The 139,407-nt window shown below is 40.2% G+C and overlaps 1 protein-coding gene across 1 annotated transcript; it reads right to left on the bottom strand.

Annotated features, from left to right (window-relative positions):
- Positions 1–60,022: 60,022 nt before the first annotated feature.
- Positions 60,023–135,809, bottom strand: LOC122739291 (putative speedy protein E7). The gene is made up of 7 exons (XM_043981095.1): positions 135,746–135,809; positions 64,240–64,401; positions 62,851–63,048; positions 61,991–62,049; positions 61,616–61,701; positions 60,771–60,945; positions 60,023–60,082 (listed from the first exon to the last, which is right to left on the bottom strand). Exons 1-7 carry the CDS (start codon positions 135,807–135,809, stop codon positions 60,023–60,025), a joined length of 804 nt encoding a protein of 267 aa, XP_043837030.1.
- Between the last annotated feature and the right edge of the window lie 3,598 nt (positions 135,810–139,407).

Here is a 139,407-nt window from a genome sequence, read left to right as displayed (position 1 = left end):
TCTTGGAGCTTTGGTTTCTCATGTGTAAAGTGGGAATAATCTGTTGGCATCACCTACTTCACAGTGGGGTTATAAGTGAATGTCTTTGCAAACCTTCAAGCACTATCTAAACTATCTAAAGGAAGACGAGGAAGGCGGCTGCTGGGCTTGGGGGCAGTCCTAGGGGGAGCGGGCCCCAGTCCGACAGCAGCCGGGATCGCCGGTGGCCGGGCGCCTGGCCGTGGGGCAGTACCCGATGCAGAGCCGGGAAGGTGGCCCCTTCATTAGCTTGCGAGTCGCATCCTTGGCTGTCGCCCGCCAGGGCCAGGCTTGTCATTGCAGCTGCTGCCCGCATTGAGACCTGGGCCGGGGCTGCCCTCCGCTGACATCATGTACACCTTCGTGGTGCGCGACGAGAACAGTAGCGTCTATGCCGAAGTCTCCAAGCTGCTGCTTTCGACTGGACAATGGAAATGGCTGAAGAAAGACAACCCCAGGTTTAACCTGATGCTAGGAGAGAGGAACAGGCTGCCCTTTGGGAGACTGGGTGAGAGACTTCCCACTCCTTCCCTGCCCACCTCCCCCCTACTACTTTTTTTTTTACTTTTTTTTTTTTGGTGAGGCAATTGGGGTTAAGTGACTTGCCCAAGGTCACACAGCCAGTAAGTGTTAAGTGTCTGAGGCTGGATTTGAACTCGGGTACTCCTGAATCCAGGGCTGGTGCTCTATCCACTACACCACCTAGGTGCCTCCCCTACTGCTTTTTAAATGCATGCTCTCCTCCTAATCTGAGGAAATGAAAGCAATATATCTTTTCCCACAGATCGTTTTCTTAGAACCCATCCATGAAGGTGAAAAGATCATCCAGGGTCTGAGAAGCCATTCCGTTTAATCCCTTGACCCTTTGCCCAAACCAGACTTAGAATGGGTTTTGAGCTGATGATGATCCCCCTCCCCCCCATTCCTTTCTCCCGGCCCATCCTGATCAATGGGCTGACTCAGGAATTTACATTTTGGGAGACCCAGGTATAGTTGGGGGGGGGTGCAGGGGGCTGGAGGGAATAAAGGACCTGACAGAGCTGCCCTAAGGAGAAGGGGAAGTATTGGCACAGTCTAGGGTCTTGAACAGCAGCTTTGGGTGTTGGGTGTTGCCTACTGCAACAAGGGAGGGACTCAGATCTGGTATTTGCCAGTTAAAAACCCTAAACAGGGCTTTACCCAGCATCCAAGGTAATAAATTATGTCTCTAGGCTTTTTTTTCTCAAAAAGATACAGTTTTTCTTGGGCTTGAGTGGGATATGGTGGACTTGAGTCAGTTCAGACTCTGAGGCTGGGGTCTGGAAAGTACCCAGCCCCTACTCACTGTTACTGTTAGAACATACTGTCCATATTCCACCCTCTTGCTAAAACACACCTCTTCCCCCCCCCCCCCTTGTTCTGTGACTAAGCAGGAGAGCTGCCTCCTGTTAGCACAGACCCACCCTGATACTTACCTCTCCCTTCTTGCATTCCTAAATCCTAGCTCCTGGTACCATCTCTCCCTTCTTCCCCCTTGCTCCCTCCTTGAACGGGTGGAGTGGTTTCACCCTTTCTGTCTCCCCTTCCCCCCAGCTCTTGGACCTAGCTGAGCATGCATCCATACCATGACCACACACTGAACATGAATACTGGGTGAGACAGAATTGGATGTTAGACTGTGAGCTCACCCTGTTCACAAGGGGACTGCCCCCTCAAACTTCCATAGAAACCCAACTCATGAGCTCATCAGCATGCTCCTCATCCCTTGCAGGGAGTCGCCCATTCTCATGAGAATGAAATAAATCTGTCTCTGCTTGACTCTGTGGTCTTCTTGGATTATTTGGGTAAATTGAGGCAATTGTCCCATAGAGGCTTAAAAGAAAAAGAATCCGTTCTAATAGTCACTCATGTTTGGCAACAAAACTGGGCAGTGATTCTGTAGCACTGATAAACTGCCTTTCAAACCAGACCTGACATTTCATTCCCCCTTCAGATCTTTGAAATATTCTACTGAGTGTTTCCCTTTTCTTGGATTCCTAGGGAAGTGGTCTATTTAGGATTGCCTCTTTAAGGCTGGAAACTCCAGCAATGGAAGACTTAAATTGTGATGAGGTAGGAAAGTAACAGCTGGGCTCAAAAAATGAGACTAATGAACCGATTTAGTAAAAAGAGTGTACAGTTGGGTAGGGTATCAGATTTAATTTTTTCTTTTTTTAAAACATATTTGCCAAATTATTCAATGAAAATTATGTAGGAGGCAAAAAAGGGGGTTAACAGAAAAACCTAAGAACCACGCTCTAATTCAGATACAAGCTCTAAGAGGGATTCAGACCCCAGTTAATGGATAACTTACAAGTCAGGATGCTAGGTTCTCTCACCCACAGTAATCAGTACCCATAATGGGAACATAAAGGGGCAGGTCATATAACAATGATAAAATGACAGGCTATAGAAATTTAGGCTAGAAATAAATGATAAATGAAAATGTTTTGAAACTAAGCGTGGGAAGCAGAAAGAGACGTGTGCAGAAAAGGCCGAATTTGTCCGCAGACTCAACTTATGACATGTAAACGCCCAAAGTACATCTCTGCTGAAAAAGGCACCCACCTAGGGGGCTGGTTTAGGACCCCAGGAACTCCAAGTTAGGACAGGCCCTCTCCTGTCTCTCCCTAAGGTAGAGATTATTATAATGAGAAGGACAGGCCCTCCCCTGTACTGCCCCAAGGTGGAGATTATTATAAGGAAACTGATAATCAGTTTATCTATATTATAAATATAACTGTCTTCTCTTTCACTATTTGAGAGATACCTTTCTATATTTCTTTGGGTTCTCTCCATGTGGTCAACAGTCTTTCAATAAAACTTGGGAAACTGAGTCACTGAGTCTTCGAATTCTTTTGGGATGCCTCACGATCAATTTGATCACACTAAATTCAGCCCGCATCACTATGAACTGCTTATCACTAAGAAATGCCTTTTGATTGATGGATCAAAGGCCACATCCTGGACACCTTTATGCACCTCCCCTTGGGAATGGGACCTACTGAGTCATTTTTTCTAAAAGCTTCCCCGCCCCCCCCCCCCAATTCCTTACCTTCCTTTGTTTAAAAGGTATGTGAACTTTCACTATCCATTACTTGGCATGCTATTCAGCATAGACTGGAGAGTACTCTTGTGCATGTTAATTGGTTTTGCTTTCCTACTTAATAATATCTTTCTTGAATTTCAGAGTCATGGTCTTCCTCTGGTTTCCTTCCCTTTAGGGAAAGGGGGGATTTAGATCTCCAGAATTGTCCAGTGCATTGTCCTGTCATCTTCCCCTTTTGGGGAAAGGGAGGCCTAAATTCCCTCAAGAGAGCTTTTGCTTCAGTTTACAAGTCCAACCCTCAAAACTTAATTGACTTTCCCAGGTTGATAAATAAACCCATTAATATGCCTTGGAGCAGCCAGGTGGTATAGTGGATAGAGTTTAGGACCTGGAGTCAGGAATACTCCCTTTCCTGACTTCAAATCTGGTTTCAGAAACTTTCTAGCTGTGTGACCCTGGGCAAGTTACTTAATCCTGTTTGCCTCAATTTCCTCATCTGTAAAATGACCTGGAGAAGGAAATGGCAAAACATCCCATTCCCTTTGTCTAGAAAACCCCAAATAGGGTTGAACGACAACCAGTTTGCTACCAGGTACCATCATGGAGGGTGTGGTGGGTGGGCTACTGGGGGGGGGGAAGGCATGCAGGGGAGAGGGGAGCAGGGAAGCATTCCTGCAGCATCAGTGTGCCAGGCATTTCACTAATATGATCTCATTTGGTCCTCAGAACAACCCAAAGAGGTAAGTGCTATTGTCAGCCCCATTTTACAGTTGAGTCAACTGAAGCACACAGGTTAGTGATTTGCCCAGAGTGTGAGACCAGAGAGGAATCCAGGTCTCCTGCTTCTAAACCCAGAATGCTTTCCACTATCCCAGATTGCCTTTTTTTTCATGGGCATGTGGCTTTAGAGCTGGAAGGGACTTTAGAGATGATAGAGCCCCATTCCCATCATGCTTCAGGAGAAGAAAAACCCAGAAAGAGGAAGTGACTTGACCAAAGTCACACAGTCAAACAATCTAGAAACGTTTATTATTCACTTGTTACTTTCCAGGCATTGTTTGCAGCACTTGGGATTCTAGCAGTAGAGATAGAACCACTGGCAGCAGGAAGAAAAGCAAAAAGCAGTCCCTGCCCTCAAGGAGCTTCCATTCTTGTGGGGAAAACAACATGTCAAGAAATAGGTACATACAAGATACGTAGAGAATAGATGGGAGATAACCTTATGAGAGGTAAGGCTCCAGAGTGTGTGTGTGTGTGTGTGTGTGTTTGTGTCTGTATGTTTCTGTACCTGTGTGTGTGTGTGTCTGAGTGTGTGTTTGTATCTGTGTGTCTGAGTGTGTCTGTATGTATGTATGTCTGTGTGGGAGTGTGTGTCTCTGTGTGTCTATGTGTCTGAGTGTGTCTGTATGTATGTCTGTCTGTGTGTGTGGGAGTGTGTGTGTCTGTGTGTCAATGTGTCTGAGTGTGTGTGTGTGTGGGGGTAGGGGAATGGGAAAGTACCCTACAGATGGTTTAATTAACTAAACTAGGATTTCAATTTAGGTTCTCTGACCACAAATGCTCTTTGCCTCCCTTTACACAGTCCCTGAAAGTTCCTGGCCATTGAATTTGAGACAGTACCCAACTTAAGCCAGACTCTAGCCATATAAAATGCTGATAGACACTGATCCAGACTCCATGCAGCCTTTCAAGTCTGAGCCTGTATGGCCTAATCCAATGTGCAGAAGCCCCAAGAAGGCTGACTTTGGGTTAAAATCCTGCCTCTGCTCTTTAAAGCCTTCCTGATTGGGGGGAGGTCACTTAGTCTTCATGGCACTCCTGACACACAGAAGATGAACTTCCTGAGGGATAGAAAAAGACATTTCTTACTATGAGCCAGGCCCTGTGCTAAGGGACGGGAAGAAAACCAAATACCAGCAGATGCTCACCCTGAAGGAAGTCCTGTTCTAATGGGGCAGCACAATCCATAAACCATGGCTGAAAGGAGTGAGCCATTGCTTTCTAACATGTAGCCTGCTCCCTGCCTCTGAGAAGCCCAGCCAACAGGTTTGTCTGTTTTCTGGCAAAGGAACTTTCTATTGGGAAAGACCAGGTGATGTTCAACTCTTGAAAGGGACTTTCTCTCTGAGTTGTTATGGTAAGTTATACTGAGAGGGGGGAAATGGAGCAATGGAACTGGGCAATGGAGAGATATTATCTGGCATTTGGCTACGTTACATAAAAAAGAAATAGGTTTTTTAAAATGCAGGTAAAACCTCTCAAAAACTATTGGCACAGTGGAATGAAGACTGGCTTTGGAGTGAGAAGTCCTAGGTTCCAATCTTTATCCCATGGGTTATGGGTGACCTGTCCTCCATAACATATTGTATTTCTCTTATGTGTTTATTAGCACATTGATTTGAATTTTTGTAATTTGCTCAACATCCCAACTACTAGCAAAATGTTCTGTTGAATGTGTGCTTTTTTTTCTTTTTCTTTTTTTTTAAGTGAGGCAATTGGGGTTAAGTGACTTGCCCAGGGTCACACAGCTAGTAAGTGTTAAGTGTCTGAGGCCGGATTTGAACCCAGGTACTCCTGACTTCAGGGCCGGTGCTCTCTCCACTGCGCCACCTAACTGCCCCAAATGTGTGCTTTTGAATAAATGTTTGAATGAATTGTTATATCAAAGCCCTAAAGAAATTGAAGTCATATCTTGAACCTGTGCCTTGTTTTGATGTGATAGAGTCCAGAATGGGTGGAGAAAAGTGGGTGACTTTTGTTCTTGGGCTGCAGTGTCTGGTTACTACAGTCAGTCATCAGATGAGTTCCTCTCTAGTACTGTACAAACTAGAGAGGGCAGAACAGGGAGCAATGAGTGGAAGTTTCAGAGAGGCAGATTAAGGCTTGATGTGGGGCAGCTTGATGGCACAGTGGATAGAGGGCAGGGCCTGGAATGAGGAAGACTCATCTTCCTGAGTTCACATTTGGCCTCAGATACTTACTAGCTGTGTGACCCTGGGCAAGTCACTTCACCCTGTCTGCCTTAGTTCCTCATCAATAAAATGAGCTGGAGAAGGAAATGGCAAACCCCTTCAGTATCTTTGCCAAAGAAACACCAAATTGGGTCATGAAGACTGAGACAGGACTGCAAGCAACTGAACAACAATGACAACAACAAGGCAAAACATCTTTACACTGTAGCCATCCCAAAGGAGGATGGGGTATCTCAAGAGAGGGCTGTCCCTCTTTACCTTCACCTCTCGATGTCCTTCTTTCCTCTGTAGGTTATACTAGTGACTCTCCTCCCCAATTTTCTTTGTGCTGCCCCAGAAACCTCTTCACCACTGAAGCCCTCCCCAGCCCTAGACTTCCCATACGGAATGTAGACTCCACTTCCTCCACCTCTGATTGCCCCGTTCCTCCCAGAACCTCCATCTTCAGGAGGATGTGCAGGCTCCCCCAGTCAATGCTCCTCTCGAAGCTGAAGGCAGTGATTTTCTTTCTGCTTCCATTTCTATCCCAGTGGTTAATACATTGGCTGGCACATAGTAAGCTATTAATAAATGCCTATTGACTTGCCTTGATTTGGCTTCTTTCTTGACTGGACTCAGCTTGAAAGCCGCCTTTTGTAGGAGGTCTTCCCAGGCCTCCCACCCACCTGAGTCTTCTCTAAAGCTAGTTTCCTTTTTCTCTGTATGTATGTCTTATGTACCTCTGTATTTACTTGTTGTCTCTCCTTAGTACAAATAGTACTGGAGAGCAGGGCCTTTTCAATACTTTTGCTGCCCTCATATCCCTAGTACATAGCACAGTGCTTGGCATGGAGTAAGCACTTAATAAATGTTAGTTGATTGGTTGAACAGTAATTTTTAGGAGAATGGCTCCAGGGGAAGTGAGAGGGGAAGTTTCCAGGACAGAAGTCATCCAGGTGCCCAGAAAGATGAATGGAGCCAAGTCCACATGAGGGAAGATGTCCTGATCCCTAGAGGAAGAAACTTAGAGGGTTAGACAAGGGTGTTTCCTTCTCAACCAAGGATCCAGTAGTGAGGACAGGACTTGCACTTGTCCATATCAGGGACACCAAAGATTGGTTATTGGGTCAGCAGTTTCAGTCCTGTCCCACTGTTTGTGACCCCTGTAAAATCTTGGAATAAATCAAGGCCATGAGTAAAATGAATAAGTGTCTTTAGTTGAGATAACTGGGGAGAAAACCTTCCACCCTAGGGGATGTCCCATGACTGCAGAGCACAATAGATTTCCCACCCAAGAGACCCATGACATGCTGATGCTTTTAGGAAGTGGTATGTGGTAACAAGGCCTAGTCATGAGATCCCAGTGGCCCTTGGCAATCTGGGCAAGAAAAAGCACTTCATTCTGGCTGTTTTGCCTTTCATTCCAGGAATCCCAACACAAACCTGTAAGGATATTAAGAAGCTGAGAGTCAGCTTAAGATAGGTTCCTTTAGAAGATAAAATCTCTGGGTGGGATGACTTAGGGTGTGGGTCATCTCAACCTACTGAAAATTAAACATCTTAAGGGTAGGAATGTAAGGACATTAAGGCATTACTGGAATTCTGATATTACAAGGATCATAATATAAAAGAGTGGCAGTCTATATTGTATTTGGTATTACAATTTCTGTCATTATATTAGCAATTTTTCTGGCATCCCATTTGGTGCATACTTGGTAAAGATACTGGAATGGTTTGCCCCCTCTTTCTTAGAGTTTTTACAGTTGAAGAAATTGAGGCAAGCATAGTTAGGTGACTTGTCCAGGGTCACACAGGTAGTAAGTGTTTGTAGCCAGATGTGAATATAGGAAGATGAATCTTCCTGAATCCAGGGGACAGAATATAGGACAAATGTTGCCATATGCCATAGAAGTATAAAATAAAGAAATCATTAACATATATGATACTTAACTACAATTAGTACCTCTTGGGGGTAGAGAATCCTCAGACTAATGGGCAAATATGCTTTCAGGTTAATTTACTGATTATCTTTCTCTCCCCTTGCAGTTAGAACCATTCTCCCCACACAAAAGACCTTAATAGCTGAACAGATGAATGAATGTAGATTTAAAAATTTTTTCCAAAGTTACATGTCTCCTGGACCACTTTTCCCTCCTCAAAAATCATTTGTTGTGAAAATGCAACATGGTTTTGAGGTATTAGTAATACTGTCCTCAAAAGCCACAAGATAGGAGAACGCTAAAATATAGAAAAGGGACTTTTTCTCTCTGTGAGACACTATACTACAGTGGTCACAATACCAGCCAGAATAAACATTAAGTATCAATGGTGTATCAGAGGTACAATTACCGGGGCAAAGCAAGCTCACTTATCAAAGACAGAACTTGTCAAGGCAGTTTCATGCCTTGTTCTTTTTTTGGCAGGGCAATGGGGGTTAAGTGACTTGCCCAGGGTCACACAGCTAGTAAGTGTCAAGTGTCTGAGGCCGGATTTGAACTCAGATACTCCTGAATCCAGGGGCTGGTGCTTTATCCACTGCACCACCTAGCTGCCCCTAGTTTCATGCCTTGTTAAAGAGGTAACCTGGCCCTTTGTTTTGACATTGATGACATCTCTCTATTGTGGTACTGATGAGTCTATGATATTCTCATTACCTAGTGATGAGGATATTTTTCTGACCCAGGATAACAGAGCAAAAAGAATGCAAGGTGAAGCTTGAGAGCTACCAGCCCCCACCTTCCACTGTGATTTCTTCAACCTCACTCATCTTGAAGCATTTACAGAAGAAAAATCTTCACCCCTTTTCCTTACATATAGAGGAGCGGGTGATGTTATAGGGTTAGACTATTAAAGTTTAAACTAGCCAAGCTAAACTTTCCTGAGCACTTAAATAAAACATTATTTTATTCTAATTGGATTTTTTGTGTGAGAGGGCATAATTCTTTAAAGAGAAGTACCTAAGGACTCCCACACAAGCCCATTTCCCCCATTTGCCTATTTATTTTTCTTCACTCCCGGATTACTTCCAAATTGCCTTCCTAGAACAAGGGATCCCTCGATCTTCAGGGGAAGTGGCATACCCTTTAACTCTATACAGAGTTTTTCTGTGTGGCAAATCCAGTTATTTTTACATCATACCATCTTATTGTCACAAATTTATCAGAGCTTGGTATCCCCGGGGTGGTTTAATCACTTGTCTTTAGCATTCTGACAATGGAGCAATGGATTATACAAGTCTTTTTTTTTAAATCAAAAAAAGTATTTTGGTATTTCCAGTTACATGTAGAGATAGTTTTCAACATTCGTTTTTTATAAGATTTCTAGTTCCAAATTTTTCTCCCGCCTTCCCTTCCCTCCTCCTCTCCCAAGACAGCAAGCAATCTGATATAGGTTATATATTGATTATACATTCTTTAAATTAACCAAAGGTGGGAAAAGTCACTTAGCAGACCCTTTATTGAATACCATGAGTCCCGGGGACAAAACTGTTAAATCTCCTGCCCTTCTGAAGCACACATTAGAATGGTGAATATACTAAAAATGAAAACAATTAAGTTTTAAGAGAGAGGATATTAGCAGCTAAGGGCATCAAAAATAGTCTCATGACTCTTGAGCTGAGTTTTGAAGGAAATCAGTTATTCCAAGAGATGGCAGCATCTCTGGGCATGCATGGAGGGAGAGAAAGGCCCAATTCACCCTGAGGTCTTGAGCTAAGGGCAGAGATAGAGGTTCTCTCAGTTTGGTTCCTAGCTGGCTCAAACAAATATGGCCTCTTATTTCATGGAGAAACTTGGAAGCACAAGAAAATATGGGAAAATGTTTACAAAGTGAGATCAGCAGAAACAGAATTATATGAGTACTGATTACAAGTGTTATTTGTATCCATTAGAATATTAGCAAAGTAGGTGTCTGATTAATGTGTAATGGTGGGAAATGGGGTACGGGTTGGTGGGAGTTGGGGTTCTTAGGAATTCCTCTTTAAAGAATTACACCCTCTTGCACGCAAAAAGTAGTTAGAATAAGGTGGTAGTTTATTGAGGAACAAGGGAAGGGAAGGGTGGGGGGAGGGAAACCATGAAAGAAATCCTTGGACTTTTCATGGGGAGATTTGGCATAAAGCACATGGCTCAGAGGTACCAAATCTCCTCAAACAGGAGACTGGAAGGTACTTTTATAGAGGACTGATGGGGGTGGACCATCTGCCTGTGAAAAGTTCCTTTAGTGAGAGAGGACCATCCCCCACTGGTAGTGACTAGAGGAATTGGGTGAGGGGTGGCTACAGATCCCTCTTCAGAACGCAAAGGCCAAAGCCACACCCAAGTTTATCTCCCCAGGGTAAGGGGAGACCAGAATGAAGGGGTAGGAATCCCAAGCTAGCTCAGTCTGATTTGGTTTCAGTTTATCTCTCTAGGCATTATCCGTCCTCTGGTTTAGTTTCTCAAGGGAGAAGATTCCTCAGTGTGCCCAGAGAAATTCTGGGGTGCTCTGCGCCCCATGACATTTCCCACTTCTCTCTATATAAGGAAAGGGGACAAAGATTCTTCTGAAACTGCTTCATGCTGACCGGGGGTCGAAGAAATCACGGCGCAAGGGAGGGGGAGGGGAGAGAAGTGAAGAAGGCCTGGAATGCGCAGAATTGTGAGGGGCCCAGAGAGTCCAGAGGGCAAACATGTAGGCACAGTGTCATGAATTCCTTGAGCCTAGATGGAACAGACTTAAACAAAAAAATTAAAACTGACCAGAGCAAAAGGGAAAAGGGACTTTATCAGATCAGGAGTCAAGTGGGACCTTTTTTTGCAGGACAGGGTGTGGCCTGCTTTACCAGAGTTAAGTAATCAAATCAAGCCTAATTCTGTGATAGGCAGTGTCAGTCTACATTTAGGGTCCTTTTATCCCATCCCCATTTTGTGCCTTGATTGCATGCTAGGACCTGAACCAGAGAGTAAGACAGAGGTCGCCCCAAAACAATTCCTAGACTTGCGTCCTATGTCCAGCTTGGCCATGGGCCTGACAAGGTGCTGACTAGGAGAGCAAGCTGCAGAGCCCTGGATTTTTGCTAAGCCGATCTCTTGGGTGCTGCCCTCGGGACAAAGAGGTAGGAGGGCAGGCCTCACCTTCCTTCGGCGTCCCCCACTTCTGTGTCCCGGTTTACTGCAGCTGCCAGAATCTCGGCCAGCCAGAGTTCTGCTGGTAGCAGATGTGGTGATGGCTGTTGCTTGGTCTATGGAGCGGGCATGAGCCATCTTTTCTCTCTCTTTGGCTATGGCAAGGTCCCTGTTATTAAAAATCTTAAAAGCAATATCAAGGAGTTGTGAGGATGGGATCTGGGGACCCCAGTCTAACTTCTGGAGTTCTCTCCTAATGTCAGGAGCTGACTGACTGATAAAATGAATATTGAGGACAGTTATTCCTACATCTCTTTGGGGGTCTAGGTTGGTATATTTCTTCAGAGAGTCTGCTAATTGACTCATGAAGACAGCAGGATTTTCATCAGACCCCTATGTTATCTCCCTCACCTTTCCATAATTGACTTGTTTCTTAACCCCCCTTCTCATTCCCTCAACTAGGCAGGTGACCATGTGATTTCTACGAGCTCTGTCTTCCCTGTTATCATAGTTCCATCTCGGTTCTACAACTGGGACAGCTGTAAATCCAGGGACCCCAACCCCAATTTCCAACCTGCGAGTGTTCATCCCCAACTTGTACCTCCAGGTCCCAAATCTGTTTTTTCTCATCAGGGGTACAACAGCTGGCAAGAATAATTTGCAAATCGGTCCAGGAAAGGTCAAACTCCAGTGTCACAGACTTAAAGCCATCTATGAACTTTGTGGGGTTCTCTGAGTAGCTCCCCAATTTCTCTTTAATCTGAGATAACCTGCTTATAGAAAAAGGGGCATGCCTTAATGTTGTGCCCTTCCCAATGGGAAATTCCCTTAGTGGAAGCAGGGAAGCAATGGGAGACGCTGGTAAGGACCTGGGTTGGGGAGACAGCTCAGGTGGAGACAGAGGATTGGGCGCAGGGCCCAGTGGGGGAGGGGTGACAGCCTTTGGCTGTGGAGTAGGTGGGGGAGAGGAAACAATCTTTGGCTGCAGCATGGGTGGAGATGGGGAAAGGGAGATAGCCGTAGGTGACTGCAGATTAGGTAAAGCAGATGGGGTAAGCCAGAGAAATGGGAACATATTGGAGTTCCCCCAGATTGTAAATGGGGTAGAGCAGGATAGAAGGAGACTGATATCCACTCCCCATGTGGCACAGGGAATTGGTTCTGAGATCAGCCGGTGGGCAAGGAGAGGTCTCAGTCATAGAGTGATATGACTGTGGTTGACCCATAGGTACGGAAGCAGGCAGAGAAGGAGTGGAATGAGAAACAGGTAGAGAATGAGTTTGAGGAGGAGGGGAGGCTGAGGTCTCAGAGTAGGTGCCCGAAGGGTTAGCTAATTGCTTGGGCTTTCGGTGATTCTCCACTGGCAAGGGGACCTCATCCTTTCCCTTTGACTTCTGGCTTAAACTCATAAAAGATGATACATATGGAATCTCTGTCCATCTCCCTTCACGCCTGCAAAACTTGTCCAATTGCAAGATGGTATTATAATTAAGGGTGCCGTGTACAGGCCAATTTCCTTCACTTCCTAGAGGAATTGGAGTGGCTACGGATCCCTCTTCAGAACACAAAGGCTGCAGTCACACCCAAACTTATCTCCCCAGGGTAAGGGAGACCAGAATGAAGGGTAGGAATCCCAAGCTAGCTCAGTCTGATTGGTTTCAGTTTATCTCTCTAGGCGTTATCTGTCTTCTGGTTTAGTTTCTCAAGGAGAAGATTCCTCGGTGTGCCCCAGAGAAATTTTGGGGTGCTCTGCGCCCCATGACAAATGCTTAATAAATAAATGTCTTACATTCATTCATTCCTGGTTTGGACTGCCTAATCCCTTAGTTCCTTTACAATTTTGTGATTCTAAAGCTCAAGTTGCCTAAAATGTATTTTTTTTCCATCTTCTCCCCCCCCCCCCCAGCTTCCTTTTGGCTCACTATGTTGGCCACATTGGGGGAGGGGGGAAGCGGGGAAGAGTAGTGAGTAGGAAGGGCCCAGCTTGGAGGTAGATATTAGGCGACACAGCACAGTGTGGCTGCACCAGAGGATCTCTTAGCTCCTGAGATCTCTTTCCCACTTTACTCTGCCTGTCTGTTCACAGCCAGGATGGCTAGCCCCCATTCTTGTTGCTCTTGCATCTACTATTTCTCCCCTTACTCTTCAGTGCCAAGATCAGCATAAAAAAAAGCTACTTTCGAAGATGTAGATCTTCTGTTTGCACTTTCCTTTGTTTTACAGGATTATAATGCAAAGAGTAAGGAATTTATCAAGCATGGTGAGTATATGGATATATTTTGTCCAAATAAGTGTTGAATTCATCACAGACATGATTGTTGATGTGAATATAAAATTTACCTCCATACACAAGAATGGCAGATGCGTTCATTTTAGATAATGGCTTGATTTTCTTACCAACAGTTCAGTACTGGAATATATTATACTTTTAATGTTGAGATAGCGAGAACGGTCTGCAAGAAACCTCAAGAGTACCCTGATTCCTGTGACTTTGACAATCGACCACCTCTAAAAAAGGTATGTGACTGAAAGAAACTAATTTTGAGGGTGATTTTTGAGGGGGGAGGAGGTGGGGGAGAAACATGTACCTTTTGGACAAAATAATTCTGGGTTCATTCTTAAAATGTTTTTTTTCATGCTCATGGATGATCTTTCTCTCTTTCTTTTTCTCCAACCCCCACCCCCAGCACTTGATCTGCAGATTTGAAGTGTTTGCTGTTCCTTCGACAGAGCAAATTAACGGAATGAATAAATATTGCAAACGTATTCCTAAGCATAGCCTTTGAAGACATGTGAGCACTCTGATCAGGAGTTGTCTTCTCTTTTTTGAAAAAGTATCAATAACACAACCCATTTGATTACCTAATCAATCATTAGTATTTGCAAAGTAGATATAATTTGATTTGATTACCTAGTCTTAGTGCTGTGCAAGGCAATGATGCAGAAGGAAATAAAGGCTTGTCGAAGTACCTTTTTTTTTTTTTTTTGCGGGGCAATGGGGGTTAAGTGACTTGCCCAGGGTCACACAGCTAGTAAGTGTCAAGTGTCTGAGGCCAGATGTGAACTCAGGTACTCCTGAATCCAGGACCGGTGCTTTATCCACTGCGCCACCTAGCCGCCCCCAAAGTACCTTTTTTTTCTATTTATTTCTCTTTTAATTTAGAAGTCCCCTAATGTGTGCCCTGCTCTAATTGTTATAATGTTGTAACTTCTAATACATCCCTCTGTATTGATTTTAGTTTTGCCCTCTACAAAACTAATCTGTCTTTTAGATGACTGGCATTTTCTAATATCTGAAGGGTCATTGTGTCTTTTCCCCATCCATCCTCCCTCTTTTATGTACACTAAACATGTCCTCCAGCCATTACTCATGAGTAATGAACAGGTCTCTAACTTAGATCAACACCAGTACAAAATAGACCAGACACAGGTGTCAGGAAAACTATCTTTACATGTAACTGGAAAATAACAAAATGCTTCTATGATTTAAGAAAAAAAAAAAGAAGTTTTTCTGGCTGGCTGCATTTTAAATCTTCCAGGGTAACAGATTCTATAATGATGCACAGACAAAATGACAAGACAGATAAAATAGACACAAAGCTTGCAGTTTCACACAAACACCATTTAAACAACCAAATGCAGACAGCTTTTCCACAAAGACAAATTAGACCACAAATTCAGAGTGCACAATTAAGATCTCAACTTTACCTTAGGTTTATCCAGTTCAACAGAAAGCACACAGTTGTAGGTTTCAACCAAAGAGGTGCTGGAGGGCACAGGTTTTGTATGCCAACACGACACCTTTGCAAATGGTGCCCAGGATGCTGGCACGTTACAAAAAGGTGTGTTGGCATGCCATTATACAAGGATATCCATTTTACCAGTGATCCAAGATGAATCACTGGAGGAGCCCAGGGGTTTTTCCTCACACACACACAAAAGGCAGGCTCGGTCAATGGTGAGAGCTCAGAATGGATTGGAGCAGGAAGAAGTCACATGGACTCCCCAGACTAGGAGGAGCTGGACTCTGGAGAAATCTCTGGTGGCGCCTAGTCCACTCCCGATGGTTCTGGAAGGTCTAATTGTAATTGTGAATTGTAGCCCTAACAATGAGGGGGCAGCAATTATGTAACAAGTTTGATGCACTGAAGAACATTCTGACTTTGTCCAGCATTTGTCTTTGACCAGAGAACACCTGGTGAATTTTGTGACTTAGCTCAGAGGGTGAGATCATCCAGAGGGTGATCGCAAAGGATTGTTGTCTGGCCAAACTCAGGGCGAAGCTTGCTTGCTGAGCCTTAGCTCTGGAAACAAGGGGTCTAAATTTTACTTTGTCATTTCCCGCTTTTGGCCAAAGGGAGGGGATCTGAAAAAGCCCCTACGCTCCCTGCCAAACCCACAAGAGACCAGTTTGGGTCAGGAGGAGATGTTGCCCAGGGGTATCACTGCTTGACATTTGTTTGTTTGCAAGCACAAAAGGGGGGCAAAAATGTAGAGGGAGAAAATGCCAATGCATTTGAACCAGAGCCTTGGTGACTGGGCACATAAATTAATTGTAAATTACAAATTATAAATTAAAACTCATATTCTAGGGCTTCAGACATACAATAAATACCTAATAATTGACTCATCATTAATATGTTTCGCATCAATATTCATTAGGGAAATTGGTCTATAATTTTCTTTCTCTGTTTTGGTTCTTCCTGGTTTGGGTATTAGCACCATATTTGTCTCATAAAAGGAATTTGGTAGTACTCACTCTTCACTTATTTTCTCAAATAATTTATATAGTACTGGGATTAATTATTCTTTAAATGTCTGGTTGACTTTGCTGGGAATTTTTTCATAGGAAGTTAATTGATGACTTGTTCAATTTCTTTTCCTGAGATTGGGGTCTATAATTATTTTTTCTTCTGTTAACCTGGGTAATTTATATTTTTGTAGATATTCATCCATTTCATTTAGATTGTCAAATTTATTGGCATATAATTGGGAAAAATGTTTCCTAACAATTGTCTTAATTTCCTCCTCTTGGTGGTGAGTTTGCCCCTTTTCATTTTTGATACTAGTAATTTGGTTTTCTTCTTTCCTTTCTTAAATTAAATTAACCAATGGTTTATCTATTTTAAAAAATAAAACTAGCTTCTAGTTTTATTAGTTCAATGGTTTTCTTACTTTCAATTTTATTAATCTCTCCTTTCATTTTCAGGATTTCCAATTTGATATTTAACTGGGGATTTTTAATTTGTTCATTTTTTGTTTTTTTAGTTGCACACCTAATTTATTAATCTGCTTTTTCTCTATTTTATTGATGTTAGCATCATAAATATAAATTTTCCCTTAAGTACTATTTTGGCTGCATCCCATAAATTTTGATATGTTGTCTCACTGTCATTTTAAAAATGAAATTGATTGTTTTCATTATTTGTTCTTTGATCTGTTTGTTTTTTAAGATTAAATTATTTACTTTTCAATTAATTTTTAATCTCTCTTTCCATTGTCCATTATTGAATGTAATTTTTATTGCATTATGATTTGAAAAGGATGTATTTACTATTTCTGCTTTTCCTGGTTTTGGTTTTATGTCCTAATGCATGGTCAATTTTTGTGTAGGTGACATGTACTGCTGAGAAAAAGGTATATTCCTTTTTATTTACATTGAATTTTCTCCAGAGATTTATCATATCTAACTTTTCCAGAATTTTATTCACTTTCCTAACTTCATTCTTGTTTATTTTTTGGTTAGATTTATCCAGTTCTGAGAGGGGAAGGTTAAGATCCCCAACGAGCATAGTTTTATTATCTATTTCCTCTTGTAACACATTCAACTTTTCCTTCAAAAATTTAGATGCTATTCCATTTGGTATGTTTGTGTGTGTGTGTGTATGTGTGTGTATGTGTGTATATATATATGTGCAGGTATACGTATGTGTGTATTGAGTATATGTATAAGCATTGATATGACCTCATTGTCTATGGAACCTTTCAGCAAGATATTTTCCTTCTTTATCTCTTTTAATTAGATCTATTTTTGCTTTTGCTTAGTCTGAAATGATTCCTACCCTTGCTGTCTTTGCTTCAGCTGAAGCATAATACATTCTGTTCCAGTCCCTTACCTTTACCCTCTGTGTATCTCTCTGCTTCAGATGTGTTTCTTGTAAACAACATATTGTAGGATTTTGGTTGTTAATCCATTCTGCTATCTACTTCTGTTTAATGGGTGAGTTCTTCCCATTAACATTCACAGTTATGATAACTGTTTATTTCATTCCCCTTACACTCTACTTGTTCTTGCCTCACAAGTGTTTTTACTTCTGATCACCTTTTTATCAGACCCCCCTCTCCCCTTCTATTATCCCTGTCCCTTTTTTAGTTCCTTATAGGGTAAAATAGATTTCTATATCCACCTGAGTGTGTATGTTATTCCTTCTGTGAGCCAATTTTCATGAGTAAGGTTTAAGCTTTGCCTGCCACCCTCCCTGCTCCATCTTCCCAGCCATTATAAAAGTTCTTTCATGCCTCTTTTATGTGGGACAATTTACCCCATTACATTTCCCCTCTTCTTCTTTCTCATCCCTTTATTTTCTTTTTGGGAGTATCATCCCATCAATGTTGCCTCATAACCACATGCTCTGTCTATATATACTTCTAATTGCTCTTATAGGTAATAAAGTTGTTAAGACATAAATATTATCTTGTACAAAAATATAAACAATTTAACCTTATTGAATTTCTTAGTTTTTTCTTTCTTGTTTCTTCTTTACCTTTTTACATTTCCCTTGAGTCTTGTATTTAGAGGTAAAATTTTTTTATTCAGCTCTGACTTTTTAATCAGAAATGCTTAAAAGTCCTCTATTTCATTAAATATCCACCCTCCCCCCCCCAAAAAAAGAGATTATATTCAATTTTGCTGGGTAGGGGATTCTTGGTTGTAAACCAAACTTTTTGTCTTCTACTATGTCATATTCCAAGCCCTATGGTTCTTTAATGTGCCAAATCCTGTGTAATCCTGACCATAGCCCCATGATATGTGATTTGTTTCTTTGCAAAACTTTCTCTGTGAGTTCTGGAATTTGGCAATGAAGTTCCTGGGAATTTTCATTTTGGTCTCTCTTTCAGATGTCGATTGGTAGATTCCTTCAATTTCTATATTATCCTCTGGTTCTAACATATAAGGGTAGTTTTGTCTGATGTCTTCAAAGATATTGCCCAGGCCTCTGTTTTTATTTTTAATCATGGCTTTCAGGAAGTACAATAATTCTACATTATCTCTCCTGGATCTATTTTTTAGGTCAATTGTTTTTCCAATGAGAAATTTCACATTTTCTTCTATTTTTTTTTGCTTTTTAAATTTTGTTTTATGGTATCTTGATTTCTCATAGAGTCATTAGTCATAGAGTTATTAGGCTTAGGGTGCTGCTTTAGGCACCCTGCTGTGAATCTAGTTACTGCTGCTGCTGCTGCTGCTGCTGTTCTAGAACCTCCATCCCTTCCTACCCAGGTAAGACAGACCTTTCCTCCTTGGCTAGTAAGCTGCTTCCCTGCTCCTGGAACAATTCAGAGGAAGTTTAGTGGTTTGTAGGAGAAATTTGGGAAGGCCACAGAAGGTCCCTTCCTCACTCTGCCATCTTGGTAGTGGAAGTTCTAATTCTGGTATTAATTTTCCAAAAAAAAAGTAATAATAGAAAATAAAGGGAAACAAAAGTTAGAGGATTTAGGTTTTGTTATATGTAACTTTGTCTAACAAGGCTTATTTCCTAAGCAATCACTATTCCAACAGTCCCAATTTCTGCTACTTCATTTTCTGCTTTAATCTTTATAGATTATGAATAGATAATCTATAAAAATTTTGTGGACTTTTATCTTTATATCTCTTGTAATCCTCAGAACCCTCTCAGAATTCCAACAGCCACTTGTTTATATCCTTTTTTTTTTTTTTTGTAGGGCAGTGAGGGTTAAGTGACTTGCCCAGGGTCACACAGCTAGTAAGTGTCAAGTGTCTGAGGCTGGATTTGAACTTAGGTCCTCCTGAATCCAGGGCTGGTGCTTTATCCACTGCACCACCTAGCTGCCCCCTGTTTATATCTCTTTTATGTGATAATCAAATAAGATAATATTTCTAAAGCACTTAGCACTATGTCTGGCATGTTGAAGGCACTGAATAAATGCTTATTCCACCCATTATTATACTTTGTAATGATTGGAATGACACCACCTGCTGGAGACTTACTGTAGGAAAGCTCCTCCATGAGGAGAAGGAGCCTGAGGGCAAGACATGTGGCTTTTCTTTGGGTCAGGAAATGACATTTGCTTCTGGGAGGAAGAAGGGGCGAGGCTGGCAATCTCGCTCTTTTTTGCCAGTACTCTCATGGAGAGCGGAGCAGGAGAACTGTAGCTCCCCGAGATAGATAGCTGAATCTAGGCATCTTTTTCTCTCTCTTCTCCAAATTCTTATTATCCTTAATAAATGCTTAAAAGTCTAACTCTTGGGGCAATTGGTGACGCAATGGATAGAGTACCGGCCCTGGAGTCAGGAGGACCTGAGTTCAAATTTAGGCTCAGACACTTGACACTAGCTGTGTGACCCTGGGCAAGTCACTTAACCCCAATTGCCTCACAAAAAAAAATAATAAAAATAAAAGGTTTTTAAAAAAAGTCTACCTCTTGCTAAAGCTTATAATTTATTGGAGACCACTCATTAGATATTTTAGACAGAATAGCTAGAATTTTAGCCCCTTACAATTTCTCACATTCAACTTAGTGTTATATCTGTTTACAATTAGCTTATTGCCTTATTTTGTTCTAATCTCCCTGAGGGGTAGGCCCCTGCCTTATTCTATTCAACAACAGTCTTGTACATAGTAGATAATAAGTCCTTGTTGAGTAAATTCCACCCTACTATGTCCAAAGGGCTATACATCTGTGCATACCTTTTGACCCAGCAATACCACTATTAAGTCTATATCCCATGGAGATCATAAAAAAGGGAAAAGGACCCACATGTACAAAAATATTTATAGCTGCTCTTTTTGTGGTGGCAAAGAATTGGAAATTAAGGGGATGCCCATCAACTGGGGAATGGCTAAACAAATTGTGGTATATGAATGTAATGGAATACTATTGTGCTGTAAGAACTATGAGCAGGCAGATTTCAGAGAAACCTGTGAGGACTGTGAGATTTAAAATTGGATACTAGAGCATTAACCTCCCCTTTTAACCTTTCCCTTATTTATCTCCCAGACTAGTAAGTGGAAGAAGCCTCTGATCTCTAGTTAGAACTTTTATTGTTTGGAAATTACAAGGTGATGTTGATTAGAGGGATAGGAAAGTAGAAATATGAACAAATAGTCTTAAATCTAAGCTTAGTCTATATTCTATATAAAACTCATCAAAACCCATATAGGGCTCACCAAAAACCCAAGGCCACCTCTGAAGCTGAGAGCAGTGTCAAGCACGTGCTGTTACAGCGAACCGGGCCGAGTCCAACCTGAGTCAGCGTCTCTGTGTGTGCAGCGCCAGCCAGCAGACAAGGAGAGTGGACCCAAGACCTCACTTCCATTCTCTCCTTGCCTTTTTTCTCCCCGGAAGTGGAGTGCCTAACAGACGGAGGTGGCTCATCATGGTCTCCTCCCCGAAAGAGTGGTCCTTCAAAAACTGTCGTCTTTCCATTATCACTAACCGACTTAAAAACTTTCACTTTTTACCACATTCCCCCCTTTGCTTCCTCAAGAGACGGAATTTGACCTTGACATCTGTTACCAATTATATTAGATTTTTAAATTTATCATAATGGCATGAGGATAATTAGGCAGATGATGCAAAAAGTGATGAAACAAAGATAAAAATTATTTTAAAAAATTAATATTGCAGCAATTGTCTTCTCAATTTACCCTCCATAAGGGGGGGACTATAAAAGCAATATTAATTCTAAAGAATGTTTCAATTTTTGTTTTATTATATGTTTCATGTGTAACAACTAAGATTCTGAATTCCCTTAGACGTGTTTTTGAGAACTTTCATTGTTTGATTTGATTATTGACAAAGCTATTTTAATGCTGTGTTAAGCTCAATTTTGTAGGAAATTTTCCTGGCTTATTACCAGCATCCACACATCAACCCCTGAAAAGACTTCCATTCCACACCTAGAGGACATCTGAGAAAAGACTTTCAAAGACTTTAAATGAAAAGTTTTGTTTTGTTGTTGTAGTTGTTGTTGTTTTTTTTTCTCTTTTCTCTTTCTGTTATACACCATCTGTAACATGTACTCTCTGCAGAGGCCCTCCCTTTGCAAGACTAATGTCAAAGCATCAGTTCATGATGACAAAAGATCGCCCCTCTGGACAAAACTTTCCTCTCTTCCTTTTCTATATTGTTATTAACATATTGTTAGTTAGCATAGGTTATTATATTCTGTTATTTTTGACTGTTTCATCAAGGAAACGTCCTGTTTCTTGAAGAAACAAAGCGGGGAACTGTAATGAGTGGAATGACGCCACCTGCTGGAGACTTACTGTAGAAGAGTTCCGCCCATGAAGCGAAGGTCTTTGAGGGCAAGACCAGGAGTCTTTTCTTTGGCATCAGGAAGTGACGTTGGCTAGTGGGAGGAAGAAGGAAGAGACTGGCGCTCGGTCTTGCTCTCTTTCCTGAGGACGCTGGTAGAGAGGAGAGCTAGAAATGCGCTCTCCCTTTAATAAATAGGAATCTAGGCCTTTCTCTCTCTCTTTACCAAATTCTTATTCTCCTTAATAAGCGCTTAAAAGTCTAACTCTTGCTAAAGCTTATAATTTATTGGCGACCATTCATTAGATATTTTAGACAGTTTAGCTAGAATTTTAGCCCTTAACAGGACTTACATGAACTGACACTGAGTGAGATGAGCAGAACCAGGAGAACATTGTACACATTATCAGCAACATTGTATGATGATCAACTGTGATAAACTTAGCTCTTCTCAGCAATACAATGATCCGAGATAATTCCAAAGGACTTATGATGGAAAATGCTCTCCACATCCAGAAAAACAACAACTGTGGAATCAGGATGCAGATTGAACCATACTCTTTCTACTTTTTTGTTTTTGTTTTTTGAGGTTTTTTCCCTTTTGTTCTGAATCTTCTTTCACAACATGACTAATGCAGAAATATGTTTGATGTGATTGTACATATATAACCTATATTAGATTGCTTTCTGTCCTGGAGAGAGGGGAGAGAAGGGAGAGAGGGGAAATATGGAACTAGAAATCTTATAAAAACAAATGTTGAAAACTACCTTTACATGTAACTGGAAAATAATAAAATGCTTTTTTTGATTAAAAAAATAATAAATTCCACTCTGCTAACATAAAGTTGGCCTTTAATAAGAAGTTTTAGCTGTCCTTATAGGGTTTTGTCTTAAAAATTATATTAGAGTAATCATATTTACCATTTTGAATTTCATTTCTTCTTTCTGTCTTTTCCACTTCCTGGCTCATCTTTTTACCTACTGATCTATATTAATTTCTATCCCCATTCAATTTTCTCCAGACATCTATCATATCTAACTTTTCTAACATTCTATTCACCTCTTTAACTTCTTATTTATTTTGTGGCTAGATTTACCTAATTCTGAGAGGGGAAGATTCAGATTCCCCCACTAGTATAGTTTTGTTGTCTATTTCCTCTTATAACTCATTTAACTTCTCCTCTAAGAATTTGGATGCTATACCACTTGGCGTATACATGTTTAGTATTGATATTACTTCATTATCTATCATACCTTTTAGCAAGATTTATTTTCCTTCCTCATCTCTTTTAATTAGATCTATTTTTGCCTTTGCTTTGTTGAGATAAGGATTGCTACCCCTGCTTTTTTTTACTTTAGCTGAAGCATAATATGTTCTACTCTACCCTTTTACCTTTATTCTGTGTGTATCTCTCTGCTTCAGATGTGTTTCTTGTAAACAGCATATTGTAGGATTTTGGTTTTTAATCCACTCTGCTATTCACTTATGTTTTATGACAGAATTCATCCCATTCATATTCACAGTTATTATTACTATCTATTTTCCCCTATTAACCCCTTTTGTACTTTTTTCCCCTTCTTTCACCCTATTCCTCCTCACCAGCATTTTGCTTCTGACCTCTCCCTCCCCCAATCTGCCCTCCCTTTTATCAGCCCCGCTCCCATTTCTCTACACTTTTCTCCCCCTCTTCTGCCCTCCCGTCTATCAGTGCCTCCCTTTTCCCCTCACCTTTTTACTTCCCTAAAGAATAAGCTAAATTTCTTTATCCAAATGAGCATATATGTTATTCCCTCTTTGAACCAAATCTGATGAGAGTAAGATTGAAACAGTGTTCACCCTTCTTTCCCTCTATTGTTATAGGTTTTTTGGGCCTCTTCATATGATGTAATTAACCCCATTCCACCTCCCTTTTTCTCTTCTCCCCATATACTCCTTTTGTTTGTTTGTTTTTTTGCTGGGAAATGGGAGTTAAGTGACTTGCCCAGGGTCACACAGCTAGTAAGTGTCAAGTGTCTGAGGTGGGATTTGAACTCAGGTCCTCCTGAATCCAGGGCCGGCGCTTTACCCACTGCGCCACCTAGCTGCCCCCAATATACTCCTTTTTTCACCCCTTAATTTTCTTTATATCATTACATTAAAGACAATTTATATTTATACCCTCTATGTACACTCCTTCTGTTTGCTGTGGTAAAATAATGGAATTTGGCAGATGCCCGGGGGTCCAACTTGATTGATTTAGTAGTGTTTGAATTGGGTGTGAATGAGAAACTAAGTACCCACTTAAGACTATTAGATTTTTAGCCACCTAGTTTAAACTTGGCCAACCCTGAGGAGTGTCCTCAGAGGTTGTGGACTGCATCATCAACAGGGAACCAGTCTCAGCCACACTACTTGAAGGACCTCCCCTTTGGGGGAGGGAGAAAAAGGTAGAAAAAGGGACCCCAACAGGAAGTAACTCACTCTAGCTCTCTCTCTGGCCTTGGAGGAGCATTTGGAGTGAACTAGAGACTGGCTGCTGACTCCCATAGAAATTATGGACCCCTGGTGGTGAGTTAAATCTAGCCCTTTTAATTAGCTGAGCTAAAAGTGAGTTTGGGTATGAGACAGCCCTTGCTAGAGCCAGGGAGATTATCCATTTTCCTTTTTCCCTATTCCCTTGTCCTTGACTGTATCAATTTCACCTTTGCTGTGTATTTTATTCCCATTAAATAAAATCTGATTTGTTTGTGGAAAAGAGGCTGTTAATCTCCTTTCTTATTGGCCTGGGAGAAATAAATAAAAAAGGATGTTTGGAGGGGAGGAAACTTTGGACCTAGAGGTCCCTCATTATTTTCTGAACCCCAATATTACCGTAAGCCACCCAATTAACTCTCCCCATATTAAGTTTGGCCCCTACACTGCCCAAATAGAGATATAGTTCTTGAGAGTTATAAGTGTTATCTTCCTGTGTAGGGATGTAAACAGTTTAATCTTATTGAATAACTTTTTGTCCCCTGTTTACCTTTTTACACTTCTCTTGAGTCTTGTATATTAAGATCAAATTTTCTATTTAGTTCTGGTCTTTTCATCAGGAAACCTTGAAAGTCCCCTATTTCATTGAATGTCCATTTTTCCCCCTGAAAGTTTTGCTGGTGCTGGGTTGTTGATTCTTGGCTACAATCCAAGCTCCTTTGCCTTCCAGTATATCATATTCCATATTCCAAGTCTTGTGATCCTTTTTTTTTTTTTTTGCTGGGCAGTGAGGATTAAGTAACTTGCCCAAGGTCACACAGATAATAAGTGTCAAGTGTCTGAGGTCAGATTTGAATTCAGGTCCTCCTGAATCTATCCACTTAGCTGCCCCTTAAGAGTTATTTGTGTGTGTGTGTGTGTGTGTGTGTGTGTGTGTGTGTGTGTGTGTGTGGCAGTTGGGGTTAAGTGACATGCCCAGGGTCACACAGCTATGTGATGTTTAAAAATCTATATTGTGTGATCACCTTAAATTAGAAGCTTCAGCACCAGTCTTTGGGTATTAAACATTTATTAAAGCATACAGGTATTAACATGGAGTTCAGAAAGTTAAGAAAAGGCCTATCTCACATAGAGTTCCAGCCTGGTTGGGTTCTTCCTCAAGTCCTCCTCCACGATCCTGCTTTAATCAGGAACTCTACAGCAAGCTGATTGTGGAAGCTTTTTATAGGTCTGGAACAGAGTCAGTCCTTACACACTGCTTCAAGCTGATTGGTTGGCATCATCCAAATCCATTGGTTTTGAAGGTGTTCTCAAGTTGAGTTCACAGTCTAGCTTCTGAGAACAATACCCTCTTAAGAGATAGCCAGGTGTAATTACAATCCAATTAACTTGAAGTAGGCTAATCAGCAGTCAATCACTCTCACTTGATTCAATCAGTCTAGATTAATCTCCAGGTGGGTCTTTGAGTATCTGAGAAATCCCATTATTTCATCACAGCTAGTAAGTGTTAAGTGTCTGAGGTCGGATTTGAACTCAAGTTCTCCTGAATCCAGGGCCAGTGCTCTATCCACTGCACTACCTAGCTGCTCCTCAATTGATTTTTGTTTGTTTGTTTGTTTTTGTTTTTTTTTAGTGAGGCAATTGGGGTTAAGTGACTTGCCCAGGGTCACACAGCTAGTAAGTGTCAAGTGTCTGAGGCCGGATTTGAACTCAGGTACTCCTGAATCCAGGGCCGGTGCTCTATCCACTGCGCCATCTAGCTGCCCCCTCAATTGATTTTTAAAATCCTTTTTGAACTCTTCCAAAAAGGCTTTTTGGTCTTGAGACCAATTCATCTTCCCTCTTGAGGTATTATATGTAGGGAATTTGAGAGTATTGTCCTCATCTGAGTTTGTGTTTTGCTCTTCCCTATTGACACAGGAGATCTCAATGGTAAGAGCCCTTTTTTGTTTCTTATTCATATTGTAGCTTATTTTTTAAAGTTGAGGTCTGCTCCTAGGGCACAAGGGTCATTGTTTCAAGCTTCTTGTGCTATGGGATAGGGGCTATGTCACTGGCTTTCTACTCTGAGGTCTCTGTGGATTGTGGATTCGTCACCACCCTGGGCTTGCTCCCTCTGCTTGCTCTAGGCACTGGAATGGCCAGGCCCAGTCATGCCTGTCCCATGGGTGGCCCTCCAGCTGGCAGCCTGCCCTCTCAGCTGGTGCTGGCGGATCTTACAATTGGCCCACTGCACCACCAGTTTGCTGAGCCAGGATCAAGGGACCTCAGTTGCTCCAGTTTGGCCAAGAGTTTCCTGCTGACTTGCCCAGCCCCCCTCCATGCTGCGTTGCACCGTGCTGAGCTGCACTACACTCCCCTTTTGCCTGAATGAGACCAACCTTTCCTGAAGCTATCTCAAGTTGGAAGATTGTGTTTCTCTGACTTTTTGTAGGTGCTGTAGTTTCAGAATCTGTTTAGTGGCTTGATTTAATGTTATTTTTGAGGGAACCACAGAAGAGCTCAGGCAACTTGTTGGCTTCTCTCCACCATCTTGGCTCTACCTTGGTTCTCTATGTTTTTGAGACATGAGGCCTTTATCAGACAAACTTGCTTCAAAATGTTTTCACAGTTACTATTGTTAACTGAATTTCCCTCCATCCTACTCCCTCCTGATATCATTTACTATATTCTTTTTCTCCTTACACCCTTACCCTTCTCAAAGGTGTTTTGCTTCTGACTTCGCCCTCCCCCTATCTGCCCTCCCTTTTATCATTCCCCCCCCCCCACACACACACTTATCCCCTTCCCCTCCTACTTTCCTGCAGGGTAAGATAGATTACTATGCCCAATTGAGTCAATTCTGATGAGAACAAGGTTCACTCACTCCCCAGCACCTCCCCCAATTTCCCCTCTACTGTATAAGTTTTTTCTTGCTTGTTTTATATGAGATACCCATTGTACAGTGGGGTGATTGATGCTGGCTCATGTCCAAGGCAATTATTCTCTGTGTTTCCCCTCAACTTCACATCACCTTCCTCCTACCCCACTTAAAGGACATTCAGAATTAGCCTCATAGTTCCTTAATCAAGTAACATTTCCAAGCTCCCATTCTTTAGTTGTAAAGAGAAGGAGCATAAAAGTTTCCTTCTATTAAGAAAAAGCATGCAGAGTGAAGTGAGCAAAGAAGGAGACCTTGCACTTTGGGCACTGGAGAGACCTGTGACTGGAGGCCTTAAGTTCTGCAGACATTCATCAAATCTGTTTGCCAGAAAGCTTCATCATTAGGAGAAGCAGTGAAGAAGGGAAGAATAGAAGGAATACTGGATTTGGAACCAGGAGACCAGGCTTTGAAGTCTTGTTTTGTTCCTTAATAGATGTGTGACTGTGAACAAGTCAAATAGAGATGGTCATTTCTACTACATAGTTTACCTGACCGCTCTCCCTGGCCTCTCTGGACCTGTCCCTCTACCTCCTCAACTGAAGCAGGCATGATGAAAAGAACTCACCAGACTTGTAATGGAGAAAGTCTTCACAAACTGTGAAAGTTGCCTGCACGGGGCTGCATTTGCAGATGTCAAGCATGAAATCCCCCTCTTCCCTCATGTGTTAAATATCTGATCCTGAAAGTCAAGACAGAATAATCAACTTGGGACTTTTGAGTCCCCATACTTGAGTTTTATCCATTCCAGATTCAACAGGGTCTTGGAACTGCATTCTAACCTGTCCTCCTCCCTGCCCCACTTTCACCCAGCCTCAGCATCCAGTGCAGGGCTGCATAGCTTGTGCTGCCAGATGCTGAAGATTCTCCTTCTGCCCAAACATCTCTAAACACCGAGCACCTTGGGCAAGGGAGAAGGTTGTGAACTCTGAGGCCTTAACTTCTGTGGATATAGACCAGCTTCACTACAAGAGCTACATTGGAGACATAAAATTTGGAAGTGAAGGTGGGTCTGCCGTTCTCTGATAGTCAGGGGGACTTTTTCTTGTTTTTATTGCCTTAGCATACATGGTCAACCTAGAGCTAAAGACCTGAGGTAGTGTAGGATGTAAAACCACAACCCCACAGGCCCTTCAGGGAAAGAAATAGATAATTCTGGCTTTTCGTATACAAATAGAGCCTCAGTCCTACTCACCAGAGTGTCCATCAATGTCATAGTCAGTAGAATAGCCTTCTTCATACTTTCTGATGCATTTGGGGGTCACTGCCTCTTCAGGGCAGAGAGGGAGGGAGCCATTCACATATTGGCCACATGGAGGGAGGGAGCAGCCCAATACAACCAAACAGCAATGGGGGTTAATATTGTAGTCACTCTACTCCTACGGTGGACCTTGGTTCCTGAGAAAGGCTTTCCTGGAAGTAATCTGTCTGCACTCACTGTATTCCTCCCACACTGCCATACCTCTCCCACACTATGTTTCTACCATGAGTTCATAAAGTATGATATTATACTAGCCGAGTAGAGACAATCATAATACTAAGAATATGAGAAGAACCAATACATCCTTTTAAAATCTTTTTATCCACCCTATTTCCTTAACCTGGGAAAATATCAACCTAAAATATCCATGGAAAGAAACTAGTATTGCACTGGTATTGTACTTTATACAACCCTGACACCTACTTGCATGAGGCTTTTTGCCTTTATTTTTCTCATCACCTTGCATTTCCTAATGTATCTCTCCCACTCCCCTATCTAAGAAATCATCTCTTCTTCCAAGAAAGGAAAACTATTTCAGAGAAACCAAACAGCTGCTTAATCATGGTTGAGACAACATTCTATACCCATAATCCCCCACCTCAGCAAAGAAGGGAATTGTAGATATAGCATGCCTCTTAGCCTAAGGAAACAGGGGAAGATATTTCCATTTCATAGAAGAGGAAAATGGGCCTTGTCCAAGGTTACGTAGCTAAGAACTCAAACTTAAGTCTTCTGAATTCTATTCTAATAATGATCTCCCTATGTTATAGTGTACTGTGGGACCAGGAGAAATTTTTTTAGCTCTCTCCCTTAGAAACTCACTCAAATTACTAGAGGGGAAACCAAAACTCCTTCCCTCCCTTCCTCCTTCCTTCCTTCCTTCCTTCCTTCCTTCCTTCCTTCCTTCCTTCCTTCCTTCCTTCCTTCCTTCCTTCCTTCCTTCCTTCCTTCCTTCCTTCCTTCCTTCCTTCCTTCCTTCCTTCCTTCCTTCCTTCCCCTAATCCCACCATAAGCAAGTCGGGGTAAAATGGGTACTTCCATTGCTTGCAATGGTCATTACAACCTGGCTGCACAGGGTGGCCAAGAACCACTACATTTTGGGCACTTGATTCCTGATTTATCTGTGTGAGAATTGGAATGATACCCCCTGCTGGGTGGGACATTGTGAGCTCTGGCCATGAGGAGAAAGCATGTGACTTAGAAACCATGTGACTTTAGCATCTGGAAGTTACCGCCTGTTAGTTGTGTCAATCAATGTTACCAGCCAGTTAGCTTAGAGCTGTGTGTGTGTGGACACCCTGTTTCATGTTTCACAAGAGCTTCAGGGAGAAGCTGAGGAAGGAGCGGACTTTTGGGTTCCTGACCTTGGCTTTGGTGGGGGAGATGCGGAGGAGCTCTTAGAGATAGTTAGATTTTTTTTTTTTAATGCTTGTTGACTGATTTGGTTCAGTTTAATCTATTTGTTTGGGGTTTTTTCGTTTGTTTGTTTTGTAGGCAATGGAGGTTAAGTGACTTGCCCAGGGTCACACAGCTAGTACATATCAAGTGTCTGAGGCCGGATTTGAACTCAGGTACTCCTGAATCCAGGGCCAGTGCTTTAACCACTGCACCACCTAGCTGCCCCCAAGATAGTTAGATTTTTACCTCTCTCTCTCTCCTCACCAACTTCTATTGCACTTTAATAAATACTTAAAAGTCTAAACTCTTGCTAAAGCTTCTAATTTAAGGTGACCACTCATTAGATTTTAGACACCATAGCTAGAATTTTAGGCCCTTATTCCTGGAAAGAGAGAAAAACCTCATGAAACCTTCTGTTGTCTGACTCAAAAATAAGCCACATTGCTTCTCTGTGTGGGAACAGAATTGAGCCGACTGGGAGTCAGGAGGCCCAAGATAGAGACGTAGTAATGTAAAAGTAGTGTGACTTTAGGCAAGCCCTTTCCCTGTCTTGGCCTCAGCTTCCCTTTTTGGACAATGAGGTAAAGGTAAGTTTCTAGATACCTCTAAGTGATCTTAGGTGAGTCACTGAACTCTCTGGGCCTCCACTATGAAGTAAGGGATTATATTAAAAGCTCTCTAGGGTCACTTTCTGTATCCAAGATCACAGCTTCTGGAGAAAGAATTTCAGAGATCACCTGGTCATTCATTCCATAGATTAGGAAAATGCCTGATGCCTGATTTTAAAATACTCTTTTTTAAAACACTCTGCTTTGTAAAGGTCACCCAGACAGGAAAGAAGAGTTAAAATTCAAACCCAGGTCTTGACTGCAAATGGGATCTATCTTCTAATGGCTTCCCATTTGCTCTGCCCCGGGAAAGGGAGAGAGGGAAGAGAGAAGGAAGCAGGCATCTATAAGCACCTTCTGTCCCAGGTACTGTGCTAAGTGCTTTACAACGTCTATCCTCAGCATATCTCTAAAATGTCAATGTTATTATTTCCCCCACTTTACAGTGGTGGAAACTGAGGCAAACAGATCAAGTGACTTGCCCACGCAGCCAATAAGCATCAGAGATTAGATTTAAACTCTCTAGGCCCAGAGATCTACCCACTTGGCTACCTAGCTTCCTATGTCTTCCCAATCCCTGGAGTGTCTTCTGATCTAGAAACCTTTGGGGGTTTACATCAATCCAATCATTGTACCCCTAGGACTTCCGGGCCTTTCCATAAATCTGCCTCATGGCTAAACTTTCTTTGACTCATTGCTATCTCCTCCACTTTGTAACAATTAGAGTGACGCCACCTGCTGAAGAGTGACTGTAGGAAAGCTCCGCCATGAAGAGAAGGCATCTGAGGGCAAGCCATGTGGTCAGGTTCTTGGCATCAGGAAGTGACGTTTGCTCATGGGTGCTGTCTGTCAAAGCTGCCAGCCAATTAGCTTGGAGCTGTGTGTGTGTGTGTGTGTGGGGGGATATTCTCAGCTTCACAGGAGGCATTGGGTCCTTTTTGTTTCTGACCTCTCCATGGCGGGTTGGATGATGAGGTCTCTTAGAAATAGGTAGATTTTGAGGCAGCTAGGTGGCGCAGTGGATAGAGCACCAGCCCTGGATTCAGGAGAACCTGAGTTCAAATCCAGCTTCAAACACTTGACACTTTACTAGCTGTGTGGCCCTGAGCAAGTCACTTAACCCAAATTGCCTCACCAAAAAAACAAACAAAACAAAAAGAAATAGTTAGATTTTTACCTTTCTCTCTGATCCTAATGCTCTTTAATAAATACTTAAATTCTCTTGCTAAAGCTTATAATTTATTGGCAACCACTCATTAGATTTTAGATAGTATAGCTAGAATTTTAGCTTCTTACAAATCAATCTGTACCTGGTTGATTTACATGTTTAACTCATATCCGATTGGTTGCCACCTCAGGGAGGGGAAGGCCAGAAAGAGGGATAAAAGTTGGAACCGAAAACTATAAATAAAAATGTTTATTATGATAACCCTAAGTTACTGAGGACCGATCCCTGTAAAGGCTAAAATTCTAGCTATACTGTCTAAAATGTCCAAAGAGTGGTCACCAATAAATTACAAGCTTTAGCAAGAGTTAGACTTTTAAGCATTTATTAAGGAGAATAAGAATATGGTAAAGAGAGAGAGAGAGAAAGGCCTAGATTCCTTTTAAAGGGAGAGAGCATTCCTAGCTCCACTCTCTGCCAGAATCCACAGGAAAGAGCGAGAGTCAGAGCGCCAGCCTCCCCCTTCTTCCTCCCACAAGCAAATGTCACTTCCTGACGCCAAAGAAAAGACGCATGGTCTTGCCCTCAGAGACCTTCACCTCATGGTGGAGCTTTTCTACAGTATGTCTCCAGCAGGTGGCATCATTCCAATCATTACATCCACACCTACTCCCCATTCCCAGGCCAATAAATTGCCTGGGGCTGACCAATCTTTGTCAATTTCAGACTCTTGATTGACTTATGGATCTCCCCTAAAAAAAACTATTCCCTCCCAAAGATTCCCCACCTTACGCCCTGGACTTCAGGTTATTATGTAAAAGGACCCATTTATATTAACTAGTTTCTATTTAGAGTTAAGTTGTTTCTATACTTCACTCAAGGGCAGTCTCATAGTTGCCTTTGTTCTGTTACCCCATATAAACCCTGTCTTCAGGTTGACAATTATTAAAAAATAATAATAATAAAAGGAAGGAATGGGGAAAGATTTTGGTTGGAGTTTAAAGGAAGCCAGGGAGGTTAGTAGTTGAATGGTGGGAGACTGTGTAGCCCAGTTCTTTTTGCTCCTGGTATTATAATAATGATCTGGGGGGAATGGGTCCCAAGGCCTCTGCTGACTGAGGAGTGTCTGGAAGTCATGAGGTCTCTATTGTTGATTCACAGTGTAATCTCTTAGCAAGTCTTTGTATTTCAAAACCCAATTGGGAAGGTGGGGAGTTAAGAAAGAGACTGACCCTGTAGCCTTGCAGATACTAGGTACTTACACCTGAATTAGGGTGGCTGAGTTCACTGGAGACAAGATCCTTAGCTTAGAAGCCCTGAGGCTTCTTGTTAACAGTTGTGTGGATTGACTCAATTCCCTTTCAAAAAACTTCCCAGAACTGAGACTTTTATGCATCCCCCAACCCCAACTTGACAAGGCAGTTTAATTTTCCTTGTGGTGTGCTGAAGTCGCTCAGTTCTGACCAAGGTCATATCCAGAGTGAGGTTTAGTGTTTTATATGGTAAACTGCAGCTATCATGGTAATCAAGCCTCAACCTCTCCTTTATCCAATGCCCTTAAGCTTACCCAGAGTGCTTACATCACAGAAAAAATGAAAGCTCCCTGCTACCACCTTCCTGGACATATTGTTGGGCACAGGGGCCAGAGGCTAGAACCAGGAGGAAGAGCTAAGGGCCAGCTGGTCCTCCCCTTGCTAAGCCACCCTGGGCCCAGGGCCTGATAAACTTCCCAGAACAGGTTTTCCCCAACACCTGAACCATTAACATCTTCCCAACTGGCAAAAGTCTTGTAACTCTGAGTACCTCCACATAGTCAGATGATCACCCCATCAGACCACCATCGGTCCTCTATAAAAGTATCTATCTGTCTGTCTTCTGCTCAGGCAGATAGGTATCTCAGAGAGCCACACCTCTGTGCCTTGCCTTCTCCCCATTGAGAAGAAGTCCAAGCATTTCTCTCTTGGTTTCCTTTCCCTAGCACCTAAATAAAATATTATTTTATTCTAATTGGATTTGTGTGCAAGAGGGTCTAATTCTTTAAAGAGGAATTCCTAAAAACCCCTACCCCAACCCCCCACAAATTTCCCCCATAACACTTGGAATGAGGGAAGAGTTAGAGTTAACACAATAGCTAGAATCATGAAGGGAGGGAAAACATCTTTGACTAAACCTGGTCCATTTAGCCCCATAGGACTCATTGTTCTTCTTCCACATCATCAGTCACAATGAATGGCAATCAGCCAGTCATCATAAAATAGTTGGGGTGGTGGACAAGTCTGGGTGCTGCTTATCTCTTTAAGTGTGTCTGTCCTTTATTTTAGCTTCTCAAGGAGAAGGTTCCTTGATTTCCCCCAGAAAACTTCTGAGGTACCCCAGGTCCATAACAGAAAACAAGAAGCAAAAAAGGTTAAATTGCTTGTTCACATGTATGAAATCAGTGATAAAGCCAGAACCCAGCGGTTTGACTTTTATTAAGATCACATTTTTCCTCTTACTTTCAGCTACATTTCACATGAATGGGTATTGACATTTTTTTCACTACTCTTGTCTCATAGGATCATAGAATTTAGATCTGGAAGGAACCTCAGAGGTTGTCTGTTCCAGCTCTCTCAGTTTATAGATGAGAAAACTTAGATCTGGCGATGCTTTGAATATGTGGTCTTATATTGTAGATTCGGGAAAATCCTTGCCCTATAGGAGCTCAGTCTACTAGGAAGACAGAGGTTGTTCACAAATAAATACATACATGAACATAAAAGAAGAGAATGCTAAGATCTAGGGTCTTCCTGTAGGAGGTGGCATAGGAGTTGAACTTTGAAGAAAGCTAGGTTTTAAATTCTATTTTTATTATAATATCTATTTATATGTAAATATATTTATCATTAATTTAATTTTAATATATTTATCTATTAGATATAATTTGCATATCTATAACCATGCATATGTAAAATTATATATAATATATAAATTTATTATTAATTTAATTTATTTGTAATGGGTTGAGGCGAGAAGGAAGAGTATTTCAGGTATAGGTAAGAAATTGTATAAAGGCAAGGAGTCAGGAGACAGTTTGCAAAGTCTGTAGAACAGTACGTAGGACAGTTTGGTTACAACATAGAGTGAATGAAGGAGAACAATATGCTGGAACTAGCATGGGCTTCAGTTAGTTTGTAAAAAGGTTTAAATTACAATCAAAGGGATTTTAACATTATATTAAAAGCCATGGGAGCCACTAAAGGTTCACGAATGGGGGAGTAACATGGTTAGACCTGTATTTTAGGAAGATTATTTTTTTCAACTGCATGGAGGATGAATTCTATAAGGAAAAGATTAAAAACCAGGAGGCTGTTCAAAGTCCAGGAGAGTTAATAGAGGTCTGCTCCAAAGGTGAAGGCAGTATGGCTAAGAAGTTAAATGGAATTGATGGGACCCAGAGGCCTTTAAATTGTGAAAGGATTTATTTATTTTATTTATTTATTTTTTTTAGTGAGGCAATTGGGGTTAAGCGACTTGCCCAGGGTCACACAGCTAGTGAGTATTGTCTGAGGCCGGATTTGAACTCAGGTACTCCTGACTCCAGGGCTGGTGCTCTATCCACTGTGCCACCTAGCTGCCCCGAAAGGATTTATTTTAAATTTAATAGATTGAATGCTATGGAAGGGACATCAAAAGTAATTTATTTTACAAATTTTTTACAAATGAGGAAACTGAAGCACAGAGCTTATGTGAATTATTCAATTAAAAATAATTGAATATTGTTCCTAGGCTAAGTGCTAGGGATATGGTTTAAAGAGTCAGGAATAAGGACTAATTGAACCCAGAATGGGGAATATAGTCCCATTTGGGGCTCAAGAATATAGACTCACAGTAACTGACAGAACTTACAGTAACAGTCGTGAGCATCAGTCCCACCATTACTTGCAAAGAAAAACAGAGAAGAAAAGAAATTAAGTCCACAACAGGATTTCAAATTCCTACTTTTACCTTTTTTCTCATTTAATTTTAAAATGTACTATGAAGGTGAGAGGCAGTGTGATGCACTGAACAACGAACTGGCCTCAGAGTCAGGATAACCTGGGTTGAAGTGCAGCTTCTGACAGATAACTTGCTGTGTGACCCTGGGCAAATTTCTTAACCTCTCAATGCTCTGGACAACTCTAAGAATATAAACTGCAGGGAAGGGGAAGGTGTGTATTAGTAGAAGAACAGGGTGTTCCTTACACCAATGGAATCACTAGTCTAGTCTCTTACCTTTTGAAATTATAGACTGAGGCAATTGGAATAGATTATTTCTAAGATCCCTTCAAGGGATATTGTCACAGAAAGTTTTTTTTTTTAACCACAGCAGACTTACATGCACTTGTTTTCCTAAAGAGAGATAAGTCACCCACTTTAGTTCTGTATCACTCATAGCCGGTGTTTTGGTTTTTTTTTTTTTTTTGGTAGCATAATGCCAATAATACATAAAGTTTTCTGTGATGGAAAAATTCTGTGCAGTTGATTCATTGATTTTCTTGATTTTTTACTGTATCCACCAGGTGGCATCTATGAGCCATAAATGCTGAACCACCCAAACTTCCTGATAAATTAATAATAATGATCTTGGGATCATAAAATGAGCTCGAGAAGAAGAGGTGTGCTAGAGCCATGCTCTAACTGGCTCACAAGAGCAAATTGTTACATTTTTAGTGTGAGCATTTACACCTCAGAAATTGGCAAACACTATAATCAGTGCTTGACATTATTTTGTTGGTTGTCTAGATTTAAGAAAATGATGAAGAAAATATTCAGAATGCAAATTAAATATAAAAGTGTGTCAAGCCTACATTTCCCTTCCTCTTAAAGCCACTTGTTAAACATTTACCAGCACCTCCCCAGCTGGAAGTGACCTTGAGGGACAGCTAGGCCAATCTCCCTTCATTTTATAGATGAAGAATATCTCAGAGGCAGATAAAAGTAGTAATTGACAAAGGTCATATTCCCTTGATTCTAAATCTAGAAATCTTCCTACTGGATGGAAAAGTCGTGACCAATGTCTCATGATTTCTTTCTGGTTATAGAAGACACTAATTGCTCAAGAAAGATAAGGAGCAAATATTTATTTTTCACTTCCATTGGTGTTAGTGGTTGGGTTTCTTAAAATGTCAAAGGCAAGGGGGATCCTGGTATTCTTCCAAATTTGTGATTATCTCTGTGTTCTTTGCTGGCCAAGAAAACCCCAAATGGGGAAGTGGAGAGTCAGACATGACTGAAAGGACTGAACAATAACAAATAAAAGCCCAAAGGAGGAGGAAGGAAGATCCCATAAACTCAATTTGCAAATGATAGGATAGTTTACTTAGCAAATTCTAGAGGTTCAATGAAAAAAAAACTAATTGAAACAATTATTGACTTCAGTAAAGAAGTATAAGTAAAGGTCATCTAGTTCAATGCCCTCATCTTACAGACAGAGAAAAGAAAAAGCTAAATAACCTGTCCGAGTTCACTCAGGATATACGTGACTGAGCTGGGATTCAAATCCAAGACTCCAAATCCTGTGTCCTTACCTTCCCCCTCTACTACATTCACCTTAACCTCCTTCATGAGGTTTGGACCAGATATCATGCGAACTAAATAAAATGTAAGGTGGTGTAAACAGAATATAATGTACCACGGACAGACTAATGCGATCAGTTAAGAGATTGCTTTATATGGCCCTGCCATTAATCTTGGCAGGATGTACTGCTGCAGGGATGTTTCAAGGCTCAATTTATATTGAGTGAGAGAGGATACCAGTGCCAGAAAGAAAATCAGAACCCCATTTGCCTGATAGCCAATTGAATTTAAAGGTTGGCTGAGGTCTAACTTGTACATGAACTAGTGATATGAACCAGATCCAATCCGATCTCTTCCCTCAGACAAAGAAGTTTTGCTATGCTAAGAATGAAACTAATGGACATTTTGCTTAATTTGGGGAAGGGAAAAGGGTCATTTTTTATGATGGGAACAGATTTTTTTTTTTCCCCTGACTTTTCTGCCTTAGAAGGGAAAAGGCCAGCTGTTGAGCCACCTTTTATGTGGTGTACCAACTCCGGAGAGGATGAAAATATTAGGGTCAGTGGTTCTGTGGTTTCCTGGATGAGGCTCAGGGTGCTGTTCAAAAGAAAGCATTGCTTTCCAAACACTCCACTGTTTCCATTCACTACTCACTAGTGGGCTTTGCCTGCAGTTGCTGATTCTCATGCAGATTAGTTTTGGTTTAATAGAGAACTGCCACTCACCTCCCTTGTTATTTTAATGTTGCCATTTTTTTAAAGCATTGCACTTTTTTTTTGTATATTAAGCAAAATTGGTGGTTGTTAAAATAAAAAATTATGGTCTCCTGTCACTGAAGTTATGGTGGCAGCATAATTGAATAATATAAGCAACATCCCAATAGATGAACACCATATGTTCCCAAAGGTGTTGGTTTTTTTTTTTAATTTATTTTTATAAAATTTTTTGGTTCTCAGATTACATTTCCCCTAGAAACAATGTTATACATGGTGGTTGGGTTCTCAGGGAAACCCATAAAAATCAATTTAACCCATAATGTACCTTAAGTATAGTGCTAAGACTATTAGAGCTATGGAACCTTGATGGGTTGTGCAGTGAATAATGTTTCTATGCTCCAAGTGCCAGCCTAGAATGCCCCATCCCAACCCTTCATATTCTTCTCCCCCCCCCCCCATGCCCAAGAGGATCATGTATTCACCCTTTCCCAATATTTTCTCCTATTTGGAATAATGGGATTTGCTCCAGCTTCTAGCCATAAGGTGGGAGTTTCGGTAGCCTGGGACAGAGACTCCAAAAAGTGAGTGGATAAAAAGGAGGTGGATAAGGAATTTTGAGTTTTACCCCACACTGATAATTCTTACCCTGGAGTTTGCTCCTCAGTTGCTCCCCAGTTGCTCCCTTTCTTCTTCCAAGGGTCAATATTAATCTCTCTCTGCTTGCTTTCCAACTTCTACCACCTGTTCATTTCCAACTAGGGTTTCTTGCCTTTCATGGCTTATTGTAGAACAAAACATTTTAGAAGCTGGCATTGGAGCTAAAGACTGGAGATGGAGATATTTGTTCACTGTAAAACAAATCCTTCAAATAAACATTTATGTCAGCACTGTTCTAGGAGTCAAAAGACTGGATCATAATCCCAGCTCTCCTACCAGTGATATTTGCTGGAGAACCTTGGTTAAATCATTTAATCTCTCTTGGCCTCAGTTTCCTCACATTGTAAAATGAGGGAGTTGGGCTAGATAATCAGTAAGATTTCTCTCAACTCAACTTAGTCCACAAACATTTTTTAGTGCTGACTATGTGACTGGAACTGTGCTAATTACCTGGAATACAAATACAAAAAAAGACAGTCTTTGGTTCTCATGGAGCTTACAATCTAATAGAGGAAGACAACACCCAAAACACAACTGAGAGGGTGTTGTGGAGGATGAGGGTGGGCCTGGGGGAAGGTACCCAGTGTGGAGGCATGATGGAGAATTCCAAAGCATTGCAGCTGGTGGGAAAGGGAGAGATGAATTCTTGCATGTCGTATCTTGGCCATCTAAAGAAAACCTTGGCCATATGGAGTAAAGGGGAAAGCTGACCATATAACTCTATCTTTATAGTGAACATGACAAAATTTTCAAAGGCTTAAAATACTCATACCAAATGTGAATGAAGAAACCTCTGCATAAGATTACTTCTTCTACTGATTCCTGGGGCTGCATGACCAAGACCAAGGCCATAATATACATGCTTGGGTAGTGTCCTAGTCATGTTGCAATTACCATGACATTATGCTCCAATTCTCTAATGCTTCAATGGAAATATGATGTGGATATTTCTTCCAACAATGCAAATCACAATCCATGCATGTCTGCCATGTCTATATAAATCTTGGACATGTCTTCCTAAAAGTAATAGACAGACTCCTGTACACCACCAGTTCTAACAGACTCAGTACCTACTCATTCTACTTCTGTCTTTGAATCTCTGCCTAGCCACTTCAATTTTTTTTTGCAGGGCAATGTGGGTTAAGTGACCTACCCAGGGTCACACAGTTAATAAGTGTCAAGTGTCTGAGGTAAAATTTGAACTCAGGTCCTCCTGAATCCAGGGCCGGTGCTTTATCCATTGCACCACCTAGCTGCCCCTAGCCACTTTAATTTAATTCAATTCAATTTAATAAAATTTATTTCCTGACCATTCTGTAAAAGGCACTCTGGTAAACTTAACTGTTTGTCATTCTTCATGCAGCCTAAAATTGCAGTAGCTTTTTTTACATATATTTTATAATCCAGTATACATATCATTTATACTGATAATGAAGTGCCAAGTTATGATTGGCTGTGATACTTCTGAAAGAAGTGGTCTTCTTGTTCTTCTGTGCCTAGAAACCTTTTTTTCCCCACCTTTTAAAAAAGTATTTTCTGGAATCTTGAGCTTATCAAAGCTTCAAGATAATTTGCATTGCCTGGGTAATTAATATTAGTTTCTGAGGGCACGATGCAAATTGAAAGATTATAGGACCTAGAAGAACTCTTGGATTTCACTTATTTTAGTCCCTTCCTTGTACAGATGAGGAACCTGAAACCAAAAGAAGTTAACTACTTGGCCCAGGGGACCCAGATAGCAAATAGCATCATCTTCATTCCAAATCCAATGGTCTTTCCACATCCCATGATTTGGGGTTTTTATTTATCCCCAGATTCATCAGGAGGTACAGACATGTATGGGGCAATATGTACCCTGGGTTGGGGAAGGTATGAAAGGAATTCATAAAATAAATTTTCTTTATCTTTAAAATGAGGAAAATAATAGTACCTACCTTACAGGGTTGTTGTGAGGACCCAGTGAGATACATGTGTAAAGCACATGGGAAAATTTAAGGTGCTACATAAATGATAGTTATTATTACTTGCCCTGATCCAGTTAGGAGTGAGTGCTGACACCTTTTCCTTCAATCAGTGTAAAGCCACTAAGGTCTTGATAGCTGATTGGACTCCTCTTCCATGTTTCAATTTAAGGATTATACATACAGAGGCATGTATATGTATATGCACATCTTATTTGTTTTTCCGTTTTGAAGAGGATCAATGATGTCACAGGTTAATGTCTTGACTTTCAGGTGAATTGGATTTAAGTGAGGCAGAGTTATACAAAGTCACCAGCCTTGCTTCCAGAGTCATCAAAATCCAATGGCAACGGGGCAGCTAGGTGGTGCAGTGGATGGAGCACCAGCCCTGGAGTCAGGAGGACCTGAGTTCAAATCCGGCCTCAGACACTTTACACTTACTAGCTGTGTGACCCTGGGCAAGTCACTTAACCCCAATTGCCTCACTAAAAAAAAAAAAAAAATCCAATGGCAAGACAAAAGTAAGAATGCTTGGCAATGGCTTGGAGTTGGAGTGGGTCATTTTGGGGTTGCTCTAAGCTCTAAGCACTGCACAGTGCCTACTTCAGTTGCCTTCATGGCCATTGGAACAAATTGTTCTCATCTGCCCATTCCACCAGGGAAATCTTTATATGCTTGGGGTAGACAGCCCGTCTGCTGAGATGGTTTTACCAGGGTGTGGCCTCTGCATATGCTACAGCTTTTTGGAGTCACAGGTGAGAGTTATGTGAAGGTAGATACCAAAGGTGGATGAGCAGTCCTGAAAAGGACTTGGCAAACCCTGGCACCAGAGTCCTCCTTGAACATCCCATATACCCCAAGCACATTTGTAGATGGATATTATATGTATATGCATATATGTACATGTAGGGATATATTTATGTTTATGTATCTTTCTCTTCATATATGTATTTGTGATAACAAGCATCCTCATCAGAAATTACATAATAAATATTTATTTATGGTATGATACATTGCTAGGTGCTATCTGGAACAAGTTAAAAGCAATCTCCTTACAAGGTAGAAGATACTGACACAAGTATTTTTTTTTCCCCAGACCAGATCTCTGATTTCATTGGTATCAGGATTTCTGAATAGGAAACTTTCTCTACAAATAAATGTACATTAACATCTACTTGGCAACCGATGATCCTGGCAATTGCTTGGAAGCACCAAGATGTTCACTGACCTTGTTGTTCAGTCATTCAGTCATATCCAACTCTTCTTGATCTCATGGACCATAGCATGCCAGGCCCTTCTATCCTTCACAATCTCCCAAAGTCTGTCCAAGTTCACATTCCTTTTTTCCATGACACTATTGTACCCTGACTTGTCCAGCCAGGTTGTGAAAGGTTTTAGAGGATAAATATAGGATATTATATTTGATCTTGGAAGTAGTAGGGAGTCCCTGGAGTTCATTGAATAAGAGAAGTGATGTGTTCAGACCTGCATTTCATAAGAAGATCACTTGGGCAGCTGCGTAAAGGATGGACTTAATTGAGGACAAGCAGGGAGACCAACCAGGAGGCTATTGCAATAGTCAAGGTATGAGTTTATGAGGGTCCTCACCAGGGTGGTAGCTGGGTCAGAAGAGAGAAGGGGAAATATGTAGAATCTATCTATCTATATCTATCTATCTATCTATCATCTATCATCTATCCATCCATCATCTATCTATCTATCACCTATCTATCTATCTATCTATCTATCTATCTATCTATCTATCTATCTATCTATCTATCTATCTATCTATCTATCTATCATCTATCTATCTATCTATCTATCTATCTATCTATCTATCTATCTATCTATCTCTCATCTATCTCTCATCTATCTATCAGATAGTGTCAAGGTAGAACCAACAGGTCTCGGAAAGATTCAATACGTGAGGTGAGTAAGAATGAGAAGTTCAAAATGGAACTGAATGCAAGATGGTGAATGGTGGGATGATGGTGTTCTCAGTGATAATATGGAAATTGGTAAGAGTAGACAATCTTGGGGAAAAGATAATGAGTCTCTTTTGGACATTGTGAGTTTGAGATAAATACAAAACATCCAGTCCAAGATGTTCAATAGGCAGTTGGCAATGAGAGACTTAAGGTCAAGAGAAAGATTAAGGCTGGATGAATAGATCTGAGAATCATCTGCAAAGAGATGATCATTGAACCCATGGGAGCTGATGACATCACCAAATAAAATAGTATAGAAGGATTAAAAAAAGAGGTTCCAGGACAGTGTAAGAAATCCTCTGTTATCACATGTGGCCTGTATGAAGATCCAGCAAATGAAATTGAGGAGTAAAACAAGAAGAGAAGAATCAGGAGAGATCAGGGTTATAAAAGCATAGGGAGGAGACAGCATCAAGAGGAAATGGGTGACCAATGGTGACAAAAGCTAAAGAGAGTTCAAGAAGGGTGAAGATTGAGAAAAGGTTGTTTTATTTGGCAATACCTGGAACAGTGATAGGCATAGAGGTGGGTTTTTTCTTTTAAACAAATGCTTGTTGATTAATACAATTGCTTCTGTGCTGTTATTATATAACCTTTTGAATAACACCTGAATTCCCCTGAAAAATTTTTTAGTACAAAACTTAAGTGACTCATAAAATCTCCAAGTAAATCTGAGAAAAGAAAGACCATTTAGTAACTAAATATAGAAAAGATGAACTGCTTTTCAACCCAGCTCACTCTTCCTCTGTCCTGTCCAGTTTCCTCATAGATGAAAACAAAAGGAACAATCACTATCATAATACACATTATAAAGTTTATAGGGGGCTTTTCCTCATGATAACCCTGTGAGATAGGTGGTGTTATTAGTGTCAACATTATATCCTCATTTTAGAGATAAAGAGACTAAGGCTGGGGATAGGGAACTCAGTTACATAGCTAGTCAACGCTGGAAGCTAGGTCTTATCACTAGTCATCAAAAAGCTCCTGAGCCATTTTTAACTTTCAATTGTCCATTACCAAGGCATTTCAAGGCTGTTTATGCATCTTGGAATTATCTCCTCATATTTACGGAATTTACTCCTTCCTCTCCATCTTTATCACCACAATCTCAGTCCAAATCCTGGTCATCTCTTCTTTCAGCTATCGGAATTGTAACGATTGGAATGACGCCACCTGCTGGAGACTTACTGTAGAAGAGTTCTGCCCATGAAACGAAGGTCTTTGAGGGCAAGACCAGGAGTCTTTTCTTTGGCGTCAGGAAGTGACGCAGACTAGTGGGAGGAGGAAGGAAGAGACTGGCGCTCGCTCTCGCTCTCTTTCCTGAGGACTCTGGTGGAGAGTGGAGCTAGAAATGTGCTCTCCCTTTAATAGATAGGAATCTAGGCCTTTCTCTCTCTTTACCAAATTCTTATTCTCCTTAATAAATGCTTGAAAGTCTAACTCTTGCTAAAGCTTATAATTTATTGGCGACCACTCATTAGATATTTTAGACAGTTTAGCTAGAATTTTAACCCTTAACAGAACTCTCTTCTATCCAAATAGGCGATCATATTCTGTATAAGCAGATGTTACTTCAGTGCTCATCTTCCTTGTCTGTCACTTTGACTATACCAGGCTCTTTCCTCAGAAGCTTATGGTGGTGGCCTTCCAACTCACTCTACTAGGGATCAAGGGCACATTCATGCTGATAACTTTCAGTGGAGGCTGGCATAATGGGTGAGAGTTCTCTCCATTACCTAGCAAATCTGGTCCCACAGACATCCAAGGTTAAAGCAGAGATAACAAGACTTAGTAACAGGTACTAAGGCTCTAGCCATTAGGATAGAGAAGAATGGAATTTGGGGTAAAAATACGTAGAGGGAAAACACCCTGCAAGAGTTAGTGGTGACCTCAACATATTGAATGAAAGGCAAAACCCTTTGAGGCCAGAGATGGTGCCTCATCTATCTTCATATTTTCTTTATGTTTGTTGCACATAGTAGGCACTTAATAAATATTTGGTGAATAAATGAATGAAGAATTAAAGATCACTCGAAGACTTCCTTTTGGGGAGGTGACTGAAAGGACTACATTCTTTACTGTGGTAGGGCAATGTATGTGTGTGTGTTCGTGTTGCATAGAGGAAAACCCATGGGCTATAGGATAAGGTATACATTGCAGTCTTTGTAAAACTAGATGACCTCTAAGATATCTTCCCATCTGACCTAAATCAATCATCCCTTGATCTTTTTATCTATGAGGCCTATTCTAGTTATAAATCTAAAATCTTAAGGACTAACATACCTACAGTACCTCAAGATTTACAAAGTTATTTCCGCCCTGTGAGACAGGAAGAACAAGTATTCTTATCCCAGTTTTACAGATTAGGAAACAGAGGTACAGAGAAGTTAAGTGACTTGTTCACATTTGAAGAGCTAGTAAATGTCATAGTTGAGACTTCAACTCGAGCCTCCTGAATCAAAATCCAGGCTCCTTCTGTTATACCATTAAAGACAGGTATTTTACCTGTTAGATGGACATGTCTATGAAGAGTTGTTCTGATGACCTTTTGTGCTGATTCACGGTCATTTTAAAGACCTTGAAGAAGCTTTTATGATATTTGTTTCCAGGTATTTTTTAAACTTGTTTAGCCTAAATGTCTACAATGATCCTAAACAAATGTGAGGGATGCCAGAGGCAAGACTACTTATGCTGTTTTTTCTAACACACTGACATGTATTTTTGTTGCCAGGGAAAAGCCCCCAGTTCATGGGAAGAAAATAATTGCCTCTCTCTTTTTAGTCCTTAAAGTATAGCAAAAATTGGCAAATTTATAGAAGCAAACTTTCCTGTTCATACTATCAGATATCAAGATTCTGCTAGGAGGTGGTGTATGATGAGGTACATAACTTAGCAACAAAGCAACCATAACAAATACAAATATTATGGCCCAACGTTTCATTAAATCCTGTAACAGGATTAATAAGGACTTTGGAATTTGTACTCTCTTTTTTTGGATCTTGTTGAGATCTTTAGCAGAGGCATAAATCTCTAAGAATAATAGACATTTGACAGTACAGAACATATTTAGAAAGATGAGACATTGAAACATAAGCCCCTGTGCCTGGAGGATACCATTGCTATGCCAATGGGTGCTAGCAGTTAATTAGAGAAAAGTCATTCCTGTGTTCTTTCATTTAAGTTAATGTGAGGAATATTACATGGTGCACATCTCTGCCCATCCTCCAGCCTTTCAGGGATAGAGCTCACCTCATCATAAGTGCTAACCCCTTTTTGTTGTTTCATTCTCTACTCCATGTTGATTCTAGATAACTCTGAACTCATTGGTTCATTATGTCTTGCTCCTTACTGGTAAAATTCCCTTTAGCTGTTAGACTGGAGCTACTTTCTATTCTCTATTTAGGTGTGTTTCCTCCTCAGAGGTAGATCAAGGCCTCTTGTTTAATTGGGTCCTCTCAGACCAGGACTTTTGTTGTGGGGAAAGAAAAAAAGGGAGAGATTAAACCTTTCAATCAGAATTGTGTCAGCCTAGGCAATATATCTTACCCTAGGGCAACCAATTTTTAATATGAGAGAATTTACTGATCCCTCCACTGAAATGAAAAGATTTTTGAGAAAGGGATGGGTAATGGTTGATTGGGTGAGACAGAGGATGAAGGAGAGAGTAAGGAGGAAGCAAGTGCTGCCAAATGTCACACTCTAAGTGCCTCTCCTGTTGGCTGTCCATGGAGAGGGGATATGTTAGTGACTCCTCTCCATTCCTACCACCCTCAAAATCCTTGTGAGATAAGAAAGAGTTGGGGAACAACCAGGGTGGTGAAGGCCACATAAATATCAATGGAAGAAATGGGGATGGGTAGATTTGAGAAGAGAAGATTCAATGGAGACATACTATTTATCTTCAGGTATTTGAAGTGGCATGTGCAAGAAGCCTTAGATTCTTCCATATAGCCCCAGAGGGTAGACCTAATGCAAGAAGCTTTAGATTCTTCCATATAGCCCCAGAGGGCAGATCTAAGAGTGATGGGTGGGAGTCTGATTAAGACCTGATATAAGGAAAAACTTCCTAACAGTAAGAGCTATTCAGGCTTGTATCCAGGATTTCCTTGGGAGGGAGTATATCCCCATTTACTGGAGGTCTTCAAGTGAATGATGTATAACTTTGTAGAAGAGGGGATTCTTGTTTTGCTATGGGTTGGATTCAGTGGCTGCTGAAATCCCTTTGAAGTCTGAGATTATATGATTTGGTAAGCATGGGAGGGCTACAATCAACCAGACTGGATTTGAAGATTTAGTAATTTATCCCTATTGGTCAATTGAACATTTAAGTCCCCATTCTTTATGCCTGTGTCTACCCCTACCACTCAAAAGGATAAGATCTGAGATCTTGCCCAATAGCAAGCATGGTACAAAGATTACAAATATTTAAGGAGAATTCTTTTTATTCCTGATCCTACATATATTTGAATCTGAGAAAGAAAAATATTTGCTAACAATCAATGTCAATGATCCTGATTAAGCCTCTAAAATTGGTCCTAGAGTTGTATTTTTCTTGATAAACTAAAAACTTATTTTAAAAAGGTGAGATTTCTAGGATCCATATCCATTTTTTAATGTTGCATTAAGATAAATGTCCGGGGGCAGCTAGATGGCGCAGTGGTTAAAGCACCGGCCCTGGATTCAGGAGGACCTGAGTTCAAATCCGGCCTCAGACACTTGACATTTACTAGCTGTGTGACCGTGGGCAAGTCACTTAACCCCCATTGCCTAAAAAAAAAAAAAAAAAAAAGATAAATGTCCGTTGTAGTTTCAGAAGTACTGTATAGCTTGTTACTCTCTAAGAGGCTAACAATTTGGTTGTAGCTCTAGTCAACACCCTAACAGGTACTAGTTCCCCTCTCACCAAGGATACTGGAATGTTCTAGTAGTTGATCATTCTTTAATGTTCTAGAACCCAGCTTCTTAAACTGTGGGTTGCAAACTCATATAGGGTCACATAACTGAATGTGGGGGTGTGTCACAAAAATTTTGGCAACAATAAAAGGTTATGTGTACCTATTTTATATATCTGGGCTTGCGTAAAAATTTCTCTGACGAAAAGGAGTCATGAGTGGAAAAAGTCTAAGAAGCTCTGTTCTAGAGCAAGCCCACCAGATTATGAGGAGGAAATCCTGTACTCCTGGATTCTATTCTTAACTCTGCTCCTGGAACCCTGGGGGTCCTTGAAAGAGTTCTTCACAGTTTGGGTTCTCAGCCCCTGAGGGTAAGAGAAGGAAAATAAAACTTGGTCCCTCTCTATCTCACGAAAGTATTTGGAGAACAAATGAGAATTTGATCAATTAGTTTCATTTTCATAGACACTCAGAGGATAAGAACCTGACCCAATGCCAGTAAAGTGCTTTATATTTCTGAGAGAAATTTTTAAAGTACATGCATGTATAAAATATTATTATATATCTTGACTAAAGTCTGAACTCCGATTCTTGTTAAGTGTGATAGGCAGTAACTTATTATCGATGAAGTATAGAAAAGAAGTTGCATAAAGGAGGTCAGTGGAGAGAAGTATGATTGAAAAAAGTGGGCTGATGATGTTGTAGGAACAAAGGATAACTGATCGGCAGCCCATGTGATCCACTGGTATCCAAATAATATCAAGACGTTTAGAGGAAAACCCCTGGCAAATTCACTAACTCCTCTGTGAAGTATTTATGACAGGACATGGACAAGGTCAGGGTGAGAAAGGAGAAGATGGAGTCACATTGATGTAATCATGTCTATCCATCAATAAATTAAAGTAGGGCATGACAAGATGACTGAATGAGTCAGAAAAATGTTCCTTCTTATTCATGCTCTAGTTTGCACAGCTACAAGCTTCAGGTATATCTTTGACACTTTGGAAAGCCCTAATATTATGCAATTTTCCATTCTCCCATAGTTTTGTTTTATGGGAAACTAGAATATTCACATCTACTGAAAGAGTCAGCTTGTCCTTATTCTGTTTAAATGCTGATAAAACGTATTCACTGGCACTAGCCAGGATAAAAGTTAGTGAGCATTACCAAAATATAGGGGGCAGCTAGGTGCTGCAATGGATATAGTGCTGGGCCTGGAGTCAAGAAAACCTGAATTCAAATATGGCCTCAGATACTTACTAGCTGTGTAACCTTGGGCAAGCCCCTTAACCCTGTTTGCCTCAATTTCCTCATCTGTAAAATGAACCAGAGAAGGAAATGGCAAACCACCCCAGTATTTTTGCCAAGAAAACCTCAGATGCGGTCATGAAGAGTTGTACATGACTGAATAACAAGGATTTATTTATATTAATTACTAAAGAACTGATAAAGGAATGGAACCCAGCAAGGTACCTTTGGAGAAGGGGAAGGTGTGTTGGTAAAAAGGCCATGAAGCATACTGTGCAGCCCAAAGAGGACAGAGGCAGAATTAGCCCTGCAGTAGGGGATCATGAATAGGCAGGAGATATGGTAAGAATGCTGTATCCTAGTGTAACATGAAGGAAAGAGCTTGGGATAGGAGTGGGAGGAAGAGGGCAGGAGCCCTGGGAACGTTTCCTTGATCTGTCATTAGGTATGTGACCTTAGACAAATCATCTTACCTCTCTGTTCCTCAGTTTCTTCAACTGTAAAATGAGAGTATTGGACTAGATGATATTTATGGTCCCTTCCAGTTCCTTGACCTTATGAAAAGGATTAGGGGCAGCAAAAGAAGAATGAAAGAGCATCAAAAAGAAACTTGGGAATATGAATGTTTCAAGTCTGAAGTGACATTAGAGGCCATCCGGGTTAGCTTCTTCATTTTATAGATGAGGCTACTAAATAGCAGGTCTGGGATTTAAACCCAGATCTCTTAACTCTAAATCCAGTTTTCTTTTCAGAATATTCTGAATCCAGAATATCACATACATATAAATTATGCCTCTGATTTCTTGAAATTGCCCAACTCCGTTGGGAGTTATTATCCAAGTACAGAATCAAAGAGTCAGCCTAGATAGTTTGGACTAGAAACATACACCTCCTCTTCAAAATAACATGATCCCAAAGTGTCAGAGAGATTAAAGTCTACCCTTTCAAGTTGACAAGTTGTAGGACTCTTGGCACTACAGAAAATTATACTTGGGTGAGGCTGGTTAGTCAGCAGGAGCAGACATGCTGCTCTACAGTTCTCTGCAGTCTTCATTTGGGACAAGTCTCAAAAAAAGGAAAGAGGGTGGTCAAAAGCCAACCAAAAAATGAAGAGGTTTTTACAATACCTATTGCATAACCCCATAACCCTATTTGACTTTCTTCCTTTCATCTTTACCCCTCTGGCACTTGAAGACAGAGCTCCTGGAAGGAAGAGAGACATGCACATTTAACTTCCTTCCATCACTGGATAGTTCTTACTGCCCTCTACCCTGACCTACTTCCCCTCTTAAGTTATCTTTGCTTAAGATAATCTTTGCCCTTTCTAACCTTTTGTCTAGATGGCATTTCCAGTTTCTGGGTTTACAAGGTACCACCCAGATCTTGGCCCTGAATCTCTTGGGTTTATTCATGATATCTGGGGAGACAACCTATCAAGACCTCCAGAGATCTTGTAACAACAACAGTTAACAGTCTTACTTTTGAGCTTAGGACAAATGAACTTATTCTGAAATTTTGCTAGACTTCCAGGACTAAGTGTCATGGATCTAGGACTTGTGTGGAAGCTGCTGCCCTGTAGGGAGGGGAACATCTCAGTCAGGATGTATCCCACAATTGGCAGGCAGCTGAATCCATGGATAATTATTTCATTATTGGTGTGTTCCCTTTGGTGAAATCAGTGCCCTGGATTCTGACACATTAGCTGCTTCTGTCCATTGGGTAGAATTCTAAAGTCTTAGTCAGGCTCAGCTTGCTTATATCAACCTCATTCTGCTCCCACAGGATGTGATGAGCCCAATTCCAATTTCACAATCACCAGCAGCCTTCTGCAAGAAGTTTCTCCTTAGTGAGGATGGACCTGTTCCATTGATGAAATGGTCAGGACTAACTGGCAAACTTCCTGTGCTGATGTGCTACTATTATAACATGGTTGCATGGTTTTGTCCAGCCCTACCAGGTGGCAAGAACCCAAACAAAGGTTTGCTCGTGGAAGTGGTGTCCAGAACTGGAGTATTAAGTATAATAACCCTGCCCTGCCTACACAGATAGCCCTGAAATCTGGATGCCAAGAGCGGAACTAAGGACAAAGACTCAGATTAAACTATTAGAGAAACAGGTGATTCATTCATTCCCTTGTTTCATTATATTTTTTAACCCCTAGTGGTTCAAAACTTCTTACTAGACCCAAAGATGTCAATATAAGCTTTGGTGATTCTAACTAGGGAAGTGCATCTCTCTAGCGTAAAAACTATGCAATACTGTGTTCTTTTATATGTATTTATGTCTTATTCCAATGCTAGATTTTCGGCTTAAAAACAAGATCAGGTCTTAGGAAAAAACATTACTTCCCTTAGCTCAGTATGCTGAATATAGCAGGTGTTTAATAAATGTTTATTGCATTAATAAGGATATAATTAGCTGACTAAAGATGACCAAAGCAAACTTGACTGATAGTCTAGTTGAAAAGAGAGGACATTTTAAGACACACTTTTTTTGGGGGGGAGGTCAGGGCAATGAGGGTTAAGTGACTTGCCCAGGGTCACACAGCTAGTAAGTGTCAGATGTCTTGAGGCTGGATTTGAACTCAGGTCCTCCTGAATCCAGAGCTGGTGTTTTATCCACTGTGCCACCTAGATGCCCCCAAGACACACTTTTAATGTAATTAACCCACAAAGAAACAGTCTTTTAGACTCTCCTATCTATTAGGAAATTTATGTCCTGATCAGTCCATAGGTTTAGAGACAAAGGACTGGGGTTCAAACCTGACCTCTTCTAATGACAATCTGTGTGACAATGAGCAATTCTCTTAATTTCTCCAGAATTCAATTCAACTAAGAACTTCAGAGCAAGAGGAAGGTTGTACCTCCCCAAGATATTGCAATAGTTAGAATAGATCTTCCTAATGTAGTTTGGATCTTCTATGGAAAATTTTGGAAAGATATAAAATTATTTAAAATGTTATTTTTAAATTCCAAACTTAAATACTAAAAACCATGAGCTTTTCCATGTACACAGAACACAAAAAGAAATTATGAATCTCCATTTCACATCACTTGCTTTTAAAATGTCCCTTTTGCTTTTGCTTCATTCTGACCTTCTTTTTCTTCTCTTCTGTACATTTTTTTTGTGAGGCAATGAGGGTTAAGTGATTTGCCCAGGGTCACACAGCTAGTAACTGCCAAGTGTCTGAGGGCAGATTTGAACTCAGGTCCTCCTGAATCTAGGGCCGGCACTTTGTCCATTGCACCACCTAGCTGCCCCTCTTCTGAACATTTCTTTTCTTTTTTTTTTTTTTGTTTTTTGGCGGGGCAATGGGGGTTAAGTGACTTGCCTAGGGTCACACAGCTAGTAATTGTCAAGTGTCTGAGGCAGGATTTGAACTCAGGTACTCCTGAATCCAGGGCTGGTGCTTATCCACTGCGCCACCTAGCTGCCCCCCCCCCCTTTTTTTTCTTTTTGGCAAGGCAGTAGGGGTTATGTAACTTGCCCAGTGTCACACAGCTAGTAAGTGCCAAGTGTCTGAGGCCGGATTTGAACTCAGGTACTCCTGAATCCAGGGCCGGTGCTTTATCCACTGCGCCACCTAGCTGCCCCTTCTGTACATTTTTAAAATGCTCTCATGCACCTCTTTTGGAGGGCCTTATTATTGCTAATCCTCCTGCTCCCACCTTTCCCAATTAAAAGCAAAGGGGGGAATCCCCTAATTCAAAGTAAACAGTCAAGCAATTTTTTTCCTTTTACTCCTCACTTCAGAATCAGGAAATTGGTTTTACTTGTGACTATTCTTTCCATAGGGATTATACTCTCTCTTAACCACTTCTCCCTCACCTACAGCCCTGTTTATTCCTCTGTGGAATTTGATGTAGTTCTATACCAAATTATGTTTGTGTTTTCAGTACTCCTTTGTTTTATTTAACAATGAAGTTGATCTGATGCCCACTCCTCTACCTTTCCTCCTGTTTGTATACTCTTCATTTCATGCACCTAGCTGGTTAGCCTTGGCAGGCAACACGCGAAGGGGAAGGAAACTCTAATTGTAAACCTCCACTGCCTTGCGGCTATACCCATATATAGGAAAGGTTTCGGGAGTTAACCCTGAGGAAAAATCAGGAGTCAGAGTCCCTTAGGCAATTGGATGTTGGACATCACATCCTTCTGGCAACTCCTGTGGCGGCACTGGTGCCAAACTGTATTGACTCTGCCTCTCCTTTGGATCCACTAATGTTGCAGAGAGGGAAAACCTGCTGCATGGGCAACAGCTTGTTTTCCATATTGATCCGCCCAGGCCAGCCCACTGGAGAGGACACTCCAGCTACTCCTTATGGGGTAAATACAACACAGTTATAAGTCACTCAGGAGCTGCGGCTCCCCTATTGGACTGCACAGCCACACTGTGGACTGTGGCTCTTCAAGGAGCTGATCCATGACCGTCCACGACTGGTGGAGGCCTACTACTAGTTCTACCTCTTCCTTATTTTTATGGTAGTGTACTCTTTTTAACCATTCTATTTATTCCTTTTCTTCAAACCATCATAAGATAACCCATCTACCTCTCAAATCCTATATTTTTCTTATTTAATTTCCTTAATAACATTTGAAGACATTAAGGTTCTGATAGGACATTTGTTTCTTCTACCCCATTAGAATATTAGCACTACATCATCATATATCCCCTTCTAATTGTTCAAATAAATTTACCTTACTAGGTTTCTTGACTCTTGTGTTTGGATTTTAAACTTTCTACTCAGGTTTAGTCTTTATATCAGAAATACTTGAAAGTAATTTTTTCCATTAAAAGTCATTTTTTCCCCTGTAGGATTATACTAAACCCTGAAGGGTCATATGTTATTTCCCAATAAAATAAAAGCTCTCATTAAGAGTAAAGATAATCTTTTTGGTTTTATATTCCCCAGCATTTAACACAGTGACTAGCTCTTGCAGGGCATTTAATTTATGCCTGTAGAATTAAGGTGAATTAAAAAAAATTTTAAAACTTCCAACATTGTTCTACTGAACCCAAATACCTCTGGCATGTTCTCTCTTCTCAACTTGGCTTCATAGAATCTCTATTTTCTTTTAAAGCATAATGTTCTCCTGATTCTGTTCACTTCACTTTGCATCAGTTCATGTAAGTCTTTCCAGGTTTTTTGAAAGCATCTTGCTTGTCATTTCTTATAGCACAATAGTATTCCAGTACAATCAATATAGCACAACTTCTTCAGCTATTCCCTAATTGATGGGCAACCTTTCAATCACCCTCATGATGTCATTGTTCCTTCCAATGGTCAAAGGACCATCACAACCTCTACCACCACCAATAGGAAAGTACAGGTTAGGCACCACTTACTCAGTGAGCCCACCAGGTATTAATGCTTTTTTCCACTCTTGAAATTGTGTTTTTTCCTTTCTGAAAGTGCTTTGCATTACTTTGTATATATAAAGTTGATCAGAAGAGTTCCCCTATCAACTTGTTGAGCTTACAGAGTTGCAAGCTTTTGCTTAGGGCTTCTGATTTTACCTTACCCTATGAAAAAGTGATACCTCCTGGGGAAGCTAGGTGGCGCAGTGGATAAAGCACCGGCCCTGAATTCAGGAGTACCTGAGTTCAAATCCGGCTTCAGACACTTAACACTTACTAGCTGTGTGACCCTGGGCAAGTCACTTAACCCCAATTGCCTCACTAAAAAAAAAAAAAAAAAAGAAGAAGTGATACCTCCTAAGGATTATTTTCACTGGCTCCCACTGTCATGGGATGGACTGTATTATGAGCATTATAACTTCAATTAAGCCCATGAAAATGATCCTGTAGATTCTTTTAGTCCCTTTTCTTTTTTGTAACTTTTTATGAAAGCACATGTAACCTGAATTTCAAAGCCCATTGGTATGGAACTCTCCTCTCACAGGTGGAGATCAATGCCATTGCTCCCACATGAAGGGGTGGGGCAGAGTTGCCCTCATTTTCATCAGGCTCTTCTGGCTTCCAGCTTCAAGGGAGAAGATAGAAGAAACTTGTCCCACTTTAGGTTGCTGAAGGGAAAAAAAGACTCTGGGAAGACGCTGGCATATAGATCTTTGAACATGCATTTATTCTCAGCTTGTTACACTAGAAACTTTGGGGAATTTCCCTTTGGGTGAGGTCTGGGACTCTCTCTTGGTTAAACATACTTGCTCAACCCTTGTGCATACTACTGTAGAAACCTAGATACAAGTTATATTTGGAAATGTTCCTTCTGCATCCCTAAAGTAAGTTCTAGAATTCTGATCTGGAGTAGGATATAATTTTTTTTCTTCTAGGTAAACTGTATCCTTCCAAAAGTTTTCATTCTAAAGAATGGAAACACTAAACATGAGAAAGAAATGAGTAGGTGAACACTGACAAAAACTTCTAGGGAGCAAGAACTATTTCATTTTTCTTGCTTGTATCCCAAGCTCCTAGCCCAGACCTTTTCGCATAGTGGGCACCTAAGTGGTTGTTGAATTGAATTGAAAAAAGAATAAAATGCTTCCAAAATATCTATATACTAGGGATGATATCCAATAAAATACAAAGTCTGTTCTTAACATTGGCCCTTGAAATAATAACCCATACAACTCTTAATTCAAGAGGGATATTTATTTGGTAGAGACCAAAGTGCAAGAACATATTGTATACATATACATAACTACAAAAGAGATAACATAACTACTCTTAAGAGATGAAAAACAAGAACTTTGTAAACATGATTGAGTTTACTAAAAGATGGCAGGAAGGCATGAGTTCCCTGCCTAACTCATGCCCAGGGCAGAAAACCCAAAAGAGAAGCAGGAGGTATTAACTCCATCAGGACTGGATGATGGATTATACATTCTTGGTTACTCCTGTCCAGGGCTTCTCTGTAAGTAAACAACTGGAGATGTCTCCCCCACTGTCCTTTCTCCATTTGTCATTTGCTCCTCCCCTGTTAAGTTTGTTTTTTCTCCTTGGTTGTTCACTCTCTTCTTCCTCTTTACCTTCCTCCTTTTTCACTTCCTCCTTTCCTTCCCCTTTCTCCTTTTCTATTTCTCATCCTCTCTCTATCTATTTTTCATTAGGCCCTTCCTCTTTGGTTATCTGCCCCTTCCCCCATCTCTGTTCTCCAGCTTCTATTCTTACTTGCTCCTCTTCTTCCTTCTCTTAGTTTGCCATTTATGGCCCAATTTGCAAATTCTCATTTCTTTCTTGTTCCTACTCACATGCTTGTTTCTCTCCAGTACTGCTGCTCCTTGCTTTATCCACAGTACCCAAGCCCTGCCCCCAGGGAACCACAGATTTAGGGGCTAGTTGATTAGGTCCATTCAAAGATTTGAGCTGTTTCATTTTGCCAGGGTTGCCAGGCCCAGCATAGTCTCTTGAGCCCCGTGACTTTCCTTTCTGAGGGAAGGAAGCTGGATCACTGAACTCATCTCTCTGGAGTTACTGCCCTATCGGCTACTGCTGGTGTAGAGTGGAAGAAGGCAGCTGTCCTGCGGCCGTGGAGCTACAAGGAAAGGATGAGTGAGGCAGAAACAGGAACAACCAAATATTTTCCATAGTAAGACAGGATGGGCTCTCTCGTGTTCTCCTCTTCCCTTGTATCTTCTTCCTAGCCATTCCCTGCCAGTCACTCTCCTAGAGTGGGACAGTGGTATCAAACACAGCACCATTACTGAGGCAGGGAAAGCTACTGGATGACAATTCCTCAACATCTTTAAGCAATTTCCTCATTAACCCCCTCAGAACTTTGGTCACTAGATTGCTTGCCCTCTATTAGAGGTATACTCCTATTTAAGTAAACCCAATACATGAAAATCTTGATTTACACAAAAGAGAAATTAGATACTAGTGGTAGTATTATCTGTGTGAACATGTATGTGAATGTGTGTGTGGTGGGACGTTTATGATCACTTTCTTTACAAAAGACTTCACAATAGGCTTTCTCTAAAAAAAAGCCAGATCCCTTCATTTACTTAAAATATAGTGAAATTTATATTTTAAAACTTTGATGGACACACCTACTTTTTAAAGTGAAGCATATCCAGACTGGGTTAGTGCCGCCCCCATTCCCCGACTTCGAGTCAACCTCACACCTCAGGGCAGCAGAGACTTGCTCACTGCTGGCAGAATTCTCTTCCTTTGGGATTCCTTCCCTTCCCAAAGCTGGGCTTCTAACTCTTCCTCTGTGCTCTTCTTTGTCTTGCTACTCCTGGTCAGGGCAAGCTCTCATAGGGAATCCTGTATTCTTTCAGCACAAGGACCTCAGACAGAGAGAACATAGGTATCTGGACTTGAAGTAAGACCCCCACGGAAATAGGCTTTTCCTTGGTCTTTTCTCCCTTCCAGCCTTCTTCCCTCCTTCTCTCTTTCCCCTCCCTACCTCCCTCCCTCTCTCCCTCCCTCCCTCTCTCCCTCTCTCCCTCCCTCCCTTCCTTCTTCTCTCCCTTCCTTTTTTCCTTCCTTCTGCTCTCTTCCCCAAGGACACTTTGAGTTTTTCTTGGATCCACTGGTTCATTCCAGAGAGCATTCTCTGGATCCAGCTCCATCATATGGAGTTTTTATTTCCATAGCCCTTCTTGGGATTATGTCAATTTTTTTTTTAGTGAGGCAATTGGGGTTAAGTGACTTGCCGAGGGTCACACAGCTAGTAAGTGTTAAGTGTCTGAGGTCGGATTTGAACTCAGGTCCTCCTGAATCCAGGGCTGGTACTCTACCCACTGCGCCACCTAGCTGCCCTGGGATCATGTCAATTTACCAAACCCTTGTTAAGGGCCCAATGTGTGCAGAGCATTGCACTAGGCACCAGGGGAAGGTGCAAAGTTCAGATAAAACAGTCTTTGCTCTCATGGATGTTTCAGTCTAGTTACTCCTTCTTCATATTTTGCCCTAGTGTCCTCAATACCCTGATGTATGGTTTCTTCCCCTTTCTCTAGGCCTCTTTCAGGGTTTTTCTTAATTGTTTCTGCCTAGCTCCACTGTCCTCAGAGAAAGAAAAGCTTTTTTTACATGGCTTCTCCATGTCTTTCTTTAGGCCAGATGGATGACCTCCACCAATCAGGGTGGGAAAATTCCAATGATGCCAAGCCACTAGGGAGTTTCCAATATACAGCTGCTTCTCCCATTTATTTCCTCCCTTTGCTGCCCAAACTATCTGTCTCTCTTTCTTTCTATCTTCCAATACTACCAAACTGCAGGTTAACACCATAAGGCCATCAGGAAAACACATTCCCACACCGCCTTAAGGTCAGTCTGTCAGGATAGGCACTTGCAATTTATTCAACTAGTGCATGATCATGGAAACAGTTCCATAGTATTTGCCCTCAGGTAGACATTCTTTCCAGTGTTCAGTTCCTCCAGGCTCTTTTTCTATCTCCTGTCCCTGAGATAACTTCTAGGACTTGCCTCCACCCGACTGGTTCCCCTTTAGAGAGAATACCAGGTGTGCTCTGTGTGTCTGGTACAAGGTGCATTTCTATGCATTCATCTGTTAAATGTCTTACTCAGTTTTGTGTACTCATGTTCTATTCCTCAACTTACACTGCTAGGCCATTTGGGCAAGGAACCTGGCTTTTATGTGCCTGGCACAACTCACTCTGTACACAGGCTACCCTTTTCTAGTAGTATGTAAGCTCACCACAGGCAGCAAACATTTTAATTTTTTTCTTAATATTCCCCCAAACCAACAAAATGCCTGGAACATGGTAAGTGTCTAATAAATGCTTGCATTGATTTGAAAATTCATTCAGTATAGGGGAGACAGGAAGAAAGGATGAAACAAGAAGGAAAAGACAGTCTTTTTTTAGGATAAGAGAAGACTACATATTTGTTCATTGTAAGTTTACTGAGGGAAGAGAACGAAGCTGTTCTAAAAACTTTGTATGTCCCTGAGTACCTTAGCATGCTTAATGTATATAATTGGTATTGACTTGTTTATCTGCCTGCCCTCCTAGGACTGACTATTCAGGCCAGGATTCTTTATTTCCTCATGTAGTACATTCTCCCATGCATAATACTTCAATTTTGTGGAGCTTCCTCATGCTTTTTCATACTATAAATGTTCACATCCTCCCTCACTTCTACTCCTTTCTCTTCCCTGCTCTTCCCAGAACTGCCATCACCTCTGTTTTGTTCTCTTTTAGTCAGTCACTCTCCCTTTGTTCTAAGATCCTTGATTCTCTACCTGCTTTCCATGGAATACTTCTTTTGGTAGGCTCTCCATCGTGTCCTCTCTTTCTTGGTTTCTGTTGTAAATGAAGATTTGAAGAAAGAGTCACCCTCCTGTTCCTCACCAAAATTACTTTACCTGGTCCTCCCTCCATCCCGGATATACCTTAGGAAGTCCTATTCATTCCCTTTATTCTTCCCATCAGCATAAATTCATTGGGTTTCAAAAGATTTTAGTTATTTTTTTCTCTAAGAATTGCACATCTTCTTTCTCTCTCCCTCTCCCTGCCCGTGCCCCATATCCCACCCTTAGTTTCAAGGGTCTTCTGAAATAAGAGAATCCTAGAGCTGGAAAGGACCTTGGGAGGTCATCTGGTCCATCCTCTGTTTATGCAGAAAACTGTATTTAAGACACCTTTCCAAGAAATATTTTCAATGCTTTTCATTCTCCATAATAAAAAAAATAGGGAAAATATAGGAGAATAGCATTTTTAATGTATGGAACTATATGTATGTGTATATGTATTTATTTATATGTATAGATATATATGTGTGTGTACATATATATGTGTGTGTATATATATATATATATATATATAGAGAGAGAGAGAGAGAGAGAGAGAGAAGATATAGGTATATTTGTTATTGTCTTCTTTTACTTCCAAACTGTATAGTGATGATGGACACTGTCTCCAGAAGCAAAGAACAAGTACTGGAATCCCAGTGCTTTGTTTTTCTAGCTGTATGAGTTCAAGCAAGTTGATGCACCTCTCTGGGCCTCAATTTCCTCACCTCTAACAATAATTATTATAATAACAACAGCAGCATTGATAATAATAACAGCTTGCCTTTATGTAGTACTTTAAGGCTTGCAGAATATGTTACCTCTGTTATCTCATTTGATACAAGGTGGTGAGATTCAATGATCTTTAAGGTCCCTTCCCGATCTAAATCCTGTGATTTCTGACCTTATGTTAGCTGTTACTTTGAAAATCTTCAGCCACATTATAAAATTATAAAATATTAGTTTGGGCAAGAGAGATAATCATTTAATACATACTATATGCCAGGCATTGTGCTAAGCAACGTCCCTATTTTATATTTGAGGAAACTGAGGCAAACAATAAGTGATATGCCAATGCCACACAGGTACTGAGTATCAGAGGTTGAATTTGAACTCAAGTCTTCCTAACCCCAGACTCAGCACTACCTACGTACCTCTTAGCATAGTTAAAATCTCTAAAGTTTTTCATTTCTAAAGTTGTTGCTCTTCCACCTGCCCCAACCCCACTGTAGCTAAAAAAGTAATTCTAGGACCATGGAGTGTGGGAGCTGCTCCCAGTTGGGCCCACACTCACCTGGAGGTCCCTGTTCCTTGTCTTGTGACTTCTGCCTCCCTGGCCTAGGCATTCCCCTCTGGGAACCTAGGGGAGGTAGTGCCGTTCTCGGGTCCAAACCCAGTGAAGTGGATTCTGGGCCTGGATCTGAAAGGCAAACGGGGAGGTTGGTGGGTCCCATTCCTCTATGAACTGGACTATTTGTGGGGGAATGGAGGATTCTAAGATGAGGATATGCTCCCCTGGTCCCTTCTGAGGTACCATAGCAATTTATCTATTGGTCTCAATTAATGCCAAGAAGATATCCTGGTTAGGTGGTTTGGTCATCTAATGGAGAAGGAGGGAGGCTCATGAGACTGCTTGCAAGAACATAAAGGATTGTTTAGTTTTGTTCATCTCAGGGTTTTCCTTTGTCCTTGCTTCCCCCATCTCATGCCCAACTCCATCTGCCCTTATCTCTCCAAGTCTATTCCTCAAGCACTAGTTATACAGTAACCCAGTTCCTTGGTTACTGAGTATACACTCCTATAGAGTCAGCAGTGCCCAGGATTGAGGGTTATAAGGTAGGGAATGCAGTTTTGACTTTGTTCATAGATTCCACTTGGGCAATGAACAGAAAGGAGAAAGTTATGGAGGCGAAGGAAGCTTCCTTTTTGCACATCAGATAAAGGTATTTTCTAATGCATGTTGTTTTGAGGTCTAAGACTTTTCCCCTTCAATTTCCCCTCTACTCTTTTGAAGTGTACTGATAGAAATTTAATGTTCTCAGATAATTTGTCTGGGTCCCATTTTCCCCTCATCACCACTTTCTCCCGCTGCCCTAACACCAACTGACCTCTTCACATATCTCTGGGGTGACCCAGGCTCTGCCACCCATTGCATGGAAGAATTCTGCTTGTAGCCTTAGGAATTCCTTATAGAGGATGGGCCAGTCTTCCTTTCCAAGCACAAAGGGGAAAATGCTCCATTTAGAGACAGGGTTGTCTTCCTCCATGTCACAGGCAATATAGCTGTCACAGAGAAATAAAAATATTCATCTAGTTCACTCCCCAATAGCATTTCTAGTCCTCAGACTGTGTGGAAGAGATCGCTTTAGGAAAAAAAAAGGAATGAAGGGGAACCTTTGGGCCCTGGGTATTAGTTTGGCTCCTGCTCAGGATAATGGTGATGGGAAGGGCTCAATTTCTAAGGAATGGCTTGGAGTATAGAAAGACAATAGGAAAGAATCTGAAATGCTGAGGATGGGGGGGGGGGCGGGAATGACCTCCATCGATGCTTAAGAAACTACACCATTTCTGCACCAGATTTCTGTATACTCTTCAGAGAATCCTACTTTTCATTTTAGCTTCTAGCTAGTGAGCATTTGCGGGTACGGAAGTAGGAAAGAGCCCTGTTTTGTTAATCATACTCTTAAAAGGGTGGTTGTCTTTCCCTCACTGGGGTTGCCTTAGTTGTCTGTTACATCTCCTATCATCCACGAGTAAGGGCACAATGTAAAACCACCAGGGAGAAAAGACTATATTGGGAATCCATGCGAGCACCTGCTCTGGAAAAGATGGGTAGATCAAAGAGTTTAGGGATACCTCTGTGGAATGCAGATCTTCTCAATGGTCTCTTGGACCAGAAAAGGGAGAGCAACAAAGTTTTATCTTTGGGGTTCAGAGGCAGGGAGGTACTCACAGGGCCAAGAAGAAATGGATCCTATTATAGCAGTCTCCTGGGAGTCCCACTCGACCAAAATATTCAACCACCATGGAGAGCAGATACTATCCAGAACAGAGAGAAGTATGTTAAAAACCAAGAGAATAAGGAACAGAAGAAGGCTGGGAAACTAAGTTCCACAGCTCATCTGGGAGGACAAGAATGCAGAATCCTGTATTTCCCACACCATATCCCTTGCCACCATCTCCCTGGAGTCTTCCTTCCCAAGTTTCTCCTTTATCCTATATAAGCAATGCTTTCACTGGCTTCACTCTGATCAGGGAGAAAATCTAAGTTGTCATATCCACATCCCCAAGTGTTTCTGTAGGGCCCACCCTTTGGGACTTTCCATACCTTATCAGACACTCTTAGGAAAACATCAGCCTCCAAGAAACTCTGGATGACAGGATCCTCTGCAGAGGGAGTGAATGGGTCAGAGGCATGGGGTGGCAGAGCTGGGAAGACCAAGCCCAGTGTTGTGGAAGGAGAAACTTCCTCCCAAAGAAGTCTCAGGAAGGAAGAGAAGCTGAAAGTCCTGCCACATTTTCTTCTCTGGTCAGGAATAGGGTCTAAGAAAGGAAGCTCTTTCCATTACAATGTGGTAGAATGGGAGTGGGGTGGGGGGAGGAGACAAAATAAAACCAGATCCTAAGAGTCAGAAAGAAGACTGGGATTCTGTTACCGGCTAGCTCCATGACCTTTTGGCAAGTCACAAACCACTTGCAAGGTTTCCTGTCTTGATATATTTCCTCTAAAAATGGACACCTCTAAATGTATATCTATAAATGAAGGCCCAGTGGATAAGACCGTACATGATTAGAAGATTTTGTCTTTTTGTAGGACTGTGTGAAGTAGAATCAATTGCTTTTGTTCTTGCCCACACCTAGATACTTTGTGATAGCATTTGAATGGGAATGTGGGACCAATGGATTTGGACAGCATATGAGCTGGTAAAGCACAATTTGTTTTACCCTAAAGGCATTCAATAGAGGGTAAGTGGTGGGCAGGGGCCCATTTCACTCGGAACCTATACAGTGGGGAGGAAAGAAGAGTCCACAGTCCCATGGAGGGGAGGCCAAGTGATCTGCCCCCTACCTCAACTGAGTTTTGAGAATCACTAGGATGTAATTCCCAGGAGCTAGATTGGAGCAACTGATCATTCTTCTATGGAACCTCCCTGTGGAAAATCCCCAAAGTCTGCTCGGGCCACACACCAAGAAGTCTGTAGAAGGCTTCCTGATCCTCAGGGCGGAAATTGGCTCTCCTTCTCTTCTTCATGCAGAGCTTGGTTCCTTCCATACTAGTGACAGCCCACATGCCCCTCTTCAGACCCCTCTTCCTCAAGGACTTCAGCTTAGGAATATACCCTGGGGAGGTGGATGTGGAGGCCAGAGGGCTGCTGTCCTGTGGGGCTGTAGGAATAGAGATCCCACATGAACAGGGAAGAGACCAATCTTCCCTCCCTCCCTGCCCCCACCTCTTCAGTTCACCCTTCTGACCCAGAGCCTACCAGGACACCTGGCAACTGCAGGAAGAGATGGTGGCCAAGCCTGGGCCCTCATTGACAGCTAACATAAGGAGGTAGAGGGAATGAGTGACTCCATTAACCTGCTGCCTTGGCATGAATATTTCAGTAGGTTTGTGATCTCATTGGTGTAGGTACTCCATCAGTACAGATCACAATCTATCCATGTGTAATTCTTGACCACACCCTCCCACAAATCTTCCATAGAAGATCTGCCTAATATGATGGAGGCCTTGCTCTGGACATTTGACTATTTTATGGATATCTGTGCATCAACATTTGGGCTGTCCATCTCTTTAGTCATCACTCTTGCTACATGGCCAGTCCTTGCTTTTCTGGTCATGTATGTCCTTGATGACATCATTTATGTAATTTCTTGTGTGCAAGTCATTGTTGGTAGGTTGTAGGTGCCATACCCTAATTCCATCCACTATAAGTCTTTGTTTAGAGCTTTATCTAAATGTTGCACTGATCTGGGGCTAGATGAGGGAAAAGAACCAAGCATAATATATTAACAAAGTGGTTGTTCTCCAATCTCTTTCTTACTTTTTTGCAGGACAAAGTATATTCATGTTGAGCTTATCGATAGAGTGAGCGCAATGAGACCTCTAGCTCTTTCTTGTCTCTCCTCCCCACTATTATGCCCCTGGCACATCCTTTCCCAGGATCCCATAGCAGAATTCTGTTCTATTGTGGGGTATAGGTCTCTCTGTAAATTTGTTTTCCCTTCTTCCTGGTCTCATTTATACCTTCTCTTTTTTTACCTTCTCCCCTTCCCTTCTTGATTTGTCTTTATAACATTTGAAACACTTACCCTCACAATTTCACCTGACCCTAGTTCACTTACCTGAAGTCTCCAGGTCGGGTCCTGTGCTGATCCCCACCCTGGGGATCCTTACTGAGAACATGGTTTGGGGACAGATGGCTCAAGGTGTCACAGGTATGGCCCAATTTTTAACCTGGGTGAGTACCTTCAGCTCTCTGAGCTAATTCAGACCTATCAATAGCAGTTTCTCCCTCACCAAACAACTAGTATCACCATGGAGCACTGACTTCAGCTAAGTGTTTAGGTCCAAACAGCTCTGAAGGTTCCGAGGCAGGAGGCCCCTGGTGACATCAGACCATTCCACCAGGAGAACTGCCCCTTGGTTTGAAAGGGCAGTCAAGAAGACATTAGGAGACATAAAGGAGATGCTGACTGGTGGTTTGGCCTGTACAGTTGCAGATACTACCTCCTGTACTAAGAGTAATGACTTCTGTTTGTGTTACACCTTTAGCTCCAATTGCTTTCACACCAGTAATCTCATTTTCTCATCATGACACTCCTGAAAGGTGACAACAGCATCTGTAATTTTCTCTTTTTCAGAGAAGGAAGGTGATACGGGGTTCAGTAATTTACTTAAAGCTATCCAATGGGGAAGCCCAGTTTGCCTTATTCTGAGCTCTGATTGCCAGACTCTCTACCTCTTCCATACTGTGACAATGCACCAGCTTCCTCTCCTTTGATACCTTCACTGTCTGGTTCCAACTGACCTTTTTGGAATTATTTCACATTATTTCTCCAATGCTCCTTACTATAATTTCCAGCTTCAACTCGTCACTTGTTCATCATGCTAACATGGTGAACAAACTCTGGTTTTCCCTTAATAGTATGATTTCTTTGATGGTCTTCTTGCCATCTCTCATAGAGGACATTCCATTTTCTTCTAATTCTCTAATCAACTCTTGCTGTCCCATTGATGGCTTCTAAGCTGCTTCCTCCCCTCCCCACAAAAGGATAGTACAAAGAATATAGTAAAATAGGTAAGCTGAGGACCTCATACCATTCTAGAGAAACATTATTTTTGAATACCAAGGAACTGAATGGAGGACATCTTGGTGCTTGGGATGCACCTCCACCGTTTGGAATCTTTAATTTCCTTCAAGACTCAGACTTTTTGCCTAAAATTTTTCCTTATGCACCCACCTGCTATTGTCTTCCCAATTATCTGTATTTATTTTGTTTATAATTATATATGTACATGTCATCTCCCCAATAGAATGTAAGATCCTTGAGGGCAGGAACTGTTACAATATTGTCTTTGTATCCTCATCACTTACTACAGTGCTTGGCTCTTAGCAAGTGTTTAATAAATGCTTATTGATTCATTGGTTGATCTTACTGGTTATAGTCATATATTTTGTCAGTTATTTGAGATAGGCAGTGAGGTATAATAATAATAAAGATGGTATATTTTGCTTCTGCAAGTCCTCTGTTGTCTATGTTCTGCGAGGGGAGCACATTACACCAATCTACCTTTCAATTCTCTTGTTCCCCACTCTTGATAATCTTACTTTTGGTGGGGGGCAATGAGGTTTAAGTGACTTGCCTAGTAAGTGTCAAGTGTCTGAGTTTGGATTTGAACTCAGGTCCTCCTGAATCCAACCAGGGCCAGTGTTTTATCCACTGTGCCACCTAGCTGCCCCAAACTCTTCATAATCTAACCTAATTGGGGGCAGCTAGGTGGCACAGTGGATAAAGCACCGGCCTTGGATTCAGGAGGACCTGAGTTCAAATCCAGCCTCAGACACTTGACACTTAACTAGCTGTGTGGCCCTGGGCAAGTCACTTAACCCTCATTGCCCTGCAAAAACAACAGCAACAACAACAATAATCTAATCTAATTTAGCTGTTTAGTGTGTCAGTCCACATTAATTACTTATGCTTTTTCTAATGAGCCCTGTTCTTCTTTACACAGTCTATTTTAACCCAACTCACTCACTCCCTAGCCCATTCCACCGTGCCCTTTGGAATTCCCATTCTAATCCAAACACCTCTATGGATTTGAATTTTTCAACCAAAATTTTTTCCACTTCCCCATTTTAACTGAAACTTTTCTAACTCTTGTGATTAATACATCCCTTGAACTTTTTTTTTTTTTTTGCAGGGCAGTGAGGGTTAAGTGACTTGCCTAGGGTCACACAGCTAGTAAGTGTCAAGTGTCTGAGGCCAGGTTTGAAGTCAGGTTCTCCTGAATCCAGGGCCGGTGTTTTAGCCCCTGCGCCACCTAACTGCCCCACCTCCCTGCACTCTTTTATAGGACAGTCTAGTCTTAATACTCTTTCTGATTCAAAAGACCAGGAGTTAGCAGACTTTTTGTATTTCACTGCTTCTCCCAAACCCTTCTCCTACTACCATTCCTCACTACCTTCTGTTAAGGGATATCACATTGCTTGCCTTCTCAGTGGATGGGAGAAGACTAGGAGGGAGAGAGAGAATTTGGAACTCAAAATTTAAAAAAATGAATATTGAAATGGGGGGGAAGAAAAGCACTTTGCAAACATTAATGCACTATGTATATATATTTTAAACCTGGGTTCCAGTGCCTTTCCAGTTTTATTACCCATTATTCCACTCCACATATTCTATAGTCCTGCCAAACTGGTAATAACTAATAATGAGGAGGAGGGGGGGGTACCTAGAATTTAAATGAGCACTTTAAGGCTGACACAGCATTGCACATATATTATCTCCTGTCTCAATGCTTTGCACACATTATTCCTCATAAGTAGAAGGTACATTCACCTCACTTTTGCCTCTTTTAACTCCTGGTTTATTCCAAGGCTCAGTTCAAGTGAAACTTCATACATGAGGCTTTTTCTTTTCTTTTCTTTTTTTTGGTGAGGCAATTGGGGTTAAGTGACTTGCCCAGGATCACACAGCTAGTAAGTGTTAAGTGTCTGAGTCTGGATTTGAACTCAGGTACTCCTGACTCCAGGGCCAGTGCTCTAACCACCGAGCCACCTAGCTGCCCCCATGAGGCTTTTTCTAATCCTCCAAGGTAGTACCTCCCTCAAACTACCTTATATATACACTATGCACTTTGTGCCTGTCCCTTGCTGATCAGGGGCTGTTTCATTTTGCCTTTGTATCCTCAGTGTGCCACATATGTTGGATGCTTTAAACACTTGATTGGTTGATTTTTATGCTCCTCATTTTTGATGACTTTTTATCCCAATTAAATTTCTAATAGAAATGACAAAAAAAAAATAGTTGAAATCAATGTCAGTACTTTGCATTTTCAAATAGGTCAGTTTGGAGCTGTTGAAACTTAATCACACAGTAGGTGTTAAATAAATGATTGATTGATTTGGAGTTCTTTGAGTTCAATTTGGGAACAATTCACTTCTACATCTCCTATGGTATTATATATTCCTTTGTCTAAACAATAGATTTGAAACAAACAACGATAGGACAATAATTGTAAAGATGGAAAAAAACAGACCTAGAATCATGTTAGCTCTTTAATTGTGACTACTTGGAGTTTTTGTGTTTAAAATTTAAAACAGTGTGACTTGTGACCTATAATATTGGTGTTTGGTAAGTACAAATTTTAGTGTATATATGAAATATTTGACTGAATTTGAATATCTTTAAAATTGAATTTTATTCTTCTTTTAATGTTGCTAATTGTTTGAAAACTAAAGAATGAGTCAAGAAAATAAAATGTTACATTAGTGATTCAATTCACTAGTTGCCCGAATCAAACCTTTTGCAGATGTTTCAGGTTTATTAAAATTCCATTCTGAAATGGAATTTTTATAAATTACTGCCAAGCATCCTCTTGTTTAATACTTTTTATGACAATTTGTTTAACAGTTGCTTCATGAAAAAGGAATTAAAAAAATTAAAATGAATAAAAATGTTCTTTGATCAACTATGAGCAAAGAGAGATGAATAAATCTAATTATACTGTCTACTGAACATGAGTATGCAAAGATCAATTTTGATGAAGTCATTGATAAATTTGTAGAACTTAAGGCCCAAAAACATAAATTGTAATGACATTATTAATTTCTATAATAGACCAATATGTAGGTATAAAATTTTTCCATTTTTTCAAAAAATACTCTATATACAATTAAAAATATCAATCTATTTGTTCTCTTTTATGTTTTTCTTTTATTTCTTTTTCATTGCTATGACTATTTCTATAGACCATATCATGGCATATATATAGATGTGTATATGTTTATGTTATATATATGAAATTCATATATACAGTCATTGCATTTTCTGTACATTCTTATTCATTTCATTTCATTATTGTTACTGAAAATAATTTTGTCATATTAAGGAGAGGTGTTTAAAAATTATGCATTCCAGGTATCAAATATGCTAGATATGCCAATATGCCAGATAATATAGAGAATGAATGAGTGCTTCCACTGGGACTGAGATACTTCTGCTCAACCAAAGTGAGAGAATCCTCAACCTGACCCAATGGGAAATTCCTCAAAATCCCAGGAAGCTTGGACATGAGAGGAGTGCTGCCTTCTCTACACGTTAGCTTATTCATGGAGTCTTTCTCTCCATCCAAGGACTGCTCCCTGAAGAGAGCCTGGAAATACACATATGCTCTCTCAAAGATGGAAACCAGAAGACTAGGGTGTTTCCTCTTTTAACTTCTCTCCAACTCTATCCCTCACACAGGTACAGAGCATCAAGTAATCATTCTCTACCAATTAGGAGAATTGTATACAAATAAGTTTGAATATCAAGTTACATCTCTAATGGGAAAAGTTCAGAGAGTTTGTCATCATCAGAAAAAAAAAAGAAGCTAAGAGATATCTCCAGTCATTAGGACAAATTCAATTGCAGGGTGGAGGAAGACCCTACAACAGGTATAAGCATATTGGGAGAGTAAGTGACCATTTAGGGGTTAGGGAAGAAGAAAGAAGTAATGTGGTAATGGGACCTGAGAGGTAGTAGTCCAGGAGTAGTTATATCACCTATCACCAGAGGATCACAAGACAAGGTGCCAAGATGATTTCTGCAGGAAGGAAATGAACTTTCACAGCATGTCAGTGCTTTTGAGTCAAAGATCCCATACTAGCAATGGGTCTGAAGAAACTTTCCTAAGCAAAATTTAAACTATCAGAGAAGAAAATGATTTTTCTGTTGGTATAATATTTCACTCATCCAAATAAAGCATTTTATTTCCTCATCCAAAGACAGCATTTTAGGTCTTTAAACTTTGTATAACTGAAGGAATTGTGTATTTTATTCGTATTTAGTGTATCATTTCCTATGAAAGTAGCTTTTTCTACTTCCTTAAGGGATCTGTCATAACTACCCCTCCCCCCACCACATTTCTAAAATGTACTCTACCAATTCCCTTTCTGTTGTATTAAGGATTCCACTGTCTCCTTAGAATTTATATAAAATGTCTGTGTAAGTATTTTTCACTGCCTCTCAGTGAGACTATTTGTTTTTTCTTCTTAAATTTCAAATCGACAAGGGTGTCCAGTAGAATGCTGCCCACCCTTGTCTGACTGAACTGTCTTTAGGGACGACGGCTTGGAAGATGAACTTTGGGGCCCTGGAGGCCCTGTTTTTTTCTCTTCTTGGCAGACATGGCTTCCTGGATTAAAGGAAAATGGATAAAAGTGGACTTGAGGGGCTCTCTGGCTTTATGGACACCATAGGCATTGGAAACAAGAATGTTTTAGTGAATTAACTGTAGTGATTTAGAAACCTGGAGATTATGTTTGCCTAAAAATATAGAAAAGCTAGGAACTGAAAGATGAAAGTCTTGGGTAAAATTGATTTGGAGTTTTACTCAAACACTGCATTTTAAACAAAATATTACTTTAAATTATCCTGTTGAATTTCAAGCACCCAGACTTTATCAGACAATAAAGGCAACTCATTATGAATTGATTCTGGTAGAGTTAGGACTGGGACGCACAGGGGGTTTTAAGCCACTCTTACACTGCTTGGGGGCCTCTTTGAAAAACTGTGTTGAAAGCCTTGGCACTGGGGCAGCTAGGTGGCGCAGTGGATAGAGCACCGGCCCTGGAGTCAGAAGGACCTGAGTTCAAATCCGGCCTCAGATACTTAACACTTACTAGCTGTGTGACCCTGGGCAAGTCACTTAACCCCAATTGCCTCACCAAAAAAAAAAAAAGAAAAGAAAAGAAAGCCTTGGCATTTACACTTAGGCCATTGGGTAGGGAAAGGCATACTCATGTAAGAAGTACCAAAGTTTACCTCCCACCAACCAGCAGAGGATGCCAAGATAAGAAAGTTGTCCTAATTTTGTATCTTTCAGTATTTACCACCCTTTATCCCTCCACTCTTGTCAATTTCATTTCTTCATTATCCTTTGGATATGTCATATACATTCCTACCTCTCTTCATGATGTCTATGTTCCCTATATCTATCCCAATTCAACCCATCATTCAAGATCCCATGAAGCTCTTACTTATACATAAAGTATTTTATAACTTCTTTCATTCATAGTGACCCCTCTTTTTGGGGAATGATCCTTTAGCACTATTTCCTATATCTCATTTAGTACTTAAATATATATAGGTAGATCCTGATTATTGTGAATAATGAATCCTTGAAGTGGTCCCATCATTCGAATTCATGTTATTTGAGGTTATAACCATATGCTGCTGCTGCTGTTGTTGTTGAATTGTTCAGTTGTTTCTGACTCCTTGTGCCTCCATGGACTTGTCTATGGGGTTTTTTAGCAAAGATACTTTTTAGCAAAGAACACACTTCTCCAGTGCGTTCCCATTTTACAGATGAGAAACTGGGGCAAATAGGGGTTAAGAGTCACATAGCAGGAAGTGTCTGAAGCCTAATCTGAATTCAGATCTTCCTGACTCCCAAGCCCAGTGCTCTAACCACAGTATCACCTAGCTGCTCATACCTATAAGTACATTATGGCAATTGATTCCAATGGAAATAAACAAAGAAAATAAGAAAAATGAGACCACTTCACAAAATTCTAATTGAGACTTAACTGTGCTTTCACTTTCCATGTCTTGTTTCCCCAATGGAGAGCAGGAAGGACAGTGTCATCCTCTCAGTCTATTGGGCTATATTTCTACTCCTTTTATCAACCATAATTCCTAGAAACTCTTCTTCTACAATTCAAATCTTCTCAATTGTCTCAATCCCTTTTAGTAATTGAACCCACTCTCTTCAAAGATACCACTGATTTATTAAATTAACTATTAAATCTGATTGTCTTTTCTCAGTACTCATCTTTCTTGACCTCCTTGCTACATTTGACACTGACAACCATTTTTTTCCTCCTATATACTCTCTTTTCTCTGAGTTCTCATAACACTACTTCCTCCTAGTTTCCTTCAATCTGACCGCTATTCCTTCATTTCCTTAGTTAGATCATATTCTACTCCTTAACTGTTGATGCTTCCCAGGGCTCCATCCTGGGCCCTTCTCTCTCTTGTTGACTGAGTGTATTGTATCATCTTTTCGTTTGTTTGTTTTTGGTGAGGCAATTGGGGTTAAGTGACTTGCCCAGGGTCACATAGCTAGTAAGTGTTAAGTGTCTGAGGCCAGATTTGAACTCAGGTCCTCCTGAATCCAGGGCTGGTGCTCTATCCACTGTGCCACCTAGCTGCCCCTATTGTATCATCTTTATATAAATTTACATATTCAACCTATCTGTTCCCTGAACTTCCCTCTCACATCTCCAACTACCTATTGCACATTTCAAACTAAAAGTTTTGTAATAATCTTAAACTCAACCTGTCCAAAATAGAATTCATTATCTTTCCTCCAAACTTATCACTCTTCTAAATTTCCCTATTTCTTCCAGTTTTCTTTCCACTTTTCTTCCAGTCTACCAGATGTGTAACCTCAGCATTAGACTCAATCCTTCACTCTCCCTCATCCTGGACATAAAACCAGTTGCCAAATCTGCCATTTCTACTTAAACATTTTTTGAATATGTTCTATTTTTTTCACTCACATAGCTATCATCTTCATTTAGAGGCTCAGCCCCTCTTACCTAGAAGATTGCAACAGCCTAATTCATCTGTCCTCATTCCAGTCCATACCCTACACAGCTGCCAAAGTGATTTTTCCATAAGCACGGAATTGATCATATCTTTCCCTGACTCAATAAACTTAAGTGGCTCTTGATTGCTATCAGGATGAAATATCAACTCCTCTGTTTAACTTTTAAAATCATTCACAGCCTAGCCCCAACCTATCTTTCCTATCTCATTACCTATGACTACCCTTTCCATACTTTGAGATCCAGCCAAACTCTCCTTTTTCTCTATTTCTCATACACTCCCTTCTCTGCTCCTTTGCCCAGGCTATCCCTCATTTCTGGAATGCATTCTTATCTCATTTTCACACAGAATCTCTCCTTTCAAGGTGTGACTTGAGTACTACCTATTCATGAAACATTTCCTGATCTCCCTCACCCCCATGCTACTCACCTCCTACCTTAACTATCTTGCATTTCATTTGGTATTGACTTCCTTTGTAGTTATTCTGCATACATACACACACACACACACACACACACACACACACACACAGAGTACTGTGGTAATCAAATTCAGGGGTGAAGGACCACTGACATATTATTTCCCTTAAAAAAGACAATCAATGGTCATGTGGAGGAGGAGTTTAGAGGGCTGCCCCTTTGACTATACTGAATTCCAATTGGCTAGTGTTTGGCACCAGTGTCTTGGCATGAAGATTATAACTGAGGAAGAAGGGAAGAGCCAGCCGGGTTAAGAGATAAAAGGGCTCCCAAGTCCCATGCTTGCCACCATTTCCATTAGGGAGTTGGCCCATTCGCGTGCGAATGTATAAATAAAGACCTTTGATAGTTCTCCAAAAAGAAAGAAAGACAATCAAGTTTCTCCTCCCATCCCTCAGGAACCAAATGATGACCTTTTGAATCTTGAAAGGTCAGAACATCTTGAGGGTGCACCATAGCTGGTAGTATCTCTGCAGCAATAGTGGTTGACTGCAGCATCTGTACCTGGAGTTGACAGCCATACAAAGGAAAAATTAGACCCACCAAGAAAAGACAGTCTAAAGACATGAAAAGTGTCCTAATCCTCAGATCACAGCTGAGAGTGACACCAGGAAGGAACGTCATAAGAACTTTGTTAAGGGAGAAAAGGGCTTCTAGTAACCACTGGCTATGAATTTGTCCCTTGGCTAATATGAAATCTCTCTCTCCTTAGGGGCCTTGTGTGTACAAAGGGAGAGTATATCCCCAATTTAGAAAGATGATTCTGTAACAATGGTCCTCAATGTACCCTCTTAGAAAATACCCTTTCTAAAAGCTAATGTACTCTGGCTGATAATCAACAGGGAGCACATTTGAAGGGAGCTCACAAATAACAGTACTAGAAACCCAGTCCCTCAGGGTTACCTGTAGAATCTTTTGGGGAGAAGTAATTAGCTATCCCTTAAAGACCCAGCTTGGCAATGCAAGTGCAAGTTGGGGGAGCAAGTGCAAGAGATGATACTACAGATATAAAACACATGCAAATTAAATACAAGGTAAGTAGACATTAATTGGGAGAGTACTAGCAGCTGGGGAGAAATTGGGAAAGGCATCACATAAGGAGTGGTACTTGAACTGAGCCTTGAAGGAAGCTTGTATTCTAAGAAGCAGAGCCAACACATTTAAGTTGGAAGAGTAGTGTAACCATTCTTGTATTTATCTTCATACCATTTATCTAGTGAGGCAGCATGGCACAATGAAAAGAGTATTGAATCTAGAATCTAGAGAATGTGGATTCAAATCCTGTTTCTGACCTTTATTTATGTGACCTTCAATAAGTAATTTAACCTCCCTAAATCTCTGTTTTCTAATCTGCAAAATGAGGAGGCCATAAAGTGACCTCTGAGGTCCTTTCCAGCGATAGATTTATAGTCTCATTGATTTCTATCACTTTAAAACTGCTGAAGTGAAGGGACAGACTAGGAATGGAGAAGAGTGGGAAGCTACTTCCGGCTACCTTCACAGAGGGAAAGCAATGCAGTTGTCTGTGGTCCTTAGTGGGTAGAGAGGCATTTTCCCCTGCCAATTATTTCTTTTGAGACACCTCTATTCTCACTAGCAACCCGCAAACATGATTGTAGAAGCAACAGATGTATGGATCAGTGAAGGATAGGATGTCTGGCTGATTTTCCTTTAGAGAATAGAGGTGTTGATAATAGATCACTAACTACTTATATCCATAATATGTCTTTCCATTGATCTCTGAATCACCTGAAATGTGTATTCTAAGATTATGGTGTTCCAAGACTTGCAACCATTGCAATTCAATTTAATTAAAGTAAGTAAGCACTTATCATTATGCTTCCTTGCTTCTCTGCATTGGAAGGGGGAGTTTCCTCACCAGGGAGTGACCTATATTAGTGAAATCATAGGTTCAGACCAAAATTAATTTATAGTTGAAGAAACTGAAGCTAAGAAAGCTATGTAACTTTCCCAAGGTTGCGTGATTAGTATGTGGCAGAACTGGAAGTAGAATCCAAATCCCATCATCCCAGAATTTTAGATCTAGAACTATCCTCAAAACCATCTGGTCTAAGCTGTATTTGAACAGTAATCACCTCCACAACATCCCTAAAAAGTGGTCATTCAAATTTCAGTTATTCAACTTCCATTTGTATACCTCTTGGGACAGAGAATCCATTGCATCCTGAGATACTGTAATCCACTTTTGAAAGTATTAGGAGCAGCATTGATACAGAAAATGTACCATTTAAAAAAAAAATCAAATCAGGAAAGCAGAAAGGGTTATCTTGGGAATTGGTGCATTTGTTGTCTCTTGAGATCTTCCAGGAGAGAATGTATGAATCACTTGTCAGGTTTCTAGCCAGAAACTGCATGACCTCTAAGTTGCCTTCCAACTTTGAGATTCTGGACTTCTATGAAGGGACAATCTGGTATAATCGCCAGGAGTTCAGATTTCAAAGGAATTTTCAATCCTTGATGCAGAGAGTGAGGCTCTGTTTGTTTTGTCCATATAGGTTATATGTGTCTACATCAGTCTGTGGCTTGAAGGGAGGCAAGAGCATATATCTCTAGAGTTTCCTCCCCTCACCCTTCTTCAAGGAAGACTTTGATTCCTGCAAGGGAAGGAAAGCAAAGAAGTGGGAGTTATAGGCTGGCCATTCTGCTCTCCTAGAGAGGAGTAATGGGCTAAAAGCACATCTGTCTACTCTCTTAAATATTGTTAGTCTAGGGGAAATATTTTTTATACTCAAGCTGTGCTCCTGAATGCTACCCCGTAATGGGAGAGGAGTTCATCCAAGTTAAATATATCCAAGACTTGACTCCCTTCCCACCAAATATCAGTTCCACAATGAAGAAAAATAGGAAACCATGAATAAATCCATTCATCCAAATCACCAGCAAAACAGAAATCCGAGAAGGTACATATACATATGAGATTATACCAGATGATACAGAGTGGATGAGTACTTTCACTGGGAGAAAGATAACTCAATTCAACCAAAAGGCAGAATCTCAGATCTTAACCAAAGGAAAATTCCTCAAAGCCTTTAGTATAGTAAGATGGAGATAGGGACATGAATGCAGCTCCCTTCCCAGGGTCCTTCTCTTCCTTCAGGAACCTGAAGAGAATCTAGAACCAAGCATCTTCTCTCTCCCAGCCGGAAGCCAGAAAACCAGGATCTCTCTTTTCTAATGCTCTCACCCACTGTCTCTCATGAGCATTGAATACTCACTCTCTACCAGTGAAGAGAGTCTTATGTAAATGGCCCTTTGAGCAATGGGCTATATAGATATTGGGTATTTATCTTTTAGCAACCAGACACTTTTTACAGGGCCCTGAGATGCTCAACATTTAGATTGGAAAGAGCACAGATTTGTAGTCAGAGGACCTGGGTTCATGAGTCAGCTCTATGGCTTGATATGGGTATATTCATGGAGAAATCACAACCATTCTAGCTTCCCTTTACTTTTTTAATTGAAGGAGTTAGACTAGACGAACTCTAAGGTCCCATCTAATCCTCAATCCTACAATGTCAAGTACCATTTCTTACTCCCTGGCCATTTTCTCGCCAGGTGCTTTGCCCTGGAGTCCATGCCCTTTTAGTTCTGGAAAGCCCACTTTGAGTGCTCTCCTCTTCTGATAGCTAAAGTGCCTCATTGTGGCCCACTCAATTACATTAGAACAGATGGATCATGTCTTAAGCTCTTACTATGGTCCAAGCATTGTGTTAGGAATATAAATACAAATAAGGTCTTGCTTGGGACCCTGAACCCAAGAGTCTTTAGAATAGTCCAGTTTACAGCCTACTGCTTGAAGCTATCTTACCGAAAAGCAACCCCCGTTGAACCATCACGCTCCTGCCTGTGCTACAGTCACATCTATTGTTGTTCAGTCATTGCGGTTGTGTCCAACTCTTTGTGACCCCATTTGGGTTTTCTTGGTAAATGTACTGAAGTGTTCGTCATTTCCTTCTTCAGTTCATTTTACAGATAAGGAAACTGAGGTAAACAGGGTAAAAGGACTTGCCCAGGGTCACACAGCTAGGAAGTGTCTGAGGCAGATTTGAACTCACCAAGATGAGTCTTCCTGAGTCCAGGCCTGGTTCTCTATTTCACCACCTAGTTCCCCATCTAGAACCATAAAAAAGCAACATCACCATTGTTCCTCGGTAAAGTGTGTTGCTCTAATCCTTCAGGCTCTACTCATTATCCGTGTAACTTTGCAAACCAAAATATCTCCCCCTATGTCATCACTCCCTAATATGCTGTTTCCTCAATCGGTATGAGAGACTGGAAGGCAGGAGCTATCTTTGGTTTTATATTTCCAACCCCAGTGCTTAACACAATTCTTGTCACGTAGTAAATATTTGATAGACACTTCTTCATTCATTCATTCATTCATGGATAGAATGGGCAGGACCAGTAATACACATATACAAACATAAAATGATCATCTATGGGTATGATTTGAGGGGTCCTAGGAAGATCTTTTTGCCCCAAATATGTGAGCATCAAATGAAGCAACACATAAAGAGCTTGATAAACTTTTAAACTCTATAACAAATGCTAGTTTATTATAGCTATTAACTGAAATTTCAATAATGGATCGTCATTTCTTTGGGAAAAGGGAATTATTATTATTAATTATTATTATTATTTTGGTTTTTGGTGGGGCAATGAGGTTAAGTGACTTGCCCAAGGTCACACAGCTTGTGTCAAATGTCTGAGGCCAAATTTATTTCTGTTTTTTTTTTTATTTTTTTGCAGGGCAATGGGGGTTAAGTGACTTGCCCGGGGTCACACAGCTAGTAAGTGTCAAGGGTCCGAGGCCGGATTTGAACTTAGGTACTCCTGAATCCAGGGCTGGTGCTTTATCCACTGCGCCACCTAGCTGCCCCCTGAGGCCAAATTTAAACTCAGGTCCTCCTGAGTTTAAACTATATTCTATTTCTTATTAGAATTCTCAACTAATGTTTTTGGCCAGTGGTATCAAACTCAAATAGAAACAGCTCCTTGTGGACCCCTATTGATTGAGAAAAGTCCAAATTAATTTATATCATATTGCATTTTTATTTATTTTGTTTAACATTTCCCAATCTGGATTATCCAGATCTTTTAGGTTAGGAACACCATAGTCCAATGTTGACAATCTCTCCCACTTTTGTGTCAGATGCAAATTTAATAAGGGTGTCATTTATACCTTTATCCAAGTCACTGATTGAAATGTTAAACAAGAATTCATGAACAGACTCTCCTCTAAAGCCCCCCTGTCAAGTTAACACCAAGCCATTAGTGATACCTTTTCAGTCTGGTCATTTGATAGCTTCAAATCCACATCAAGACCATAGAAACCTTAGAGCTTGGCTAGTCCAGCGCTTCTCAAACTTTTTCCACCAAGACCCCTTTTCACCTGAGAATTTTTTACCTGACCCCAGGTATATAGGTATATAAAGTAGATATGCATAACCTTTTACCATTGCCAATTTTTTTGCAGCTCCCACATTCTGTTTGACAACCTCTTGTGAGGTTATGACCACAGTTTAAGAAGCTTTGGTCTAGTACACCCCCCTCATCTTATGGTTGAGAAAACAAACCCAAAGAGGATCAGACCCTTCCCTAAGGTCACGCAGGTAGTAAAATGGTGGAGGCAGGATTTGAACCCCGACTTCTGACTGTGAATCCAGGACTTTCCACTATGTGATGAATGGATTTCTGTTCTAGCCGATACCTATCTACATTTTCCCAAAGGTTATATATAGAGAGAGGCTTTGTCAAATGCTTTGCTAATACCCAGCAAAACTTCATTCAGCATTGAGCTCACAGAGAGGAGCAAGGAAAGTGCTGAAAGGTGAGAAAGGGCGCCGGAAATGGGGCTTTTTATCAGGGCCATCCCTGAAGATGGGTCACAGTTCCCTCACTGATTTTCTGTTGCCTGGGGAGCTAGTCATAACATAGCTGTGACCCTCAGGAGAGACCCTGGTTGGGGACTCTGACTCGGTAGGAGCCTTGTTTCTGAAAATTGTTTTTGCTTTTGTGAGCAACAGTAGCAGTTCCAAAGAGAAGAAAGAGTGAGAAAGACATCAGATGTATGCTCCAGAAGACAAAATAACTTCAGAAGAAACATTATACCCAGTAACTTGAAATTTCAATAATTCAAGGAAGCAAATTATTTTTTCTAGACCACAATTTCTTTTTTTTCCCCCTTCACCTCAATTGAATTCAGACATCTGGGTGTATTTCAAAGCTTGGGCTCCCAAATGACATTCACAAACTTAAAACCACTAGAATAGAAAAAACAGACACATATGTGCCTCATTTTATAACAACTCAGTATACAGAAATCTCAACTTTATTAAGCGATAAGTTAGGCAGTGATAATCCATTTTACATAAGGATTCATCATTTTATGATAGAATTTAGTGCAGGATTCCTTTGTGTAAAGAGCTTCCTTGTTTCCATTAAAATATTAATTTGATTTCCAAAGATCTGATAGATAAGCAAATTCTCAGGAACATTCTTAGTGTAAAAAAATCCAAATTCTTTCAAATCGAAAACCCATAATATATTTGCAAATTAGCATTTAACAAGTTAATTCCTTAGAAGAAATGCATACAGGGATGACTGGTGTTTTTGTTGGTGTGTGATTCTCCTACCAATGAAGATTGCAACTGCTTTTTACTTAATAGTTAAATATTTAGAAATTTTATATACCTACAAAGAGAGTAAATGACTTACCTAGGGTCACATTGCTAGTCCAAGGAAAGATTGGTACCCAGGTCTGCTTGTCTTCAGGCCCAATACTCTATGTATTACACCATTATTTCTCTCTTTTTTTGGAGATGAACCAGCAATAATATTGTCCTTACTCTTTTTGCTGGGAACATCTCTTGATATCATCAAGTAATCTTGGAAAATGATTGAGCTTATTTACTCAGATCTCAACATAGTCTACAGAGGAAGAAAAGCAGATGGATCTAGGGATTTTTCCTAGGGTCTAAAACTTTAGTCAAAAAAAGGGGAATGTTTTAAAGAATCTCCTAAACTCAAGGATCAGAGAATGAACACACATTCAAAGATGTCTCTGTTTAGCCTGGAAAGGGTTCTCATTGTTAGAATCATTGTTAGAATCTTTGTTAGAATAACATAGAATTTCTTCTATGTTAGAAGAAACCAAGCTACTTACTAGCTGTATGACCTTGGGCAAGTCACTTAACCCTCATTGCCCTGCAAAGAAAGAAAGGAAGGAAGGAAGGAAGGAAGAAAGAATGCTGTAGTGTGGGTATTTCTCCCTAGGTTATGGCAGGCAATGTTTGAAAGCATTTGTCAGTTACCGTTGTTCTCCTCAGGGAGGAAACCAGAGTGTGTGTGTGTGTGTGTGTGTGTGTGTGTGTGTGTGTGTATATATATGTATGTATGTATGTATGTATATATATACACATATATATTCCTATATAAATCCTTGATTTACATATATTTCCTAGGCTTCAAGACTTATCTCTGGTCAGTATTTCCTAAATCCTAACAATCTCTGAACAGCTATACTAGGAAAGTGCCTTCTAGAACTATTTAATAAGACTATGGAGGTGGGATTAGGCACGTTGGTGCAGCCTTGTAACCCCTTTGACTAAGGGAGGCTGAGACTGGAGGATTAGTTAAACTCTGGAGTTATGAGTTGTAGAGCCAAACCACATCAAGGATCTAAACTAAATCTGGTATCTACATGATGAGCCCCTGAAATGGGGTTATGGGGAAAGGGAAGACACTACCAGGCAGCATAAAGAAAGCAAACTAGTCCAGTTTGGAAAAAAGGCAGGTCCAAACTTTTATGCTGATCAGCAGTGGGATTAGATCCCAGGTGGCCATTGTACTTCCAGTCTGGGCTAGATAGGGAGACCAAGTTGGAAAGGAAAGGAAAGGAAAGGAAAGGAAAGGAAAGGAAAGGAAAGGAAAGGAAAGGAAAGGAAAGGAAAGGAAAGGAAAGGAAAGGAAAGGAAAGGAAAGGAAAGGAAAGGAAAGGAAAGGAAAGGAAAGGAAAGGAAAGGAAAGGAAAGGAAAGGAAAGGAAAGGAAAGGAAAGGAAAGGAAAGGAAAGGAAAGGAAAGGAAAGGAAAGGAAAGGAAAGGAAAGGAAAGGAAAGGAGAGGAGAGGAAAGGAGAGGAAAGGAAAGGAGAGGAGAGGAGAGGAGAGGAGAGGAGAGGAGAGGAGAGGAGAGGAGAGGAGAGGAGAGGAGAGGAGAGGAGAGGAGAGGAGAGGAGAGGAGAGGAGAGGAGAGGAGAGGAGAGGAGAGGAGAGGAGAGGAGAGGGGAGGGGAGGGGAGGAGAGGAGAGGGGAGGGGAGGGGAGGAGAGGAGAGGGGAGGGGAGGGGAGAGGAGGAGAGGGGAGGGGAGGGGAGGGGAGGGGAGGGAAGAGAAAATAGCCCTATGAAAGTGAGTGTTTAAGTTGTCAAGACACTTCTGACTAATTCCATCCAGGACTCAAAGGCAAGTGTAGGCTGGACAAACAACCTATAGAGAAACATTGTGGTGTAATGGATAAAGAATTGGGTTTGGATGCAGGAAATTCTGCTTTGGACATGATGTGACCCTTGGTAGATCACTTAACTTTTCTGAGCCTCAGTTTCCTTATCTAGAAAATGAAAGGGGGAATGGATTTGATGATTTTTAAGATCACTTCCAGCTCTAAATCTTTAGGGATGCAAAATAATACAGTAGAAAAGGGGGGTTTTTGTTTGTTTGGTTGATTTTTTTGCGGGGCAATGGGGGGGGGTTAAGTGACTTGCCCAGGGTCACACAGCTAGTAAGTGTCCAGCGTCTGAAACCAGATTTGAACTCAGGTCCTCCTGAATCCAGGGCCGGTGCTTTATCCACTGTGCAACTTAGCTGCCCCCTAGAAAAAGTATTTGACAAGGAAAAGAGGAGGAGGAGGGGGAAGAGGAGGAGCTCTGAGTTCTATTTATTCATTCATTTAAAGAACACTAAGTCCAAGACACTGTACTACATCCTAGGGATCCAGATACCCCACCACAACACTCCCCCTCCAATCTTTTTTTTTTTTTTGCAGGGCTATGGGGGTTAAGTGACTTGCCCAGGGTCACACCGCTAGTAAGTGTCAAGTGTCTGAGGTCAGATTTGAACTCAGGTACTCCTGAATCCAGGGCTGGTGCTTTTATCCACTGTGCCACCTAGCTGCCCCCACCCCCTCCAATCTTGAAGGAAGTTTGGGATTGGAAAAAGCAGAGATGAAGAGGGAGTGCCTGTGCAAATTATGAGGGACAGCCTATGTATGGAGATGGGAGATAAATTGCCAAGCTCAAGGAACATAAAGAATGGAGTTCATGAAGGAAAATAATCTACAATAACCCTGGAAAGCTTGGCTAGAGTCACCCTTAAGTCTTTCTTTTCACTGATTTTTCTCAGGCTAGTTTATAAATGAAATGCCAAGCTAAAGAGTTGGTATTTTTATCCCTGAGACAAAAGGGAGCCATAGAAGATTGTTGAGCAGGGGAGTAAAAAGGCCAGAGCTGCAAATAATAAAGATTATTTTGGCATTTGTGCGGAGGTTAGAATGGCTATGGGAAAGAGTGGAACGAGCAGGAAAAATTAGGAAGTTATAGCAATTAGCTAGATGATGAGGGACTGGATACACCTTTATTAAGTGCCTACCATGTGCAAGGTACCTATTTAGCTGCCCGGGATACAAAGTTAAAATATGAAAGTCTCTGTCCTCATAGAACTCCCATTTTGCTTGAGGAGTGATACGACCTGTTCACAAATAAATACATTACAAAGAGTGATAGGAACAAGGGGATATCCAAACAAAGTGCTCTATGACGATTTGAGATGGGAGAGAGTACCTTTTCTTATGTGAAAGGGCTTCTGGAGGAATGCATGCAGGAAGCAGGGCTCAATGCCCTTGAGGAAAAAACCTTGCAAGTGAAGATGAGGAGCAGATGTATTTCAGGCATGGATGGGGCGGGGCTGTCTCAATGCAGAGAGGTAGGAAATTCTATGTTAAGGCCAGGGACAAGGCTGGCTGGAAAATAGAGTGAATGAAGAGAAGTAATATGAAATAAGGCTGAAGGTACTTTGATCAGATTGAATAAAGGCTTAGGGGCCAGGCTTAAACATTTATATTAAAATTTATATTAAAAGTAAGAGGGCAGCTAGGTGGCACAGTGGATAAAGCACCAGCCCTGGATTCAGGAGAACCTGAGTTCAAATCCAGCTTCAGACACTTGACACTTACTAGCTGTGTGACTTTCGGCACCTCATTGTCCTGCCCCCAAAAATAGTAATAGGGAGAGTCTGAAGGTTTTTTGTTTGTTTGGGGTTTTTTTGGTGAGGCAATTGGGGTTAAGTGACTTGCCCAGGGTCACACAGCTAGTAAGTGTTAAGTGTCTGAGGCTGGATTTGAACTCAGGTCCTCCTGAATCCAGGGCCAGTGCTCTATCCACTGCGCCACCTAGCTACCCCAAGTCTGAAGGTTTTTGATCAGGGTCTGATGCTAATTATGTGAATAACCTTTGACAAGTCCCTTCCCTATAGGTCTCAGTTTCTCCATTTATATAATTAGGGAGTTTAACCAGATCCTTTCCTGCTTTAAATTCTACAAACCATTCAGTTTAGACTTTACTTATATATGTTGTGTTGTTGTTCTTTGTTTTCAAAGAGGACATCACCCTTGTGATGTCACCTAGTGAATTGGATTTAAGTGAGTCACAATTTGAAAAGTCATCAGCCTCACTCTAACTTCCAGAGTCATCAAAGTCCAGTGGCAAAACAAAAGTCAAGTCACCTGGAGATGGCCCAGCATGCCTGTCATTAGACTCTGAGGTCCTTGAGAGCAGGGACCACCTTTTTCCTTTTCTCTGTATCGACAGTGCTTAGCCAATGGCTGGCACTTAGGCACTTAGAACATGCTAGTACATGTTGTCTTCCTCCTTAGGACAGGAACATTTCCAGCACTTGGCATACAATAGATACTTAATAAAGGATTGCTTGATTCAGATCCTGGAGCTGAAAAACAAACAACACACCAAACCAACTTCAGGCACTGAATTATCTAGGTTGGCCATTTGCACTGTGTATATGAATCAAATGACTTCCAAGTTCCCACTTTTTATTCTGTTGCCTTTGCTACCCTCAGAGACAAACAGTTGGTGACACATTTCTTGGTCAGGTGAGTGAGGCCACACCTAGATGAATCTCCTAGAATCAGATGAACTTCTAAGAGAACACAGAGATCCCCAGAATGCCAGGCTTGAAGAAAAGGATCACAAGGCCCACAATTCAGTGGCTCACATGTAAATCTGACAAGGCTTAGTGCAGTTAAGAAGTTGTGGTCAATTCTAGAGAGCAATTTGGAACTATGCCCAAAGGGGTATGGGACTGTGCATAACCTTTGACCCAGTGATACCGCTACTAGATCTGTATCCCAAAGAGATCATATAACAGAAAAAAAGGACCCACTTGTGGAAAAATATTATAGCAGCTCTCTTTGTGGTGGCAAAGAATTGGGAATTGAGGGAATGCCCATCAAATGGGGAATGGCTGAACAAGTTGTGGTATATGAATGTGTTGTGGGAAAATAGGGTAGGGGGTTTGGGAAAGGGGTAGGGGCTTGGAGTCCTTAGAAATTCCTCTTTAAAGAATTACACCCTCTTGCACACAAATCCAAATAAGATAATAGTTTATTTAGCAGGTGGGGAAGGGAAACCAAGAGAGAAATCCTTGAACTTCTTCTCATGGAAGAAAGCATGGCACAGAACATGGCTCTGAGATACCAATCTCCTCAAGCAGGAAACAGGGAAATCCTTTTATAGAGGACTGATGGGGATGATCATCTGACTGTGTAAAGTTCCCTTATTGAGGGAGGACCATCCCCCACTGTTGGTGGCTGAAGGAGTTGGGTGAGGGGTGGCTGCGGATCTCTCAAGCCATCTCTCTGCTCCTCAGGCCACAAAGGCAACAGCTACACCTAATCTTATCTCCCCAGGGGTGAAGGGAGACTGGAATGAAGGGTGGTGGTCCCGAAGCTAGCTCCATTATGATCCGGTTCCACTTATCTCTTTAGGTGTGTCTGTCCTTTGGTTTAGTTTCTCAAGGAGAAGGTTCTTTGATGTGCCCCAGAGAACTTCTGGGGTGCTAGGCCCTATAACAAATGTAATGGAATGTTATTGTGCTAAAAGAAATAATGAGCAGACAGATTTCTGGAATCCATCTTCCAGGCAGAAACCTGGAAATACTTAAATGGACTGATGCTGAGGGAAGTGAGCAGAAGCAGGAGAACACTGTACACAGGAACAGCAACATTGTGTGATGATCAACCGTGATAAACTTAGCTCTTCTCAGCAATACAATGATCCAAGACAATTCCAAAGAACTCATGATGGAAAATGTTCTCCACATCCAGAAAAAAGAACTGTGGATTCTGAATGCAGATTGAACGATACTGTTTCTACTTTTTGTTTTTGTTTTTTGAGGTTTTTCCCTTGTGTCCTGATTCTTCTTTCACAACATGACTAATGCAGAAATATGTTTAATGTGATTGTACATATGTAACCTATATCAGATTGCTTTCTGTCTTGGGGAGGGGAGAGGGAAGGGAGGAAGGAAGAAAAATTTGGAACTAAAAATCTTATGAAAACAAATGTTGAAAACTATATTTACATGTAACTGGACAATAATAAAAATATTTTTATGATTAAAAAAAGTTGTTATCAGAATTCATAGGAAACAGACTAAGAAGTTAGTGAGGTACAGTAAAAAGTGTTCATTGTTGTTCAATCATTTTCAGTCATGTCCAAATCTTTGTGACCCCATTATTTGGGTTTTCTTGGCAAAGATGCTAGAATGATTTGCCATTTCCTTTTCCAATTCATTTTACAGATGAGGAAACTGAGGCAAACAAGGTTAAGTGACTTTTCCAGGTTCACACAGCTAGTAAGTGTCTAAAGCCAGATCCTAATCTCTGAGCCTCCCAACTCCCCAGAGTCAGGAAGATCTGTGTTCAAATCCAGTCACAGACACATACTAGCTTTGTGATCCTGAGCAAGTCACTTAACCTTTGTGTGACTTAGTTTCTTCATTTGTAAAATAGGAATAATAATAGTACCTACCTCCCAGGGTTGTGAGGATCAAGTGAAATAATTGTGAAGCACTCAGCCCAGTGCCTGGCACATGGTAGGCACCATGTAAATACTATTAGTAGTAGTAGTATTTATGCAATGTCACATAAGAAATATGTGGCAGATCTAGGTCTGGAACTAAGTCTAAGACCAGGCCAACTGTTCTCATCCTAAAGCTTCTAAAGCTAGATTCAGTGGTTGGCTGGCTTTGAATTTCTCCACCACCATCATCTATAGCCAGACCTAAACCGGAGCTAGTTCATACAAGCTCCTGAAAGCCAATTATTAAATGTTCCTTGTGACAAAGTAAAATTTAGACTCCCTGTTTCCAGAGCTAAGGCCTAGCAAGCAAGCTTCGCCTTGAGCTTAGCAGGACAACAATCCTTTGCAATCACCCTCTGCATGATCTCACCCTCTGGGCTAGTCACACAATTCACCAGGTGTTCTCTGGTCAAAGACAAACACTGGACAAAGTCAGAACATCCTGCAGTGAACAAATCTGTCACCTGCTCGCTGCCCCCTCATTGTTAAGGATACAATTCACTGAACAATCACTAGTACTAGCGGTGGGGCCCTTGCTTGCAAGCCTTTTTCCTCACTTAGAAAATACGCTTTCTGATTCCTGCCTCACCTGTCTGCCTTTTCTGTGCAGCTCTGGTGATGCATAGGTTAGAGATCGGCTCTGGAAAAAGTATGGTTGGCGTGTGAGCAGAAATCAGCAAACGAACAAGGCTTGATTTATTGTTTTGTAGATTGCCTAGATTTAAGAAAGTAAAATGTTAATAATGCAGATTCAACTTAAAAATGTGTCCTGTGCACATTTTTTTTTGAGAGCTGATGGTGGCTGCTGTTGATTTTAGTAGCACACTCCTGTATATTGCTGTCTCAAACAAAACACATACAAAAGTGAACTCGTTATATTTCCTCAAAACTGATATAGTCTCTAGTCTGCTGTCCTGTCATATCGATTAAACCTTAATTCATCGTGACTTCAGCATGTATAAAGTCTATTTTAAATTCCCAAGTGCTTTTTGTTTACAGTGATAATGACATGACACAGATGATGAGAAGGGGGGCAGCTCACCTTTCCATAACTCTTCAGGTTTTGCTTCTAGATTCCCTCCTCTCTGGACCAATCAAAACAAATACCTTGTCTGTGTTCCTAGAGAACAGATTTGTCCATATTGCTCCCCTACTCAGGAGGCTTTGCTGGCTTCCTGTTTCCTCAGAGACTCTTCCCTTTGTTATTTAGAGTCCTTGGGTTATGATTCCATACTGCCTTTATATTTTTAATTTTATTTTTAATCAATAAGCATTTATTTTCTCTCCATCTCACACCACTGGGAGTGGGGGTGGGGTTGGGAGAATCTGGTTTTTTGTTTGGTTTTGGTTTTGTTTTTTTGCGGGGGGGGGGGGGGGGGGGGGCGGCGGGGAATCTCTTCTAACAAAATATGCAGAGTCAAGTAAAATGAATACCCTCATTGTCCATGTCTAAACATGTAGGTCTCATTGTTCACCCATGACCTCTCTGTCATCCTTGGTTTTTTGGAATCATGGCCAGCTATTTCAGTGATCAGAGTTCTTTAATCTTTCAAAATTGTTTGTCTTTAAAAGGTTGTATCAATTGTTCTGGTTCTGCTTACTTCATTCTGCATATGTGTATAAAAGTTTTCCTTGGTTCAACCTGCCTTTCCAGAATGATTGCAGGTTGCTGCCCCTCACACATTGTGCTCCCGCCAATCTAGCCAACTTGTCTTTCCCCATAGACAACATTCCTTCCCTCCCTTCTCTATGCCTTCACACAGTCCTCTACTCTAACCAGCTTAGAATGCTCCTCCTCTTCAGTTATACCTCTATTAAGGACTAGCTCCCTTCAGAGCTCAATTCAGTTGCCACTTCCTGTGAAGGTACTTTCCTGATTTTGTTACTACTTCCCTCACCCTCACCCCCTACCCCATTGAAATTATTTTATATTTATTTCATGTGTATTTACTTATCTGTGTGCCTGTTGTTTCCCCTCTTAGATTGTAAGCTCCTTGAGGGAAAATATGGCCTTGCTTTTATCTTTTTTTTTTTTCCAGGGCAATTGGGGTTGTGACTTGCCCAGGGTCACACAGCTAGTAAGTGTCAAGTGTCTGAGGCCAGATTTGAACTCAGGTCCTCCTGAATCCAGGGCCAGTGCTTTATCCACTGTGCCACCTAGCTGTCCCCTTGCTTTTATCTTTGTACACCCATTATGGTACAGGCAGCAGCCCAAATCAACCCTCCAAAGACCAACCCAGCCAAGTACTAGGATGCTCACCATGAAGATGGATTCTTTGGTCATGGCAACCCATGAAGCAAAGAAAATTACAAAATGGTCCTCAGCCTTGAGGGGGGTGGGGGGGGTTTCTGCAGTGAGAGTGTCAGTGATATAGATGAAGACAGGGTATGTTAAGAATCATGATGCTTTTATACTCTTTGTAAACTTTAATTTGGCTGTTGGTGCTCTAAATGTGAACTCTTGGTACAATGACAAATGAATGGACACAAAGCTAGAGGAACTGACTTATATAAATTGATATTTCCACAACAGATGAAACTAGAAGAAAGAAGAGAGTCACAGGTAAACAGGAAAATGATTCATAAGTAGTCCTCGATGAGGCAAAGAAAAGAACTGGTAAAGTTCCCATGGGCAACAAGAAACAATTAATGGGACATTTGGTCATCTTATATTGTAGCACTTGTAATGTGTTTGCAAAAAGATTGCCTTGATAAAAATTGCAGCTTATGAATTCATCTAATTGCTCATAGAAACTAAGCAATTCTCCAAAGAACTCATTAAGGTCTTCCCAATTCAATTAGTGCCTGCTCTGACACCTGGTGACATCAATGTAAAGTAGAAATAGGTGAGAATGGTGAGAAATAGGTGAGAAAGAATGGGTCATGAAGAAGGGATAGAACAGGCCAAAGACATGTAGACTATACAGAAACCTCATAATTTTATATAATGAATGCTTCTTAAAAAAAAAAAACCCTGCATGACAGTAGATATGGAATAGACTATATAATGCACAAAAAAATGATTATAGCATATATAGGAAAAGACTCATTATTGATGTAGGAGTGTGGGCTAAATCAGCTATGTACCTACTACTTTTTTGTTAGGGTAAGAATTAGAACTAATAAATAGCTATCAAAAGAAGGAAAATGAGAGAAGTATATATAGTTTGTTTCTACATAGTTATCTACCTATTGCTTCCCCCATTAGACTCTGAACTCTTAGAAAGCAGGGACTGGCTATTGTCTTTCTTTGTAACCCTAACACCTTGCATAATACCTGGCATATTTTAAGAACTTAAGAAATATTTAACTGACTGATGAGGCATTAAACTAAAACAATTAAATTTTTGATCCAAATTTAAACTTAAGTTTATAATGAAAAGTAGATAATGGAAAACAAAAATGACACTGGCATTGATTGTAATAATTTTACATAGAAGTTTAGCCGGTGTAAATTAATTATCATTGTTATATGGGACTGCTCTTCAGTAAGGTTAGAGAGGAGGTGTACTTTGGGAAGTGTGAGTGATATATAAAAAGTAAAAATAGCAACACAAATGTGTTTTTAAGACTACAAGAAGAATATTTTTTTAAAAATAAGCTTGGCAAGAGATCCAGCTAAGCAAAGATATCCCAAGGGAATTTACCCATGAAAATGGAAAAAAAAAAAGAAAAATGGAAACAATTCACAAAGGTTTTCCTAAGTTTTCACCATCAAAGACAATAGAATTGGCACACTTGAACTGAAACATTTCAGTTCCAGATATGCTTATGAAAGAGGTAGAAATAGCAAGAAATAGAACAAAGATGGGGGAGAGGGGGCAGGGAGGGAAACAGACTTAAGTCTAGACCTAGAGGATTATTGCCCAAGAGTGTGGCATGTCTAGTTTTCTCAATGAAGCCCCTCTAACACTTGTCTTACTCAAACTCCCAAAGCAATCTCTGGCAGATCTAGGAAGAAATGCCAACTGGACTGATACCCAGGCCCCTGATATAGTGTCTCCAATGTAGCCTCTCTCTTGACCATCTGTTTGTAAACTCTGACTCAGGTGGTGGAGAATGGGAAGAACTTCCATTCCATTGAAAAGATCAAATTGGCTGGACCCAAGAGACATGGTGGTTTTTCTCTTTCTGGCAAAGCAATTGTCCCCAAGGCCATTGAGCCAAACACATAATTTTGTTTCTGTTGCTGTCAATGGAGGACAGAATCAATCCTATTCCTAGGGGCCAACTAAGACCTTAGACACGATGTAAGCTCTGTAGGCACAAGATCCTGTCTGTGAAGTCAGTAATATGAGCACTGGGACATTGAAACAGGAAATCACATTTAAAATAAATCTTCCAAAAGAGGCTGGGATTTCTACTCCAACAGAAAAATGACTCTCCAAAGTAACTGGCTCTGTGAATAGCGTAAAAGTTGAATCGAAAAGTATAATGGGGTGTGGTGTCCATACAGACTCTGCTACTTACTATCAGCATGAAGTAAGGCAAGTTGCTGATTCTTAATGGGCTTCAAATTCCTCATTTGTAAAATGATGGTGTTAGATAGCTGATTAAGTCTTTAAAATTTACAGTGTTCTATTTTTTTTTTTTGTGGGGCAATGGAGGTTAAGTGACTTGCCCAAGGTCACACAGCTAGTGTCAAGTATCTAAGGCCAGATTTGAACTCAGGTCCTCCTGAATCCTAGGCTGATGCTTTATCCACTGTGCCACCTAGCTGCCCCCACAGTGTTCTATTTTTAATCCCCGTGTTATGTAGGCTTCTCTATGATATAAAAGGCCCAGGGGCTTTCTGGGATCTCTTACCTCTGTGTCTTTTTGCTGTCACCCTGGAGACACCTGGGGAATACCAGTACATGACATTTTCCCTTCCCCAAGAATAGCCAAAACATCCCTCTTATTAGCATTCAGGCTCACAAGACTCAGAACATACTACTGTTTTATTTATAAAGTAATGGACAGGGAAAGGACCCCTATCTGAGCCTCTATCAGATCAAGGGGTTTCTAAGTGGAACCTCTTTTTCCCTTAAGAGAGGTGTGCAAGCTCTATGATTCACAGCACTACTCAGGGTGGTGCTTTAGCAATAGAAGGGGCTAAGATTTGTTCAGTCCAGACATTTGTGTATCTCAACACTATAGTTCCATTTTCTGTCATTTGCCATAGTTCTATTTCCCATCACTCACCACAACAGCTAAACTGGAAACTTTCAACCACTTTGCTAACACTGCCTTTTGTTTCTGGATATTGATGATATTTATCTCGATCAGTGGGCCAGTTTAAGGTGAGTCCATTTCAATCATCTCTTTTCAGCACTCAGGTTGAATACTTCCTGCTTGTGTCAGTACTTCTCTCTACCTATACCTCCCCATGCCTTTTTTTGGGGGTGGGTGGGGGTGGGTCAGTGAGGATTAAGTGACTTGCCCAAGGTCACACAGCTAGTAAGTGTCAAGTGTCTGAGGTCAGATTTGAACTCAGGTCCTCCTGAATCCAAGGCCGGTGCTTTATCCACTGCTCCACCTAGCTGCCCCCTCCCCAGGCCTTTCTATCTCCTTTACTACTCTGGAACAGCTGGTCCAGGGCATAGAAAGGAACCTGGGCTTTTACTTAAGTGATGACAGACTTAGGGAAGAGGAAGAGTCATAGTGCATTGGATCCAGAGGGAAAGAGAAACCTTGTCCCAAAGGCGAAGATTCATACACAAACATACACAGCGATGAGGAGGAAGGGAGGTACTTTAAAAGCTGGGGAATCTGCCAAGGCTTTCTGAAGGAAGTAGCACTTGAGCTGAGCCTTATGGGAATTAAGGGTTCCCAAAGGCAGAGGTGAGGAGGAAGAAGAAAGCCTGTGGAAAACCATGGAGGTGAAAAATGCTAGGGACAGCATAGTGGGAGTCAAAGTCACATGTAACCAGCCATCCTGAGTCTGCACAAGGCCCTACGCCACTCTTCTTTTCCCACCTAGCATCTTGGCAGAGCTATAAAGACACACCCTTGGCATACTTTTGTGGCTTTACAAGAACAGAGAGTTTATCTCTTCTTCCCACACGATTAGTTTTTTTGTGATGACAGTAGTTCAGGGCTCAAGAGACATGTGACTCTAGAAAAGGTATTCCAGGGTGTGCTGGAACCAACTTGGACTAGCTCTCAAGAGCTGATTGTTAAATTTTTCAGAGTGAGCATTTGTGCCTTGGAAATGGACAAATACTACAAATTTGTTGTTTTGTTGATTGTCTAGACTTAAGAAAGTGATGGGGAAATGTTAATAATGCAGATTAAATGTAAAAATGTGTTTGGGGTATTCCTCCACCCCCAACCCCCTGCCAAAAATACAACCCCCCCAAAACCAAACCCTGGTTGTTAAACATTTACCAGCCTACACCTTATTTGTTCCAAGTTTTGGGGTACTCATGCCATGACCTCCATGCACCCACATATAGAACTTTCTATGCCCACTCAAAAAGGACATATTGAATGGAGAAAGGAAACTGGAAGTAGAAGGAGTAAAGGAGTCAGTTGCTGGAGAGAGTTGAGAATGGGGCCTTAGGCAGTGAGAAGCTCATTCTCTCACTTCTACAAAAGGAGAGCATATCCCTTGCAACCCAAAGGATATATGAAACCTAACTTGATAGCATGACATAGTAGAAAGAACACTGGATTTGGAATCATTGGATTATAGATTTAGAATTAGAAGGGACTTTCAAGGCCTTTTTCCCCAGTCCCCCTCATTTTACAGATGAAAAAATTGAGGCCCAGAGATAAAGTGATTTACTCATGGTCCTATAGGCAATGAATCACAAAGCTGGGGTTAGTACCCAAATCCCAACTCAGTATCTTGTCCAACCAAACCATCCTGATTCTTCCATTTCCTGGCTGTGTTGAACTTTTCTGGTCCTTAGTTTTATGCTCTATAAAATGGATATAAATGCCTCCCTTTCTTCCTTGTTTACCCTAAGGAGTATCGGGAGGATCGAATTACATATTTTCGTATACAAACCATAGCAACTCTATATGAGGCTCTTCAAACACATAAGGTATTACCGGTTCTGAAGTCTGTCTTTTAGGTAGATGCTTGCTTGTGCCATGGTGGCATCCCACAGGAGAAGTGCAGCTCTATTCACAACATACCAGTTTCCTCCACTGATTAATATGGTGACAAGCTGGAGACAGCTTGGGATGTTACTCTCCTGGGATATAACTATGGCCCAAGTAGAGCCTGCACTGCCATGGTGAAAGTGGTTCTAGGCTGAGCAGGCTTGGGAAGGGAGGTCAACTATGGACAAGTCATGAAGTGTCTCTCAACCTTGATTCCTTCATCATGAGAAAGAGGGGTTGATGAATTGATTTCTAACTTCTTGCTCTAATAGGCTAGAAAGCTATGATCTGCCTTTCCCCTAGTTTTGATAGCAACATCATTCCAAGAGTAGAAGAGGTTTGGGGGCACTTAGTGAGAATGCTACTCAGATTAGAAAAATTACTCATGCATTAGGGGAATGCAACACTATTTAATTCAATTAGGTTAAAATTTATTAAGCATCTCTTATATGCAAAGCACTGTATTAAGCAGTGGGGATAAAAGATAAAAAATGCCACTATCCTTGACTTCAGCGAACTTACAATATAATAGCGGAGAAAAGGGAAGTACAAATAAGTGAGTTTAATATGAGCTAGAATGTATTTAAGAACAAAGGAGGGAAATAATTTTACAAGAAGATAAGACATCAATAACACTTTAAAAATTTTTTAAAAAGGTATAAAAAACCCAACTCTCATCCCTCTCAACCTCCTAATGAGAAACAATTTATGCCTTTGGTCACAAGAAAAGGCAAAACAGCGAGGTTCCAAATTTTCCAGGGCAAATCTATTCCCACATTACAAAAACAACTCAAAGCTCATTACATATTGACATGGGTCAGTGGCATCATCTTCATGTTGAGTGTTCTTAGATTTATGTTATTCTTTAAAAATCTGTTTGCCAGTGGGAGACCCATCTCACTAAGCCCCTGACACAATAAGCCAACCTAACTGCAGGATTTTTCCAGGCCCCTTTCCATCACTAGGTAAACATGAGGTGATCATTTTCTAGCCTTGTGATCTGCTCATTTCCTCTCAAGACCATGGGAAGTTGGTTTGGCTTTGAAGACACTGATCCTGGAGCCCAGAACTTTCCCCTTGCTACTTGCATCTGTGTTAGTCATGCTAGAGTCATTGGGCCAGACATCAGCTAAATCTGTTCATGCCCATTTAAACACCTTCAAAGACTGGGCAAGGGGATTAAGGACCTTGGGTGAGTAAGTAACTTCATTCTGGGAAATTAGGAGACTTCAAAGGGAGAAAGGATCCTGATGAAGGAGGAGCAGACTTTGATAGGTCATAGACTCATTAGTCTGGAAGGGATCTTACTCTAATAAAACAAGTCAGGAAGACTCATCTTCATGAGTTCAAATAAGGCCTCAGTCACTTACTAGCTGTGTGACCCTGGGCAAGTCACTTAACCCTGTTTGCCTCAGTTACCTCATCTGTAAAATGAGCTAGAGAAGAATATAGCAAAACAATCTAGTATCTTTGCCAAGAAAACCCCAAATGAGGCCACAAGAAGTTGGACATGACTGAAACCACTGAACAGCAACAAACAAAAAACTCTTTGTTATGGCAATCACTTGGATATTGTTCATCATTCTGTTCTGTGAACAATAGACAAAGGTTGTTGCTATCAAGGCCAGTGTCTCATGCTTCTCTGTATCCAACTGAGAAACCAGCATTCTTCCTTCTATGTAGTAGATAATCAATGAATATTTGTTCATTGATGAACTTCATTGAGAGAGGTACCTTTCAACTTCCTTAACTCTATATTACCTTTATGATTTTGGGCCCCTTGTGATGGATTATAAATTGACAGGGTTTGGCAGATATGCTAAATTTGGAGATATGATGGTAAGTAAAAAAGTATGTGGGCATACAAGTAGATAGAGCCCTCCCAAGGCATGGAATGAGGCAGATCAAAATTGAAAATCCATCTCTGACACTAGCTATATGATGCACAGCGTATCATTTCATCTCTCTAAAACTCAAGTGACTCCCTCAGATTACTAGTTACAGATGGATTGCGAACTTCGTTAAAGGGAGGTCCCATAGGTTCTTTTTTTCCCCTTCAGGGCAATGAGAGTTAAGTGACTTGCCCAGGGTCAGGTCACACAGCTAGTGTAAAGTATCTGAGGCTGGATTTGAACTCAGGTCCTCCTGAATCCAATGCCAGTGCTTTATCCACTGAGCCACCTAGCTGCCCCTAGTCCCATAGGTTCTTGACAGATGATTGTATATATAATAATCAATCAGTCAAAAGCATTTATTAATTGTCTACTATGTGCCTGTCACCATGCTAGGTGCTGAGGATTCATAAGATAAAATAATCCTTGTCTGCAAAACACTTATAGAATATCTAAGTAGATACCTATACATAAAAATATGTATAAATTATATATTTTTTAAATACCAGGTAATTTGGGGGAGGGAGTGTGGATACTAGCAGCTGGAGAAGATGGGATGGGAATCAAGAAAGGCCTTGTGTAGAAAGCGGTATCTGAGTTTGACTTCAAAGGAAATGAGGGATTCCAAGAGAGATTATTATAAATCTACATTTCTCTATTTCCTATTTTGTTTTGTTTTTGAGGGAGTGGTAGGCCTCTAATAACCATATTGCTTTAGGATAGAAGATAGAGTTTTACTAATGTGGCAGAATTATGGCTCTAACCTTGGAGGTTGGGGAGAAGATCCAGCAACAAGCCAAAGTTTGAAGAAAAGAAGAAAGGAGAATTGGGATTATGTCTAGGTTCGAGAACCTGAGCAATATGACAGCCCCGTGAGGGCTAGTAAATGGAAGGAAGTACATGTGACAAATAAGCAAATGCTAGTAATTATGTGGTCAGAATAGGCAGCTCTTGAGATATAATCTGGGGCTCTGTAACTTGATGGGTCTCTATAATCTGTCTTATTTTTAACTATCTTAAAAAAAAAAAAAGCTACCACCACCACCAAATAACCAAGGCCAGGGTAAGTAAATGGGTTTTCCAGCCCAGGATAGGCCCAAGCAGGTGGAGCTGTGAGCTAAGCAAGCTGAGCTGCAACAATAGCAAAGGTGATTGGTTAAGGTAGGCTGTGTTCCTGCCTTTTGCCAGGGATGTCAGTCCTGAGCAGGGAGAAGAGTAAAGGTAATAGAGCAAACCACTGGTCAGAAGAACAAATCTGGGATGCAGGAAACACAGGAAAGTCATTGGAAGGTTAGAAAAGGGTTTCAGCAGAGCTTACAATGGCAGGGCTGAACTGTTCTCTCAGTGATTGGCGGCCAGAAGCCCTCCTTTATGCCAGCCCTGCCTACCTGAGAATTCAACAAGGGGGGCTGCTGCTCCACATTTTGGGGTGTTTGGGGTGATAATAAAAGGTTACAGGTGGGAACTCCCAGGGGAAATACAGTCAGAGTGTCCCTTTCTTACAACAAGACTTGTTCTCATCCCCCATAGTTAATGAAAGAGGACTGATTGTTGTGTCTTATTACAGGAGGCTTCATACCAGACCAGAGGAAGTTGAAACAGTCCCACTCACCCTAACCTCCAGTAAAATATAGTAAGCTCCTTGAGGGCAGGGGCAATTTGTCTTTTTCTCTTTGTATCCCAGTGCCAAGTACAGTAGCTTTTATATGCACACACACACATGTGTGTGTATAAACACACACACATGCATGAATATACCCACATGTGTATAAACACATGTGTGTAAACACATATACATACATGCATAAATATACCCACACATGTGTATAAACACACATGCACATGTATGCATAGGTATGTATGTATATATATATATATATACGTGCATGTGTGTATATATGCTTAATAAATCTTTGTTGAATGGAATTAGTTCATGCCCCTATGTGGTAGTCAGCATGGCATCTCAACCACACCAGGAGAAGGATATCAACTTTTTTTTTTTTTTTAAAGATGTGAGAGGCTAGTTGTGGACTATTTTTCCTTGGATATTTTAAAGTCAAGAAACTCTTTGATTAAATTCAAGTGATGTGATATCATAAATATTTATGCAGCATTTATTAAAAACACATCACAAAGCAATATGGAGGATATTAAAGTTCCATAGTGCCCAGACTTATGTAACTCATAGTATCATTGAGGATATAAGGGGTATATCTATGTGTGTATACAATATATATATATATATGTTATATGTAGATTCACATATATACACACATACCTAACATACATACACACACACAGAGTTCTGGCTCAGTCCTTTCAGTTCTTCAGCCAGCCAGAAGACTTTTTTTATCACCACAAAGTCATTCCAGACACTTTTTTTTCTTTTTTCTTTTTTTTTGTGGGGCAATGAGGGTTAAGTGACTTGCCCAGGGTCACACAAGTGACACATCAAGTGTCTGAGTCTGAATTTGAACTTAGGTCCTCCTGAATCCAGGGCTGGTGCTTTATCCACTGTGCCACCTAGCTGCCCTCTTACTTTTAATATAAATTAGAAATGTCACTTATGACCAGAAACTGGCTCTCCCAAATTCCACATGTTGAATTGGCAGGAAAAGAATATTGATTGCGTTTTACAAAACCCAGTCCAATCTAATTTGTTAAGTGCCTGCTATGTGCCAGACACTGTGCTAAATGCTAGAAATACAATTGTTAAAAAGAAAGACAGTTGGGGCGGCTAGGTAGTGTAGTGGATAAAGCGCCAGCCCTGGATTCAGGAGCTCCTGAGTTCAAATCCAGCCTCGGACACTTGACACTTACTAGCTGTGTGACCTTGGGCAAGTCACTTAACCCCTATTGCCCCATCAAAAAAAAAAAAAGAGAGTTTCTGCCCTCAAGGAGCTTATAATCTAAAGGGGAGACAACACCCAAAGCAGGCAGTAAAGCGTGGTAGGGGGATCAGATACCTTGGAGGACCCAGCACGGAGGCATTGTGGTCTGTGGAGCTAAAAACAGGCACAGCAGCGGATGCAAAATGGAGTTAGGAGCTGAAGAGCTCAGTTTTCTGCCCTAGATAAAAGAAGGCATTGGGAGGAATTTGGTACTCCTTCCTCCAGGCCCTCCTAAACAGAGGGGAGACTGAGGGAGGTAGTGACAGTCAAGGCTTGAGTTGGCAGCATGGTGGTGAGTTGAAAGGTGATGAGCTTAACCTGGGAGAGGCAGCTTGTTCTGTGGAGTTGAACCCAGGCAACAGAGTGGAGTAAGGGAAGGCAAATCCACAAGTGCTCTAAATGCTGAGACCTCATTGGCTGGTTGTTCACTCCACATGGAAATAAAAAGCAGTACATGATCAAGTGACAAAATAACCAATAGGAGTTCAGAGGGGAGCTCTATCATGGCCGGAGCAATTCATTCATTCAACAATCCTACCTAGAAAGTCACTATATGTTTTTACATATATTTTGGAAAATAAAATTCTATTCAATATAAAAAAAAAGAAAGTCACTATAATAGGTACTGGAGTTACACAAGACAAAATAATTGTTAAGTAGATAGTGAATATTTGCCTATGTAAATACAAAATTAAGAAGGGGCTACTAACAATGGGGTGGTAAGGAAAGTGGCTAGAAGGGGCTGGTACTTGAGTTGAGCCTGGAATTAAGGATACAGATGAAGAAAGTGACCATTTCAGGCATGAGGATAGCCTGATCCTGGGTGAAATCTCTGCAGGCCTTTCCTGGACTCTAGAAGAAGACACAGGAAAAGATGAAAAGGGAATCCTGGCTATGATAGAGAAAGAGAGAGAATGAGACCAATTTTCTTTTAAAAGCCAAGGGGAAGGCAGCTAGGTGGAGCAGTGGATAAAGCACTGGCCCTGGATTCAGGAGGACATGAATTCAAATCTGGCCTCAGACACTTAACACTCACTAGCTGTGTGACCCTGGGCAAGTCACTTAACCCTAATTGCCTCACACACACACAAAAAAAAGCCAAGGGGAGGGTGCAGCTAGGTGGTGCAGTGGATAAAGGGCCAGCACTGGATTCAGAAGGACCTGAGTGCAAATCCAGCCTCAGACACTTAACACTCACTAGCTGTGTGACCCTGGGCAAGTCACTTAACCCTCCTTGCCCCTCTGTGAGGAAATGAGAGGTTGTCTCCTCTCTATAAGGATTAATTCAAAAGCTAATTTAGAACAGTCTGGGAGACTGTATTCACAGATGAGGGCTAAATCAAGATAGAGAAATTTTTCCGATGCAAAAAGTCAAGCAGAGGGGTGGGGATATTTGGTCCGACTAGCTAGCTCTCACTGAAGATTGTAACCCTTGAATAAAAGGGGAGGGGCCATTTTCACATTAGGGATTAGGGGATAAAAAGGGCCTGTGAGCCTCCATTTTTGGTCACCCACCAGCTACACATTGGGTGTCCCATTCTCCCGAGAAACACATCACCACCACTGAGTTCCAGAAAATTATTGTAGGCATCATTTCCCTCACACCAGCCCCCCCTCCCCCCCAAAAAAAGCCAAGGGGAAGAGCATCTTATCCTCAATCTGCAAATGATGAGGAATTTGCCATGTTCTTTCATAGCCTCCAAATCATGACCCTGTAATTTTCACAGGTAACTTGGGAGAGCATCTCAAATTTATCAGAAAATTTCCCTTATTCATCCCCTGACATATAGCCTGTATTCATAATTTACCTTTCATTTATTCTTCAGCTATTATATACACTATTACTGGGGGTTACTCTAAGACAAAGGCCCTGCTATCCCTAAATATAGCCTGTCTTTCTAGAATGCCTTGGAATTGAGTCTTTTCATTAAAAGAAAATTACTCTTAGAGGAGAAAACACATTAAAGTATATAATTCATTTATATAAGCATGAATGAACATATTTCTTGGGGTGAGGTTTTAATTTATGTGAAAGTGATCCCCATATCTATGTATGCTGGAGAGGAACAGAGGAATCCTCGTGTAGAAAATTCAGGGACAGCTGTGTGACTCAGTGGATAAAACACTGGGCCTGGAGTCAGAAAGTTCAGATCCAGCTTCAGATACTTACTGTGTAAGCCTGAGCTAGTCACTTCACTTCTCTCTGCTTCAGTTTACAGTAGTGCCTTCCTTCTCTAGTTCCTGTGAGGATCAAATGGGATATTTGTCAAGGGTTTTGCAAGCCTTAAAGCACTATAGAAATATTAGTTATTGGAAAAAAAGGGAATTCAGAATCAAAAGACTTGAGTTTGAGCTCTGGCTATGCCACTTAACAAACACCTGTGTAATCTTGGACAATTCACTTCACTTTTCAGGGCTTTGATTTCCTCATCTATATTACCAGAGATCTCTAAGATGCTTTCCAGTTCTCACATCTTGTAATTCTGGGAATACCAATGAAGAAGGCATATTTCCCACAGCCTTGATCTGTGCAGAAATGATTATGGGCTGTCTTCTTCCAGTAACACTTCAAAAAGTCACGAGGAACGGTTGAACATCTGACACCATCTCTTGAACAACTGAGGCTTCCTTAACATCTGTGGCTATATCCTTTTGTTGATGGGGGCCAAACTAGTTATTTCACTGACATGGGGAACTCCTTCCACCCAATACAACTTATCTGTCACTTAGAATCTTAGAGAGAGACACTCCCCTGAAAACTTCTTGTTTACAAAGACTTTCCTGTTTACTCAACCAACCCAAAACACCAGGTTTCACTTTACCTCTAACCTTATATTCTATCAGTCATCCAAACAAACACTTGTTTTCACAACTGGCTTGAGATACAGCTCCCCAAAGTGAGCTCATGTGGCCAATGACCTCATTTTCAGATGCTGTCCCAAGGCAAACAGCTTCCCATTAATGATCTTATTAATGTCCAGGGAGTGCTGGGAGTTGGGGCAGAGGTGTCGGGCAGAAGTGCTCAACCTGGACAGGCTGCTCTTGAAGTCTGTCTTCCCTTCCCGTGAAATGAACTCCCCATATTTTTCTATATTCACTTCCAAGCTGTTACTTAGTTTATAGTCATGTTTTTTTTAGGATGGATCTTGCCTTTCATCTCTAAGGAGGAAACTGGTTTGTTTTCCTTTGGTCTCCAGCCTTCTTGCAGAATAGCTAAATCTCTCTGGGCCAGTATAAATAATGCAGATACCCAAACAAATTGCAGCTTCCCTTTTCCACTGAAATTGACTTAAGTAATTTCAAGACTATACTCACTGAGTTCATTTATTAAATGCTGATTTGGGCAGCTGTGGCTCAGCTTTGGGTGAAGTGCTTCTTTTAATGAGAAAGTACATGGCATTGGGGGAACAGTGCTAGACAAGCACTCAGGAAGACCACTGGATTTTGTAGACAGGAAGCTCTAGGTTTGATTCATGCCTCTGATACCAACTAGCTGTGTGCCCATGGGGAAATCTCTCTCTCTTTTTTTCTTTTTAGCATCTGCTTTATTTTAGAGTTCCAGATTTTTCTCCCTCCCTCCCTTTCCTCCCCCCTCCACAAGACCACAACCAGGTTATATATGTACAATCCACAAGTGCTCTTTTTATCCGTTCTTTCTATGGGAGTGGATAGTATGCTTCCTCATTAGTCCCTTGGGATTGTTTTGGATCATTGCATTGCTGAGAGTAGTTAAGTCATTCACAATTGCTCATTGAACAATTCTGCTGTCACTATGCACAATGTTCTCCCAGCTCTGCTCACTTCACTATACATCAGTTCATGAGTCTTTCCAGGTTTTTCTGGGATCATCCTGTTTGTCATTTCCTATAGCACAAGACCATTCCACCACAATCATATACCACAGCTTTTTCCATCATTTTTCAATTGATGGACATTCCCTTGATTCTCAATTCTTAGCCACCACAAAGACTTGCTATAAATATTTTTTGTACAATTTCCCCCCCTTTTCTCTTTTTCATGATTATTATTGTTAACTGTTTCCCTTCTATCCTATTCCCTTCCCCATAATATTTATTCTATTATACATCTTCTTTCATCCTATCCCTCTTCAAAAGGGATTTGCTTCTGTCTGTCCCCTCCCCCAATCTGCCCTTCCTTCTTTTGCCCCTCTTTCTTTTATCCCCTTCCCCTCCTATTTTCCTGCATGGTTAGAGAGAATTCCACCAATTGAGTGTATATGTTATTCCCTCCTTGAGCCAATTCTCATGAGATTGAGGTCTTTGAGCCAATTCTCATGAGCATTAGGCTCATTTACTGCCCAGATTAAATAGATTACTCCATCCAATTGTGTTTGTGTGTGTTAGTCTCTCCTTGAGGCAACTCTGATGAGTTTAAGGTCTTTGAGCCTTTTCTGAGGAGTGTAAAATTCATTTACTGCCCTGCTCCTCTCCCATCTCTTCCCCCATTCCACAAGCCTTTTCCTGTTTCTTTCATGTAGGATTTCACCTCTGCCCTTCCCCCTCCCCCAGTGCATTCCTCTCACCCCTCAATTTAACCCTAAAAATGTCATCATGGGGCAGTTAGGTGACACAGTGGACAAAGCATCCACCCTGGACCTAGGGGGATCCCAGCCAAAACCTGTCCTCAGACACAAGACAGTCACCCACTGCATGACCCCAGGTATATCTCCCAACTCCATTTTTTATGGTTCTCTAGGGTATTGTATTTGAAAGTCAAATTTGCCATTCAGTTCAGGTCTTTTCCTCACAAATACCTGAAAGTCCTCTTTTTCATTAAAGTCCCATTTTTGAGTTTTGCTGGGTAGGTGATTCTTGGTTGTAATCCCAATTCCTTTGCCCTCTAGAACATCATATTCCATGCCCTCCGGTCCTTTAATGTAGAAACTGCTAGATCTTGTGCTACGCTGACTGGGGGCTCCACAGTAATTGAATTCTTTCTTTTTGGCAGCTTGCAATATTTTCTCCTTGACCTGAGAGCTCTGGAATTTGGCTATAATATTCCTAGGAGTTTTTCCTTTTTGGATCTCTTTCAGAAGGTGATCGGTGGACTCTTTCAATTTCTATTTTAGCTTCTTCTAGAATTTCAGGGCAATTTTCCCTGACAATTTCTTGGAAGATGATATCTAAACTCTTTCCTTGATCATGGTTTTCAGGTAGAACAATAATTTTCAAATTATCTCTCCTGAACCTATTTTCCAGGTCAGCAGTTTTTTCCCAGAAGATATTTCACATTGCCCTCTATTTTTTTTTTTATTCATTTGGATTTGCTTTATTGTATCTTGGTTTCTCATAAAGTCACTGGCTTCCATTTGTTCAATCCTCATCCTTAGGCAATTATTTTTATCAGAAAGCTTTTCCATTTGGCTATTCAAGATGTTGACTTTTTTCTCATATCTTTCCTGCATCACCTTCATTTCTCTTTCCATTTTTTCCTCTACCTCTCTAACTTCATCTTCAAAGTTCTTTTTGAGCACCACTATGGCCTGAGGACCAATTCATATTTTTCTTGGAAGCTTTAGACATAGGGGCCCTGATGTTGACATCTTCCTCTGAGGGTGCACCTCAATCTTCCTTGTCATTAAAGAAACTTTCTATGGTCCTCACCTTTCTCTTTCTGCTCATCTTGCCTTTCTTTTACTTGACTTCTAGCTCCTTAAAGTGGGGCACTGTTTCCAGGCTGCAGTATCCCAAGCTTCAGCAGTCCCAGGTGGTATGATTTAAGGAGGATCAGGTTCTTCACTCACCTGGCCTGTTCCCTGGTACATAGATGACCCCAGACCAACTTGCTAATCAACCAGCTTTGTGTGTTGTGGTTGTCAGCTCTGATGAGCCTGTGCCCCTCCTCCACCTGGGCCACTGCTACTTAAGCCTACCTCCTGGTTCTCAGCAGGGGTGTAAAATCCAAGTTCTGCCTCAGCACCAGCATAGACCCCTATAGTTTTCCTCCCTGCCAAGAGCTCAGCCCTCTCACCAGACTGTGAGCTTAGTTCCAGGCAACACTGGCGCTTCAGTTGATTCAAAGGCTCTGGGGGTCTCCTTCTCTAGTGAGGTCTTCCTGGGACTGGATCTGTGTCAGGGTGACTGTGGAGTTGGGCTCCACTCCTGTCTCAGCACAGCAGCTCCCTCCTTCTGACCTTCCAAGCTGTTCTTGGTTAGAAGATGATCTCAGCACATTCTTCTGTGGATTTTGCTGCTCCAGGCATTATCCTATGGCATTATTTGGATGTTTTTTCGAGTGGTCCTGTCATGAGTTTGAGAGCTCACTGACTTTCCTCTGCTATCTTGGCTCCGCCCTGGAAGTCTTCATCTATGGGGAAATCTCTTAACCTCTCTAGCCATCAGTTTCCTCACTGTAAAAAAAATTAGTTATAATAATGAAATTAAATTTAAGAAACATCTATTGAACTATTTCTATATCTGAGAAACTGGAAACTCAAACACAAAAGCAAAATAGTTCCTATTCTCAAGAAGCTTACACTCTTTTGTAATACTTATCTCATAGGGTTGTTATAAGGCTCAAATAGAAAAAATATGTGTATGTAGAGACCTCTTCAGGAGCAGATTGGCTATATGAGGTGAGTGAGAAGTCAAGGAAGACCTCAAGGTTAGGAACCTGGTTGGCTTGAAAGATGGCCCTACCCTTGACAAAAATAGGGAAATTTGGAAGATAGTTCCAGAGGAATGATAAAGAATTTGGATTTAAATATGTTAAGCTTAAAGTTTCTACAGGATACTGAGTACAAAATATCCAAAAGTTGAGATACAGAACTGGAGAGAGGCTAGGGTTGTATACAAATATGTGTGTCTCTGAATATATGTGTTTGTGTAATATGCATATGTGTATAATACACCAACATATAGATATGTGCACACATGTGTATATATGTGTACATACATACATGAATACACACAACCAAATGTACCTCAAGGCTCTATCATCTTCTCAATCTTAATCCCTCTAATTTGGTACATTAGGTCCCACAGGTTTTTTGTTTGTTTGTTTGTTTTGTTTTGTTTTTTGTTTTTGCAGGGCAATGAGGATTAAGTGACTTGCCCAGGGTCACACAGCTAGTTAAGTGTCAAGCGTCTGAGGCTGGATTTGAACTCAGGTCCTCCTGAATCCAAGGCCAGTGCTCCATCCACTGCGCCACCTAGCTGCCCCCCCCCAGGTTTGATATACATCTCTGTGTGGATAACTCTAAGATATATGTGTATGTATATATGCATATGCACACATACACACATACATGTGTTATATGTGTGTAGGCACACATATGCATGTGTGAACATGTGCACAAATGTTTGTATATGTATAGACACATATGTATACACTTATACTTTGTGTGCAATCCTAGTCTTTCTCTGGTCTAGCATATGCACGCACATACATATATACCTTGGGCTTACTTGACCCTGCCATCCAAATAATCATTTTCTATCCTTCTCCCTTTCACTAACTCATGATTCACTAAAAGAATTATCTATGATATTTCAGAAATTGGGACAGTGCTTGTCCTTCTTTAATCCTGCAGTCCATCTGCTGTTCTCCATTACTGTTCAAAGATCACTGATAGCAGCTCTGAAATCACAGCTCCACGTACTTTAAGCTGCCAAGAATAACATTCATGTGGGTCTTGACTTGACTAAAATTTTTCCTAAAGTAGAGGTCTGACCACAATATTTCCTTACTCAACAAACTTCAACTGCTCCCTCTTATTTCTAGGATACCTATTTTTTGGCATTTAAAGCTCATTCACGGGGCAGCTAGGTGGTACAGTGGTTAGAACACTGGCCCTGGAGTCAGTAGGACCTGAGTTCAAATCCGGCCTCAGACACTTGACACTTACTAGCTATGTGACCCTGAGTAAGTCACTTGACACCAATTGCCTCACCAAAAAAAAAAAAAAAAAAAAAAAAAGAAAAGCTCATTCACAATCTGGCTTCATTCTGCTTTTCCAGTTTCCCCTTCTCATGCTCTCTGGTCTAGCCAAACTGATCTAGACTTTTTGCTGCTACTCATTTTTTATTTTTTACCATGGTAACAACAATTATATAAATTGATATATGAAGGTCCTGAAATGTTTCATAATTTCTGTAAGATACTCTGGGAGAATGTACGCATGCATTCATGATTGTTATAAAAGGCACCGTATATTTCGAATCACTCTGCTTTGATATAATTGGTTTGTAAGTTGGCATCATGTCATTAAACTCAGAAAGGACACCTCTAAGAATTCTAGTCCAAGTATGCTAATCTCTTTGTCAAAACCATTAGAGACATTGGTCCTATTTTTCTCATCTGTTTTCCCATCACTTCTTTTCTTTCTTCCTATCACTTCTAAACTCAATGCTGCTAACTCAATTGTTGATTGACAACCACCTCCAGTATCTTCTCCCCTCTGATTGGAGAGCTGAGAGGTAGAGTAGCAAAGTCATCACACTGCCTTTCTTTATAGAGGGTGGAAACTGGACTCTCAACTTATTCACTTCACATCTGCTATCCAGTCTTGTTTCTATTCCACAGAAGATGCCCCCAAGTCTCCTCCCTGCCCTGCCACTTTCCTGCCTCCTTTTGTAAATTCCTTGAGGGCAGGAACTATCTTTTTACTAATTGTATTCCCAGTGCTTAGCACAGTGCCTGGCACATAATAGGCATTTGATAAACATTTACTGGATCTGTTTCATTATTAAACAACATTTCTATAATTTGCACAAAAGTGAAGAATTTCAGTGACTTCAAGACCTTTAATTTTTTTCTTCAGATTTGAGTGGCCCCTCAGTTTCAGCCCTTATTTCATCTAATGTAAATAGTGATACTGTTATTTCTTACAAGAGCACTGCCCTGGGTGATAGATACACTGTTATGTAAGTTAAAGATTAGAGTACTACTGTCAAAATCCAACATGAAACCCCCACCTGCCTCTGTTCCCAGTTTTGTTATGATATAGTATTGGCACATCATTGAAGTATTTATGTCTTTCATGCACCCTCTTGGTTTTCCTGCTTTAGTAGTCAATGCCATTTGCACTGATGCACTTCCAATAGATGGGATATTGCTGTTTCTGGTTTGTTCAGTTGTGTCTTGTGCTGCCAGAACATGAAGGAGTGCCTCCCACTCACTTGGCTTTCTTCTGAAGCAAGACAGTCAACATAACAGTTTCGAGTAGGGCCAGCCTGCAACTCTATGTCACCTCATCTATTCTTTAAGTTCCTAGGGGTACTTTCATGTCACTGGCTGAGATAAGGTAGAAGGGAGGAGAAAGGGCATTCTAGGAAGGCAGACAGTATGAGCAAAGATATATTAGCAGGAATTATGCGAGTATGCATATGAGGCAATGGATAAACCTGTCTGGCTAGAGTCTATTCTGGAGAAGAGGAAATAAAGTCGGATGACTAGGAAAGGGCTAGATTATGAACGGCCTTGAAAGTCAAGCAGAAGAGTATAGACCTGATGTAACAGGCAACTGTAGGGGTTTGGTTTTTTTTTTTAAACAATGTGATTTTATGACAGTAGTATTTTAGAAACATTTGTTCAAAAATGGTCTTAAAAGAGACCACTTTGGGGCGGCTAGGTTGGGCACTGGATAAAGCACTGGCCCTGGATTCAGGAGTACCTGAGTTCAAATCTGGCCTCAGACACTTGACACTTACCAGCTGTGTGACCCTGGACAAGTCACTTAACCCCATTGCCCCACAAAAAAAAAAAAGAGACCACTTTGAAAGAGAAAGAGGTAGGGAGCCTGGCAAGGAGACTATTGCAGTAGTCTCAAAGCTCTGGATTATGGTATTGTGTCTTGGCAGTGGGGGATATAATGAATGAAAGAATGAGAGGAGTTAAAAATGACTTTAAGGTTTCTAGCCAAGAGGATCATAGTTGAAGTAATGCGAATGAATAAACACTAAGAGAGTTATTTAGGGATGAATTAATAATAGTAGTAGAATTAGAATTGACTTTTTAAAAACAATATTTCTTTTCCCCAAAGAGTCCTTTGGAAAAGGGAATTCTTGTCTTTGGCTCAGTTAAACCTTATGGTTGCTCATCCATCCATGGGAATCATTTGGCCATAAGAATTCTCTGAGTTCAATAATATTCAAATGACTTAGTTTAGAAAATGAGATTTATGACCAGAGGAATTTATATTAAAGGATAGGATTTCAATTGCAGATAAACAGACAACTGATACTTTGTTCACTAGTTTAAATATTCTATGGCAAGGTTTGTGTTTTTGTGGGATACCCTCTCAAATAGTCCTTTTTTCCATGTGGTATGTCCTATGGTGGGAGATTGGATATTTGCACTATTCTCTTTTCAGCTATTTTGTAGCTATCTTTGTTGAGTACAATGCAAAAGAAATAGTTACTTGACCTAAAAATAAACTGAAATCGTATCATGACTTTGGTGTAAAATTGCAAAACCAAAGAAACTTGCATTTGGGATTAAGATGGAACCTTAACCTGCATCCCAGTGCCAAAGGGAAATCCAATGACTTGAAGGAACAAGGCCACAATGTCATCTCCACTGTGCTGTTGTTATAGCAAAAGCTCTTGTTTGGATGATTCTAACCCATAGTATTATGCCACTATGGAAATCTGGAGATTTTCCCACTGAGCTTAAATTTCCTTGGCTTAGACGGAGGGAAGCTCTTTTTCAAAAATGTAAACAATGAACATTTCACAATGGCAATTCTGTATGCATGTGCTCAAAGTGTTTCTTTTAAATAAGCACACTATATTATCTAATGGCAGGGAAAATCAGAAAAATTAGGTACCAGACAGTGAGGTATTAAGTCTAATGTGAGGTTAGGGAATGAATAGGTCCATGTGGGCTATTGAACTAGGCTTTGAAGGATGAGTAGGTTTAGATGTGTAGAAAGGGGACAGCTAGGTGGTGCAATGGATAGAGCACCGGCCCTGGAGTCAGAAGTACCTGAGTTCAAATCCGACCTCAGAACATTGACACTTACTAGCTGTGTGCCCCTGGGCAAGTCACTTAACCCCAATTGCCTCACCAAAAAAAAAAAAGTGTGGAAAGGAAGAGAGGGCACGAATCACTAAGTGGAATCCTCCCATAGGCTTCCTCTGCCTAATTAACCCTTGTCACTCATACTTGTTAAATTTGGCTCTGGTTTTTCTGATAATTCAATTATTTTATCTCAAATGAAATCAATTGAGATATTTTTTAAGTTCTTAGCATAGTATCTGGCACATAATAAGCACTTAATAGATATCTATTCCTTTCTCTACTATCAGTCAAGTTCATAAATGAGGGAGCAAAGGGATAAATGAATGAATGAACGAATGAAACACCTAGCCTTCAGCAGCACAATGTACTTCCTAAGAGATATAAAGGAGGGGAAAGATAAGGTCTTCTCCTACAAAGAGTTCATAGGAGGGGGCAGCTAGGTGGCACAGTGGATAGAGCACCAGCCCTGGATTCAGGAGGACCTGAGTTCAAATCCGGAATCAGACTCTTGACACTTACTAACTGTGTGACCCTGGGCAAGTCACTTTACCCCAATTGCCTCACCAAAAAAAAAAAAAAGGAGTTCAAAGGAAGTTGGGGAGACAAGATGAGTATGAACCAAAAAATACATACACCAAACACCTAGATAAGAACTGTAAGACAGCCTCCCAAATAAAGGTCTCATGCAGTTAGTATAGTCACAAGCATTGAGGAAAATTAAATTAAGTAAAATAATACCATTGGATTGACTTCATGGAGGAGATATCCTAAGTAGTAACCTTTGCCACTGGGATTGCTGAGCCTGGAAAATAGAAGATTCCAAAGAATATGATTTATCTTACAGAATTTGAAGGGTGATTATGTGTCAGATTAGACTTGTTTGGTTTGGCCCCAGAGGGTAGAATCAGGGCAATGGGTAGAAAGTACAAGGAAACAAATAGAAGTTTGATGTCAAAGAAAACATTTGAATAATTTGAGCCGTCCAAAATTGGAATGGGCTTCTTTGAAAGGTAGTGGCTTCCCTGTCATGGGAGGTATTCAAACAAAGGCTAGATGAGCACTTATTGGGTACGTTAATAGTGAGGATTCTTTTCAGAGATGGGACAGGCTTGATGAGGATAAATAGTATTTAAACAATGCTTTAAGGCTTGGAAAGTACTTTATAAATATTATCCTATTTTATTCTCAAAACAACCCTGGGAGCTTGAGTGCTATTATTATTCCCATTTTATAGATGAGGAAACTGAGACAGACTATTTAAGTGACTTGCCCAGGGTCACACAGCTGGTAACTGTCTGGAACTAGATTTGAACTCCCCCCCCCAAATAATGGACAATTTCCCCAAGACTCTATTGTTCCAGAGGTCCAAGGCTCAAGCTGTTAATGTGGCTGATGGGTTGCCTAGGTCATAAACGGGTCGGTCACTAGGAGCACTGCCTTTCAGACTTGATAGATATTTCATTGTTATTTGAGTTAACATACCCTTCCAACCAGGAGTATTTCTGTATAGAGACTAGAGACAATGCATCAACCCAAACCAATCAGGCGCCTGACTTAATAAAGCCATTATTAAGCACCTACTATGTGGTAGGCAGTGTACAAACCAGCACTGTAGTATCCTTGTTGAATATTCTTTCCATGCTAGGGCTCAGTCAGTCTTCAGACTTCTGTTAAGTGTCAGGTGGCCTATAAGTGGCTCATTTCATTCTAATCCTGAACCTGAACTAACAGACCACTTGAGCCAGGCTCAACTCACAATAGTTGGTGATCACTGGGAAGATTAGATCACAATGAGCTAGCTCATGGTTCTCTTAATTAAAGTGGAGGATATAGAATAAGGTGATGGTGGTGTTGTTTGTCCTTTATTCTCAAAGAAGACCATGACAGATGTCATGACTTGCAATGAATCAGATTTAAGTGAGGGAAGGCTGTGCAGTCACCAACTTCACTCTCTCCTCCAGAACCATCTCAGTCCAGTGGCAAGATATACATCAGGATAACTGGAGATGGCCCTGGATGTTTAAGGCAATTAATGTTAAGTGACTTGCTTAAGTATCAAGTGACTTGCTCAGGGTCACACAGCTAGTTAGTGTTTGAGGTGAGATTGAACTCGGGTCCTCCCAATTTCAGGGTCAGTGCACCTGGGAGAATGGCCCTATAGAATAAGTAGAGCCTCAGGTGAAAAGATGCCCTAATAAGGCAGCATAGTATCCCCTCTTGATGAGACTAAAAGGTAACCCCCCCCCTTGACTGAAAGGGATTAACCCAATATGTGCTAAATAGGTTTGAAATGGAACATAAAGGTAGCACCAAACAGAGTATTCCTTGGTTATTCATCATAGTTCTAGAGAAGTTGGATAGTCAGTGTAAGGAAAAATGAAGTAAACTTTCCCAGCACATTCAGAAATTTGAGAGAGAACTTGACTTTTAAGAACCATTCTCTGTAGGCATTTAATAATATCATGAGTAAAAGGAGCAATACTAATGGAAGGAGAGACCAACAGGCCACCAGTGAGAAGTAAAGTCTAAACCAAAGGTTTCACTGGAAAATGTGTTAAATTCTGCTGATATCAGGACTATAAGGGAATAGATGTGAGAGGAAATAAGGATGAGAATGAGTTGTACTCATTCATAGGTCTACCAACAGTAAAGCAGTATGCCTCTTTTCCCAAAGCCCCTCCAACACTTTATCATTTTTGCCTATTTGATACCACCATCAAATTGATTCTTTTCAATGGTCTCACACTTGCCTCAGTATGGGTTTATGGCTAAAGTCTTTGTTTTGCCTTTTTCCTTGATTCTGGAAGTTGATTTAGAAAGATGCACAATATTCATTTTGCCATGATGTCACCAATTCAATCTTTGAAGCCAGGTATTTTTATGACTGTAAATCTTGTATTCCAGTGCCTTTGATTGCTTTAACAATACATTTGATTTCAGAGTTCACCTTACAGTAAGGGAAGCAATTAAAAACTATGTGTGAACTCCAAGTGGTCAATCAGATTCAATCAAGGTCTTTCTTATTCTTTTATCTTTTTTTTCCCCTGGGCAATGAGGGTTAAATGACTTGCCCAGGGTCTTTCTAGGAAGTGTCAAGTGTCTGAGGCTGGATTTGAACTCAGGTCCTCCTGAATCCAGGGCAGGTACTTTTATCTACTGTGCCAACTTGCTGCCCCAGAGTGTGGGGATTCTTGACTAAGAATGCAGTGGCTCATGCTAAAAAGAATGATGGGTTGCCAGTCTTTACACTTTAGGACAACCTGTCACGAGTTTAGCTTTTGATCAGAGAAAAGCTAGGTAGGCCAATGTATTTTTTCGGACATTGGCACATACAGTACCAAACATAGGTTAGAGACAGGAATTGAGAAAACATTTACTGCTTCCCTTTCCATCTAATTTAATCCAACAGACATTTCATTTATCAGACTGAAGGTCTCTGGACCCAAGCTGGTTCTTTAAAAAAAAAAAAAATTATGTTCATTTTTGTTTTTACATCACTTGCATCCTCCACTTTATGTCTCCCCCTATCTTTCTCTCTGGGAATCATTTCTTATAATAAGGAATAAGAAAAAGAAGATGAAGAAGAAAGGAGAGAAAGTTCGATAAAACCTGATCTGCATATCAAGAAAGTCTGATGTGACAAATCAGTATTCCAATCCCAATGTCCTCCACCTCAGCAAAGAAGCAAGTCAAGAAATATTTAATTAGTAAGCATTTATTAAACATCTGCTATGTGTCAGGTACTGTGTTAAGTAAGCAATGTAAACAAAGAGAAGGGAAAAAGCAAAGCAAAACAAAACAAAAAATCTTTCCCTGCCCTTGTGGAGATCACAATCTAAAGAATGCAGATAACATATATACAGGATAAATTGGAAAAAATCAATAAAGAGAAAGTACCAGAACTAAGGGGGTTAAGGAAAGATTTCCTGTAGCAAGTGGGATTTTAGCTGGGAGCTGAAGGAAACCAAGAGATGAAAAGAAGAAGGGAGACCATTCCCTGAATGGGGTGACGCCAGTGAAAATGTAACAGATGGAGAATCTTGTTCAAGGAATAGCAAGGCGGTGAATGTCACTAGATCACAGAGTACAGGAAGGGGAGTAAGCCTGGAAAGGCGGGAAGGGACCAGGTTATATAGGGCTTTCAATGCCAAATACAAGATCTTATGTTTGATATTGGAAGTGATAGGGAACCACTGTAGTTTATTGAGTATGGGGAGTGACATGGTCAGACTTTCTTTTAGGAAGATCAATTTGACAAACAGAAAGATGGACTGGAGCAGGGAAGACACTTAAGACAGGAAGACCAACCAACAAGCTATTGCAATAGATCAGGCTTGAGATGATGAGGGACTTTGCCAGGGTGGTAACAATATTAGAGAGGAAGAGGCAAATCTGAGAGATGCTGTAAAAGCAGAAAAGATAAGAATTGGCAACAAACTGGCAATTGAGAGACAGTATGGAGTGAAGGAGTTCACCTGGGTCGGAAGCCTGGGTCACCAATAGGAGGAGTCTTCCCATATCTCTTCTTTAAGGCCAAGCTAGTTCTAGTTAAGACCCACCTCTCATTCCAGGCCTACCGCCAATTTAATCTATTGGCCATCATTACAGAGACCATTTTCACATAGTATATAGACAGTCATCTATTCTGCTTCTCCCTAGGACTGACCCTGTAATCAGGGGCAGATGAGGAGACCTTTGGAATCATCAAGGCACTCAGGGTGAAAAAATGCTAGATTAAATTGTTTTCCATAATAAACCAAGACCAGACATTGACCTGTTTGAGAACCACTAAAGCTTAGTCTTGATTTGACTATAAGACAAGTCATTTCTCATCACTAAGCCTTATTTCCTCATCTAAGGATATTTCACACAACCTAATTCACAGGGTGGGGCTACTGTTACTATTATCATCATAGTAATATAAGAAATATCAGTTTTACTAGCATGTAATAGGTGCTTAATAAATGCTTGTTGATTAATTGACTAATAATGACAATAATTGGTATTTCTATAACATTATGAAGTTTTCAAAAGGGTTTATATACATGATCTCATTTAATCCTTATAATAATCCTGTAAAGAAGGTAATATAGGTCTGTTGTTATGCCATTTCACAGATGAACAAACTGAGACTCAAGAAGGCAAAATGACTTACCCAAAGCCACATGACTAGCAAGTGTCAAAGGTGGGCTTTGAATCTAGGTTTTTTATGACTATAAGACCTGTACTACAGTGACTTTGATTGCTTTAACAATCCATTCAATTTCAGAGTCCTCATCACAGTAAGGAAAGCAATTAAAAACTATGTGTCACCTCCAAGTGGTCATGAATAAAGACAGAAATTATCTAAATCACCTCAGAACTTACACCAGCAGTGCCAGGCAAACCATCAAAAAAACCCCAAACACCACCACCCTCAACATTCTTGCCTTCCTTTGATTGAAAGGTCACTTAAACAAAAATAGTACATTAGCTAAGTGGCACAGTGCTTGAGCACTGGACCTGGAGTCAGGAAGACTTTAAATTCAAATTGTGCCTCAGACACATACTCACTATGTGAGTATAAGTCCCTTAACCTTTCCCTGACTCAGTTTCCTCATCTATAAAATGGGGATAATAATAGCACCGACCTTTCAGAGTTGTTTTGAGGATAAAATAAGACATGAATGAAATGCTTTGCAAACCTTAAAATGTTATAGAAATGTTAATTATTACTATTATAAATTTGTTTTCAGATGATTGGGAGAGAATGTCTTTCAGTAAGTTTTGATATCTTTTTTGATTCAGAAACCACCTTGGATTTATTATCTCGGAGTTAAAATAATTAAATTAAAATGCAGATACTACATATTGTTGTTGTTGCTTTTTTTTAAAACAGTTCCAAGAGATAACTCTTTAGTCTACATTTTAAAATGCCAGTCACTGCTCATCTGCATAAGATTACTTAGAGAAGCATGTTTGTATTAGTAGTTATCCAATATGCAAGAGGGCAAGGATAGATGGGGACGAAATGTCTAAATATGGTATTCATTGCCTGATGGACTTTTCATTCCATTCAATTTGACAAAGATCTATTAAGCTCCTACTACATGCAAAGACTTAAGCTGGGAATACAAAGCCAAAGTAAACCCCAAACTGAACTGTATATGCCCTCAAGGAGTTTACATTTTACTCGATCTAGTGAAATGCCGAGTATCAGCTCTTAACTCATCTTATGAAATATCTTTGTGATTGCAAGTCTTCTGAGAAGCCTGGACAAAAATTGGAGATGTTTGGACGTGAAAGGAATCTCTGGCACTATGCTCCATAGGCCCGGGGCTATCATGAAATACCTAGTAAATGCATCTTGTGTTATAGATAGATAGATAGATAGATAGATAGATAGATAGACAGACACATATAAATATATATTATTTATATAGTTATCTATAATTACACATTAAAATATATTATAAGTAATATATAACATATAATTCTATATTAGATTCTATATTATGATTAATATAATTTTATTTTATATATAAATTATATAATTGCTAATGTGTTATATATTAGATGTACAATATGATTAAATATAATTTTATTATAACTAATATTTAAATACATGATGGATGGATGGATGGATGGATAGACAGACAGAAAGAAAAAGAAAACATCAGCACTATCACTATCTTCAGGGAAGTTTCATTAGAAAAGTGGAAAACAAGGTAACAGTGGGAGGAACACATATATGACACAAATATATGAAAAAGATGGTAAGATGTAGGGACCTTGGAGGACATCTAGTTCAAACAATACCTGAATAGAACACATTACACACTCAAAGTTCATGTGTGTGTGTGTGTGTGTGTGTGTGTGTGTGTGTGTGTGTGTGTGTGTGAGGGAGAGAGAGAGAGAGAGAGAGAGAGAGAGAGAGAGAGGAGAGAAAGAGAGAGAGAGAGAGAGAGAGAGAGAGAGAGAGAGAGAGAGAGAGAGAGAGAGAGAGAGAGAGAGAGAGAGAGAGAGAAGGAAGGTAAGAGTTTGAATCCATCATTCAGAAAATTATGGACTAGGGAACATTTGCCCCTTATTATATGAATAATACAGTTGACTGTAAGAGCCACCCAGCCTTGTTGGCAAAGTACAAAGTTCATAAAGACTTTTAGAAACCAGCTCATTGTTGTAACAAAGAAGAACATTGAATGTCACTGTACTTCTTTTCCTTGTATTGTATTCTTTGTATGTAAATAAACATCCCCAAATTCTGGGCAACCGATTTACTTCCTTCTTTTCTGATCAGGGTAGGTTAGCACATCCTTTGACCTATTCTGAATTGCTGACAAGAGAGAAAGACAAATATGAAATAAAAGAGAAATTCTGGTACAGCATATATATCCTAAGTTGAATGATCAATCACCTTTTTCCTCTATCTCCTACTAAAATCACTTTCCTTATTTATTCTCATCCTAACTTCTAAGGTAATCAAGGGGGTGTACCTTAGCTTTGCTAAATTCAGAGAGTTTTATGACCATGTTGGTTTCAGAGTGATGAATTTTTTGGCCATAACAACTCTTGAAAACTGTCTACTAACATCATGGGGTAATGACTTGTGTTAATGGATAGAGTACCCTATGATTGTAATCATTAAGTATTTATTCTACTGAGATATTGCTTACACATTATTAAACCCTACCAGTTTCCTCCCCAAGATCTGAAGACTCTGATCCATGGCAGTTCAATGTTGACCCCAGTGATACCATTACTGAATTACAGAGGAGCTAAATCCATTCTTGTCCCAAAGCCTACAAGCTGGTTGGTTGTAGGATGATTTTCCATGTTCCTCTGAGCTTGGCAGAGGGAAGTGTCAGGGTAAATTTGCAGAAATTGTTGCTGAAAACTAAGAATGCTACCCAAGACACTTTCCACTTGTTGTGTTGACACCCACTGGTTTAGCACAGTCTTGTTCTGTTCCTCAACAGAGAAGAATTCTTTCCCCCAAATTCTTCTCCTTTCCACTTCCTAATGGTTGCCAAGTCTTGTTGATTTTGCTTATGTAATGTCTCTCAAATCTGTCTCCTACTTTCTATTCCCAATGACACCATCCTAAGTCTAGGCTTTCATAACCTCTCTCCTAGACCAGGCTTATATTGGTGTTATTATTGCTGGGTATTTTTTTTAGTATCGTGATGATGATGATGCTTCCTAGCAGAGAGTAGGGTATATTTGGAAGCTGTTCCAGGGCCATTAGGCTACTAAATATATATATATATATATATATATATATGTATATAAAATTTTACATACCTACTATGTATTCAAGTTCTGGATGGAAGTAAAGTCCCTGCCTTCATGAAGCACATAGTTTAGTAGGAAAGATAAAATTTTGAGGCTGCCTGGCCAGAATTGGTAGCTTCCTAGGGGGAAAGTATTGAGGAGAAAAAGTGGACAGGGAGAGCAACATGCTGATAGAAAAATCTACAGTGGCTAATGGTCCATAAATATCAGACTAAGAAAAAATAATAATTGGAATCTGCCTTCTCATGTGCATACTTTTGATTAGTATACTTGCAAGTACATGGATTTTCTTATTTCTGATTGGTACATTTCTAAAATGAGCCTTTGCTTTGAATAAAAAGGAGTATATTCAATGGGGGCAAGGTAGAGTTAGGCAACCAAAGTTCAGTCTGCCATCCTGGAAAAGCTGATCTACTTGTGGTAGAACCTCATATGTGCTCATAGGTGTCCCATATCTGGATTTACAGGTGGGATCCAAATGGCTAGGGGTAAGATTGGCACATATTCTCACCAACCTTTGATTTGGTATCAATAAATTATATTTAGATCATTACTTTAAGTGTGAACTGTGCCTCAGAATTGAATCCAAAAACAAATTGCTATAGTCATATACATAATTAACTTTAATATAAAAGAGAGCATGATTAGTGCTATGATGGGCCTGAGGAGAAAGAAAGTATTTTGGTCTGGGAGAGTGTTGGAAGGCTTCATGGAGAAAGTAGCACTTGACATGGATCTTAAAGATTGGCTAATGGGTAAGTTGTCTCTTCCACTCAACTCTGGGTTCTCAACATTACTTGAGTTCAATGTGCAAGAAATATATGCTTCTAGCCAATTTATGAGACTATAAACTCTTTTTGAGTAAAGATGGTTTCATTCATTATATTCATGTTCCCAATGAATAGTACAGTAGCTATGTGCCTAACACATAGTAGTTGTTTAATAAATACATGTTGATTAATTGATTGGCTAACTCTGCTTCAAAGACTAGGTAGGAAACATAGATCAAATAGTAAAGCATTTTATTGAAGCATAGTAGGAAAATAAGTAACAGGAAAACCCCTGGAATATAATCATTCTTGGCCTTCCATAAATAAATTAGAAAGACAAATGTCTCAATTTGTAGGGAAAAAAGGAAGAGAATAAAGAGGGCAGATTGTAAGTCACTGAGCATGACTTCAATTGCTGGGTAAATTCTGGCACAGATCATCAAAGAGATGATTAGTGAATCTATAGAAAAGGAAGCAGTAATGACAAAGAACCCACAATCCACCCCTTCTTAATTCAGGAACAATATAGTAGGTACTACTTAGTTGAAAAGGGAGGGAGGAGAAGGAGAGAGAGAGATGCTTCCCAAATAACAAGTGAGAGAAATGACTAATGATAATTGAACTTAACTTCAGCCAGGTCTCAAAGGCATGTACCTTTCTAACGAAGACCTGATCATTTTCTAGGTGGCTATGTGAAGATGAGGCTGGGAGTTGGGCATCTTTTGGATTACATTTTTCTGGCAATTAAACTCTGGTGAAAATGAGGTCTCTGAACTTCCTTATTCACAACCCCATAAACCAAAGTCTATGAGCCAACCAAAATGAAGTGTTCCTGCCCAGATGAGCTTTTATAACCAGGCTCATTTCCTGTGGGCATGATGGATGGAATCCTTTCAAAAAAAGACCTCCTCTCTGTTTGGTCCATCCATTTGTGCCTTGAACTCTGCCAACTCAGGAAGGATGGAAGCAGGCAGATTTGTTCTTTCTTTAATGAACCTGGCTCTCATTTTATTTCCCTGTGACCCATTTAAATTTATAACCTTTCTAAGCTGCCCTCCTTCCTCATTTGAGGATGTCTCAAATTTTGGATTGGCCAGGATCTTTTCTAGTGACATATTTTATAATAAAGTGCCTGTAACAGGGCCTTGAAACCCTGTAATAGGATAATAATGACAATAATCAATTGCATTTACATATCACTTTCACTTTTGCAAAACACTTTACACATCTGATTGCATTTAATTGTTGCAAGAACTCTGAGAAAAGTAGGTGCTGTTATTATTCCCATTTCATAGAAGAGGAAATTGTTGCTGAGAGAGATTGAGCAATTTGCTCAGGTTACACTGTTAGTACGATCTGAGGCAGAATTCAAACTCAGATCTTCCATGTCCTGCACACAAATCACTACTCCATCTAGCTACTCTAGATTGAGAGCTGGAAGAGAGAGTTCACCTGTTCAAACTTCCTCATTTTACAGAGGAGGAAACAGATCCAGAGGGATAATATGACTGACGACGATGATATTAAAGTTTGCAAAATGCTTTGCCTACATTATCTTGTTTAAGTCCCATAGCAGACATCTGAGTTAGGTGCTATTTTTAGTTACATTTTACAGATGAGGAAATTAGGATTCTAAAGTGTCCAGGTTCATGCCCCAAAAGGCATAAAACTGTGTACACCCTTTGACCCAGCAATACCACCACTAGGTCTAGATCTCAAAGAGATCATAAAAAGAAAAATATTTATAGCTGCTATTTCTGTGATGGCAAAGAATTGGAAATTGAGGAGATGCCCATCAATTAGGGAATGGTTAAATAAGTTGGTGTATATAAATGTAATGGAATACTATTGTGCTGTAAGAAATGATAAGTAGATGGATTTCAGAAAAACCTGGAAAGACATGAATTGATGCTGAGTAAAATGAACAGAACCAAGAAAACATTGTATACAGAATCAACAACATTGAGTGATGATCAACTGTGATAGACTTAACTCTTCTCAGAAATACAATGATCCAAGGCAATGTTAAAAGACTCATGGTGGAAAATGCTCTCCACAGTCAGAAAAATAACTATGGAGTCTGAATGCAGATCGAAGCATACTATTTTCACTTTCCTTGTTTTTGTTGTTGTTGTTTATTCTTTCTTGTGTTTTTTTCCCTTTATTCCGATTCTTCTTTTACAACATGACTAATATGGAAATATGTTTAACATGATTATAATGTACAACTTATATCAGATTGCTGGCTTCAGGAGAGGGGAGAGAAAGGGGAGAAAAATTTGGAACTCAAAAAATATCTTTACATGTAATTGGAAAAAAATGTTTTTAAATATATTTTTTAAAGTGTCCAGGTTCAATTAAAGCTATTTGATGTCTAAGGCAGGATTTGAACTCAGGCGTCTTGGGTTCCTGACAGGAGTCCAGAGGCCTGCTGATTTCATTATATTGCCTCTCAAGAAAGTAGTTTCATATGTGGTGGAAAAATTCCTTACCAAAAGGAAGTTGAATTCTGAGTAACTAACATTTTATATATTTATATATTATATTTTCTATATTTTTCTATATTCTATATTAATATGTTTTACGTATTTGTTTGTGTATATATGTGTGTCTGTCTGTCTGTCTTCCTAAGCACTACTATACTTTATCTTCATAGACTCTTTACAAGACAAATAGCCACTTAGCAGATAACATGGTAGTTTCTGGTAATTTTGTGACTGCAACAGTAATATGATGGTCCATATTGTAAGACTATTATCAATTTCCAGAGCAAAAGATGGTAGTATATCTCTAGAAATAATCTGTGACAAACAGTTTTGTTCCATGAAGACTATACCCAAACAATCATGATCTTGTTATTGTAGGATGTGGACAATCAATAAGCATAGGAAGTCGGGCCAGGAAAGCCAATGGGCACAAAGAACATAAAATAAGTCAGAGACTTGGGCTAGACTCTGAATATAAACATCAAGGTAGACACAGAGATCAGAACTCTGGAAATGGTCCAGCATTAGAGATTACAAAAAAATTGGAAAGCAGTGGGTTAAATAAGCAAAAGGTCAAGAAAGGACATCCAGAAAGTTTGAAGTAGGCATAGCCTCTAAGACTAATAGACTTTGAAACTGAAGCAATTCCTTCCTGCCTCGGACAGAAGGCTTCCACTGGGGCAAGAGTCAATTCCAGTGTGTGGCTGGCCCACTCAGGAGCTGTAACACAGCACCTTGCTACACTGAGCAGATACTTATTATGTTCTACATTTAGACTCTGATTCTTTGGCAAAGCACCATTTTTATCCATGGTCTTGACCACAAACAAGGCTGGGTCAGGTGGTTGTCTAAGCCTGACACTGATGCATTTACTCTCTATTTTTGCCCCCAAATAGACCCCTGTTAAGGGCTAAAATTCTAGCTAAACTGTCTAAAATATTTAATGAGTGGTCACCAATAAATTATAAGCTTTAGCAAGAGTTAGACTTTTAAGCGTTTATTAAGGAGAATAAGAATTTGGTAAAGAGAGAAGGAAAGGCCTAGATTCCTATCTATTAAAGGGAGAGCACATTTCTAGCTCTGCTCTCCACCAGAGTCCAGAGGAAAAGAGTTAGACAGAGCACTAGTCTCTTCCTTCTTCCTCCCACTACCCAACGTCACTTCCTGATGCCCAAAGAAAAAACTCCTGGTCTTGCCCTCAAAGACCTTCACTTCATGGGCGGAACTCTTCTACAGTAAGTCTCCAGCAGGTGGCGTCATTCCAATCGTTACACCCCCTTGAGATTAACCAAAAGCGACCTACTTTAGGATTCTAAAAATCTGATGACTTTATTTTGTTACTTGATGACTTTGCTATGAATCCCCTTACTACCTTTCCCCACAAAATGTTCATGCCCTTTCCTATATGTTTAATTCCATCCATCCCAAAAACAAAGGTAGTGAAATATCCTGGGAAAGACATGTCTATATTCTCCTGGGAAAATGTGAACTTCCTGGCATGCCAGACTCAAGAATGTTGACTAGAACCAGCTGGACTTAGAGAAAGGATGTGGATTGGGGTGGGTTCAGATTTTCATGACTTTAAATGCTACCTCATGAGCTAGCCAGCTATGTACTACATTTCAAAGTGGTGCTGGAGTTCTCATAAGAAGATGCTCTGTGGTCCCAGTCTGTTTGGAAATAACATGATGAGAATCTCACTTGTGATATCTCCGGATTTCTCCATTCAGCCAGGGCCCAGCAGGAGACAACTTCTTAGACAGGAGTACATTCCAGTTGAGTCAACCCACCTGGAACCTTCCTGGCTCATTCACTAAGAACCAGTCTGTTGCTGTTATTTCACAGCTATGGGTAGCTCCCAGAGGTATCAGGACTTGTCATCTGTTTGTCTAGCCGCAACTGTCCTCCTCAATCAAGTCTGAGGTGGTTGCCAATCAGAGATACCAAAAATCTGTGTAGGGCCTTTCTTAGAATTTATGCTTTCTCGCCTCTTAGGATAAGAACCAGAAAACCGAGCCCTGGAGCAGCAATGAGACAGTCAGGACACATGTATTCTTCATATCCTTTGCCTGGCAGAGCAGTTAGCATGCTTTCAATAAACCCCAGAGTTGAACAGCTCATTTGAGGATGGGGTGATGCTTCTACGCCTTGAAATCCCAGATCAAACTGGTAGAAACCTAGAATGATCTTCCCTAAAGTGGAGATAAACCAAACAACCAAGTAGAAAATGGAGTGAGGAAATGTGCTAATGGCTTAAGTGAATTAGGCACAAGGCTAAAGAAAGTGAATGAGGCCCTTTGTCAGTGACACTAATGAGTTCTTAGGATGTCTCCCTTTGAATTAGAGTATCATGAGAAATTACACTGGACTGGAAACTAGCAAGTACCAATTTGTGAAATGGCTACATGGCACAATGATAGAACTGAGCTTCTTTGTAATTTTTTATTCATTGTTCTATATTCACTTTTTTTTTCTTTCCCTTTCTTCTCTCTCTCTCTCTCTCTCTCTCTCTCTCTCTCTCTCTCTCTCTCTCTCTCTCTCTCTTTTGTGGGGCAATGAGGGTTAAGTGACTTGCTCAGGGTCACACAGCTAGTATATGTCAAGTGTCTGAGTCCAGATTTGAACTCAGGTCCTCTTGAATCCAGGGCTGGTGCTTTATCCACTGACTTTTCTGTCCAGTGGTGGGTAAACATATTTGATCATAGGTCCTCTGGAGACATTGTTTACCTTTGCATTGTTCTAAGCTCTCACATCTTTCAAAGTTGTTTTTTTTTTTTTTTGTTTGTTTGTTTGTTTTTTTACAATGTCACTGTCCTAATATAAATCGTTCTCCTGGTTCTTGTCACTTTGCTCTGCGACACTTCATTCTACATAGGATTCTCCAAAATGTTTGCCATTATTTATTACAGTGTAATAATATTTCATTATATTTATATCTCACAACTTGTTCAGTCATTCCCCAATTCCACTTAGATCCTAGTTCTGTGCTTCCCTGTAACGCCACCACCCCCAACTTTAATCCTTCCTTCAGGATCAGGAAGTTTACTTTGCTTGTGTCTATTCCCTTTCAGGTATTATCCTCCTTTTTAATCTCTCCCCACTTCCAACCTCCCCCCTGTTACCCTGTTGGGTTTAATCTATTTCTATACCAAATTAAGAGGGGGGGAGAGGGTATCCCTCCTTTGTCCATTAAAGATAATTGAGGTTCATCTGATATTCACCTCCCAAACTCCTTCCTCTTCATCCCATGCCCTATAATTATGAAAAATAGCAAGTTCTACCCCACCTTCTTCCTTTTTTTTTTTTACACTAATGTATTCCTTTACCTTCTCTATTTCTTCTCTTCAATCTATTAGAACAGAACCAGGCCACTATTTTTCTTGTCTAAATCTGTCAACAACCCTTGAGGACATTTAAGTAACACATTTCTTCTCCCCCTATTAGAATGTTAGTACTATATCATCATGTAGCCTCCAGATACATATACCTTTCTAGGTTTCTATTTTGTTTGTATTTCGAAATTTCTACTCAGCTCTGCTATTTTCACCAGAAATACTCTTTTATCTAAGTCAGTAGCAAAATAGAAATTGGGGAATGTATACATTGGAGAATATATTTCAGGCAATATAAATTAAAGAAGCTGTCCCATTGGGTGGGAAGTAACTCACTTCAACCAAAAGAGAGAATCCCAGATCTCAACCAAGGGGAAATTTCCACAAGTCTTTAGTGTAGCAAGCTGGGGACAGGGATGTGATAAAGACTGCCATCTACTCTCATGTTGGCTTCTTTCCAGTCTTTTCCTTTAACAACCTCCACTAGGGATGCAATCTTACATCTTTTCTCTCAAAGCTGGAAAGCAGAAGGAGCTGAAGTGACTACAAAGCCCTCAGAGCCTGAAGAGACTTGAAGATCCTGGCACTTTCTTCCCTCCCCCTCTCAACCTCAAAGAGAACCAAAGACCTCTCTGTCCCACTCTCACCAACTATGCCTTGCCCTTTACACAGGCATGGGGCATTGATCTCCACCATTAAAGAGTTTTTGGGACTTGTGTTAAATAACAAATATGCATAGTCAATCAAAACAAATTCCCCCAATGATATTTGTAGCATTTTGATGTCTCTCCAAGCTACACTCCCTGATGCTACAATCTCTATTATTTCGAAGAAGCTTCTTCATCTGAGCATGGGGACACTAGGTGGTGAAGTGGGCAGAGGACTGGCCCTAAAGTCAGGAGAAACTGACTTCAAATCTTACCTTAGACACTTACTAGCTGTGCGAACCTGGGCAAGTCACTTAACCCCAATTGCCTTAAAACATCTGGCCATCTCCAGTCATCCTGATGAATATCTTGCCACTGAACCCAGATGGCTCTGGAGGAGAGAGTGAAGTTGGTGACCTTGCACAGCACTCCCTCACTTAAATCCAATTCACTGGAAATTATGATATCACCCTAATGTCATGGTCCTCTTCAAGAATGAAGGACAGGGGCAGCTAGGTGGCACAGTGGATAAAGCACAGGCCCTGGATTCAGGAGGATCTGATTTCAAATCCAGCCTCAGACACTTGACACTTACTAGCCGTGTGACCCTGGGCAAGTCATTTAACCCTCATTGCCCCACAACAAAAAAAGAAAGAAAGGAAGAAAAAAAAGAAAAAAGAGAGAGAACAAAGGACAAACATCAACAGCTTCAGCTGAGACATTTACCTCAGCCTTGGTCTTCTTATGTTGGAAGTGCTATCCATCCTTGGAGTCTTTCCCTTAGGTTGGCTAGTTTCTTCCAGAACCTCCATTTTGTCCAGGCCAAAAATGTTTTCATTATTCTTCAGGTTATACTCCTGACTCTATACTTTCTCCCCCCTGCCCCCATGCCAAGTTCAGCTCTCTCTATGACCCCAATGCCATTTTTTAGCTTTCTTTTATGTGTTGTCTTCTTCCATTAGAACGTACATTCCTTGAATGAAGAGACTATTGTTCTTTCTGCTTTTACTTATATTGCAGGTGCTTAGCAGTGCCCAGCACACAGCAAGCACTAATTAAATGCTTCTTGACTTGACTCAACTTTTTCTTTGACCTGAGACGTCTGGATTTTGTTTATGATATTTCTGTGTCTTTTCTTTTTCTTTTTTATTCAGGAGTTGGTCAGTAGATTCTTTTTATTTTCATGTTGCTCTCTGGTTCTAATAGACCTGGGCAGTTTTTCTTTATGATTTCTTGAAATACAGTTTTTCAGACTTTTTTTAATCATGGTTTTTAAGGAATTCAATGGTTCTTAAATTATTTTTCCTTGACCTCTTTTCCAAGTTAGTTGTTTTTGATATCCGATATCCTACATTTGTTTCAATTTTCTTCTGTCTTTTGATTTTGTTTAAATATTTCTAGCTGTCTCGTGGCATCAGTGACTTCTGTTAGATCTAATCTAGTTTTCAGGGGGTCCATTTTTTGCGTAAGGTTTATTGCTTTCTCTTCTAAGCTATTTATTCACTTTCCATTTCTCTCCTCAAGATCTCATTTCATTTTTTAGCTTTACTCCCTCCCTTTTACCTTTTAGAATTCCAAGCTTCTTCTAAAGGCTTTGTTCCATGTCATTGGTAGTGCTTTCTCTTTTCTCAAATAATACACATACATCTATGTTTATATGTTGTCTCCTAAACGCATGTAAATGCGATTCATTTTTGTCTCTATATCTGAGGGCTTACCTAGCATAATGCTTATACACACTTGTTGCCTAACAAGTCCTTGTTAGAGTGCACTGGATTAGATTCTGAGTAAGGGTTTGTTTTCTGAATGTACAAGGATCCCCAAAGGTAACAAGCCCTTTATTACTCCTGATACCCTGGTAACAAGAATGACAACTCAAAATCTTTCACCAAAACAGATCTGGAAGCCAAAATAAGCAATTAGTACAATGAGATTGGGCAAGATTAAGCAAGAAAAAAATCCAGTTTAGCAGAAAAACGGCTGTGCTAATTGCTGCTAACACCCCAGTAACAAGAATTACTATGTGGATTTGAAATCTTTCACCAAAACAAGAATGGAGACCAAAATAAGCAATTAACACGCACCTCAGCATGATTAACTAAGGAGAAAAAAATCCAGTTCAGCAAAAACTGAATTAACAAACTGCTCTGTTTCCAAAGGAAAATACACAGATGACTAAGAATCCATTTGAAACCACTGACTAAGATGAACTTCACTTGAGTTTCCTTTACAAGATGCCTTTTTTGACGAATTTCATCAGACCTTGAAGGAAATAAAATCTGAGCAGAAATGCCCAATCTGGGTCATAGGAAAAATTTAATTCGACAAGCATTTACAAGCCCCACTCCTCTCTATGGGAGGCAGTCAGTTACAGTGAACAAAGCATGGATTTGAGTATGAAGACCTGGGTTCTAATCCTACCACTGAGGCTTGCAATCTATGTGACCTTAGGCAAGTCTCTTAACTTCCTGGGGTCTCAGTTTCTTCAACTGTAAAATGAAAAGGTTGGACCAAATGGTTTCTAAGGTCCCTTCTAGCTCCAAAGCAATGGTCTTGTGTGTCATATACTAAAGATATGAAGGTAAAATTGCCTTGGAGGAGCTTCAGTTCTAATAGATGGAGAAAACACACATACATGAGAATGGTGGCCAGGGAAGGGCGTATTGGAGGCAGCAGAAGGATACTGTGCTTAGAGAAGGAGGTAAAAATTGGAGGTGAGGTATGAACTGATAGTCTGGATTGGGGTCTGGCTAGACATATTGGACTATTTATCTAGTTGAATCTGTACTAGCCAATCATCACCAATCAAAGCAGCCAAAAAAAGATAAAGCAAGAAGACTGAGGAGAGTTGAAAGGAGGCCCATGAGAGCAGTTTGATCCCCAAAGTCTTTCAGTTAAATTATGCAGAATTAAAAAGAAAGACCATTGCTCAGTATTGAAGAATCTGAGATGCCTTTGAACCCTTCAAAGGAGAAACATGATCTAAATCTACCAAATAGAAAACTCCAAAACTTGCTCTATCTCCTCTGGATTTTTTTAGCACAGGGGCTAGTACCTTTTCTCTAAAAGGGAATACTTAAATCCAGTACCTTGATTTCAATTTTTAAACATCAGTATTCCTGAAAGGGAAACAGCAGAAAGTCTTCTGGGTATAAGTCATATGGAAATGGGAGAAAGCATATCCTTGTTTGCTAACTTCAGTAAGTGGAATGACAGAGTTAGAGCTGAAAGGGACTGTGGTGAGTGTCTAATCCCAACACTCTCAGTTTCCACAAGTAAAGCAATCTACCCTTGGTTATACAGAAAGAGCTGAACCAGATAGCCTCAAAGTTCTCTTTCAGCCCTAAGTTTATATTGCCCAATTTTTTACTTGGTGGTCCTCCCTTCCTCCCTTCCTCCCTTCCTCCCCTCCCCTCCCCTTCCCTTCCCTTCCCTTTCTTTCTTTTTGAAAGGTTCAGGGAAGGATACTAAAGGCGATGACAGGAAAATAAAACTTTAAGAGTAAGAAAACTGGGGCAGCTAGGTGGTGCAGTGGATAGAGCACCGGCCCTGGAGTCAGGAGTACCTGAGTTCAAATCCGGCCTCAGACACTTAACACTTACTAGCTGTGTGACCCTGGGCAAGTCACTTAACCCCAATTGCCTCACTTTAAAAAAAAAGAGTAAGAAAACTGATGAGGAAATGGGAGGAAATAGATACCATCAGAGTGGGAAATCGGTGTCTCCACTATAAAAAATTATGTATGAAAAACCCTGTAGGGAAGACTCTTTCTAAGGAGAAAATAACTCTTGGGAATGTGTTTCCTCAATTAACATTCAGACAGTCTTCTAAATGACATTACTAATAAAGTTACAAAGCTCAGAATTTTTGAAACAATCAGGTTGCCTCTATGATACCAACTTGGTCATTCTCTGTTCAAGTGGGTTGTTTTAATTCCCTTTATGGTAGAACACCAAGAAGCTGATATGTCTTACCCATGGTGCCTCTGTACCTCATGGACATCACTTTGTTGAAAGAAGTAAAAGGGGCTTTAAAAAACAAACATAGATGAACCATTAATTAATTTGATCAAAAAAAGAAAAGAAAACCAAATTAATAGTAACAAAAATGAAAAGGGTGGGGCAGCTAGATGGTGCAGTGGATAGAGCACTGGCCCTGGATTCAGGAGTACCTGAGTTCAAATCCAGCCTCAGACACTTAACACTTACTAGCTGTGTGACCCTGGGCAAGTCACTTAACCCCAATTGCCTTACTAAAAAAAAAAAAAATGAAAGAGGTGAAATCACCACCAATAAAGAGGAAATTAAGACGATTATTAGGAATTATTTTGCTCAATTATATGCCAATAAATTTGACAATCTAAACGAAATGGATGAATAGCTACAAAAATATAAATTACCCAGACTAGCAGAAGAAGAAATAAAATATTTAAATAACCCAATTTTAGAAAAAGAAATTGATCAAGTCAGCAATGAACTTCCTAAGAAAAAATCTCCAGTACCAGATGGATTCACAAGTGAATTCTATCAAACATTTAAACAACAATGAATCCCAATACTATATAAATTATTTGAAAAAATAAGTGAAGGAGTCCTACCAAACTCCTTTTATGAGACAAATATGGTGCTGATACCCAAACCAGGAAAAGCCAAAACAGAGAAAGAAAATTATAGACCAATTTCACTAGCGAATATTGATGCAAAAATTTTAAATAAAATACTAGCAAATAAATTACAGAAATATATCACAAAGATTATACACCATGACCAGGTGGGACTTATACCAGAATACAGGGCTGGTTCAATATTAGGAAAACTATTAGCATAATTGACCATATCAATAACAAAAGCAACAGAAATCATATGATTATCTCAATAGATATAGAAAAGGCCTTTGACAAAATACAGAACCCTTTCCTATTAAAAACACTAGAGAACATAGGAATAAAAGGATCTTACCTTAAAATGATAAGTACCATTTATCTAAGATCATCAGCAAGCATTATCTGTAATGAGGATAACCTAAAAACCTTTCCAATACAATCATGGGTGAAGCAATGATGCCAATTATCACCTCTATTATTTAATATTCTATTAGAAATGTTAGCTCTAGTAATAAGAAAAAGAAACTAAAGGAATTAGAATAGGTAATGAGGAAATAAAACTATCACTCTTTGCAGATTATATGATGTTATACTTAGAAAATCCTAAAGAATGAACTAAAAAGCTACTTGAAATTATTAACAACTTTAGCAGAGTTGCAGGATACAAAATAAATCCACATAAATCATCAGCATTTCTATATATTACTAACAAAGTCCAGCAACAACACAGAGAAAGAGAAATTCCATTTAAAATAACTATGGCCAATGTAAAATTCTTGGGAATCTACTTCCCAAGACAAACGTTGCAACTATGTGATTAGAACTACAAAACACTTTTCACAAAAATAAAGTCAGATCTAAATAATTGGAAAAATATTAATTGCTCATAGCTAGGCAGAGTCAATATAATAAAAATGACAATCCTACCTAAGTTAATTTATTTATTTACTGCTATACCAATCAAACTATCAAAAATATTTTCTAGAGTTAGAAAAAATAATAACAAAATTCATCTGGAAAAACAAAAGTTCAAGGATATCATGGGAGCCAACAGGAAAAAAAATACAAAAGAAAGTGGTCTAGCAGTACCAGATCTCAAACTGTATTATAAGGTGGTAATTATCAAAACAATCTGGCACTGGCTATGAAATAGAGAGGTAGATCACTGGAATAGAATAGATAGAAACAACAGTATAGTAAATTACAATAGTAATCTAATATATAATAAGCCCAAAGATTCAAGTTTTTGGAACAAAAACTCATTTAACAAAAACTACTGGGAAAACTGGAAAACAGTATGACAGAAATTAGGTATTGTGATGTTTAAAATCTTAATTGTGGTCGCCAAAAATTAAAAAGCTTCAGTACCAGTCTTTGGGCATTAAACATTTATTAAAGCATACAGATATTTACAAAGAGTTCAGAAGGTTATGAAAAAGAAGTCCTACCTAGCCTAGAGTTCCAGCCTGGTTGCGTTCTTCCTGAAGTCCTCCTCCACAAGCCTGCTTTAATCAGGAACTCTCCCATGAGCAAACTGATTGTGGAAGCTTTTTATAGGTCTGGAACAGAGGCAGTCCTTACACACTGCTTCAAGCTGATTGGTTGGCATCATCCAAATCCATTGGTTCTGAAGGTGTTCTCAAGGTGTGATTACAATCCAGTTAACTTGAAGTAGGCTAATAAGCAGCTAATCACTCTCACTTGATTCAATCAGTCTAGATTAATCTCCAGGTGGGTTTTTGAGTATCTGCTAAATCCCATTATTTTGTCACAGTATAGACCAACATCTCACACCATATACTAAAATAAGATCAAAATGGGTACATGATTTACAAATAAAGGATGATACCATAAGAAAATTAAAGGAGTATGGAATTGTCTATTTGTTAGATTTATGTACAGGGGGAGAATTTAGAACCAAAGAAGATATAGAGATTAAAAGTAAAAGTAAAATAGATCATTTTGATTACATAAAATTTAAAAGCTTTTGCAAAAACAAAACTAACATAACCAAGATTACAAGGCAAGTAGAAAACTGGGAATTTTTTTTTTGGGGGGTGAGGCAATGGGGGTAAAGTGACTTGCCAAGGGTCACACAGCTAGTAAGTGTTAAGTGTCTGAGGTCAGATTTGAACTCAGGTCCTCCTGACTCCAGAGTCGGTGCTCTATCCACTGCGCCACCTAGCTGCCCCCAAGGAAAAATTTTTTTTAAACAAATAACTCTGACAAAGGCCTCATTTCTCAAATATATAATGAACTGCATCAATTTTTAAAAAATAAATGGTCAAAGGATTTTAATAGGCAGTTTTCAGACAAAGAAATCAAAGTTATCAATAATCATATGAAAAAATACTCTAGATCATTATTGATCAGAGAAATGCAAATTTAAACACCTTACACTTAATAGAATGGCAAATATAACCAGAATGGAAAATATTGGTTGTTGGAAGGATTGTGGGAAAACTGGGATCCTAATCCACTGTTGGTGCAGTTGTGAAAAGATTCAACCATTCTGGAGAGCAATTTGGAACTATGCTCAAAGGGCTGTAGGATGGTGCATAACCTTTGATCCAGCAATACCACTACTTGGTTTATATCCCAAAAAATCCCCCCCAAAGAGAAAAAGACATAGTTGTACAAAAATATTTATAGCAGCTCTTTTTGTATTGGCTAAAAATTATAAATCAAAGGTATGCCCATCAATTGGGGAATGACTAAATAAACTGTAGTATATGATGGTAATGGAATATTACTGTGTAGTAAGAAATGACGAACAGGATGACTTCAAAAAAGCTTGAAAAGACCTGTATGAAATGATGTATTAGGAAGTGAGCAGAACCAAGAGAACACTGTACACAGAGACAACAATATCGTTCAATGAAGAAACTGTCAATGACTTGACTATTCTCAACAATACAATAAATCCAAGATAATCCCAAAAGAATATTGATGAAACATACTATCCACCTCCAAAGAAAGAACTGATATTGATGGAACAGACTGAAGCATGCTATTTTTCACATTATTTCATTAAGTGACAAATATGGTGATGTTTTGCATGATCATATATATACAACCCATATCGGATTCTTTGCTGCCTCGGTGAGGGGGGAGGAGAGGGACAGAAGGAGGGATAGAGAATAGAACAGAAAACTATAAATAAAAATGTTTAACCTGAAAAAAAAAGGGAGGGGAGGGGTGTGCTGGGAAGGGTACAAAATGTATATATGTATTTATGTAAATATACATAAATATATATGTTGTGTATATATGAGTTATTTAGGTCTTATTTATATAGTACTTATATTTAAAGAAATTTGTCATATACATTATTTATATAAACTGATATGTATACATTATTTATAAAATAGTTATTTACCTGTATAAAAAAAAGGAAGAGGAAGGATTTAAAATACTAAGTTATATGTACTAGAATATATCTAGGTATATCTAAATGTTATAACATAGAAAATATACATTATATATGTCACATATATGTGTATATTATATCTATGTTTTATACATGTATAAATTTAATTATATATCACAAATAAATTTAAAAAACCAAAAAAATAAACAACTAAGTTGAACTACCTTTCCTGAACATTGAAATCACCCTAATGAGAGAAAAGCTGTGACCTGAAAAGACTTGACACAGACAAAACAAATTGAAGGCAATAGCAATCATCTCACTAATCTTTCTTTTTAAGTGTTAGATCTAGTCAGCCATATCAGACAAATTAATTAAACCAGAAAAATTTCCTTCAGTCTTTTGACTCTGGCTGCTGCTATACTCACCCTAAGGCCTTTGAATGCATTTAATAGATAGTTGTGGAAATAACTTTGAGATAAATCTTTTGCTTTTGCCAGAAAGCTTCAGAGAGCACAGAGTTCCAACACTAAGATTAACTTCGATGTGCTAACTAGAATGTCAGAAGTGCTGCCCAGACTTTCGATGATCTGGGAGAAGGACATGGTTCTGAGGAGAAAACTTATTAGGATGGGTGGCAGAGATTTGGAGTTGGTGTTACTGGACATTTTTAAGAAAAGGAAAGAAAAACATTCATCCTCAACAGGTTGGTTGTTTACCTGTCTGAAGGCAGGGGCTTGGACTAGATGAATTTTTAAGGCCATTTCCTGCTCTGTGATTCCACTATTGGTGTCCATTGAAAAAGGATCCAGAAATAAACACTGATAATGGGATTGATAAAAAAAAATCATTTAACACATGCAATGTTAGGGACCAATCCTATTTCTGATTATAAGTGATTTTTTTGTTTGGTTGGTTTTTGGTGAGGCAATTGGGATTAAGTGACTTGCCCAGGGTCACACAGCTAGTAAGTGTCAAGTGTCTGAGGCTGTATTTGAACTCAGGTCCTCCTGAATCCAGGGCCGGTGCTCTATCCACTGCACTACCTAGTGATTTTTAAAAGTGATTTTTAAAAGTCTTTTGCATAATGGTGTGGAGTAGAGATGATGAACAAAAAGAAAAAGGACCCTTTTCCTTTCTCCTACATTCTTCCTTGCTTTAAAAATGCCAATAGAAGAAACAGTGGAGATTTCAGTGGCAATATTTCTGCCTTGGTAGATACCCCCTATTTAACCCAAACTTCTAAGAGACTCAAAAAATCTTCAGACGAGGGCAGCAGAAAAAAAATACAGACCTTTTCCAGAAAAAAGTAATAAAACAAGGCCTACATTTCTATTCTAATACTAAATATCTTGATTTTTAAAACCAATAAGGTTTCTAGAAATTAGGTGAGTGCTTATCACATGGAGGAAGCAGAACATCTATTAGAAGATCTGGCTGTAAATTCCAGTCACGCTACATACCTGACCTTTGGCAAATCACACAATCTCATTGAGCCTCAGCTTCCTCAACTGTAAAATGGGGATCATAGATTTAGAACAGAAAGGAGGAGCTACAGCAATCAGCTCGTCTAACCCTCTCTTTTTACAGACAAGGAAACTGACTTCAGAGAGAAGTGACTTGCCCAAGGTCACATAGCTAGCAAAGCTCAGAGGTAGGATTTAAATTGAGGCCTTCTGACTCTAAATGCTCTGTTCTTTCCATTACAACACACTGGATAATAAGGGATGTTGTGTGGATCAAATTTTTCACATTGTTAATAGTTTATAATTCATCTTTTGAGAAATGTTTGTTTATATTCTTTGACTATCAGTTGGGAAATGATTTTTTTTAAGGCAAGGAAGAATGTGGGAGAAAGGAAAAGGGTCCTTTTTTTGTTTGTTTGTATGTTTGTTTGTTTGTTTGTTTTGCAGGGCAATGAGGGTTAAGTGACTTGCCCAGGGTCACACAGCTAGTAAGTGTCAAGTGTCTGAAGCCGGATTTGAACTCAGGTACTCCTGAATCCAGGGCGGGTGCTCTACCACTGCGCCATCTAGCTGCCCCCGGTCCTTTTTTTTTTGTTCATGACCTCTACTCCACACCATAACTCAACAGCAAAGATGACTTTGCTATTGCTACTGCTGTTATAACCATTATTTATACTGCTAACAATAATTATTATACCAATACGTTTAATCAGGAACTTACTTCCTGGATGTTTACTATGAATTTTTTCTCCACTGAAAAACAAACCCACTGAACCTCAACATGTTCAGCATTCCAGTCTCATGGTTATATTTCCACTTGGATTTCAGAACTATTTGGAGACTGTAAGCTGTGGTTGTAGCTGATAGGGTACTTTTTTCTACTATTAACATTCCTTGAATTCATACTTAGCATTTGAGGTTCATTGATTGACCAGTATTCATCTTTGATGACTGTGCAACTGGTGCAAGAACAGTGCTATGAGCAGGGAGGCTGGGGTTTTACAGAAATGACATTAGCTACTTTTCAGAGCATCAATTGGCCCAATAGTATTAATTCAATTCTTAGAATCACCGAATCTTAGATTTAGAAGCATATCAGGAGCATGAATCCAATCTATATTTGGAGATCTCTAGTGATGAGGAACTCAAGTTCCCAAGGCATTCCATTTTAATTTTGTACAGTTCTAGTTCTTGGGAAGTGCATCTATATATTGAACTAAAAGATGTTTCCTTCTCACATCCTTCATTCTAGAATCTATATTTCTATTAAGTTAGCCTAAAAAAAGTGAGGTGATTATTCCCTAAAGCAACCATCTGGCATAGTCAGGTATAGCAGAAGTTTGCATCAATGCCAGATTTAGAATTAAAATTAGCATCCATTGTGAGGTGAGGGGGATTCATTGTCACTCAGTACTTTGGGACTTCTGCTTTGTAGTGCACAAAGAGCTGGTCAGAGGGATAGGGCTACAATGATAAGTCTTAATTCTACCACCTCCACAATCCAATATCTCCAACTGCCTACCAATCATTTCCATTCATATATCTCATTGAATTATAGAATCACAGGAATGGAAGAGACTTTAGAGGTATTCTAGGCCAATATATACCTGAATAGGACCTTATCCCCTTACCTGCCACACCTAATAAGTGGTTATCCAGCCTCTTCTTGAAGACCTCCAGTGAGAGAGAACCCACTACCTCCCAAAACAGTCCATTCTACTTTTGTATATCTCTAGCACTCTTTCCATTACATCACAGGGGCAGCTAGGTGGCACAGTGAATAGAGCTCTGACTCTGAAGTTGTGAGGATCTGAGTTCAAATCTTACCTCAGACACTTACTAGCTGTGTGACCCCAGGAAAGTCACTTAACCCCAATTACCTTAAACATCTGGGTCCATCTCTAGTTGTCCTGATAGATATCTTGCCACTGTACCCAGATGGCTCTGGAGGAGAGAGTGAGAGGTTGGTGATCTTGCACAGCACCCCCTCACTTAAATCCAATTCACTGCAAGTCAAGACATCATCTCCCCATGTCATGGTCCTCTTCATGAATGAAGGACCAATAACAACAATTATACTGCATTTCCCTCTTTTAATGGAGAATTAATGATGGTCACTCTCTCTGAAGCTCTCAAAAATTAGTTAAGAAGGAGTTTGTTAATTTTAGGGAGCTGGTTCTATGCTCTTTGGCCTTGATGTCAGTGAGAGCCCAAGTGTGGTCTTCTCTATTCATCAAGTGTCTACCATGTTTAAATCTCTGTGCTAGGTGCTAAAGGTATAAATAGTGTCCACCTTCAAGGAGCTTACATCCTGGTGGGGTATAAATCACCATCATCATTATCATCACCACCACAACCATTGCCATCGCCATCATCACCACTACCACCATCACCATTAAACATTTATTAAAATACCTGCTACCGGGGCGGCTAGGTGGCGCAGTGGATAAAGCACCGGCCCTGGAGTCAGGAGTACCTGAGTTCAAATCCGGCCTCAGACACTTGACACTTACTAGCTGTGTGACCCTGGGCAAGTCACTTAACCCCCATTGCCCCACAAAAAAAAAAAAATACCTGCTACCTTCCAGGCACTATGCTAAACACTGGGGATACAGAAGAGGCAAAAGATAACATGTAAATTGGTAAGTATATATACTTTGGGACCATATAAGTTCTTCCACATCTTCTTCTCCTGACTTCTTGCTAAATAATCTGTAAAGGAATTATTTCTATATTAGACTTGTTCGAGTAGAAAGGACTTTTGTGCTCATTTATTTTCTCTGCTTATCGACTTAGAATGTAAATGATTGATCTGCCTTTGGGTTTTCATAATCAAATACCATTCCTTACCTACAGAGGGAAATTAGCTATTCTTCTCAGCCCACAGGCAACCACAAGGGTACGGGTTTACCAGTATCACATATTCAATTTTAATTCTGTATTATCACTGACCAAAAATAGAAAAGGTGGGGTGGCCCTTCAGTCTTGTGAACCATCGCACCTTATTTTATTGGCTGTATTCTTGGAAGTAGTTTCAGATTTAGACAGTAGAGCTTATCCCACAGCCCCGTACTCTCAGCTTCAGACCACAGAGGAGATCTGTGACCAAAATTCCAACACTCTATGGAAGCCCCCACCAGAACGCTGAATACATAGCAGGCCCTCTTTCCTGACTCACTGACTTGAGGGTTCATTATGCTGAGACCTGCCCCCAATTAGAAACTGCAAATTCATTTCCTGGACTCACCAAAGGTCATTTAGAATATGAAATTAAGCCCCAGGGACAATTCCTTGTACTCCTTGCCTATGGTCCCTGCTGTGTATCCTTGGTTCAACCATCTTAACTGGAAATTTAACAAGAGAACTGGAACTCAGACAATGGGTTTTATTCTCTTATATCTTTGAGCAATACTGGTGGCTAAGGAAAAAACACAGACTACTCATGACTGCTTCCAGCTAAAAGGGCTTTTGGAAGAAAAACTGAAAACAATGAACCAAATACGTGGTGCCAAAAACCATGTGCTTGTTCTTATGTACTTAAAGTACTTTCCTGGCCTGTGTCTATACTACACCAAAAACTCCTGGGTGGTTCAGTTAACCTTCAAGATACAAGGGGTCTCCTGTTTGTTGTAGATAAAATACCCTAATGATTGACTGCATTTCTTATTTTTAATCCACATCTTAAGGTATTGTGTAGACATTGCCTCTGTCTGGGGACAGACTGAATATCTCTGAATATCAGAGAGGTAAATAATATATAAGGTATTTTATTTTTTCTGTTACATGTAAAGATAGTTCTCAACTTTTGTTTATACAAGCTTTACAATTTCAGATTTTTTCTCCCTCCCTCCCCTCCCTCCCCCCTCCCCTAAACAGCAGGTAATCTGATATAGGTATATACACACATAATAACATTAATCCTATTTCTGCATTAGTCCTGTTATAAGAGAAAAAATCAGAGCAATGATGAAAAACCTCAAAATAGAAAAAAAAACAACAGCACCAAAAACAAAAGAAATAGTATGGTTCATTCAGCATCTATACTCCACAGTTCTTTTTTTTTCCCTTGGATTTGGAGATCCTCTTCTATCATGAGTTCCCTGGAACTCTTCTGTACCATTGCATTGGTGAGAAGAATATAGTCCATCACAGTAGATCAACACTCAATGTTGATGATACTGTGTACAATGTTCTTCTGGTTCTGCTCATCTCACCAGAGAGGTAAATAATAAGCCCATGGCCATGTAGCTAAAAAAAAAAAAGTGTCAGGGGAGAGATGTGAAAGCAAAAGATCAATAAGCATGAAATAATGTGGTTGTACAAAATCAAATAAAGTGCAGAAAGGGCATAGGGAATAGGAATTTTCTTTCTCAGATCTGTGATTTTACCAGCTTAGGGGGCTATTTCTCCCTGGGAAGAAACTTTCTCTCCCAATATTGATTGGTACCTTTTCTTTGCCTTATATTCCTAGAGAGTTGCCCAGACATTAGAGACAGGACTTAAAAACAGATCATACTGACTGTCAGATAACTCTCCACAAGTACATCATAGTGCCTCTCAAGGCTGAGTGAAGCTCATCAAGGATCATTACCATCATGCTCTGCCATCAGAGGGTCTCTCAAGGAGAGAAGAGATTCCAGTCCTCATTCCCCATGACAAATCTTGCCTCAGACATTTATGACCTGTGTGATTCTAGGACAATTTACTTAACCCCTCTCTGATTCAGTTTCCACATCTGTAAAATGAGTGGGTTTGGGATGGTTGGCCTTCCTTTAAAATGACTTCTAGACCAAATTCTGTGATCCTAACTGTGATAGAATTGACTGTTCTCAGCAATACAATGGTCCAAAATGGTTCCAAAGGACTCATGATGGAAAATGATCTCCAAATCCAGAAAAAAAAAGAACTATGGAATCTAAATGCAGATTGAACCATGCTGTTTCTACTTTTTTTTTCTTTTTTGAGGTTTTTTTCTCCTTTTGTTCTGATTCTTCTTTCACAGCATGACTAATGCAGAAATATGTTTAATGTGATTGTACATTATATAACCTATATCAGATTGCTTGCTGTCTTAGGGAGGGGGGAGAGAAGGGAGGGAGGGAGAAAAATTTGGTACTAGAAATCTTATAAAAACCAATGTTGAAAACCATCTCTACATGTAACTGGAAACTAATAAAATATTTTGATTAAATATTATATTATTTATAATATAAATATAAATAAAATATTATGATTAAACAAAAGAAATCAGTGATCCTATCACCTATCTTGCAGCTGAGCCTACAAGGGAAGCATTTAATCAGGGCAGACTGCTATTTAGAAAATTTGAACCACGCATGGCATTGAACTAGGAAAGGAAAAAGCAGTCCTGGTTTAATTAGAGTGACACTTCAACACAAGAAGGGTATGTGGTCAAAACTTCAAGAACTACAAATGCTCAGCTCCCTGACATGTCAGCCTGTTTCCAGGAAAGATGGATACTAGGTACCATGTAATTTTTACAAAATTTGACTAAGATGCTGTCTCTGCTCCTAAGGAAACTTCCTATGTCAACCAGCACTATAATCTGATGTCCCCTTCGAGTGAAAGGAACAAGTTTCTCCAATCTAAGGACTAGAAGCAAAAGAAAAGTTTTCTCCTCCCAACAAAGTGGTTAAGAGCCTTATAGCTCAGCTTGTGGACATGTCTGGGAATAGGATGCAAATATTCTGCCATGCGGGAAGTTCCTGAGTATTCTTTAGCATAATTCTCTATGTAGTTGTCAGGTGAATGAATAAGCCTTTACTCCAGATTGTCTGTGTGCCAGGCACTGTGCTAAGCACTGGGAATAGAAATACAACAAGCTTACATTCTAACGAGGGAAGACAACACCTAAAAGGGAGTTGACAATCTGGGTTACAAGCCACATCTGAGCAAGAACCTCCTCTACCTCCTACAGAACAGGTGGTTAACCAGCCTTTGCTTGAAAAC

Source organism: Dromiciops gliroides, chromosome 2 (genome assembly GCF_019393635.1).
Source record: "Dromiciops gliroides isolate mDroGli1 chromosome 2, mDroGli1.pri, whole genome shotgun sequence".
Lineage (NCBI taxonomy): Eukaryota > Metazoa > Chordata > Mammalia > Microbiotheria > Microbiotheriidae > Dromiciops > Dromiciops gliroides.
This window is presented reverse-complemented; position numbering and strand designations above follow the sequence as displayed.

Excerpts from the sequence above, each read along its gene's own strand:
- LOC122739291 (XM_043981095.1), bottom strand. The coding sequence starts at position 135,809 with ATGGCGATGGCAATGGTTGTGGTGGTGATGATAATGATGATGGTGATT. Across the intron at positions 63,049-64,239 it reads GCCTCGGAACCTTCAGAGCT|CCCCACAGGACAGCAGCCCT; the intron begins GTTTGGACCTAA and ends CTATTCCTACAG. Across the intron at positions 61,702-61,990 it reads TCCTAAGAGTGTCTGATAAG|TATCTGCTCTCCATGGTGGT; the intron begins GTATGGAAAGTC and ends TGTTCTGGATAG.